This window comes from Dermacentor andersoni, chromosome 8 (genome assembly GCF_023375885.2).
Source record: "Dermacentor andersoni chromosome 8, qqDerAnde1_hic_scaffold, whole genome shotgun sequence".
Lineage (NCBI taxonomy): Eukaryota > Metazoa > Arthropoda > Arachnida > Ixodida > Ixodidae > Dermacentor > Dermacentor andersoni.
The window spans coordinates 74,795,165-74,939,343 of NC_092821.1; the positions used below are offsets into that span (position 1 = coordinate 74,795,165).

General features: G+C 45.7%; 1 protein-coding gene, 3 long non-coding RNA genes and 1 other non-coding gene across 5 annotated transcripts; 3 read left to right on the top strand and 2 right to left on the bottom strand.

Annotated features, from left to right (window-relative positions):
• The first annotated feature begins 238 nt into the window (after positions 1-238).
• On the top strand, positions 239-30,368 carry LOC126538840 (pseudouridine-5'-phosphatase-like). Its single transcript, XM_050185562.2, has 4 exons — positions 239-466; positions 8,970-9,188; positions 17,272-17,504; positions 28,135-30,368. The coding sequence occupies exons 1-4, from the start codon at positions 394-396 to the stop codon at positions 28,318-28,320; spliced, it is 711 nt and encodes a 236-aa protein (XP_050041519.1). The 5' UTR covers positions 239-393; the 3' UTR covers positions 28,321-30,368.
• An 8,409-nt stretch (positions 30,369-38,777) lies between these two features.
• On the top strand, positions 38,778-42,575 carry LOC129386787 (uncharacterized). The gene is made up of 2 exons (XR_008614082.1): positions 38,778-40,380; positions 40,466-42,575. It is a non-coding gene; the product is annotated as an uncharacterized lncRNA (long non-coding RNA).
• Positions 42,576-50,341: 7,766 nt separating this feature from the next.
• On the bottom strand, positions 50,342-52,484 carry LOC126538842 (uncharacterized). The gene is made up of 2 exons (XR_007601173.3): positions 52,397-52,484; positions 50,342-50,659 (listed from the first exon to the last, which is right to left on the bottom strand). It is a non-coding gene; the product is annotated as an uncharacterized lncRNA (long non-coding RNA).
• Positions 52,485-53,735: 1,251 nt separating this feature from the next.
• LOC126538841 (uncharacterized) lies at positions 53,736-56,199 on the top strand. The gene is made up of 2 exons (XR_007601172.3): positions 53,736-53,820; positions 55,883-56,199. It is a non-coding gene; the product is annotated as an uncharacterized lncRNA (long non-coding RNA).
• Positions 56,200-79,942: 23,743 nt separating this feature from the next.
• On the bottom strand, positions 79,943-80,015 carry TRNAT-CGU (transfer RNA threonine (anticodon CGU)). Its single transcript has one exon. It is a non-coding gene; the product is annotated as a tRNA-Thr (tRNA).
• Between the last annotated feature and the right edge of the window lie 64,164 nt (positions 80,016-144,179).

Consider the following 144,179-nt stretch of genomic DNA (forward strand, 5'->3'; position numbering starts at 1 on the left):
GTCTGTAGTTCAGTAGGTCGTGCACTCAACCTAGTCTACACTCTACCCTATATATAAACTGTGTAAATTATGCAATTCTCCGATGACGTCGTAAAAACACGCATATAACGTTTTTAAGAAGCTTTAGTAGCATTAAAAGCTGTGCTGTAAAATAACCGCAGTGAGAAAACTAATTCGAGATGCCCGCGGCTAGTTTCTTCCGAGACCACTTCAAGTCACAGCGAAACGTAGACAAAGCCGAATGCCGGCGTTTTGAGTTTGATATCCGGTGAAAAAAGTCCTTTGGCGAGCATATGCGACCTCGCGCCTTTCGCCTTGGTATTCAGTAGTGTCGAATTGACTTGACCAAACATTTCTATTACATTCTTAAGTAGTCAGAAAAATACTGAAGATATGGCCACTGATTCAAAGGCTGCTTTCAAGCCGGTTACACATGTGCTTTTTGACATGGATGGTCTGCTACTGGGTAAGCTTTCGCGACATATATTGCTTGCTTCGTAGCAAAACATATCAAAAGTTATAAGGGGAGTCCAGCTGTTATTAGGCTAGCAGTACCATAACAGGAACGGCTGCGCCGAAATGCACCAGGTGTGAAGCCTTTACTCGTGTGAATTGTGCGACCAGTTGAGTCGCAATCGTATTCGATTTTATCACAGCGAAAAGGTTGCGCAGATTTCCGCAGTATGAATTTCGCTACGTGGCGTTGGATGACAGGAAAGAAGTGACGTAAGCTCTAAATAGCGATAAAATGCGGCAATCTCCGATAAAATATGCAGTACAGCAAATGGGCGCACAGCCGCTGTATCATTGTAGCAGTTGAGTTTTCGACTATCTATTTTTGGGGAATCCTCACAGACAGTTGCAAGTGCTGTTACTGTAACGCCGTCGCTCTCTGGTGCAACAGATACCATGGTAAAAGAGTAACGGTAAATCCTTAGCTGCAAATGACGTGGTCGAATTCTTAACGTTTTTACTCACAGTTAACACGGTGCTATGTGTGTTCGTACACGCTCTCTGTAGCGGATGGGACAATGACAGCTGAGAAAGCCGCTCAAGGAAAACAACAGAGAACATAACAGGTTTAATGGAACCAAATGGTATGATGATTAGGAGAGCCGTACACCATTCTCTTCTAACTCACCACACATTCCCACCCGCGACGCAAATGCCAAGATGGCTCACAGTATGGCTCGTTGCAGTACTCCCCTGCGTGCCCTATCACATTGTCCAGGTTGAGTGTCATGTACTACTTGTGGTGTTGCACATTCTGCTTCGTCTGTATGATGGCGGGAAATTGGAGCTGCCCACCGCCAGCCTGACGAAGCCAGTGCTGTTCAATTCTTGCCCGTCTCCTGCAGGGTTCGTGGTTTGCGGCCATTGAGTCGAATGCCTCGCGCTTAAGTTTCCGGTCGTATCACGCTCAACCACACACCAGCATCCACGAAGACAAAATTTTCTAACGTCTAGTTTCCTTCAATGAAGGTCCTAGAACGTACCTCATCTATGCCTAGGATGTGCGCTTGACGACATAGATGAAGACTTCGTTCTGCAACAGTGCTTCGAGCATCTTGGCAGATTCCTTGCAAGTCTTGCTCAGTGGCGGTGAAGCATCGCTTCGCTGTGTACGCTAGAACAGAACTGTGAGCCCAGTCAAATAATGAACAAGCTTTGTGTCACTATGCTGTCCGATACAGAGGTGCATTTGTGTTTTGTTGTGTTATTCTCATATATCCTCACCTGTTTTCATACGGTCACCTCTTGATTTCATCCTGTAATCCAGAAAGCAGTGCTTTTGAGGGGATAATTGTGATGCATTCTTCTTTAGTTCCCATTGTCGGTCTCATTATTTACAGAGAGGAATTTCAGGGTGTCTACCGACCGGGAAAACCGGGAATTCTCAGGGATTTTGAGTAGTCTGGAAAAAGTCAGGGAAAACTCAGGGAATTTGGGCCTCTATCAGGGAAAACTAGCGGCAATTTTATTGAAACGGTCGAAAGTCGCGGTAATGCTGGCTCGAGCAACAGACAGGAATCGTAATGAATCGTCTTTGACGCGCTGTCGTCGGCTGGAGGAGTTGCCAGTGTGCAGTCAACGACCGACTTTCCGGATTCCCGATCATTTGGACGGCTTCGCGGCACCACCACGTGCCCCAGAGTCAATATATCAGAACGTCTGAAATTTCGGACGCAAGAACTCTTCGCTGTCCGATTTTCAGGACGTTTTGCCGTGACCACAGGTTCGAAACGGCAATAATCAAAGGCACCACCGCTGCCGTTTTGATTACTTCGCCACCTCGAACCGGCACTCTCGCACGCAGATCCGCTGGCAGCCGTTGCCACCACTGCGGCAACGCTAGGCCTAGCTGCTTCGACGTTCGCTATGAAGCTTCTTGCCGTTGGGTGCCGAGTTTTTTATTGAAAGAATTAGCTGCTGTCAGCAATGGCACGGACTCCGCATCTGTGGTCCTCGCGATTGGCTTAGGAACTTAGAAAACACGGTGCGTTGCATAATGCCGGTTTCCCAAAGTCAGTTTCGCCTCTGTACAGAAATGTTACATGGTGAAGCATACGCAAAAGATTGCAGTGAAGCATAACAAGCGTGGGAAGGGGCTATTGCCACGGAACACAGTATGCATTCCTTAATTATACACACGTGCACCCGGTATTTTCTGTCACAGTACGAGCGCCGATATACCTAATATGTGTACCGACAGGCCTTCAGAGCGTTTTCGAACGTGCCTGTCGCGGTTTGAGCCCCTAAGGGCAGTAAATGGCACGCATTTTTTTCCAACTGGCAGATTTTTCGAACGTTTTCCCGACCCCTGGGGAGTTCTAAAAATCGGTCGTGGACTGTGCAACTGACCAAGATGCTTCAAATGGTCCTTGGGGCGAACGAGTGGCAGGAGGAGGACAAGAATAGAAATTATGTACGCATTGAGGAATAAACGGGAAATGCCACCGTTTTGAAGAAGATTGAGCTCAAAAAACAAAATTTTGGCTGATGCCGAGGTGCAGGTGTCCCTCATCCAAACCAAAATAAACTCTTTAAAGCAGGGAAACACAACACTCAGGCGTCGTGCGCGGGCTGAGAGTATGTCAGGACAGTTGAGGTTGACTTACGAGCGGTTGAGAGAGAATCTCAATTGTGACAGAGTTTGGGCCTCATACCACTGAGCTTGGTATCAGTTGATAGAAATAGCTCATATTCGAATATATTTGCTTCTATGTGCATCTCCTTTTTATTCGTATTTGTGAATGTCCGACATCATTTGCAATTTTTTTCGAAGACACTTTATTTGCTGTGCATTTTACTAACCCCTGCCTTCTATTCTCATTTTGAATAACATAAACACTACTCCTTAGTATTCAAATCGAATTAAGTTGCTTTTTTATTTTTTTCATGTGCTTACTAGAGAATGACAGCATCAGGCGATATGGTTTCAGCCCGTCTTGATATAAAACATAGTTCTGCATCACTCAGGGAAATGTGCAAAGGCACTCAGGGAAAACCTGGAAAACTCAGGGAATTTGGAAATAGTCAACTTGGTAGACACCCTGGGAATACTTTATTTTTACATTGAGTGTTTTCAGTTCAGACCATGCTGACATGAGTCTTTTGGCAGCAGATGTCTTCGTGTGGTTCCACTTCATGCATCTGACACATTTCACCGACTGAGTTGAATTGTCTTGAAGCACTAGAAAACGTTTGTGTATCAGGGAGCGGGCAATGTGAATCTTGCTGGTTGTGCCTGTTGCTGCTCGCACATTTGCTGCCTCGCTTCTAGGACCTCTGTTCCGTGTCGTTAGCAACACAAAATAATTGTGCTATTAGTTGTATTCGCATTTGTGCACCACTTCTTTTGCATACTCCTGCAACACTGCAGCAGGAAACGTTGCGCAGCTCGCTGGAATTCATGTGCAAGACAGCCTCCCCCAGCCTATGGCTGAGTGCCCTGCAAACGACACTTGTGCCACGGTGCAGTTAATTTGGGCAACCTATCAAGCTTTCCCTTACAAGACTCGTGACCAGAAAAGAAGTTTTAAGGGACTCTGATGGTACTGAGTGCATTATTGCCGCAAGGGCCACAGTAGCTCCGCTGCCTCCATAGGGATACAAGTGGCTTTGAGGCATATGAACTCGTGTGTCCTGATCTGGCTCCCCAGTGGTTGCTCCATGTCAGGTGCCGATTTCTTCAAGGGTGCCGTGTCCTTCGTCATCAGCTGTCTGGGAATGGCAAGTAAAACCCAGGTATCGTGGCACCACATGTAGCGGGTGGAGTCACGGTTTCTGAGAAAGACGGTCAAATAAGACCATGGAGGCCAACACAGGTTTACTCGAACCAAATAGTCCAATGATACGCAGTGCGACGCCACTGTTTTCTTCTAGTTCGCAACATGCTCTTCAGGGCATTAAGATTTAAAACATGCTGTTTGGTGGTGTACTCCTATTATGTAGAATGTATGCTTGTTAGCTGCTTAAGCTTGGTTGGCTTATTGATTGGGTGGAAAAGGCACAACAGGTGTGCGCCTTTTCACAGGTTACATTTAGGCATGAGAACTTATGTTTGTTTGTTTTTTTACTGTTACAAGTATGTGCCTTGAGCCAAGTAACTAGCAGGCTGATGTGCACACTAGGCCTGTGTGGATTATGGCAGCACACGAAGAGCTCAGAATTATCGCATAATGGAATGAAGCAGTGTTTCCATCAATTCCGATGTTGAGGCAGCATAGATGGGTGTTAAAGGGCCACTAAAAGGGAACACTGAATCAGTTTAGGTTGGCAAAGCACTCTTTAAGAACTAGTTTTGTTGGTTTCACAGTAACAGGTCAATTATTGGAAGAGAAAATGGCAGTCAGTTTGATTTGTGAATTTCACCCCGAAGCCCCCCCATTTGTGACTGTGACGTCGGGAATGACAAGGTATTTTTTTCGAATTTCAGCCATTGTGGTGCAGAAAAACTTCTTGAAATGTCCGAAGTTCAGTCCTTGGATCTTTTAGGATATGATGTCCATTTTTACCGATAATAGTCTAACTGGGCCCAAGAAGACAGTGTAAAAAAATCCATGGCATCACGGCAAGCTGGTGCAGGAACTTCATGTCAGCGTTGCCACCCATTCTTTGTTCTTGGTGACTTTTCTGGCTTACCAAGCATCTTGTGAAGGTAGCAATTGGCTGTTTTGGCATTAAGAGGAAGCTTTATCTTGGAGGCCCCTATCTAAATACATGGGGAAAGAGAAATAATCTTTCTCCGCAACCATTGCAGCAAATTTGGTTAGGTTTGTTGCATTAAAAAAAATTTTAATGATGGTTGGTTGTGAATTTCTGGTTTAGGCCATCAATCTTTAATTAACAATTGTTGAATATCTCAAATTTTCAGGAAGCAAAACTGTCAAGTTCACAACTCTCACTTGGCAAGGACCAACAACATCACAATTCAGTCACTTGTATCTAATAGTGCACCTGAAGTGGGTAAAATTAATTTATTATACATGGCTCTCAAATAAACTACTAATATGTGAGTAGAACTTACGCAATATCCTTGTAAACAATGTAACAAATTCACATAAGATGTAAATTGATCTGTTAAATCTGTGTTCTTTGGATAACAGATACGGTTTAGAGAACCGTGACATCTGTTCTTGGTGCAGAGAAGTGGACTTGTGAACTTCGTCCTTCTATTTTTTCTAACCTACCAATTCTTGAGCATTTCTTTTAAGAAATCCAGGCCTTAAGTGGAAATTCCGATTTCAACAGCCTCTAGAATTTAACTTTCTGCACCAAATTTCATTAAGATCAGCCCAGTGGTTATCTCAGAAAAGTATTTCTGCATTTTACATGTACTTGAATAGGCTACATTGGAGTTTGGCCCGAGCTAACACTTCCTCTTAAAGGGCCCCTCACCACACTCCATAGCAAACTTTGATTATACGCTGGAAGTTGTTAGATGTCCTCTAGGGAGCGTTCTGCCAGAAAAATTTTTCAAATTGGCTCATTAATAGCCTAAATAGAAATATTTCAGTGTCGCGAGCCCACGATTTCAGGAGGCAAGCTTCCCCACAAACATAAGCGCTCTCTCCACTTGCCCTGTCTAGCCTCCGCAAGCGAAATTCCTTCCCTGTGTTCTCCCATACCAGACCTCGAGGATCGCATGACACATGCGTCACAGGCCCCGCCTTCATTTTTTTTTTTCTCCTCATTTTCTTACGGCACGGTGCACTTGCACTGACGGTGTCTCATGTGAGCTGCTGCTATTGTCTCATTTCGCGCAGCACACAATTTTGCACACTTTGCTTGAGTACACCTGACTAGCGGTATAAGTCTGTGCTACACGAATACTGAGGCAGACACAAGCGGATCACAAGGCATGATCCCGCACTGGAACACTACAGAAAATGGCATAGTTTCAGTGTCTGTGCGCACCGCTGCACGACATGGAAACAAGCAGACAAAACAAAAGTACATCTCTCTTTCTGCAGTGCGAAGTAAAACAAGAACATGCAGACATTCGGTTTGTGTGTTTTATTATTTCTCTAAACTTTAATTAGTCTATTCTAGCAACATATTACACAGATAACAGATGTTTGCTTGAATAATTCTCGAAGTCACGTGTCACCAGAAGCGACATCACAGCACAAACACATATATGTAAGTGCACTAGCATGTGTACGTCATCCTCCGGCTTTGAGTCTGGCGGCCACGAGGAGAAGGGAAAATGGCGTCTGGTTTGAAATTTCAGATCTTTCTGCGGCGCATAGTGATGTAATACTTCGCAGACACGATCGTTATCGCGCACTGTATGCTCTGTGCTTTTCAGCTCAAAAGGGCCAGACCTGGTGAGGGGCCCTTTAAGGTTGGGTAATTTACTAAGATGGTTCAAATAAATTTTTCTCTTTAGTGTCCCTTGTGGTACACCGGGTGTATGTTGCGAGGTATATTGGCAACCGTAATGCACTCTCTGAGTTGGAGAGAGGCAAGAATCAAAGCAGTCAAGAAGGCAGATGAGAAAGATGCCGCAACGAGATACGTCGACTCCGCTCAATGCCCAAGCAAGACAGCGCACAAGGTGAGTGTTACAGACAGAACGAGAGAAGAGCTTAGCACAAGATCATTCATACTGAGCAGCACCAACTTGGCAGAAGAGGCAGCAATTGCGCTCGCCACAACGACCTGTCACAGACAAGTTACAATCATTACTGGCTCTCAAGCAGCATGCCGAAATTCTTAGAAAGGCCGCTTCTCCACAGTGGCACTCAATATACTACTCAAGACACACAATCCACCAGAGATTCATATTGTGTAGACGCCTGGATACAATTTCCTTGTGGGGAACATAGCGGCTGATGCTGCAGCCAGAGGTTATACCAGTAGGGCGTCCACGAGAGGCGATGCTGCTCCGACGCCCATCCCGAGCCGATACAGAGGCATTCTAAAGCATTACAGATTGGTCAGAAGGAAATACCCACCACCTCATCCCGCCCTTTATAGGGAGGGAGCTGTGCAGCTACGAAGACTCCAAACAAATTCCTTCCCACATGCCACTTTATTGCACAAGATACATCCCACACTATACGAATACAACTGTCAGTTCTTCAGAATACCAAATACGCTCTATCATAAGGTTTGGGAACGCAACAGTGTCATGGAGCTGCCAGCAAGTAGAGTGCCATCTGAAGAGCAATGGGAGAACCTGCTGACCAGCACTGACTGAAAAGGACCAGCAATGACTGGTCGACTGTGCAAGACGGACAGCCGTGGGCCATGGCATCCCGAGCTAAGGAAGCCACCCACCTCAGGGCGACATACACAAGATTGCCGCTCTCTCTTTAATAAAGTTTATTTTGTCGTCATCATCGTTAGTGTCCTCATAAGGTTGTTACCGTCAGTAGGCCGACCTAGCCCAACAATGAGTTCCCAGCTACAGTTACACTCCAACGCCAACTTTTGGGTTTAATTGGTAGATCAACTTATGGCTGCGTGTTGCTGCATAAGAGAACAGAGCAGACCACACTACGAAAGCCTGCATGAACCATTCCAGCAGCCCCCTGGTCCACCTTACTCCAGACCTTCAAGAATGACAACGGTATGGCTATCTAGTCAAAAACTCTGCACCACTCGCACACACACAGCTAGCTAAGAGACACTAACGTAAGGGAAGAAGTGAACATAAAGAGCACTGGACATACAACAAACTTTACTCTCAAGGGCTCGCTGCAGGAAAAATAAACAGCACATGCGTAACGCCATTTGTTGCAAAAGAGATCAGTAACGACAGGTTGTTATAGCAAATGACCGTTAAGGGTTGCTAAAGCAAAAGATTATTCGAGCTGCCTTTGCAGATTGTACTTCTGCAGTACTAAAAATGTCACTTGATCCGTGAGAAAAGGCTTAAGGCATAGAAGGTGTGAAAACGAAAAATGTGTGGTGATGCCACCTTGAAGTTCCCACAAGCTCACTGTGACGTCATGGACTTTGGCGGGGCCTGCTAGGGCCTAGTTAAATATTTATTGGCAAAGATCAACTGTGCTTTGTTCCAAGAGAAAAAAAAACGAAACTCGACAAGTTTGAAGATTGTTTACTGAGCCGCAAGGGCCCATGTATACAGAAAATTCCCTTGGAATGTGTTTTGCAGCACTGACGGGCCAGTGCTGGGATTTCAGTTGCAAATTCAAAAGATGGGACTTTGACCTTAATTCTCTCATATAATAGTGGACGTATTACAGTGAAGTTAATGAAAACAGTGTTGTACACGTACTTCATCAATATAAAGTGATTTAGTACTTCTCTTTAGCCTCCGTTATAGCTCACTTGGACATATGTACAGCCTGCCTGGCTGTTCAGGGTTTCCTGCCGTGGCCACGATGTCCTAAAGACCCGTGCTTTTGTATTTCCCCCTTGTATGCTTAGCCGTGTTTGCATAGGCTAAAATTTCTTATTAGTATTCTTACAGTTGGATTAATTTCCTTTTTCAGACACCGAGTCATTGTACACAGAGGCCACGCAACGGGTGACGCAGCGCTACGGCAAGGACTACACTTGGGAAATCAAGGCGGCCGTCATGGGCACCGCCGGGTCTGAGTCGACGCGCATCATCATCGACAGGCTGCAGCTGCCGCTCACCGTGGAACAGCTCGAGGCTGAGCTGCACCAGATGCACACTGAGCTCTTCCCCACGGCACAGCTCATGCCTGGTGAGGGGAGGCAGTCAATCAATCAATTAGTTGGTATTCATTCCACTACATGTTATACATAGATGAAAAGGGGGAAAGGTGAGACAATGGGTAGCGCCGTGGTCACTCAGGTGGCTATAGCGTTATGCTGCTAAGCTCAAGGTAGTGGGTTCGATCCTGGCTGCGGCGACAGCATTTTGATGAGGGCAAAATGCATGAACGCTGGTGTGCTTAGATCTGGGTGCACGTTTCCAGACACGAGGCGGTAAAAGTTAATTCGGAGTCCCCCACTGAGGCGTGCCTCATAATCGCATCGTGGTTTAGACACATAAAAAACCCAGACTTTAACTAAATAAGTTCATATTCATCCACTACTTATGGACAAGGGAAACGGTGCAATGTGTTTGACCAAGTACTGACATGATACTTTTGACTCTTCACTTCTTTTTATGTGTGAACCCTTTTTGACGAATGTTGCCTACAGGCAATGTACCTAGTTGTCTTTTTTTTCTTGCTGAGTTTCGGTATTGAGTACAAAATTTCTGCCGAAATGTCCTTGGCCAACACAGAATGACAGCCAGCAAGTATCATTTGTTGGCTTAGAGCAGGAACATGAGATGAGAAAGAAGTTTGGCACGCAACTCGCTCTCTTTTGAAAGCATGGTCACAGGAGACAGACCAGTACAACATCTCCGGCTGCAGTGGTGTCACACATGTGATGTGATGAGTTATCTAATCTCACCAGAAACACACATTCTTACATCACAAGGTGTACGGAACAGTGGAAGGTGGTCACTCCACGTGCCAATTACTCTACACAAAAGATATCATACACACTACCAACACTTTTAAATTTGTTTCTGAAATCAGGTCTTGATATTTATATAACTGGTGTATGAGCTTTACGTGAACATTTTGTCACTCAATCTTTCTTAAATAATTGAAGAGCGTTTTTCAAGTAATTTGTGTTTTTGCATTTATTTTTTGTGCATATTTCACATGTAGTCAATTGCTATGTATATATATATGTCTCCTGTTCAATCGCTGTTTGCCTTGTAAAGGAGGCTGCGGGCTCTAGTCAAGTCGCTTGACTCTAAAGCGACTTTTACCCGCAGTCTCCTCCATCACTGATGGAAATAAAGAAGTTATTATTATGTAAAGCCAATTAAATGTGCACCTATGGTTTACACATGACGAGAGCTGCCTGTACAAATTCCTAACGAAGCCATAGGTGGCTTGAGGTGAAGCCTACATTTCTTTCTTTCGGCCTGGTGTTTCCCCCCTATTGCTGCAACGATTTCTGAAAAGTATTTCTTCTTTTTCGTGATTGCTTATGCTCGATTTGTTTTTCACATTTCAACAGACCATATACATTTTTGGGGGGAGGAGTATTTATATCTGCCATCATTAAAGGGTTAAATGAAGGTCCTGAGCCTCTACAGCATATAGAAATATACTGGCAAGCATCAGAAAGCCAAAAATAATTTACTACAACACCTCTTCTATGTGTCACTTCAGAGTTTGTATCCAAGGAGGTGTCGTACTGTGTCGTGACGTCATGACTCGGAAGGTAATCGCTTAAGTGTAGGACATTGCAACATCTTGACACTTGCTCTGGCTTGCTCGGTTGTCTGCTATGCTCCTACGTCTGGCATAAAAACCAGTAGCAGCATAGGAGGCGACTGAGTGAGCTGGAGCAAATAACAAAGTGCCACAATACCTTAAAAATCTATGCAGGCACCTCGTTCTCACTCTATCTTGTCATGCCCATGGGATATTTTACTAATCATGTTCACAGGTTGTCAGCTACGCTGATGAGGTAGAACACTGAAACTTTGACATTGTGCGGGCAATTGAAGTCGATCCATTTTGTATATTTCAGGCAATTTTTTTTCTTTCGTTTCTATAATGTCAGCATAACATTGTAACGATTCCCTGTACATTTCAGCAATGTTTGTATTCCTCAAATTATGCTACATGTTGCACTTCGACATGTGTTTGCAGAATTGTATCTTTGGAAAGCACGTTTCTCTAGCTTTCTTTTGATAGATAGCATGTTACTATAACCTTAAAAAAAATGACAATTTTTTCCTTGGTAGGGCAAGAGCTTACCGCTTATCTCTGATTGATATGTCTACCAGATATGGTGTAAGTTGTGTTACAATCTATGATAGGAAAGTTGGCCAGATACGTACAGCCATAAATGCCTCTGCATTGGCTCTTTACCATGGGTATTGAATGGGCACACTTGCCAATTTTTCCTAATTTTTCGTACACTTTACAAATTTGGGCTTGTGTTACAAGTAATAAACTGTTGCCATTAAGGTTTACAAAAAATTAATTCTGCTCGTGAAAATGTTAGCTCGTCACTCCATTGTACATCAAAGAGAGGAAGAGAAAAAAAAGTACACTTGCTTTGGACAAATTTATTCAGGCAAGTTCCTGAAACAGGCGGAATTAGCAACAGCAAAATCGCTGAGAAGGTCGCTGTGGTCTAAAGACAGTGTGCAGCTTGTCAGTATTTGTTCTGCCAGGTTTGTTGCTGCCTGTACGCTGTGAATAAATGCCAATTCATGTTAATGAAGTAGGTATGTATCCCTGAAAAGGCATATGTTCAGGGCAAGCTTTAAAAAAAATTCATACTCTTTCCCCTACTCTTCATTTCCTTGTTTTCGTTACCACAGAATTTTATACATTTTCAAGTTCACAAGTTGGCTGCTATGAACATGGGTCATGGGCGACTCACAAGCGCTGCACTCAATTTCAAGGCTCCCGGCACGCTTACTGACTTGTTACACCATGTAGAACATAGTCTGAGTAGTAAATTTTCATTTTCTAAATAGCATGTAACATTTTACATTTGGCAAGCAATTATTATTGAGCACATTGAGACGCGCACATTGTAATTGTGAAGATGGCAGGCTTTCAGTCGCTGTGCCCTCGCATGAGCAACATCAGTCTCACGATTCTGTTCCACCCACACATGATTGGATGCTACAAGCAGCGAGCCTGAAGGTGACAGCAGATCATGAGATTTTAATTCGGGCAGTGGAACCCCACAACACCAACCTTGACTGTCATCAGCTGTTTAGCAGTAAGCTTAATTTTCTACCTACGAATGGCTAATTTCTTGTGCTACTGGAGATGTCATAGAGATTTTGGTGATAATGTATCCCTTATTTCCTACAGCTTATATCCAGCTTATATCCCTACACCCTATGGTGGAGGTTCGCTGCCCCCAGCCCAGCAGCAAAGTGTGTTGTTGTGCCCGATATTTGCAGAACCTATGGGAAAGAGTTTCCACAAGGCACAAGACATCTTTTGTAGCGCACGTCACTTGTGCTTCGACCATTGTAAAGGAGCACAGACAGACAGACAGACACAGAACACCTGGACACCACAAGCACTCTGTGTCTGTTTTTCCACGCTAGTCGGTATAGGTTCAGTGTAAACACTGAACCTATACCGACTAGCCCAGCTCTCTACTCTCATGTCTAGAGACCGGAACTTTAGGCAAAATAGTTTTTTTTTTTTTCTTGCGCCTTTATCGGGCCTATTCAACATATGAGCGCAAATTATGGGTCTAGAAACATTTTTGTGCAACTTTCATTGTGCCTATGAGTGCCTATTTGAGGTTGTTGCCTATGTTGGATTTTCAAAGCCTAAAAATAGCATTTCTTGTTTTGTCCTAGCCTTATTTTGTTTATAATGTTATCATACGCTGGGGAACTTGGTTGAAGGCAGCCAATTTTTACCAAAAACAATTTGCAGGTGCAAGGGCTGTTGTCAGTAGAATAGCTGTTTGAAGGGCTCAAGTTGAGCTACACAATGAGACATTTGAAGTTGACCTAGTGTACTTTGCGCCTACTTCACATTTTTCTATGGGATTCAACACTGGCCCGGAATGTCGGGATAATTTTGAACGTTCAGGAAAGTTTCGCCACCATCTCCAATGGACCTCTCGCTAATAGAGCTTGAAACCTTATTGCGTCTCTGACAAGAAATTGGACTTTTTCAGTATTGAAAGAACCGTCGCAAGTCCCAGTCGGCGAACATTCTGCAATTCAACAGAGCAGTGGGTCATGGAACATTCTGAAGTACAAATATGTGCCGCTAACTTTGGTGGATGTTGAGTGTTTCTTTTTTTTTTTTTTCATACAACCTATAGTGCTCAGTGATAAAAGCCGCAACATGAAACCTGAAAGTCTTCAGATGGTGCTTGTTTGTCACTGCTTTCACTCATTTTCTTGTAGTGTCTAGTCACACTGAATTTCAGATAAATCTTGTAACCTTTACAAGATTTTCCATTTTATCAAAAAAATAAAATGAATTTCACAATGCAAGTTTGGTGGGCCATGTTCCTTAGAAAATCAAATCAAACTTATTATACACCACAGGAATGTCAAGGAGCACAGACAAATAGCCTATGCAAAGGCTTGACTTCAGGTCTATGCCCCCTACCGATACTTGGGCTTTACAAACAGTTATGCAGTTATGCAAATGCACAAATTTGCATAATAATTTATATACAACAGCTGCGATACCATTTACACAACGTATATAAAAACAAGCAGCATTTGTTTGTTGTAGAACCACACTCTGCACAAAAAAAACAATTACATTACAAAATGGGATAAATGCTCACAGTCATGTTTTTTTTTTTTCTAAATATTGCGTACAGTGTTAAAGGGACACTAAAGGCAAGTATTAAGTCAAGCTAAAGAGAGAGATTAGTGCTTGAGACTCTCTAAGGCGTCAGTATTATTGCGAATAGAGCCTTAATAAATGAGAAATTGAAGTAAATGCAGGACACAATTAGAGATTCCCCCGAAACATTCAAGCACTTGCCCAATGACAATAGCACTCCTCAGTTAATTACTGTCACTAGTACTCAACCACTCATTGCAAAAAAACATACTTTGTACGATAAGACGAAATAAAATGCTATTTGTCCAATTCTATTTCATCTTTAGAAAAAGGAACTCATTGAAATTGCTCGTGACAATGACGTGGGCGATTGAAAGGTTTCGTTTTTGCTCAACTCTGCGCCGCCCACGCTTTCGCGCTTCAGTAGTTTCGTTATCGCATAGTGCTGCGCTGGTTTTGCTGGCTCGCGAAACTCCCGTGAAATGCAAGTAGCAGAGAATTCAACTTCCACTGATGTCGCAGGATGCTCAAACGGTCTGCGCCACTTGACTTAAAAGTAGCTGCAGTGGCAATCCACCGCTCTGTTAGTTCTGTCTTCGCTCGGTACCACCGTCTGTCGGACGCCGTTTTACTCACCGATGGCAGCAAAGGGTGGTGATGGCGTATGCAACGTCACCACTCCCCTGGCTGGATTGCAGGATACTTGAATTTTGGAAAAGGTATTCGGACCCTTCAGATAGAATTTACTCGTAAACTAAGTCTTTTATTGGCACGAAACAGGCATTGTGAGATTTCTGGAATGGTATTTAAACAGTCCACGTCGACTTAGTATTTGTCTTTAGTGTCCCTTTAAAGAAAAGAGGTAAATTGACAGTATTTGTCAACCATAGTTAGTACGGGGTTTTGATGTGAACCATTGGCTGCCAGTGCAAGTGTTGTGTTAATGGTACGTGTTTGTGTCTCAAATTTGCTCACATTGTAATCAGTTTCCTTCTTTGATCCCATTTGTATTTTCTTACTAGCATGTTACTATAGCTCTTCAATTGGAATTATGCCAAGGATTAGAAAAGCCTGGAAAATAAGCACTCTTCTGAATTACGTCTACTGTATTTACATGATTACATCGCGCCCCTCGATTCTAACGCACAGTTATATTGCTGCCAAGATATTTTTAACAAGAATTGCCTTGGTGCCGATTGTACCACACACATCAAGTAACAAAACCTGAGTTGATGCGTACGATGTTGAAACAACTTTGTGGAACATACAAAGGTACACAAACGCGCACACAGCTGAATCTTGACCACTAGTCACTGTCGGAGTCCAACAACAACTCCTTTTCGCTGTCCCCTTGACCACAGAAAGTCATCTTCAGCTCCATCTAATCCATTATAAATGACACACATACAGCAAACTGGAAAGTGGCGATCGCAAACCAAAGTGGCAGTCTGACTAGCTACCTTGCATTGAGCTTCCTTTTTTAGTAAGAACTGGTTTCGTTTTTGATTTTGAGTAGAATTATGATTGTAATGCGCATGCAAATCTGAATGTGCCTTTTATTCAAAAAAAGTTTGCGTTAGAATCATGCAGATATAGTAGTTACCTCGTGTTTATGAAAGTGGTAGCGCCCCAAACTAAGGAGCAGTAATTAATAACCGAGTAATACATAGCATTATATGAAATACTTTTGATGCATTGAGGAAGGATGTATAAGAAGCTTGATAATGTACCTGGTACTTTTGACACCGTGTCCGCGACCATTTGTACACAGTTATTCCTGGATAAATGTTCTTCAAAAGAACATGCCTAGACTTTTTACGATTGGACCAACTTTTACAGCAAAGGAGTCTGTTTTTAGTGCCATATTTGTATCAGATGTTAGCTTATTATGTAGTCTAGAAAAGGACGGCTTTGGTTTTCTGAAAGTTTATAAGTAATTAATTAGATTAGGACCGATTTCGTAGTAGCTTTAGAACATTCATAGCATTTTCTTTAGTTAGATGATGTTCGGTGCACTAAAAAAATAAACTAGTGCCGTCAGCATAAATTATAAAAGTTAAAGAGTAATAAATAAGGACAATGTCAATAATGTATGGAAGAAACAGCAGTGGTTCTAAATTATTCCTCGGGGCAGCGATGCATTTCAGGTCAGATAAATTGCCAAAATACCAGGTTCATTACCACTTATTGATAGTGAGAGATGATATGACCTAATTACTGAGAGAGAAATGCCACAGAATTCGTAAAAATCAAGTTTAAAAAATGATTTTCCTTGGTTTATGTGGTCAAATGACTTAGAAAAATCTATGAAAATTCCGAATGTGAGTTCTTTGCATTCAGTGGAATTAAGTGCTAGTTCTCTATTATAATTTCAATAAATCAGTCATAATTTATTCTCAAATGCACAGCAAAAGTTCCTATAAATTGAGCCTATGCATGCCCAAAATACAGTACCTGGCACCTATACATGCCTGAAATGACAGTTTTAGTGGCTGAACTTCCGGGCTATACTAATTGTCACTTGTGATCTAGAACACTGAACATTCGTGGGCTCTAGGCAGTTGAAGTGGCCTGCAGGCAGTTAAAGTGGAAGCATTTTGCATACCTGTATATTTCAGAAATTTTTTTTTAAACATAATTAACATTTTCTGTACTTTTCAATAGACTTTGCTTTTCATAAATTATATAACATATATCATGTCCTAACATGTGTTTTTAGAATGTATATATTTGGAAAGTACATATTTTAGCTGTCTATCGATAGATAGCCTGCTATTTAACACAGGTTACAGTAACAGCTTCAATAAAAAAATCATTTATAGAAGGGCCATTTGTTCTCACGGTAAGGAAAAGAGTTAAGGCTGTCTACATTAGTTCAGTGGACTGCACAGGTGATTTTCTCCCCTCACCTTAAAGCCATAGGGTTCCTTGCATGCATGTGAACGATCTCATGCGAATTATCCTAATGTGAAGGATTGTGCCTACAACTCCTTGCATTTGCTCTGCAACTCCCTGCATTTGCTCAAACCTCTTTCGGCCTCTTCTTCAATTGGGGGAGGGAAGCTGTAGTTGTACTGATCACCGCCAAGTATTAGGTGATGTAAAAGAAAGAGATGTGCAACTAAACAGCACCTTGCACACACTAGTCCCATAAATATTAGCCCATCTCTGTCTAACTTCCTGGACTACACTAAGGTCTCTGTAAACATTGCCAAAGTTTTCTTTTCACGATTTTTTTTCTTTCACATTGTGGTTTAGGTGTGACATCAGGTCGCAGCATTTTTTTCTGCTGTACCATATTAAGTAAGAGGCAATGTTAGGGTTTTGGCATGTTTTTCTATTCTAGGCTAGGTTTAAGCCACTAAGTATATTCCTGCCAATAGAACTTGGAGTGAAGAGTGATCACTGAGAGCGGGAGTCAGTCATTACAGCTGCACTTGGCGCACTGCAATTACAGGGGCCGAGCGGCTCGTGAATCACCTCCACCAGTGTGGGGTGCCCATTGCCGTGGCGACCAGCTCCAAACGGGACTCGTTTGTGCTCAAGACCAGCTGCCATGGAGAGCTGTTTGCCAAGTTCCACCACATAGTGTGTGGCGGGGATGATGCAGAAGTGCCAAGGGGCAAGCCACACCCAGACATCTTTCTCGTGGCCGCTGGAAAATTTGAGAATGCACCTCCACCTGAAAAGGTACGTTGCTGAAGCATGGAGAGGTAGACTTGCTAGTTTCTTTTCTTGTTTCTGGTAGCTTTTTGGTAGGGTTCGAGGAGGAGTAGGTTGCATGTGTGATTGAGTGACTGACCGATCAGCATCCTGACTGACTTCTCACAACTTCCTGAAGTCCTAGTTCTGCCACGGTGTGAAGTCTACCAAGTCTTCGCAAACGCTTCACTATATCCAGTGCAATTCCTCTGCTGTACTCAACCATTTTCATAGGATTCACTACATTCAGAAAATCTATACTCCTGTGCTCTAGAGCCATCATGTCCATTCTGTGTTCCTATATGCTGTGCCCGCTCTACCATCTCCGGTTTCTGATGGCTCGGTAAAGCCGCGTTGTTGGACGTTATTACAGTGGTACCCAGGTTGTATGACTTTCTTAGGACCGCGCGACGTCATATAATCCAACCAACAAAAATTGTCTATAATAGATGGTTTTGAACAACAAAATTGCGAGAAGCTTCAATTTAAGCTTTAGGCTAATTGTAGCAGGACTCTGGAACCAAAACCGCCAAAAAAGTAAATGCAAAAGGAATATGGCAGTGCAGGTGCCGATCACGCTTAATCGAAGGAATTAGCATACCGTGTACCGCGATCCGCACCCATCAGCATGCATATGTTGTTTGCTCACCTAAACGCTTTTAAAACGTTGGTCAGTTTCCTACAGACTTTCTTTGAGCCACTCAGCCAGAGCCGCCTCTTGAGCACAGTGACGTCCTTAAGGAGGTCATCTGCGGCGTTGCCTACACAGACGAACCTCCAAATGTTGTCAATGCTACATAGCACATCTGCGAATGTAGGCAAGACATGGCAGCAACTGTGGCGTCGTCCTCATCCAACATGGCAGGCAGCAGCACCAGCATTAGGCAATGTTTCCTCACATGTCCGGACGACCTGCATGAAGCCGGAAACCCAATAAAGAAATGTGTGAGAACTCTTGTGTGCTCACAGGTAGACAGAAACCTCCGAACTGCGTGCATAAACACACGTGTACAATACAATCTACATGCCTTCCGGTGGCACCTTTGCACGTTCTCTCACGCTTTCCATTCATGTTGGGGTGGTCTTCTCGGGTGATCACTTTCGGAGGTGGGTTTGCTTCCGTCAGATTTGGCACTGAACGCATCGGCCGACGGCGCTGTACACGGCGCAGTTTAGGAAACATACGCATAAGTGGGAGATGGTTGTCACGGTAAGAACAATGTACAGTCAAACGCCTATACAGAAAAATTACCTGTCTAATGAAGGATTTGTTACGTCCCTGCCAAATTTCCATATTTCATACGTATTGTGAACACCTGTAGAATGAATTTGCCTGTACAACACAGAAATCCCCGGTCGCTGGTTTGTTGGTTTACAACACATGGCACGGCGCAGTGCCGCTACTGTGCTCCACAGATGTCGCAAAGGTGAGCTCTATGCTAGTGCCAATGGCAGCACTAGCAATGCACGTGGGTGTGCCAATGTCTGAAGTACAGTCCTGCTGCACAACTCCAGGAATTACTCAACTCGTAGGCTGCTTGTTGTAGCGTATCACTGGGTGTGATGGCTGATGAATACGTCACACTCGATGACAACGTGATGATGTAGTCGTATCTGATGACTGGACGTCTTCAAAGCCAGCTATGACGAAAACAACACGAGTGTCAATGAATGCAATAGTGATGAAGATTCTGTAAACAAGCCAGTGATTTCGACGGCATGGGAAGTGACAGCGGCATTCGACCATCTGCAACTTTACCTTGTGTAGCTCCTACATTTTGCCATGGAGCATGAACCTAAGTGCAATAAGATTGCCTGCAATCGCACATTTTGTCGGACAAAGTTTGCACAATATAATTACTGCCTTATTTTGCCGAGTCACTCTTTAATTCATGTGAAATAAGTTTCCTTTTGTTGAACGTGCTTAGCCTTCTCTAGTGTGAGTGGTACGGTGCGTGAAGTGACCTGTATAACAAAGAATTTTGGAGGTCCTGAGCACTTGTACAGACGTTTGACTGTAGCTAGTTCTATGCTCGGTTAATCCTATGTAAAACAATGTGGTTGTGTGCTACAGTGCTGCTTCTCACACTTCATGCTCTATGTCTATCATTCAACTACTTCAGCTTGACTACGTCACAAAGAGACATGATGATAGAAAATAGTGTAGTTTCAGACACTGTGCCAACAGGATATGCTCAAATTTTATTTGTCAGCTATGAGCCCATACGAAAAGTGGTTAAGTTTAAAGTTTATAAACAATTCTATCATGCTTGTTTTGTTGCTCATCATAGTTTAAGTACACAGATACTTTGACACTGCTAGAATTTCTTGGCACAAGTAGTCATATCACAGTGTAGAGGCAGTTCGCTGCTAAGACAAAGACTATTGTGAATGCATTATGATTGAGGGCGTAATTCGGCAACGTGTGAGCAGAGCAAGAATGCTAGAGAAACACACAAAAACAAGCCCGATGCTGGCAGTTTCATAAGTCACATTTCTTGAAAAATCAGTTTTAGGCACGCAGTATAAATCTGCCTTGTCTCTCGTTGCACACAACTATTTCTAAAGAAGCACTCAGTCATGAGCACCACTCATGTATCAGCTTTAACGATTCACAAATGTGTCAACACAAGGTGTGCACTCTAAAACAAACACATACACACGAAATGAACAACTAGGGCATCTTGTCAGGCTGTTCCAATGCTGGAAAAATAAGCCAATTGTGTCACACATGTATTTGTTTTGTTGCATCGTTTTTCAGCATTTTATGCTTGGAGGCAGAAATTGAAGTGTGCTCTTTGCGTTAATTTTAGGTACTCACTTAAGCAAGCTGCAGCTTGAAATATGAACGACTGCACAGTGCAGCTAGGCACGAGCCATATTCATATGTGTTTTAACTACATCTTCTATTTCCTAGCCTTTATTGCACGGCAGTGGTGATTCTGCCATGTTAAGCTTAATAGTGGCAGACACTATGAAGGTGAAATGATTGGTCAGGAGCAGCAGAAGTAGGAATTCTCAAACATATAAATGGTTAAGGACTTCACTACACTATATGAAAAAATACCAGCACATCCCATGAACGCAATCTGGCTCATCCTGCTATTTAAACAGTGTATGTTTATTAACATACTTCTGCATGCAGCTCACCACATTTACAGTCTGTGCTTATTGTGACACAAATATCCTGTTGCACAGATGCAAAAGCTAATTCGGCCGCAGCCGTCTAAAAGTGGCCTTTTTTGTTAACATCTACATCCTAAGTGCAGTTATTAATAAAGCAAAAAAAAACATTTGAGCTTGCTTTTAAGTAATCTCACAAAGCACAGCTTAGTGTTCAAAGGACTCGCACTTTCCTTTGCTGCCCTGATATTTAGCAGTGTTTGGATGTAGTTAGCCACTTGCCTTTATTCTCTAGGTGATCTCCAGATGACGTCACCGTTCCGTTAAACAATGCAGGGATTAAGGCATGAACAATTTTTTCCCTCGGAACTTGCAAGATGCCTCTCACAGTATGCAGACATGACTTTAGACAACTGATGTCTGTGGGTAGTCACCAATATCACCCTGTGAGATGCTTTAAAATCTGTCCATCGGCACAACTTGGCAGACGTGAGGTTCAGGTTTTGAACTCACAGGGACCTGAAAATTTCTTCTAATTAAGAAAAGTTTAAATTAGAAGGAGGACTTGTTCTTGAAGTACTCGTGTACCATAGCATGATGCACGAACGATGCCAGTCGTGAAATATCCCGGCACGCATGCACACAGCTAGCGAGGACCACAAAACTGCCCACACCAGCCAACGCTTGCTTCCCGATAGCGGCAGAAAATGAAACTTCAGGGAGAGGGCTAAGCTGATGCCAGGCCAGCACGAAGGCACGTGCATGCAGAGACCATCGAAGGTGAGAGAGTTATGAGGGGTTGAGAGGCAAAGCGAAGGGAGTGCATTTGTGAGGAGGGGCGGGAGGGAAGCGGATTTGCTTTCCCGCCATTTTGATGGATGGCGCTAATTCCTTCTGCCACCTAAGACTGCCACGGCAGAGTTGCCTCCGCTGGGCTGGGCCTTCGTCGCTGCTTCCCTCTGCGTGCTCGCAAGCTTTTTTCGTCTGCTGACAGATCAGCACTGCGTTTATGTTCTTCGTCTTGCATTCTTATCACATCATGTCTTATGAAGATGACGAAGTCATTGCCACTGATCATAATCCGTTTGGTGTTCTCCCTGATGTTGTGGTGTCACCGCATGCAAGAGATAAGGAGAATGAGTTACTGGGTGTCAGCTTCGCGTCCTTTTATTCAGGGTCCATCTTGTACAGAATCGGATGTGGCGCACTGTCTCCAACAACCTTTCCATGGGGTTGTCTTGGTTTAGACTCATCATTGTAAAAACAAAGTAACAGTTTGGCTCGAAAGGCAAAGCATCAATTTCGATAGCAAATTTATGGACAGCTATATGAAGCCGTATAAACTTGTAAACATAGGCATACTAAGTTAACAAGCATGGTGCCATGCACACGCAAGCAAACATGAACATATCTCACTCGATGACCACGGAAACTTGCTGTCAAAAGGCTGGCGTGAGGAAACGCGGCAGCAGCAGCGAGTGAAGTGACATTGGTGCTGTGTATCACATCAACGAAAAGTGAGCACCGAGAACACATAGCACACACAAAGCTACGAGCCGCCAACAAAGATTGCTCTCAAGATACGACAATGCACAGCTGTCACATGTGCAGTTGCTGCCAAATTAAACACACACACACACACACACACACACACACACACACACACACACACACACACACACACACACACACACACACACACACACACACACACACACACACACACCCCCGCCATGGTGTCTCACAACTTTGGGTGTCTCACACACGATGGAAGATAACATGCTTCCTCCCCGCTCAATCTCTTTTGCATGGGTGAGATTGAGCCGCGATCGTCGACTCCCCTAGGGTGCGTAAAGGGGAGCGTAGGGCACATGGCGATGGTGTTATCGCCTTCAGACTTCATACGGAACCTCACACGTGACGTTGCGGGGTCTCTCCTTAGCATTTCCTGTATGGTAGGGTCAGAGCAATGCTGGTCGGGGACACGGCCACGTGATTTGGCATGCTGCTGAGAGCATTGTTGGAGCGCATTACATTCGAATGAATCGTCACAAATGCCTGCGCGTTCAAATTACTGGGCATTTCCGCCCATGGGAATAGTACACATAACTTTGACGGGAGCACATTGTCAGTTTGAATAAACTGGAAGTGCGAATTAAATAGATTCTACTTTAATAGACATCGAGCAGTTTCACTGTGCTTGCAAAGTGTGCATTTGAGACCAGTCATCCTGTTTTTGTGTGAAGTTCTGTAAAGATAGAAATAATGAAGCCATAAGATATGTAGAAGCATGACGTACAAAGCCAAAATTTTGTCAGAATTAATGTTATAAATAAATAAAGTGGAGTTTAATACACATATGCAGAAACATACCTAGCAAGGAACGTGATACTCGAGGTAGCTTCCCTGAAAAGTCATGTCATGCAGCAGGTGCGTTGCCCCTTGCATTGAGATGCACAAGCAGGGAGTGTGGATCACGGACATTGACACTATAAGAATAGCCTTGATTACAGTGCCAGTTTCCTTGTTACACTAAATCACAAATGCATTCATTATAAGTATGTAACCTAAACTTACGCCCTATAGGAAAAAGCTCCTTTACGATTCCTCTCAAGTGCACCTAATACAAATTTGGCAGTCCATGTGTATTGTACACTGATGCATGTGTATGAACATGCATGCATGACATTAGATGTGTACACACGCTTTTTAACGTATGCCTTGGTTTGTGCGGTGTTTTTGACAGTGCCTTAACAGACAGTAACTTTCGAGGATACACGTTTATGGAACCAACAACCCGATCTCAAGCAAAACCATATCGCTGTAGGAAGTGCAGATTTTAGCAATGGCCGACAGAGTTTGACACATTCAAAACTTGCTGATTGTAATGCGTCATTTTCCGTGTTGCACACAAAGAAAGTCAACGATAACAAGCACAAGCTGTGCGTTTTTACTCATCGGCGCGTACATCTAGGCTGCAAACGTAGTGCTGTGCCAGCAGCAGATTTCGAAGGGGGCTTCGTTCCCCTGAAGCAAGGTGACTGCACTCTGCCAAAGCCTTTGAACTAGTCAAAATGTACAGATTAAAACCTGTCCCTCAGTGGCAGCAGCCATCGAAAGCGCAATGTCTAAACTGGCCAAGATATTGCCAGTGAAACAAAACTAGTGCAAGCTTGCGTAAAACTGCGCAAAAAAAACGTAACCCATTTTGTCGTTTTACCTCCATATAATTTGAATTGGCATACCAAACCACGACATCATGTAACAGATCAATGTCAATAAACTGCTGATGACGAAGAGTCAGCTGAAGCAGGAGCCATTGATAAAAGCGATGTGCCGCAGTATCTAAAAAAGACAAGACTATAAAGAGCAGCTTGTTTAATTTATGCGTGATACAATGTTAAGGAGCAGTCTTCATTGACTTCAACAAAATTTTGTTTTGCACGAACGTATGCGCCCCGGGCGTGGCATGCAACAGCGCGAATGGCAGCCGCATGGTTGATATAATGTTTAGGTCAGTAGATGCACTTTATGTGCTTCATGCTGGAAGGCACTGCGGTTTATTTTTCTGCCCTCTGTGGTGATCATTGGAATGTTAGGTTGTGCAGGGCCTGAAAAGCGTGGAAACCAGTCAAAGCTTTCTGCATGCAAAGGGGCGCTCTACCCTTCCTGTCTGAAGGAGCGGCACCGCAAGGCAGCTTGCCAAAGGCTGGGGGTGCCTCTCACGCATCCATTGTTGGTTTTACAGCTTCGCATAGGTACAGTGAAACCTCGTTAAACCGTAGTTGGCTGGAGCTCGGAAAAAGTACATACTAAACGGTAGTACTGTTTTACCGAAATAGCATGAGATCGACCACTTACCTATCAGAAACGGAACTCAGAGAGAGTGCGATGAAAGGGGAAAAAAACATGCAGCATTTATTCACTTCGCGCAACAAAAGTGTTATTTTCGTTTGATGCCATGGCGGCCTAGCAGCGACGACAGCGGCCTTAAACTTACTGAAGCTGTGAGGCAGCTTTTCAGCCAGCCCCCCCTCTTTTCGGCAAACACTCGCATGGCAGATTCCTCATTGGCGTTACGTATTCTCCATGCATGTGCACGGTAGCGCTGCAGAAGTCACAGGGCGCCTTTTTCATTGCAGGGTGCTGTTCTCGTCGTGACGATTGCATTCATGAGGCTGACGTAACGCGCAGCTTCTGCCACTGTCAGGCCTGAATCGCCTGTGCTGTAGCTTTCCGTGTTGTCCTCATCACTCTTGCTAGCCAGCACTTCGGCAACAACAGAGGCAACGATGGTGAAAAGTCGAACCGCATAGCCGACATCTGTTCGCGGTCGCAGCAGCGCTGCCGAGCAACTTCGCACTCCAAATGCCACACACCATCGTCAACAGCAGATCCCTGTTGCGTGCCAGCGCCGACTTCTTCGTGTCACGTTCGATAGCACAAACAATGTCTAATTTTTCTTCTATGCTGAGCATCCAGTGTTCTTTTCATCCAAGCTTAGCCATGATGCGAGTCCTCGCTTACACAACGCCACAACGCTCTCTGGCACGCTGCCGAAATGATGTTGATGTAGATGTTGCTTCATGCACAAACGCACAGGGTGCTTAGAGGCCGTTGTTCCGATCTCTGAGGCTTGTTGTTCTGCCAGGCCGCCCGATGAAGGCAACGCACCGCCGTTTTTGTGCGACAAAAAGTGGAAACACTACGTGTTAACCGATACGTACGCAATAAGCTGGTACGGTTTATACGGATACAAAACACATTATGTTCAATGGCCGCTGAGTCGGGATTTGACTTTACTACTTTTAAAACGAAACTACTGTTTAAGCGGGTACGGTTTAACGAGTATTTATTGTACTCGTAGGAGACAAGACATGCGTAATCCTGCATCTCTAAAGGTTGTTCTTAATGCATTGTCTCTATGGGGAGTTCGCGGGGACTGCACTAATCTATCGTAAAAACCGGGATGTCGCGAAATCACAGATCACATAACGAGAGTTCCACTGTGGTGGTATGTTATTGCCTATGCCTGCATCCAGCTGCATGTTCTCGTCGATACTATGGTCATGCAGCTGCTTCGGAGCTTTGACGCAGGCTGCATTGCTGAGGGTTCTTTGACACTTCATACCAGCCATGAAATTGTTGGCCTACATTGGCTTTTGCGGCTACCACACAAGAACCGTTCACAGTGTAAAGGAATCATCCTTATCTAAGCGGGCAAGCTCACTTGACATCTCTCAGGAGGCGCAGTTCATCTCGGAAATTGCCTAAGAGAGAGAATGTAACCCAGAGTTCTGAAGAAGCTATCTGCTAGTCAGCTCTCATTTAGCATTCATATATTTAACAGCAATATATTCGCCGTGAGGGATGCCATAGCGGGGTACTCTGTATTAATTTCTACCATCTAGGGATTTTTAACATGTGCCCAAAGCACGGTATACAAGCGCTATTGCATTCTGTCTTCCATTACATGAGGCTACAGAAGGCTGCGACACTGGGCTAAGTTGGTATTCTCTTGCAATGGGAACAGTGTGAAAAAAATGATTGAGGTAGACACAACATGAGAACTGTGTTGCATGCTCAATTCTCATTTTTATTGTGCTTTTCCCACCACAAGATAAGTTAGGTTGTCATGGCAGGGATTCTGTTTACAGATGTCCTTGTAGACAATTTGGAGAAGTTTCAAAAACTCCCACTTGTCACTTTTGTTCCCCAATAATGTAGCAATGTAACCTCTTGCAATAATATCTTTTGGCATTTTAGGTACTTTAAATAAAAAACCTGTGACATCGTGCTCTGCAGCAGGTCACTGTGGCTGCAGATCCAGTGTCTGAGATAGCATTCACCTTCGCGGGGTGTCTCCTTCAGGAAAATCCTGGGGCTTTCTGAGAATTTGTGACTTCTAGAAAATTCAGGGGGAAAAAAACTAATTTTGCACTGGAGTTGCTTTGAATCGGGGAAATTGGTGCATACGGTGGTTATAGCGAAGCTAGTGGCATGCCAGAAGCAAGTGAGGTTTTCAATAGAATCTGCGCAGTGCACAAATATAGTTGTGCCTTTTGTTGGTTTTATGAGTGTGAGACTGGCCGGGTTGGTTGGAATATCCTGAAATTCACAATTCAGCCGAATGTGATAGTGCATTTCACCTTATACAGTATACAGTTTGCTGGCTGTAGTTATTGAAAGTTATGGGTGGGCATAGTAATTTGGTTAGCTATAAACCACCATTTCTTTTTTTCCTTGCGCCTGAATCTCCGGTGTCGTAGACTGACAGGAAACGTTCATAAAAGCAGCCACGAGGAACGAGGAAAAATCAGAGAATTTGAAAGTGCCAATGTACTAGACACTAAGCTTCGAAGCCCTTAAAAAGTTTGCTCGTTTCGGTTCAACTTATTCATTGCATGTACAGTTAAATCTTGTTATAATGAACTTCAGGGGACCGAGATAAATTGTTCATTATTCTGAAAGATTGTTATGGTAAAAGCCCCAAAATTAACCATTCCACCCATCAGCCTATCAGTTTATAAGGTGTCACCGAATGGGCTATCCATGAAAACATTGCTGTTGGCTCTCAGCACATGCTATTGCTGTTTTCCATAGATTGCCCCGCCACGCACCACCAAAGCATCGTATAATATGAGTGATGCGCGCAATACAGACGCTGACACCGAGAAAACTACCGACAAAAATGTAGCTCCACGTCACCTCCAAAGCACAGTGTTTCTTGCTTTTCGTTTGTTTTTCACATTTTTTGCCATGGACACTACAACTGTCTCACTCAAGGCGGACACCTTAACTATGTCAAAGCACAAGCGCATGCACGCGACACCTTCTGGAAAGCGCACAGTGCGACCGTGTGGCATCCTGGCGAGTACAGAGGTTACATTTCACTGCGGGTGTAGCTAGTACGGCCACAGAAAGAAGTACAAAAGAAAGAGACGTGCGCAGAAAGAAGGGTGAAAGAAGGAAGAGACGTGCCTCCATTGTTAGGGGACACTTTTCTTGGTGGAGCGTGTGCATGGAAAACCTAATGTGTGGTCGTCTCCGCTTGCCCGCATTCTTTCTTTCTCGAGTGCTGTCTCGGGTCTTCAAAACCCATGTGGAACCCACGTGGAACGCATGCGGAGCCCATGCACCGTGACGTCAGCACTCTGTTTTGCTAGCCTACTGTTTCGGCTGCCGTAAAGGATACACCGAAGTCTAAGAATCCCTAGATTTCGGAATATTAGTTCGTAGTGCTAAGGCGTTAACATCACAGGGAAACTGAATAATGATCATTATTCTGAAAAGTTTGTTATTCTGAAGTTCATAGTACTGAAATATTTTTACATTGAAACTATAAGAAGTCAGCAGGGTATTTCTGAAAAGTTCGTTAATGTGTCCGTAGTAACGAGGTTTCACTCTAACACAAGTACAATTAGGTGCGCTGTGCAGCCTGCCTAGCCCTTTTCTTTGCACTTTCATTCCTAGATGCACCCTTTTGCCTTTGCAGGTTCTCGTGTTCGAGGACTCCCCCAATGGTGTGCTGGCAGCCGTGGCTGCTGGAATGCAAGTGGTCATGGTACCAGATCCACGTGTTGATGAGGACTCGCGCAAGAGTGCTACGTTGTGCTTGACCTCACTCGAAAACTTTAAGCCCGAGTTGTTCGGTCTCCCACCGTACAACCACTGTAACTGAGATAGATCATCTTCTAGTCTGTTCGTTGCATTGTTAGTTTTTTTTTTTTCGAGGAAGAGCATTTCACAATGAGAAACAATGATCTGTCTTTTGGGCCGTCTTTAGCTTCTGATATTAACATCAAGGGATATCAAAGTGCGGTGGTGATAGTCATGCTTAGTCTGTGCTGGGAACAGAATGCATTCTGTTGTACTGCTTGTCAGAGGAACGCCGGAGGCCACTGACAGGTTAAGAAAGCCTTGTGTGCATCACAGTAGCAGGGTTTGCTGTTTGCTCAGTTGCATTGTATGGACTATGTGATGAATTTGACGTGTGACTCTTTATTGCTTTAAATGTACGTAGGCAGACGTCAGCACATAGGAAATGGCATTTCCTCTTTTATATCTTATGTGGTCCTTCAAAGCTACAAATGCTGTCGCATTCATCTTTTTGCATCACAATTGCCACTCCTAGAGATCACTAGGACTAAAAGATACATGCCTTTTTTGCTGAGTTTAATGTGAATGAGTCTTTGCGTACCCCCGGCCACTTTCAAGATATTATGATTGTCATTTTGCGACATTTATACACCTTTAGGATCAGCCCAATTTACCCAGTGCATTTGCCTTCGGGATTACGTATTCATGTTTACAGAACCTGCAAATGAGTTCTATCATGCTGAATGATCTGGAGGTTGTCTAGTACCTTTTTCGTAATGTTTACAGATTTTTACTTAGCCTTTGATTTTGTTGATACTGTGTCAGATTTTACAGAAATAAATTCTCTTTGCAAAAAAGTTTTTAAATTGGTTGAACATGGGATGAAACAAGATTTCAAAAAATGCATAAAATAAATTGTAATTCTACTGGTGCCGCTCTCTTACACAGGCGCAAGACACCATATGCAGTCGAACGCTTTTATAATAAAGTGCTTGGTGCCTCTGAAATCATTCATTGTACAGGTGCACCGCACAGCTCCCAACAAAATTGGGACAGGATTCTTTTGTTATTCTAGTCATTTCATTGCAGAGGCATTCGTTGTCGAGGCACTCCACTGTGCATTCGAGTTCAATTAATTCAACACTAATGGTGCGAACGAAATTGGTCGAATTAAATAAAAATTTAGAAAAAAGTCGCAGTTCTGCCCCAAAGGCGAAGCATTGATTCCGATAGCAAATTATTAGACAGCTATATGCAGTAAGGTTAGTAGTCTTATCAGCTGCATAAACTACTGTAAACATTCACTTGCTAACTAAGTTAACAAGCACTGCTGAAGAGCATTTCACAATGAGAAACAATGATTACATCTCCAAGATGGAATCTTGGAGATGGAATCGCACATGCATTCCATCTCCAAGATGGAATGCATGCGGCCGCGCCATGCACAGCCGTGGTACAGCGGTTAGAATTTGGAGGTGTGACGAAGGAGCTGCCGCCTGCGTGCAATCGTGTGATGCGTGCCGTAGCGCTGGCTTTAGCTTTCACGTCAGCTCACTGTAGTGCTCATATACATTTTATGTTAGTGGCGTCTTACTTTTTTGCCCTTTTTTACACTAGCAGGCGAGTTGTCGAGCTATCGTGTGTAAAATAATAAGCCATTTATCATCTAAGCAGTTTTTCTTTGATTCCTAAGCACCGAGTACGGCGTTTGCTCTGCCTGAGCTGTGATGGGCTGACGCTAACCGTGCGGCTACCGCAGCTCATTACGCCACGGTATTAGAAGAAACCTAAGTGATTTTTCAGTGTCTCTATTTTTGATGCGACTAAAATAATAGTTCTTTGCAGTGGTTTATAACTTGTAGCTGCCGACCTAAGCATTATAAGTGATGGTTAAGTGTTACTCATTTACGCTTAAAATAAGTGAAATTCTATGAAAACTAGTTAGAAGTAGATTTATTATTTGAGCATTTATTATAATAAGGGTGTCTCCATGGGCCGTCTGTTGACATAGCTCTACGAGGTTCCTTTCGTGTGGTCCTTCAAAGTTTCAAGGGCTTTTTCTTTTTGCTGGTTGATGTTTGTTCTTTGTTCAATGACATTGTGTAGAAATAAAGCCTTGTCATAATTAAATATGTATTTCATTATGTTGCTTGTGAGCTCTTGCTTGTAGGAGTCGCATCCAATTAGTGCAGTGCTTCTAATGTGATGGACAGCATGTTCCAACTGAACCACATAGTAAAGTATCCTCCAAAGCTTCAACATAACAGAGGAGCTCCCTTGAAGGATATAACAGCCCGCCCCAATCACTGAACAATGTGAAGGATGAAAGTCCTTGTCTGCTTCCTCGGCTGATGTGAGGACAACCTTGAAGCACTGATCTCATTTTGTTTGGACTTTGTGCCTTGCAACATAACCGGATATGTAATAAACTGCATGTAATAACCCTTGCATCACTAATCTGCTCAGGATAGATATGACAGTTGAGCTCTCTGGATGTTTCAAGCTCACTGGAGGCCTCTTCCAGTTTGCCAGCATCTATCAGAATGTCGAAATGACTTGCCACTTTGTTGGCTCCAACCAGTGACACTAGTGTGCCCCCTGAACTATTTCCTGTAATTGGTGCTTTAACTAGGTCAGAAACTGAGGCAGTTCACAGCAGTTCAAGAATTGTGCCGACGTTGGACGATCGTTGCACCCAGAGAACTGCCAAATTATGCCAAACAGTTTCTCAAGCAGGTCTTGACTCGGGCGAGAGGTTAGAAGGTACTTGAAGCCAACCTGCTTTGTGAGGTATGCCAAAAGCTCCAAGGTTGCGTGCAAGCTCGCACGTAGTCCCTGCGATGTGCCAGATGAAAGAAGGCTTTCTTTCAATGACCCACTAGACACTTCCCATCTGTTCACGTATTTCAAGGTGTCCTTTAAGATGTGTTCTTCTTTCGAGTTTGGCTTAAGACCACCTGATGACACTCTTGATGTTATGATGAGGATCAATTGGTGCATTAGGTCAACAAACTTTTCTGTCTGCTCACTGTAAGAACAGGCATCCAATTTGACATTTGTAGAAGAAAAGGCCACGTAGGACTCCTTCACTCAAAAGGTTGAAGGCAAAATTTACCTTCATTTTTTCAAAGTTGTTAGGGTTTACATGTACATTTGTGATTTTGGGCATCACTTTGAGCGTTGTAGTGCACTTGCCCAGAGACAAGTGCTGCGCAGAGTACTGGACCAGAACTCGAAGCTTTAAGTCAGTACTCCCACAGAACATCCGCGCTGAAGGTCTTGCTCGCATTATTAAGGTTCCTGCGGTCTACAAGGCTGCACAATAGACTTTAAGAATGCCGCCACCTTCTACCGCTCTGTAGTGTACGCGGTTTGTTCGTGCTCGTCTCTATTTCTCTCTATCTCCCCCTTCCACTCTCTTTCTCTTTTTATCACCCTTCCCTCCATGCTGGGTAGCCAACCGGAACTGCCTCTGGTTAACCTCCCTGCCTTTCTGTGTATCTTTTTCTCTCTCTCCTGTCTAATCCATAAGCTATTTTAATTGGTTTCACATCCACACGACCGTCTGGCGTCTTATAGCCTGCCTTTATAAAGCCATTTCAAATGCATTTCTTGAGGTGCAGAAAATCGGGAAAAAAAGAAGTGCCTGTCATCTGCAGCTGGGTGTACAGCTGATGGCTTAATGGAAGTTTCAGTTCCCTAAATAGGAAATTGGCACCACATAGCACGATTCCAAGATGCACTGTCAGAAGTCGCATAGTTCACCCGGAGGCCAGCATTCCCCGCAAGCAGAGTGGCTTCAGCAATTATTTTCAAAAGCAACGGTGCTTTGACATTGCCTCTGGAAGCAAATACACCAAGAATCTGGTGCCATCATCCAGAGATTGGTTGAAAGATAACGACCATACCATTATCGCACGCAACTGTTTTTTCAGTGTCAGGAATGAAAGGGCCCAAGTCAACAAATCCATCAATTTTGCCAGAGCCTCTTTCAATGACAAAATTCTCCACCAACTTCATCTCTTATATTATAAGCCCACCGTGATGCTCGAATTGAGTCATCCCTTCTGTTTTTCTTGCAATGGCAGAGAGAATATTACGGTTAAAACCAAATGCGCTCTCATACTGCCTTATGTATTTCCTGAGGCAGGTGGGGCCAGGCAATACTAGGATCTTCTCCCTTTGGATGTGCTCATAGAATCGTGGGTACGGATGTGCTCATAGAGTCGTGAGTACATAGAGGACGGGGCAGATATCTGAAGGCTTACGAAAAGGGTTCAACTTAAATTGAGGACGACGCAACGAGCTATGGAAAGAAGAATGATGGGCGTAACGTAAAGGGATAAGAAAAGAGCAGATTGGGCGAGGGAACAAACGTGAGTTAATGACATCTTAGTTGAAATCAAGAAAAAGAAATGCGCATGGTCAGGACTTGTAATGAGGAGGGAAAATAACCGATGGTTATTAAGGGTTACGTACTGGATTACAAGGGAAGGGAAGCGTAGCAGAGGGCGGCAGAAAGTTAGGTGGGCGGATGAGATTAAGAAGTTTGCAGGGACAACAGGGCCACAATTCGTAGATGACCGGGGTAGTTGGAGAAGTATGGGAGCGGCCTTTGCCTTGCAGTGGACATAACCAGGCTGATGATGATGATGATGATGAAGGTACTTACATGCGACACAGCACTTCTCATTTTCACTTGTTACTCCTTTACTCCTCTTGTGGTACAAGTTGTCATTCCAACATTCCAAGTTTCTGTTCGAACACGAAAGTGAAAATTCCACACTCAGTCCAGCTCCAGGGCAAACACACAGCTTGTCAGTCTCCTGCAAAAGCGATGCTGGATTCCTTGACTTGTCTAGCAAGACCTCAACACCACGTACAAAGACCATGTTTTGTCATGCCGTCGACATCATGAAACACAACCATCTGCGCGTGCTAAAGGCTCATATTTTTCCCAGGTAAATACAAGCTATAAGCCAAATGCAAAGGTTCCTCCTCATTGAAATGATGTCTTGCCCACTGGTTAGGTAGAAGTGGCAGGTTTAACCATTCAGAAATGCACTCGGACCAATCTTCAACGCTCTTCTACTACCACTACTTCAGCATTTTGACAAGGCGATTCGTTCATCCATCTTTTTCTGGATGATGAGGGTTGTGAACCTGACCTTTCCTGCGTCTTTCTTTTCTTCAGAACTGGCTTAGATATGTCAGCACGTTAGGAAAGTTCGTAGTCTTGCAGTACAACAGGCCTACTTAGATCTAAACACACCAGCTCACCTAGTATGACATGCTCGAAGTGCCACGACACAAACTGCTCTTCAAAATGGAGCTCACACACTGCTGCATTTTGGTCCAATATCTTGTCCACTCTTGATGTATTTGACTGCCACTGAATAAGCAGATTCACTTGTTTCGGCATGCCGAAAAGTGACAGTTTTCTTTTGCCGGACTTGTACCCTGTAGAGCACCTAGGAACGTAGCAGAGGCTTTGCCGCCAGCTCATCGTGCAAAACTGGACAGCAAACAGCGGAACGCAGATTTTCATAGAAACTATTTGAAAACACTTCAAAATCCCAGTACGAGCTACTAAGTGCAGTGACAGACAGTTGGACTCGCACAAGACTTTTTGCGAGCTGTTTCAAGTTCATCTGGTAGCTTCCCTGCATGCATATTCGCCTCGACTCTACATGTATTTAACGGCGAGTGACACCTAGCAGATGCATCGCCAAGTAGCACTGGCGCTTCTCGTAGTGGCCGCTTGGCGGTAATCACCGTTCAAAGCTCTAGCCACTGTAGCCGTGGCCAGAGTTGAAGCGAATACGCATGCTCCCCTGCCCCCCTTCCCCATACTAGCGCATGCACATTACACTCCCCCCTTGCACATGCAAAAAGTTGGGGCACACCCTTCCCTTGCAGGCCTTCCTTCCTTGCATGGGCGAAAGACAACACCGCACCAAACTGCCATCCTTCTCGGCTCGACATGCTTTTCCTCACACCTACAGCATACAGCACAAAGCCACGATCTTATCGCACTTGGACTTTATACGGAACCTCACAGCGAGGGCGGAATTTTTCTGGAGGTCCATATAACATATAATTGCTATCGCAATAAAATCTAAACATAGTGCTGATTCACTTGGCAGTATTTGCCCGACTCTAACATGCCCCCTAATCAAGCATTCAACCATGTTTTACGAGTTCAAAGTTGAAACATAATGTAAAAATTACAATGGTGTTCTTAAAGTAAGCATTGAACATGCACTGTCTTTTTAGCAGGAAAAACATAGCATGCCCTCCTATCCTGGCAAAAGAAAATGAAATCATTTCAGTTTTTCAATTTACTTCAGAGCAGAGGGCTAGCAGCCCCTCTTTCTTGGGGGGGGGGGGGGGTACTCACAGAGTTCCACATTGAAAACTTGGCACCGCGGAACTAACAGAACGGGCTCCCTTGCTGCCCTGTGATCGACGTTTATGCTTCAGAGAATGGCACTTTATTTACTTAATGTCCGTTGTCATCACTTTAACAGTGTCTATGAAGAACCGCGACATCTGGTCCCCCGTAATGTCCGTAGCATGTTTGATATTCTGCATTCATCAAGTGACTCTGCAACAATTTCAAACGGGATAGTTGTCCACATCTAGACTTCGCTAATTAGTCCTGTGACACATGCCATTCTCTGGAACACCAAGAGGACAATACACAACTTGTTGCTGCTAGCTTAATATCTAAAATAACTTATAGCTTAAATGTACTTTTGTAATAAAACTAAAAGCAGCGCGTCGTTGTTGCGCTATGCGCGAACTAGCTCTGCCGCCATCTATGGTCGTCATCTTGTGATAGTAATGACTGGCTCTGTCTGTAGGCTGTTCCGAATGCAGTTTTGGTTTTATTTGTCTCTAGTTTTATATTTAATTGCACTACTCAAGCAATTTCCTAATGAATTTCTCTTGGAAAAAAAAGACATGCGTGTTAAAATTAGGTAAATACTGTAATAATTCATTGTGAGCTACCGTTTTCCCTTTAAAATCTTCCCAAGACATGCCAAAAATAGGTGTATTCGATGAGGGACGATGCCTGTTCAGTGCATTCCCTGCACCTTAAGCGCTACCGAGAAGAACGCTACTGCTGTTGGCATCATAACTGTGGTCAGCATTATGGTCGGGTGTGTGTGTGATGACCAGCTAAGTACGAATTATTTTGCAAAGGCGAATTTCAGGATCGAAATAACCAAAGTTTGATCCCCTAGAAATGTATGGGCTCCAGCCAGGACCTTTGGTCGAGATCGAATTGAAGAATCAAAGTAACAGGAGATGAAATAACAAATGTCTGCCGCACTTAGAGGGGCATTTGTTTTAAAGACGTTTATTCAGAAAAGTTCCTCAAGGAGGTGGATCAGCAGTAGCAAAGTCACTGATCTAAAAACAATATTTTGCTTGTCAGTATTTGCTGTGCCATGTTTGTTGCTGCTTGTGTTCTGTTAAAGTGATGCACCATTAATAAAGCACATACCATGTATGTTGCATGGGGTGTGCCCTCAGGGCAGACTTGAAATTCTGGCAGAACCTACCTCGCGATGAATTTCTACATTAATGCGATTAGCATTGAAGCAGTTTAGCAAAACACTATGTTGCCACTGCAGAGATGCATCATGCACGAGGTGTGTATACAGTCAGGCTCCCCTCTCGCACTTTCCTCTGGGTGCATTCAGAGTGATATACTGATATAACTCTGAACTCGGAAACCAGACTCTTGCCGTGCCTTTCAAGTAGAAAATCTCGTTGCCTAACATAAGAATCTGATCTCGCCTGTCGTTTTCGCTGACACACTCATGCATCTGGAGCCAGTCTTCGACGTCAAGGTTGTCGGCACCTGTAAATGTGCCGGGGTCGCGGGGCTAAGCCAAGATGACAGTTGACATAGTGGTTATCGTCATGGTCACTGTTGCTGCAGCCTCTTCGTTAGTTGGCATGGTGGTAGCGGCCAGGCTACCTCTGCTCCAGAGCTACATCTTGCATTAGATGTACCGCTGTGATGCAGGTTTTTTTCCTTTCTTTAATGTTTCAGACAGTTCCCTGAGGTGGAGCCTCCAAGAACCGAATTAAGGACAAAGCTGTTTGTTGCAAAACGTACACAATGCTTTTAATGCAACTTGTGCAAAAAGGAATATATAAAGCAAACACTCAATGAAAATTCACAGCAAGAAACCAATACACTCAAAACTAGAACAGACAAAACTAGAACAGCTAGAACAGACAATATCTATACCACACGAGCTGGGGCAGACCATGAGTGTGATCGCAGGCAACAGTTCAACGTGGAGGGGCGGAGGCGAGGCAACGAAAGAAGCGGTGCTGGTCTCGCCAAAAGGTCGATGTGGTTGACCAACAAATGGGCGACCAGAGAGTAGCAATGCCGGCTTGGAGATGGGACACAGGCGGCCTGTTAGCACATGCAGATGGAGGCAGCGTTCTGGCCAGGCAGTTGGGCGCAAACTCAGGCCCGTAGCCTGACTGCTCGCACTCTGCCTGCAGGCGAAGAAGTTTGCCGGCCTCAGGCGGCACTCTGTAGTCCCGGGCTGTCCACAAATTGTCTCTGGTCTGACTAGCCCTGAAAGAAGAGTGTCTCACAGTCACATGATCCAGCTATCAGGGACTATCTGAGGCGTCGTTCGAAAGCACTGTGACCAGAAATCACTCTCCTGGCTGCCGCCATCTGCTCCTAGCTACTTGTATATAGCCCCTTACTCAGCAAATTCATTAGAGCGTTTTAGAACTGGGCCCCAAGACGAAAGCAGGACACAGCTTAGCATGCGGAGAACGCAAGGCAGCCTTGGGTTGTTGCATTAGGCTCAACCCAAAGACTCTAAACTTGAAAAATAGCGGGGGTTCCCAAGCTGCCTTGGGTGGCTCGCACGGTTGATGAGCAGTCGCTTGAACACAAATTATTATGACGGCACATAATATAATGATTTGTGTTGAATCTGTGAGCCACGAGCTAACAAATTCATCGTCACATTTAACTCTGCACATTCAAAACTAATTAAGAGGGCGATTATAAATCTCTGCCCCAAGAATGCCTTGCAAAAATTATGCACCCACATAATGAATACCAGTTTAAGCCAAAATTGCACTCATCTCTCAGAGGCAGGGTACCTGGAACAGATGTTGATTTTTGTAGCCGAAAAGCTTCTCAAGACCATAAGGGCGTCTAGTAATCTTGTACATCTAGCCCACAAAGAAAAAGGAAAGATTACGGTAATCCCTTATATTCATAGAGTACCGCACCATTTAAAGAAGACAGTCCAACATGTTGACGTAATGGTGTTGGGTCTCTGCCCCCAAAAAACTGCCATACAAGATGACAGACACAAAAAACAGGGAAAAGAAATTGTGCAACAAGCAATATCGCACCGAGTATATAGCGTATAATGAAGGCGTAGTCTACTGCATACCACTGTCATGTAAACGCTTTTACATAAGACAATCAGGTCGTTCCATTAATGACAGGATGCACAAGCATACAAGTAATGTTAAAAATAAGACAGGTGGCTGGTTAGCCATTGACTGCAGAGATTATGGATAGAAACCTAGGCTCGACCAGTGCACGGTAAAAGCAAGAAGCAAAAATGATTGACTCGTTTGATAACAGAAGCACATAATGTGTCTAAATTAGAAGCTGAATGCATCAGTGAGGTGTGAATTGCACTGTCAGCAAAGAGAGAGCTCTTTTTGAGTGGATGTACACTTGTGTAAAGATGTAAAGGACGTGTGCTGTGTTATAGCAAGTGTATAAAAGGGTCATATTCTTTGCAAAATGAAATTTGCAGTTTGCACCTCGTGTGTCCCATCGTTCTTGTGTTGTGTTTGTTGTGCGCAACACTGTACATACTTGTGGCATATCAACAGACCCAAGTAGCTACCTTTGTGGCATATTATTGCAAGTTATGAATTGGACGTGGTGAGTTTGCAAGGCATATTGACTTGTAACAAACTTTATGGATGGTAACGGTTTCAAAATGGTGTGTCATGAAACTTCAGGTGCAAATTTACTGTTATCTTTATTTTTTACCTAAACATTGTGTTATGCACTGAAGCTCGAAATTAAATAAAGCCCCAATTTATTTTGTCATGCACTTTAGGATTATCTTGAAACTGCCATCACCCTCTAAATTATTTCAAGTGGATATGCCTTGTGAACTTGTTTGCTTCAAAATTTTTTCAATCTGTGCTGTAAGTGAATTGGTGACAAACTTCATTCACGTTCGATTCTGTAGCATTCATCCGGCACATGGCTTCAGCTCGCAGCGCGATCATTTCTCAGTGCAAATGAGGTAATATGCTTCTCAGTGTTCAAGAATCTGAGGCATTCAGCAGATCTGCACCCTTTGGACTACCATGCACATGCTTACAAATTAAAAGAGGCACTGAAACATTTTGGAACTTTGTGTAAAAAAGCATTAATTTCCAATCTGTGCCACGAATGCACAAGCCTTATGTTATTCTGCTGCATGCCACAAGGAACCTACACACATGGTCTCTGACACAGCTTTCAAAACCCATGCTCATTTTCTGCCTTAAGCAACGTCAGTGATAATGTTAGATAAAATGTGATAGTCCACAGATGCCATCGGGTACACGTGTCCGGCCCCTTCCAGATTTTCTATAAAATAGTGAAGGGCTCAAGTGGAAGTTGTTGATTTGGACATGCGCTGCCTGTTCTGTCAATTCTTCTTTGTCAGGTGCCAGCCTTGAAGGGTTTTATTGATTGAAGGGAATATGTCCTCTAGGCCTAGTACGAGAAATGGGAGAGGGAAGTAGGTGTGCCAGGAGTGAAAGGAACACTGAGGAACAGGATCTATACAACTGGCGCAATAGCTTGCGGAGTCCTTGGCAAATACCAAGAGAGACTCTAGGTGGGTGCGGCGGCCCTGTAGACCACCAACTAGTCGGATCCGTTCCTTGTAGCTCGGCACCTCTTCCTGGCAGGGGTGCTTTCTCCACGCCATTGTGTGCCAGGTGGGCTTCTTGGCCATGGGTCGTACAGTTTGCTTGCAGTCAGACAGTTGCGGCTTATGGGAATGCCATACGTGCGTAGTTGTCAGCACACATGTCTTGATGACATGCCTCGGCTCGACATCTTCTGTAAGTGTGCCACTTTTCTGGCATGTTGTCTCGTGTGAGGGAAAAGCGCCAGACTGCAGCTAGAAAAGAAACACTTAATTCTACAACACGGGGTGGACCAGGAGGCAGTGCATGGTGATTTGGAGGTCTACAGCATCGCACAGCAGTAAATGCACAGGGTTACCATATAAGCAGACAGCAGAAAGAAGAAAATTGATAGAAAAGTCGCACTTCCGCCCAAAAGATGGCACATCGATTGCAACAGCAATTAGTGGACAGCTATATAAAGTAAGAATAGTAGTTCCATCGGCCATATAGACTTGTAAACATAGGCATACTAACTAAATTAACAAGTAAGGTGCCACTCACGCACAAGCAGACACATCTCACTCGATGACCGCGGGAACTCGGTGTCCGAGCGCTACAGTGAGGAAACGCAGCCGCAGCATTGAGTGAAGTGACCTTCGTGCTGCCGCTCGCATTAACGTGAACTAAGCTGCGAAAATACAGCGCAGCATGAACTCTGTACTTGTCGCAGATGGCTTTCAATTAACTCTTTCCTTACTGCCTCATACAGCATCGATCACTACTGATCGATGGTTTTGAACACGACCTACTGCATAAAAAATACAGTAGGTCATGGTTTTGAATGCCCCGCCAAAAATAAAACTCTGCACTGGATACCTGGCTCCATCTGGCCAGTAATAGGATAACTACTGCGCATTTTATATTATATGTTTTTTGCGTTCACAGGTGCGAGGGCTTCTGCGGAAAAAAAAAAAAAAAAGCAGCGAAGGAGATAGCGCGGAGTTTTCGCAAGATGCCGCCGAAAACGCGTCGCGCGCCACTGAAGAAGTCTTCTCAAAGTGATTCCGCTGCTTCTGATGCCAATATTCTCGATATGAGTAGTAGTAAGGAGTCCATAGGGGACATTGGATCATTTGTATTCGACTTTGACAGTGTATGATTCGTCTACGCAGTCCGAACTTTCAACTAGTGTGGCAAGGTCCATAGCAAGGTAAGCATAGTTGCGGACGTCAATGTTGCTGTTATAGGGTGCGCGTGCTTGTAAGTGACGACACTTGTTTACATTTTTCTTTTAGGGTGTCAACTACATACGGAGGCAATATTTTGCCAAACACATGGTGCCGAGCCAAGTTCTCACCGAAACGTGCACCCGGCGTACACCCGGATGCGACACGCCGGAGTGAGAAGCGGAGGTTAATTTTTAGTGCACTGGACAAGTTCATGTTTTTTACCACTGCCCTGATTGCCACTTTCTGTGCACACACCAACAAGTATGCGTGGATGAAGATTTTTGAGAAGCCCAGCTATGCTCAGCCAGATGGCTCTTGGCTAGAGGTCACGCCCCTAAGAAGTTGCGTTTCATTGCACTGTTGATTTATATGGGCATTGTGCAACTACCTCGGCTCCATTTGTATTGGAACATTGGAATAATCTACGGCAGTCTACTCCCAGAGAAGGTCATGAACAGGAAGCATTTCTTGTCCCTGCTTGCTTTTTTGCATGTCGCGGACCCTGAGGATGATAGTGCTGCTTCAGCTGGCAAACTGAATTCCCACTACTTCGACAGGTCAATGAGGCGTCGACACAACTTTTTCAGCCACGGGAAGCCATTTCAGTCGATGAAAGAATGGTGAAATCTAAAGCACGCTTGGGAATCGGGCAATATATTCGTGACAAGGTGACAAAGTGGGGTTACAAATTGTGGATTTTAGCTGAGTCAGAAAACTGGATACACACTGCAATTCATTTACACGGGCAAGTAGGAAACACTGGGACCGCATAAATTGACTTTTGATGTAGTCGGTAAACTTTGCGACAAATATTTAGGACAGTTATACAAAATTTATGTGAACAATTTTTGTACTTCGAAGCACCTTTTCAAACAACTCCTTCCGTGAAAAACGCTGGCAAGTGGAACAACGGGAAAAGATCGTCGAGGCTTCCCTGGCGATCTGAATGATTCAAAATGGGAAAAGAAAGCTCAACGTTGAGACATTCGTTGGATCAGGGAAGGAAACGTCTTAATTGTTTCTTCAGTGGAAAGACCGTCGGGCTGTAAGTCTTGTGAGCACCATTAATACAGCCACTGAACATGTCCCTGCAAACAGACGTGCAAAAGTGGGCAACAAATAAAGCGAGAGGACCATAAAAAAGCCCTTGTTGGTGCATGAGTACAACGCAGGTATGCTAGTCTTTGACAAATCTGACCAGATCATTGGCACATACAATGTTCTTCATAAATGTGTGCGCTGGTGGAAAACACCGTTTTTCCACTGCATAGATATTGCTTGTGCAAATAGTTTCATTCTATTTCAAGAGCACCCTGATATTCCTGAGCTACGTCTGAGTGCCCGCTTTGACCAGCTTTCTTTCCAAGAGATGCTCATGAGGCAAATTTTGAATCTTGATGATCAATCAGCCAGCATATCTTATCTGCCACCCGACTGGGTTCGCCGCAAGCCTGAGAAGGTTGACAACCGAAGGAACTGCAAGCAGTGCCATGAGAACACCAAGTTGCTGCATGACCATTGAGCTTCAGTCCCCATTTACGGGCTGCTTGAGTATTTTTCGCTAGGCTTTTGTATTTGCGAACTAGCACTACCCGAGTATGGCGACCTTCGAGTACACACTGACAGGCTTCGATAACTTTCTCGAACGGTGGTGCTTCGCTTTCGTCGAGCCGATGCCTGCACACTCGGGTGTGCTGCCTCTGTGGTCTGGTGCCGTCCTGCATACTGGTGTTGCCTTGCGGTCACGTGTTCTGCAAGCTCTGCAAAGGTGAGATCGGAAATGAAGCAATGTGCCCACAGTGCCCTTTCGACAGCTCGACGTTCTCCAACGCCAACATTGTGACGCTAAACTTCTCGCAGTGCGACTTGGAACAGCGTCACGTTTTGCAGCACCTGTGAAGTGCACCTTTGTTTTACCACTACGCGTAACTGTTTCACCGATTGGGACATGCATCATGGGTGCTGAGGTCAAAGGTCGCCTGAAAATGTACTTTTTTTACCTAGAGTGCTCAAATTTTCAGGAAGTGTACCTGAGGACACGGACAATCATTTGTATATTCCAGTGTTTTTTTTTTTTATTCTGTGTAATCAAGTACAGTGGCAATTTTGTACCTTCGCCTGTATGTTTTCCTTCCTTTTCTTCAACTTTCAGAAATAAATATTGAAAAATGTGGAAGTGATTTCTTTGTACTTTATTACATTGGAAAGGCAAAACAACCAGCTACATTTTCATGTATAACAATCTGTTGTACAACAATATGTCCCCAAGAAAAAGAAACATTAGCTAGACACATAGCAAAAACGGCCGTTTTCCACGGTAAGGAAAGAGTTAATACGCAGTGGCCGCCACCCGGAGTAGAACGCCTCTCCCCCTCTCTACACTCCCACCCCGAAGCCATGCGCGCGACAGAAGGCGGCGCACTTCCTCCCCGCTTTCCTCCATTGCATTGAGCCGCGATCACGGGTTCACCCTTGCGCACTTTCACTTGCACATGCAGCATACGGCGCGCAGCGACGATTTTGTTGCCCATGGACTTTATGCAGAACCTCACGGCGACGGCGACGGCAGAAATGCGCCTGGAGTATCCATATTGTCAATAAAAAAGTTAAAACCTGGAACACCATTTTGAGAACTGCGATGATTTCCAAGTGGGGAATAAGTGTTGAACAAATAATCTTTTTTTTTTTACAATCTTCTGCCACTACCAATACTCTTCATCAGCGTCTCCTAGACGGCTCTGATGACATTCTGCTGCTGAGCACAATTAAAGTCGCGGGCCCGACTCGGTTGCATTCCGATTGGGGCGCAATGCGTAAACACTCGTGTATCTATTTTGAAGTGCATATGTTAAAGAGCCCTAGTTTGTCAAAATTGTCCCTTACTAGGTTGTCGTATATCTTGCAGCCCGTGTTTTGCTCTGGGGTGTAAACACTATAACTTGATTTTTCTTTTAGTGCTTTCTCTCTAATGTGCGTAAACATAATACAATTCCTGTATTAGCCCAGCCCAGGGCAGTATGACACCTTTCATATCTGCAGAATCAATCACTCTGGAAACTGTTAAATCAAAAAGTTCCTGTGCGCTAGCGTCAAGGCTGCATGCACGTGCAATCAACTCCGTGTGTACAGAGAGAGAGAAAGAAATAATTGAGCGTTTGCCCATAAAGCACCGCTAATCATTTGTGATTTTTTTAGCCGGCATCGCGCGCAATAGAGCTAGCGGTGGACAAAGGATCATGTTTTCTTAAAAAGGAGGGTAATTTGTAATCACTTGTAGCTTACTTAATATTAGTCGCTTCACTTAAATTGTGGCACAAATGTTTTACTTTAACTGCACTTACGTGCCTACAAAATTGGTCCAAACCACTTCAGGGACCCTTTAAAGGCATGTTGACATGATTGTTTATTTCTTTTCTTTCTTTAAGATTAAATGAAAGTCAGGGAACTGCAAACCTTAGAAAAAATTATGGCAGAACTCGCAGTTTCCTAAATATTTCATTATAATAGCTTTTCCACAGCTAGTTATGGTTTCGTTTCTAATGTTACTGTGTTGTGATGTCATCTTGCAGTATGTGGTCACATGGGATCAGGACATTGCTGTTTTGACACTCGCTGTGGCCTACTGCAATGCTGCTACAAAATCGGCCCTTACAATGAGAAGCTGCATAGCAGATGACCAAGCAAGTGTCAAAGCTTAGCTTCCTGCTGTAGAAGTGAAATAGACCGACGAGGACCTTGCTACTGATGTTGCAGTCACAAGCTATTGAACGTATTTTCACACCCACTGCAAACACAAATTATTACACCACTCTCCACTAAATTTAGTTTTATCATATCGAATATCTTAAACATCACTTTGCGAGGCATTAACTGTAATGGACAAGAGCATGTATTTTTCCAAATACTATCAGTTTATTGTTCAGAGAAGAATGAGCCATGAAATGCAGTTAACGCTACTGCAAAATGGAATCCAATTCGCATCCAACAGACCCTAATGTTGTCCATGGCCCGTTGGTGAAGCATGCTAGAAAATTGAGGTGAGTTGATGTGTGCTATGGTACGCTTTTCCCGAAGTGCCACCCTTTGTGGCTGCCCATTTAGCCTACGAGGCAAAGCAGCCCTGGTCGCAGTACAAATTCCTTTACTTAGTGCATTACTGCTGGAAAAGGGGTGCACAATTCCATTTAAATTTGCACTCTTTTCACTGTGAAGAAAGTACATGTTGAAACGGTGCTGGTCATGTCAATGAGCATAGCTATGGAACAGGAGAGACTGTCATTGTATGGCGTTGCTCATAAGGGTGTCTGCACACGTGCATCTCGCTCAGCTAGCTACCATAATTCTGTAAACTCATCGTGCTATGGTCTGTTACCCAAGAGGAACCATGCAGTCATGTGTAAATGTGACAGTTTGTACAATTGAACAGTAAAAGGAACAGACCCGAGCTGCCTTGACAGCTCTACAGGATTACAAGTGGGCGCCTACTATTACTGTACAAATGCAACAGGTCTGTATGTGTACAGGTCACAGGAGAAGCTGCCTTACTACCTAGAACTGAATCTCTGGACCCAGACAGGCCACCAATGGAAACTGACCCTGGCAACCTTGAACACTCGAACTTTGTCGAGCGAGGCTAGCTTAGCAGGAATCTTTGAGGAAGTATCAGGCATTGTTTGGGATATCATTGGCCTTAGTGAGGTTCGAATTGGTGAGGATTATACAGTGCTAATGACTATGTTCTCTGCTATAGAGGTCTCCCAGATAAGAAGCAATACAGAATCAGAACTAGTTTTATTTTCCTCAAGGAAAGGAAAAATGGACCCCAGACAAAAAGCTGCTCATTGAGCAGCTTGACGAGGCCTGAGTACGAGGTAGGATTCTTCATCCATAAGGAAGAACTTTCTACGGCTCGTTTCTAAGGCAACACCGCATTCACTAGAGGCGCTTTTGTGCCACTTTGAAGCATCGAACTCGTGGCTGAGTGGTAGCGCCTCCGTCTGACACTCCGCAGACCCTGGTTCGATTCCCACCCAGCCCATCTTGCAAGTTGTTTTTTATTCATGAAGTGCCTCCCGGGATTTAACGCTCACGGCCAACGCCGACGACACCGGCTTTTCTGCGACACGAGCTCCTTAACGCTGTCGCGTTAATAGTGGGCAACATCAACTAATGCTACACCATTAATGAGAGGGTAGCAGTAGTTGTCGTCAAACTTAATAAGAGATATAGATTAAAGGAAGTACAAGCCTATGCTCCAACATCCAGTCATGATGATGAAGCAGATCAGTTTTATGAAGATGCTGAATTAGTGATGAGAAAAGTGCAAACTCATTATATTGTAGTTATGGGCGACTTCAAAGTGAGCAAAAAGCAGGCTGGTGAACAAGCAGTTGGCAACTATGGCATCGATTCTAGGAACGCTACAGGAAAGATGCTGGTAGAATTTGCAGAAAGGAATAAGCTGCGAATAATGAACGCCTCCAGGAAGTGTAGTACCAGAAAGTGGACCTGGAGAAACCCTTATGGTGAAACAATGAAATAGATTTCATATTTTCTGCCGATCCCAGCATAGCGAAGGATGTTGAAGTGTTAGCTAGGTAAAGTGCAGTTGGTGAGGTCTAGCATTCATCTCAATTCGAAGAGAGAAAGAGTAAAATTGGTTGGGAAGAAACGGGCCAACCTAGATGCAGTAAGGGTAAAAGCAGACCAATTCAGTCTGCTACTTGTAAACAAATATGCAGCCTTAGAACAGAGAGATGAAGATGACATTGAAGTAAAAAATGAAACCGTAACTAGGCTGGCTTCAGAGGCAGCAAATGAAGTGGGAGGTAAGGCACCAAGGCAGCCAGTAGGCAAGCTCCCCCAAGTAACAAAGGTGCTAATAAAGAAACGACAAAGAATGAAAGTATGCAATTCAAGAGATAAGCTAGAATTCGTGGAACTTTCAAAACTGATCAACAAGGAGAAAATAAGGGATATTCGAAATTGTAACGTGAGAAAGACGTAATAAATGGACGCAGCATGAAATCAGTTAGGAGACTTGACATAGGAGAAACCAAGATGTACGCACTGAAAGATAAGCAAGCTGATGCCATCAGCAATCTCGAAGGTATAGTAAAAGCAGTGAAAGAATTCTATACTGACCTGTACAGTACCTCCATTCGAAGCAGTAATGAACAGGTTGCAGAGACTCCTTCTATAACTAGCGATGAGGTTAGAAGGGCCTTGCAAGACATGAAAAGGGGAAAAGTGGCAGGAAAAAATGGAATAACAGTCGATTTAATCAAAGATGGAGGAGACATGCTTAAAAACTGGCGGCTCTCTCTACGAAGTGTCTATCAACTTCAATGGTCCCAGAGAACTGGAAGAATGCAAACATTGTACTAATCCACAAAAAAAGGAGATGTTATTAAATAATTGAAAAATTATAGGCCCATTGGCTTACTCCCAGTATCATATAAAATGTTCACCAAGATAATTTCCAACAGAATAAGGGCAACAATGGACTTTTGTCAACCAAAGGAACAGGCTGGCTTCAGGAAGGGATACTCTACAATGGATCACATTAATGTGATTAATCAGGTAATTGAGAAATCTGCAGAGTACAGACAGCCTCTCTATATGGCTTTCATAGATTACGAAAAGGCATTTGATTCAGTAGAGATACCAGCAGTCATAGAGGCATTACGTAATCAACGAGTACAGGCCACTTACGTAAATATCTTAGAATATATCTACAGAGATTCCAAAGCTACCTTAATCCTCCACAAGAGCAGTAGGAAGATACCTATAAAGAAAGGGGGCAGACAAGGAGACAATTTCTCCAATGCTATTCACTGCGTGCTTGGAAGGCTTAAGAGTAAGGCTCGATAGCGAATATCCCAGCAACCTTCGGTTTGCCAATGGCATTGTTCTGTTCAGCAATACTGCAGACGAGTTACAACAAATGATTGAGGACCTTAACAGAGAGAGTGTAAGAGTGGAGTTGAAGATTAATATGCACAGAAAACAAAGATAATGATGAATAGCCAGGCAAGGGACAAGAGTTCAGGATCGCCAGTCAGCCTCTAGTTTGTGAAGGAGTACGTTTACCTAGGTCAATTACTCACAGGGAACTCTGATCACGAGAAGGAAACTTACAGAAGAATAAAAATGGGTTGGGGCGCATACGGCAGACATTGTCAGCTTCTAACTGGAAGCTTGCCATTATCATTGAAAAGGAAGGTGTACAATCAGTGCATTTTACCGGCGCTGACATATGGGACGAATAACTTGGAGACTGACAGAGCTTGTGAACAAGTACCACGCAAAGAGCGATGGAACAAAGAATACTAGGCATTCACGGGCACTAGTTTGAATCGGTTGGTGCAAGACAGGGGTACTTGGTGATCGCAGGGCGAGACCTTCGTCCTGCAGTGGACGTAAAATAGGCTGATGATGACCTGAGAACACACACTTTTAGCTGCTCTTGCACTGGCATGCAAATGCCACGACACTCACTCTTGCTGTCGGCTTCAAGAAGTCCAGACACAACATTCTGGTCTAGCTTTTTTTGCACTTGATTAGTTGCCAACACCACACAGCAAACCATCACAAAATGCGCATCAAGTGGAATGCAGCTACATCGTGAGGAGCACTTTAGTAAGAGAGTTCTGGCAGGCAGATGATCATTAGTAGAACTTGAGGCCAAACTTTGGCCAGCCGACAGTTCTCTCGGAATGCAACGCACTCCCTTCTTTGGCAGCGGAAGATTAGAACCAAGTAAATGTAAAAAATCCATGGTGCCATAGAAAGTTACCGTGCAAACTTTAGGGTGTCATCACCACCAGTCTTTACATCTTTGTGTCATTTTTAGATTACCAAGTCTCTTCTCGCATTGAAAGTGCCTGTGGCGACCACCTTACACTGCTTAACCTCGTCTTTCCTCTCCTTTTGTCTCTCTCTTGCCATTGCACAAGTGTAATTCACTAATACTGTTTAACTCATCAGATCTTGAATATCGGAGGTGGCGGTTACACCTTACTGCAAGCCACTGATGCACGGGTCATCAAGCCACGCAAAAACTGTCTGGTCAAAAACCGACTTGTTTGAAGTGGAAAAAGAAGTGTATGTGTGTGAAGTTGGTCACGTGGCAGAGGTAGAGAGGGAATGGGCGAACTTACAAGAACTTGCGCAGTCTATAGTAGGATGCAACTTAAAGAAACAGCACTTCGCAACCAAGGCACATGGACCGCGCAGGGTTGTGTTACTCCGCTAGCCAATCACAGAAGCAAACGAAGTCATCGTCATGCAACGTTTTCAAAACGACGTCGTCTGCTGTTCTGGAGTCTTCATTCGCGGAAGCAATGAGGTGTGCAACAGACGTAGACAAAGTGTATGGAGTCTGAGCATTTCCCTGCCGAGTCCATTTTACTTATGAAACTTCAGTGCCAACAGAAGTGAAACGCTATAGTAAATAGTTGCAGTGAAGCAAGCACTTTCAGTTCAATAAAAAATTAGGCTTTTACCATTCCACTATAATAAACAAGTGAAAACGTATACAATTACGTGCTTATATCATTTTTGTGATTACCGCTTTATTTAGGTAGCAGGGAAAGTTTGAAGTACATACTTGCAGCCTCGCCAAGGAACAGTGGCTGGCAGTTATGAGAGCATGGGCGGGGCTTCACTGCAGACTTATGTTGCATCCGACTGTAGAAGCCAGTCGGAGATGGGAAGGAAGGAGTGAGCAGCACAATTGCTAAAAGGTGCTCCAGGGAGGAAAAGGGCGGCAGCACTGAAATGCTATCGCCAGTCTTCTGCGAGCTACCATCTGTTGTACGTCGATCCTCGAAGAGGGAGGATGCATGTTGAGCAAGCTAAAATGATCCACAAAGCTTAAGAGGTGCAATGTGATGCTAATGCATTTACCCCTACCTCACCACTGCTGTTTAGGCACCCTTTGGGATAAGTAAGCGAAAGAGGGCTACTTCAAATTTCAAGTAGTGGCTGATAAGACAGTGAAGAGAAACATGTTGACTTCTTTTGAATCTCAACTTTAACTTCCAGTAACCGTTACTAGAAAACAGTCAAATTTTCGTTTTTTTTTACACCAGTATGTCAATGTTATGCAACTTTTGAAGTATTTCGCAATTGGCTTGCAGCTGAGTAAGACTCCTTTACAACACGATGTAGTCCATCTTTACTAATATGGCAACAAAATCTGACATCACAGTCAGCGGGCACAAGAAATTCCAAGGGATCATCACAGCCAGCCTCATTTATAGAACCATCTCGCATCCCAAAAGTGGTTTTTCCCATTATTGTAGAGGGCAATTGGCTAATTGAGCCTATTTTTATCTTCAGTGTCCCTTTAAGCCCTTTACTGTCGGCACGCATAAATACCTGAAAATTTTTTATCGAAATGTGCTGAACATATCAAAGAAAATCAACAAAAAAAATGACTTTTTGGGGGATACAGGGGAAACATCCGGCTCAAAGTAGGCTCCACCCCAAGCTACTGATAACTTTTGAAGTTTGCAGACAGCCATCATTGTAAGTGAACCATAGGTGCACATTTCATTTGCTTTAAGTCACGTGACACCACTGCAGCCACCATCTTGCATCGATCGGTCTGTCTCCAGTGCTTTCAAAAGCAGGCAAGTTCCGCGCCAAACTTATTCCTCGTCCCGTGTTTCTGCTCTAAACAAGTAACACTTGCTGCCTGTGTAGTGTTGGCCGAAGACACTTCACCAGAAACTTCAAACTCAATACCAAAACTCTGCAAGAAAAAAGTTTTTCTGGTACATTGTTTTTCGGCAACACTTGTCAAAGGGTTACCATGTCTAATGTGACGAATCACAGGGTGAAGGAGAAATCAAGGCTTGTTGCAGCAACATGCACTTCGCTTTTGGCAACCCCTTTATGGTGAAGCACATTGAAACCTAAAGGAGATGCACCAGATCATTGTGGGATGAGTGTTTAATGGAGGCGAAAGTGATGATCCAATGTCCAGAGGCGTGCCTTGCGCACTTCGAGAGCTTGGGTCCGTCATGTAAGAGCAAGGGCACCATCCGATGCAGGAGCCAGGCGATAGTGGTGCAGCCAAGCCAGGAAGGTGAAGGCGGCGTCTTGGGACACACTCCCTCTGCCAACAGCTGGGCTTGTCATTCGCCACCCGTGGGTCCGGCCTACTTGGACCTCTCACGCATCTTCCTGCGCTTGCGCTTCAACCTTCGCATCCGCTTCTTACGCCACTTGGCCCTCATTGCTGGCACGTACCTGTTAGAAACAAAACACGGGTTGGACTCTGCGCAAAGCACAGCCTTGTAGCCCAGAACATGCAAAAGTTGACTCATGTCGGCCAATGAGACTGTTTTGCATTTCAAAAAGTGGGGAGTGTTCTGTTCACTCATTGTGTGTTAGTAAAATACTTCTGTCATGCTTACGTTTAGTCTGTATTGCACCGAGGGCAATCAGATGAATAATAGAGGAGCTGTTCCGATTTTTTTTCTAGTTTAGGCTGGCTGATGCACCAACACCAGTGCCGCTTTAGAAAAGAACTAGAACAGCTGCATTATCCACAGCTGATGGCCCTAGGCAATAATATTGACTAAAGCCTCACAGAAGTATTAGTAGCGCACAATGGATGAGCCACTTAGAATGTGCAACACGCTCTTTGTCACAGATTAGCTGACATGGAATGTAGTACTCATTCACAACACTTTCAGCAAACACGCTATCACATGCTATCAAGAGACTGGAAATCACAGCAGAAGTTTTTGCTGCATAACATCCACGATTGTTTGGCACTGGGCCTCCTGACAGCCAAACAGGTCAGGTTCATTTGCTTCGTAACTTTCACACCTTGCATATTTCGCAATGACACATACTGTTCAGACTTCTAATTCTGTTAACAATGCGGAGTTATGCAACACCTCTGGCCAGCAGCTATGCCTTGGTTTTTGCAGCCTGGCCCTTTCTCACACAAGAACCCCCACCAAGAGCACACCTAGTGCGACATACGGAACGCCCACGATAGTTGTCCTGTGATGTGCAGCGCCTTCACTTTCACTAACTCTGTCATTTCAAAATCTATGTGCACATCACGTACCAGTACGATATACAATGACGGGCTGAAAGATTTTGCCACTGGTTGTTAGCGTCACTCGTGTATTAAACGGTTGTCCATCAGAACAATAACAGCTGCTATGCGAGATATGTCGCTAGACAAAAGTTGTATTAACCGAGTTCGCAAAGGTAAATTTTTGAACGAAGTTTGACCTCTGCTGCCGAATAACACAGGAAAAATGTTGCAAAACATAATCCCAACCCAAATGCCAATCCTTTAGAATTCGTATTCCCTTAGTCTTGGCTTAATTCTTCCCGACCTGGATAGATAGAATACCAATCTGAACAGTCATTGTTTTGAAACAATAACACGTACTGTCGCGAAACACTATTCTGTTTTGTTTTTAATCACGTCCGGTCTGAATGATTAGCCAATGTCGCACATCCTTTACAGCACAAGCGTGACGCCGACGCCTAGGAATTATTACACGTGCCACAAGCCGAGTATTTTATTTGATACAGCGGTATTCGGTTATTCACTATTCTGCACGTAACGGATCAATAAAAACATCAAACGTACGCATAATCGAATGAAGCGTGCTCAGTCGTGCTCACGGCATGGTATAGAGCGTCCCGCATACGCGTGACGGCATTTGTAATCGCACAGTCGAATTGTGTTTAGACACATTATGGTCCTGGCCAAAACAAAATAAATAATAATTAACGAGCGCTATTCCTAGGCATGACATGAGGCAATTAGTAGAAAAAACAGCGCGACACTGCATCACTGTTCGCAAAGATACCGAACTCGCGCTAAAACATATATTGCAGTGCATATTTCGCATAAGTAAGTATATTAATGCCATAAGATTGTTACTTATGTTTGTATTAAGTACTTCGTAGCTATGAGTATCAATAAAACGAGCAGATTATTAACGATTTACTTACCGCACGAAACGATGCGACCACGCTCGGCAAAGAGAGTTGACAAGTAGGGATTGGTCACGTGAACAGCCCGGAGCCGGAGCCTCGTAGCTCGGCTTGTACCGGCTACTTCTGGCTGTACATTCTGAATGCTTGCTTTTTAGTGGTTTCTATTTCGGAAAGCCCGTTGCTTGCTGTGGGTAGGGTCGCTCTATCAAGAGAGCCGTGAATGAGATGTTGAGCGAATTATTTGGGAAATCTCTAAACCTCTACATGCCAGACTTGCACACTCGGCCATGAAGGACGTCATGGTGGCACGCTTTAACTAGATAGCATCACCTGGAGGAATCTGGGCAGGTCCTGCATATTCACAAGATATCCACCGATAGGATTCCCACTGCCAAAACATGGATATTCTAGGGATATGTCGAATATTTTCTGCGGACGTCGCTGACATGACTGTTTGGCCACATTTTCCGTGTCCTGTGGACATTCCTTCATGCCCAAGTCCGCGAGGGACATTATGGGGGCATGCTGTGAAAGTTTTACGTACGCATATGCCAGGGCCTTTTCGCAATGTGTTCGTCATAATGCCTTTTATTTATGGTCGCAGAACGCTAGCACGCATCAAGAACACGTACACTTCGTGCACACGCTACGCGCGCGTGCACGTGTGCGGAAGTGCAACATATTCCTCATCCTCTATAGCCCTATAGCTTCCACCAAGCACAAGATGCTTATTGAACTAACTGAAGTTTTTAAAGTAAATTACGTTAGAAAAATCGTAAAGTACGACGTACACACGAGCTGCAGACAATTCAGGTGTAATTTGAACATGTAAGAAAACATAATTCTGTTACGAGGAAATTCAGAAAAAGCCTCAACTGGAGCACAAATATTCATGTGTATGCCGAAAAAGGTAAGTACACATGGGATAACATTAAGGCATCCATGGTAAGATATCCGTAGCAGGCCCATCATGTTGGCTCACGTTTACAGGTACACATTTCAGAATATAGCGATAGTGCACACACCTCCTAGGTTAGAAGTTTATGATGCGGATTCGCACTCTTCAAACTGCAACTTTCATTTCGGCACTTATGCAAATATATAATTATTTGCTATGTTAATTATTTTTGATTGCGCCAGGTCAGAGCTCGAAACCTCCTTTGAAGGCACACAAGTGCTTGACCGTTCGGGATTCTGAGCCAGCGAACTTTTTAGAAATGACTCTCCGTGCCGGCTCAATCAACAGAAGTGGTTATGAACTCAATGAACAAAAACGCTGTTCATCGCAATTTGGCTGTTCCGAAACCGAAACCAATTTTCAGCTGAGACAAGTCGGGGCGATTAGGTCACATGACATTTTTGAGGGACGTCACGTTTCGTATTTTACCCAGCCTCTTTTTGTGCCCTCTTCGCCGTGCGTGCTAGCATCGTTCCGTGCGGTAAGTAAATCCGGATTAATCAGCCTGTTTTCTTGGTGTTCATAGTCAGTATCTAGTTCATAAAGTATGTGTAGATATCGTAGCACACAACCGAGCTACATTTATGCCATAAAAGCAGAATTAAATTGTGTTGCCGGCTTCGATGTCTTGGCGCAAGCGATGCAGGACGCGTCGCCGAGTTTATTTCTTCCCGTAGTCTGTTGCATCACCGCGCTAGTTTTTTTGCTAACAATCTATGCATGCGGTTACACACCTAATTTTGTTCCTGGACTGTATAGTTTTTCTCATGTTCCTATGCCGTGTAGAAAGCGACTCGGTGCCGAGATAACTGGGCGAGCATTGTTTACAATTCTGCTTAATCACGAATCCACGTATTTGATTGGCTGCGCCTCCCTAGTTTTTCGTGTTCTCGAGAAGACGAGTGCTAAGATTCGAAAAAAAAAAGCTGACACGTGCTGTTAAGGCCGTCAGGCATTGCGAGTAGGTAGCCTTCCAATGAATAAAAACACCTACTCGCGAGAATGTTTCGCACAGCACATGTATCGATATGTAGTAACTTTGGTCCACAATGTTGAGGTAGTTGTGATCCGTCTCAACTTTCGGGAAGTGCATTTTGTTAGACATGTCACTGAAATTTCGTTCCTTCCACACGGTGTAGCTTGGTTAATGCCATCAGAAGGCTGTCCATAAGATCAGTCATCCACTCTTGCCAACCTGTTCAACCTATTACAATTTATCCGCTGACCTAGTGCTCCCAGAGTAGGAAAATTGGGCTGTGTCCTGCACTAGCTGAACCTGCTTTACGCGTGAAAGTCCCCTCATTTTATTAATCCGTCTTCGTCGCCCTCACTTTTTTCGAATCAATCCATATATTTTTTGCCTATATTTCGCCTATAACTCCCTGTCACTACTTGGTGTGTCACTTAGCTTTCAATTTTCTTTGTTAGCCTCCCACTTTCGGCACTGTAAGTTGCTTTGCACATTATTAAATTTTGTTTTTCTTATAGGTTTATGGGCCGTTCATTGCCTTGTAGTGTGCGAAGTGTTGGTTTCTGGGGTAACTGTGCATACTATTTCATCTTTAATATCACTGACAAATCTATTCCTTCACCGGGTACAAGTTATACAAGTTAGGTCCTGCGACATCCCCATTGCCCTTAGCAGTGTTGCATTCTTAGTGGCCTTTTTTTTTTTAATGCATGTACGTACTTGCTTCAGGGTAAACTAGTAAACTCGTGCCATGTGAAAGTGGGAGTATGAAACAGTGGAGCCTTGTGTTTACTGTGGCAGCACTGTATGGTTGCACGAGAGGGCAAGTATTGTGCGTGTTGCACATACAACACCCTGCCTGCCTCTCGATAATCAGTGGTGCTTATGATGCGCACATGAGAGGCTGCAACAGAATGGCTAGTTTGTCCGCAGGATTTTTTGTGAATGCTTTCAATGAATTGGGCCATGAAGTTCAAGCGGTACAACTGCACTTGAAGGAAAATGAACGTTTTTGTCAGCATCTTTTTTAATGAATTGAATGACCAACATAATCTACTAATGCTTTATATTGTTATGCGAACGAAAGATTAAGACTGGAGGCAGTAAGCAGCTTCTGTAGCCTACTTTGCCTTATTGCTGAATGATGCAAACAAGTTTTGCTTTGTTCAGGGAATCGTTGTTGTGCAGGTGATGCAAAGGTTCGGCAATTTAAAGGTACCTTTATATCAAATTAAAATGTCCAACTTTTTCCAACTATCACCCTTGCAGACTGTGATGGTTCTACGTGTGAGAGGCGTGTGGTGTAGCTCTGCAATTATGAAATATCTTGGCACTCAATTAAAACTTAGTTGTTTCATATCTAAGCAAGCACACCTGCCTTAAGCAGTTGGAAAACCCAATGCTGCACAATCTTCAGTGTTACGTAGTAAGCATGTACGCTGTAACATATTCTCAATAATGTGCACTTTCTCTGAACAAATGCTGAAAGTATTATCGTTTGAAACTTTTAATATATTTTATGGTTATGGGGAGTGCATCATACTGAATCCAAGTCATGTTTTGTTGGAAATAGGTACGTGCCAGCATGAGGGCCAAGTGGCGTAAGAAGCGGATGCGCAGGTTGAAGCGCAAGCGCAGGAAGATGCGTGAGAGGTCCAAGTAGGCCAGACCCACGAGTGGTGGAAGACAAGCCCGGCTGCTGGCAGAGGGAGTGTCCGAAGACGTCGCCTTCAGCCTCCTGCCCGGACTGTGCCACCACGACCGGGCTGCTGCATCGGATGGCGCCTTGCACTTACATGACGGACCCAAGCTCTCGATCTGAGCAAGGCACTCACCCGGACATTGGATCATCAACTGTGCGTCCATTAAAACCTCATCTCGGAAAAAAAAGGCTTGCTTGTTTCTTTTTGGTCGTGAATTCTTCAAGAGTTGATATTTGCTTGCATTTAATATGAAATTCTGTGTTCATAAATCAAGTAAATGGCACAAGTATGGCTATGCACTCTTTTTATTTTTTGACATTAGAAGTGAAAGACATTACAAAGTTCTAACAGCTTAATTCAAATGGATTGGTCTCTAATCAGGTTATGTGGTTTTACCGCTGTATTCAGAAATGTGCCTTAATTTGAAGCCCATGTGTGTCTTTGTCAAGATCTCTACAAGGTGGCTAGAAACCTGGAAAAGTCATTGAATTGTAAAGGAGTTTTTCATTTTAGTAATGCGCAATGACTGATTAAACTGACTAAGTTGTAAATTCATGTAGGCTGCAAGTCTGCTTTCCTTTGCAGTAATTAACAGTGATTGCAATAAACGAATTGTAAATTATGTGTAATACTGGCTTAATGTGAGCGCAGGCTTAGCCCCAGCATGCACTTGCAATTTGGCACAACCTACTGCAGTACAGCTTATATGCAGGGCTTGCCATTCGTTAAGCATCTTGTATGTTGCATCAAAGGACATATAGTCAAAAGGGAGTCGTACAAGGCAAAAGTGAGCCTGGCACCTAAGGTACATGCCAACGATGAACCAAGGGCATTGGTCTGCTGCGGAGATTTTTTCTATGGATAAGTTGATGCCGCATTGTGGCAGCATTGTAGCCTACATAAGCAGTTATTACAGTTTTCGTCGTAGTGTAGTGCGCAGCACTGGGTTGCACTGTTGCATGGGGCAACACTATGCAGAAACTAGATTGGTGAAGGAGCTGGACATTGCATGGAATTTAAGCTCGGTGCTGCTACGACTGCTGTGCTAGTGTATTTCATTACACAGTGCCTGGTTGGGATATATTGGCTATTGGCAGGTGTGTGGCATCAATGAAATCTGCTGTGATGAAGTAAGCTTGTGGCTGTGCTGGTAAAAAAATTCTGTTTGAAGAAATACCTGTATGCAGCAATAATTCCTACAAGCTAGCCGAGCTTTGATAACGTAATAGGACGAACTCTGACTGTGGTGGGAGCAACATGTCCAGCACTCCTGCTGTGCTTTTGTACGAGAAAAAAAAAAAACGTGATTTGTCAGTACATAAATTACTTTCCAGAAAAAGGCATGCATTGCACTGACGATGCACTGCAGATTAACGACTAGTGGGCAAAGCAGTGACTCAACTTTATTGCATAAAAAACGTACTTTCCATTCCTTCAGGTTATTAGGGTCTTACTGTGTGTAATGAACCATCATTGATATTTTTACGTGACCCACAACAATGCCATTTTCTCAATATTCCAGGTCATTTTCCTCTTCGTAGTGCACTTGTTGCATGACCAAGCACTGAGCCTTCCGCACCCTCCTGGACTTTCCAAACCATGGGTACTTCTGCTGTCTTGCTTAATGGCTCACACTTAAAAAAAATGATGTACACCTGCAATGCCAGTATTCAACTTCAATCCCCCAGCTCAGCAGCCTGATGCTTTAACCGCTAGGCTGCAATTGCATGTTTACTTCGTTCATGCTAATCTTGGCGCAGCATAGCCTTAGCTGCTTTTGCGCCATTAAACCCCATTTAACTATCTTTCAGATGACGTCACGTGTGTCACGTTGTGTAGCGTGGCTGCATGAGGGCATTTTTAGTATTAACCGCATGACAAAAGCTCCGCTTCACAGTTTACAAAATCTGCAAGGTGAATCCAGACAGGTGGTCCTGGTCACCATTCCCGATTTTGATGAAATTTATTTTAGACGCAGATTTTGGGCCCAGAACAATGATTCTGGGCTTGATTCTGTGAAAAAACTTTGTTCTCGTGAAAAGAAAATTCACAAATTTCGGCTGTCGAAAACACTTTTCTGCCAGTTCTGCGAATTCTGAACTTTGAGTGCGCATACAGAGACAATGGTACACTTCTCCACAATATTTTTTCACCACAAAGAGCAAGTGGAATGCTTCATCATGAATATTTTATTACATTTGGCTACAAAAGGAATATTGAGAAAAAAAGGTCGCAAGCATGGTAAATGGACCAAAATACCTGTAATTCAGGATTTTATTGCTCTAGACTAATTATAGTGAGGATAACAAAACCCAGTGCACATGAACTTTTAAGTTTTAACATTTTTACGAAATAATTTTCGTTGCGTTGTCAAGCACCGTTATATTAAAAATAGAACTCAAGATAAGTGGTTTGCCAATAACTTCGAAATTTGAAAATAGCTTTCTGAAAACAGTCATTCTTAACTTTTTTAAAGATCAGTCTGGTTGAAGTCAAGGACGACGCCTACCACTGTGCGTAAAAGAACGTTGCATTATTTGAGTACCAAACAAGCTACAATGCGTCACATGTGACCACAATCAGCCTAGTGGCAGCAATGCGGATTTGGTGCGTTCCGGTTTGTTGAGCTACACAAGAATTCATCATCATCATCAGCCTATTCATGTCCACTGCAGGACGGAGGCCTCTCCCTGCGATCTCCAATTACCCCTGTCCTGCGCCAACCGATTCCAAATAGTACCCGCAAATTTCCTAATTTCGTCACTCCATCTAGTCTTCTGACGTCCTCTACTGCGCTTCCCTTCTCTTGGTACCCATTCTGTTCCCCTAATGGTCCGACGGTTATCTAGTCTGCGCATTACATGACCTGCCCAGCATCATTTCTTTCTTTTAATCTCTATTAGAATATCGTCTATGCCCGTTTGCTCTCTGATCCAAATTGCTCTTTTTCTGTCTCTTAAAGTTATGCCTTATGCGCGGTCCTTAACTTGTTCTCAAGCTTCTTTGTCGGCCTCCAAGTCTCTGCGCCATATGTCAGCACCAGTAAAATGCACTGATTGTATACGTTCCTTTTCAATGATAACGGTAAGCTCCCATTCAGGAGCTCACGATGTCCGCCGTATGCGATCCAACCCATTTTTATTCTTCTACGAATTTCCTTATGGTCCGGGTTCCCTGTGATTAGTTGACCAAGGTAAACGTACTCCTTCACAGACTCTAGAGGCTGACTTGTGATCTTGAACTGTTGTTCCCTTGCCATGTTATTTATCATTATCTTTGTCGTCTGCATATTAATCTTCAGTCCTACTCTTACACTCTCCCTGTTAAGGTCCTGAATCATTTGTTGTAACTCGTCTGTATAGTTGCTGAATAGAACAATATCATCGACAAACCGAAGGTTGTTGAGGTATTCGCCGTCAATCTTTACTCCTAAGCCTTCCCTGTTTAATAGTGTGAATACTTCTAAGCACGCAGTGAATAGCATTGGAGAGATTGTGTCTCCTTGTCTGATCCCTTTCTTTATAGGTATCTTTCTACTTGTGTAGAATTAAGGTGGTTGTGGAATCTCTGTAGATATTTTCTACGGTGTTTATGTAAACGGTCTGTACTCCTTGATTACGCAATGCCTCTGTGACTGCTGGTATCTCTACTGAATCAAATGCTTTTTCGTAATCTATGAAAGCCATATAGAGAGGCTTATTGTACTCTACAGATTTCTCGATAACCTGATCAATGACATGGATGTGATCCATTGTAGAGTAACCTTTCCTGAAGCCAGCCTGCTGCCTTGGTTTACTAAGTTCCAGTGTTGTCCTTATTCTATTGGAGATCATTTTGGTAAATATTTTATATAATACTTGGAGTAAACTAATGGGCCTATAATTTTTTAGTTCTTTAATGTCGCCCTTTTTGTGGATTAGTATAAGGTTTCCATTCTCCCAGTTTTCTGGGACCCTTGCAGTCTATAGACACTTTGTATATAGAGCCGCCAGTTTTCCTAGCATTATGTCTCCTCTATCTTTGATTAAATTAACTGTTACTCCATCCTCTCCTGTTGCTTTTCCCCGTTTCATGCCTTGCAAGGCCTTTCTGGCCTCATCTCAAGTTATAGGAGGAGTTTCTGTATACTGTTCATTATTGTTTTGAATAGAGCACACCCGAGTCATCTGGGTACTGTAAAGGTCAGTATAGAATTCTTCTGCTGCATTTACTATATCTTGGAGATTGATGATGATATTACCCTGCTTATCTTTTAGTGCATACATCTGAGTTTGTCCTATGCCAAGTTTCCTTCTCACTGATTTCAGGCTGCGTCCATTTTTTACGGCTTCTTCAGTCTGTCTCACATTGTAGTTTCGAATGTCACTTATTTTCACCTTGATCAGTTTCGACAGTTCCGCGAATTCTATCTTATCTCTTAAGTTGGACACTTTCATTCTTTGTCGTTTCTTTATTAGGTCCTTTGTTACTGGGGGGAGCTTGCCTACTGGTTGCCTTGGTGCGTTGCCTCCCACTTCAATCGCTGCCTCTGAAGCCAGCCTCGTTACGGTTTCATTCATTACCTCTATGTCATCATCATCATCTCTGTTGTAAGGCTGCATATTTGTTTGCAAGTACCAGTCTAAATGTGTCTGTTTTTACCCTTACTGCCTCTAACTTGACCTGTTCTCTCTTGACCAATTTTACTCTTTCTCAGTTTAAATTCAGGTGGATCCTGGCCCTCACTAACCTATGATCACTACATTTTACTCTACCTATTACTTGAACATCCTGAACTATGCTGGGGTCGGCAGAAAGTATGAAATCAATTTCATTTCTTGTTTCACCATTAGGGCTTTTCAGGGTCCATTTTCTGTTGCTACGTTTCCTGAAAGAAGTGTTCATTATTCTCAGCTTATTCCTTTCTGCGAATTCTACCAGCATCTCGCCTCTAGAGTTTCTAGAATTGACACCGTAGTTGCCAATTGCCTGTTCACCCGCCTGCATTTTCCCCACTTTTGCATTGAAGTCCCCCATTACTACTGTATACCGCGTTTGCACTTTTCTCATTGCTAATTCAACATCTTCTGAAACTGATCTACTTCCTCATCGTCGTGACTAGACATTGGAGCGTAGGTTTGTACTATCTTTAATCTATGCCTTTTATTGAGTTTGATTACGACTACTGCTACCCTCTCGTTGATGCTGTAGAATTCGTCAGTGTTGCTCGCTATGTCTTTATGGATTAGGAATCCTACCCCGTATTGCTTCTTATCCAGGAGACCTCTATAGCAGAGGACATGGCCGTTATTCAGCAATGTGTAGGCCTCACCAGTTCTGATCTTGCTAAGGCCGATAATATCCCAAACAATGTCTGATAGTTCTTCGAAGAGTCCTGCTAAGCTAGCCTCATGCTAGAGGGTTCGGGTGATAAACGTTGCAAGGGTCAGTTTCCAAACAAGTTACAATGCGTCAAATGTGACCACAATCAGCCTAGTGGCAGCAACGCGGATTTGGTGCGTTCCGATTTGTTGAGCTATGCAAGAATTCATTAATTGTAATATTCGTTGTCTATATATAACGCTGCCAACATGCGATGCTGTCCTATGTGGGTTAGAACCTTTTTTAACTGCACCATTGCGCATGTTGTATGCCAGTGTGGCCAAGGAAGAAGGCTGACAGTACTGTTGCCATGGTGTCACACTTTATTATTCTGGTCTTGTACCTTTTTAAGAACATGCGACATTCAATTTCACTTACGAAGAAGTTGCTTATCCAAAGCAACTGTTCTTACCACGAACAACTGCAGTGCGGAGTTATGCGCCCGCTTGCACTCTAGCGTATGCCGCAACTGAATACCAGGCCTTGTAGGAACCGCAACCCATTCTCTTGCCTTCAGTCACCTTAAAGATTCAACGTCAGCTTTTGGAGCGTAAATTAATGTAACCTTTGGTAGCTTAGGAGTCGGAACTTGCACGATATCGGAATCAGAGTTGATGGCCGATGAGGCGGGATTTCGAAGGTTGTGCTTGGTATGTACCGAAATTGGCATTGTGTGACAAGAGTGTATGACAAACACAAATTATCAGTCATGCCATGAATATCATGACATGTCATGTAGGTCATATGAGACAGCTGCCTATACCAGTGGCGTAGCCAGAAATTTCGTTTGGGGGGGAGGGGGGACTCGCTTTGCAGCTCGACCTCCTCCTTATAGAATATGTCGAGCGATCAAATACATCAAACATTAATAATAAAAGCATTGCTATTGCCAGAGAGGTTGCAGACGAATTGTTGAATTATATGCGCTGTCAAGACAAATATGTATTTTTTCTTAAAAGAATATACTCGTATGTCTCAAAAATTGTGCCCGAAAGAACTGATAGCAATGCTTCCATGTTTTCTGTACATTTAATAAGTAAAGCAGATATTACATGAACTTTAGAATTATAACCGTTTGAAACTAGCAAAGGAATACACACCGCTGATATGAAAAATGTAAAGACCATGAAATGAACAAGTTGAGGACAACTATTCTAATAAAACTTTGTTAGCTTCCCTGCCTTTCAATTGCATCTCTCTCTTTTTCTCCGTCATTCAAGAACTTTGTTTACATTTTTGTACATATGCAACGGCCAGGAAAAAATCTCAATGAAGCTGTCCTTTGTTAGAATGTATTGTGCAGGAGCAGCTATCACCGGTCGTGGTGTACTGTGAGTAACTGCTCCGAAATTAAAGTCGCAACAGAGAGCACATATAAAAAGCAGTTCTGCAGAATATACGAGGGCGAGTCAAATGAAAGTGAGCCAATGCGAATATATGGCAAACGGGGTACTTTATTTAAAAGTAGTTGCCATGAGCATCTAGACATTTGTCCCGCTGACTAACAAGTCGCGTGATTCCCGTCTCATAAAAGTCCTTGGGTTGCTGATTCAAAAAGTCTGACTCGTTCACGTCATCGTCCGACACAAATCCAGTCCCTTGAGCTGTTTTTCAAGTGCTCCAAAATGTGGAAGTCGCAAGGCAACAGGTCTAACCTGTATGGTGGATGTTGCAGCGTTTCCCACTTGAACTTTTCCAGTTTTTTATTAACCACATCAGCAACGTGAGGATGGGCATTGTGTTGGAGCAAGACAACCCCATTCCTCAATTTTCCACATTGTTTCTTCTTGATTGCGACACACAGCTGATCCGACGTTTCACAATATCGGAAACGATTGATATTTTCTCTAGGTTTAGCAAATTCGATCAATGATGGCCCCTGACGATCGAAAAAAGAAGTCAACAACACCTTTCCGGCAGAAATGATGGCCTTTGCTTTCCTTGGAGGTGGTGAATTCAAATGTTGCCACTGTAAGCTTTGCCGTCGTGTTTCAGGCTGGTAGCAGTGGCACCATGATCTGTGCCCGGTCACAATTGCAGACAAAAAGTCATCACCCACATCGTGATACCGGATTAGATTAGTCAAGGCAGCACTGAACCTCTCCGTCATCTGGCGGTGGTTCAACATCTTCGGCATCCATTGTGCACACAAGAGCCGATAACCGAGATGCTCATGAATGATGGTGTGACGTGAACCGTGACTGATGCTCACACACCTTGCCAATTCATCGATGCTTGTCCTCCATTCTTGTCTAATCAACCTTTGCAGTTGTGTTGGGGGTGATTGCACGGTGGCTTTGGCTGGTTCTTGGATCTTCTTTGCAACTTTCACGTCCTTCTTTGAACCTTTTGCTCCAACGCTTCACAGTGGTCAATGAAATGCAATGTTCAATGTACATGGCAGCCAAACGGCGGCTAATTTCTTTTTGGGAAACAACTTCATCTGACAAAAACCTCACGTCACCACGCTGTTCAACTTTTGGAGTGTCCATTATGTCACGCAACCATGTTCAATCCGTTGTATGATAGCATTAAAGAACCTTGATCCTCACACCTGTGTGTCACTTTTGTAAATGAGAGATGCTTCTGTGCCACGTGCATGCCTCGCAGATAATCAACCGAACCATTATTGCGTAGGGTGGGTTGGCTCAATTTCATTCGACTCGCCTTCGTACATTAGAAATGTGAAGATGCAGCTCGATAAAGGGCAAAAAAGTGTCACTGGAAACAAAGTTTACTGCACATGTACACAAAACTTCGCAACAAGATATTTAAATTACGTATAGTCTCCAATAAATCTATGTATCTAGGAAAAAGTCACTATATATTGACACGTGTACCTGTTTATCGAATGACCACGTTCCTCGTCAAACAAATGTTATCGCGCCTCGCGGACCGCGCCTGCGTGTATCGGAAGCTTCTGGGATGTTATCGATGGTTCTGTCTGCTGCCTGTGTTGTCGCCGAACTTTGTATAATTTGATTGCATGCACGTGCGACGCGAATTGGGCAGAACTTTCTGTAAGACACGCGGGCACCAGCGATAATTCTGGAACTTTCGATGGCTTATGTATAAAATCCGACGCGCTGGACTGGCAGATCAGATTTTCGATGATCGCCGACTGTGTTCGCCATTATCGTTATGCTTTAAGTGCAGCCTGTTTTTGTGGGCACAGGTTCGCCCAATAAAAGTTAGTTTCGTCTTTCACAGTATTGCTACTGTGTTCTTTACCGGCACTACCACGTTACAATATGAAGCGTCAAACAAGGCAAATAAACATGTTGTGCAACCACAGATTCAAAGCCCCCCCCCCCCCCCCCCCCCTCCCTCCACACCCCTGATGTATCGCTTCCTACCCACTGTTCTCTCTTGCGCACCGAAAAAATGTCGAGCGGTTGAAGGCACCCGGCAGGAAGCGTCGATGGTGTTTTTCAGCGCTGGCATTTCTCACACGCCGCAATGTATTTCCGGCCGGAGCGGGCAAGGCCTGGCCAAAAGAAGCATCGGTGAAACCGGTCGTAGGTGCGGGAGACGCCACAAGGTGACCTGCCGTTGGTAAATCGTGAAGTTCTTGGAGAACAGCTGACCGGAAGTGCTTAGGAATGACGAGGAGTAGGGCAGGACCGTTGGGGCGTACATTGTCGCGGTATAATACACCATCCCGGAGAACAAACAGGTGAAAGGACGAATCAGAAGGTGAAAATTCTAAACCATCAATGATGGCGCGCAAGGTGGCATTACAGCGTTGCTCGTCGGCAACGTGTAGCAGCTGAGAAACGGAGAAAACGCAAGCGTCGGCATCGGAGTCGGATCGGCGGGTGGTCCGTCCACTGCATAACGTGGTAAACAGTCTGCGTCTTGATGTAATCGGCCCGACTTGTACACTACTGCATAAGAATATTCTTGCAGTCGCGGAGCCCAGCGACCAAGCCGGTCGGTAGGATCCTTGAGGAGTGAGGAAAGCCAGCAGAGCGCGTGGTGGTCCGTGATTACAGAGAAGTGCGTGCCATACAAATACGGGCGGAATATGGAAACCGCCCAGACGTGAGCCAGTCATTCACGATCTGTAATCGAATAGTTGCGCTCCGCTGCTGTTAGGAGGCGGCTAGCGTAGGCGATAACACGATCTTGACCCTGTTGGCGCTGGGCTAAGACGGCTCTGATGCCGTGACCACTGACATCGGTACGGACCTCTGTAGGAGAGGATGGGTCAAAGTAGGCCAGTATAAGTGGCATGGTGAGAATGTTAGTGAGGTGGGCAAACGCGGCATATTGAGCGAGGCCCCACGTAAACGGCACGTCCTTTTTCAGATGATCAGTAAGCGGTCGGGCAATCGCTGCGAAGTCTTTAACGAAGCGTCGGAAGTAGGAGCTGAATCCTACAAAAGTTCGGAAGTCTTTGACAGACTGAGGCATAGGAAAAGACATAACAGCAGGAATTTTCTCCGAGTCTGGTTGAATACCGGAAGCGTCGACGAGGTGGCCCAACATTATAATCTGCCGACGACCGAAGTGACACTTCGATGTATTTAGTTGGAGCCCAGCCTCGCGAAAGACTTGAAGAATAGCTGATAAGCGCTCAATGTGTGTCTCAAATGTAGGTGAAAATACGAGAACGTCGTCTAGGGAACAGAGGCATGTTGACCATTTGAACCCTTGAAGCGAAGAGTCCATGATACGTTTGAACGCTGCTTGGGCGTTGCATAGACCGAATGACATAACTTTGAATTGATATAGACCATCAGGGGTGACGAACGCAGTCTTCTCTAGGTCTTTTTCATCCACAGAATTTTGCCTATAACCAGACCGAAGGTCTATTGATGAAAAATATTTGGCACCGTGGAGACAATCGAGGGCGTCGTTAATGCGAGGCAAGGGGTAGACGTCTCTCTTGGTAATGCGGTTTAGATTACGATAATCTACGCAGAAACGCCTTGTGCCATCCCTTTTTTAACAAGTACCATGGGCGACGCCCAAGGGCTCCACAAAGGTTCAACAATACATTTGGCAATCATCGTGTTCACTTCATCTTGAATGACCTTACGCTCGGAAGCAGAAATTCGATATGGCCGGCGATGAACAGGACTGGCATCACCAGTATTTATGTGATGTTTAACAATTGAAGTCTCGCCCAATTGGCGATTGTTGAGGTCGAAGACGTCGTGGTAGGAAACCAAAAGGCGACACAGAGCTGCTGCTTGTTCAGGGAATAGGTCCGCAGCAATCATGGGATGAAATGTTGCGTCAGGGCAAATAGCATCTTGTGGACATAGTGAAGAATCGGAGGCGACGTCTACCGAAAACGTCATCACGTGGCCATCTCATATAGCACGCAGCGCTGCAACCGATATGCCTTGGGGTAGAAGTTCCTTTGTCAGGCCAATATTGACGACGGGAAGGCATGTCCGGTTATCGGCGACGGTGACGACGGAGTGGGGCACAGTGGTATTGCGCATCAAAAGGGCAACAGGAACAAGTGTGGCGACGTAATCACCATCGAGCACAGGAAAAGATGATAGCAACTCGACGAAAGTCAAGGCTTTAGGCGGCAGGCGGACCAAGGCGGTGGTACTAAAGTTATTCGGCAGTTCGGCACGAATATGCGCAAGTAGTGGAAGTTCGAGGCAAAGGGTACCGGCAGGACAGTCGATCGAAGCTGAATGCGCCATAAGAGAGTCGAGTGCGAGGATAAGGTCATGGAGACAATTGGTCAGCACTGTAAAAAGAACAGGAACGTGGCTGTCGGCGATACTGATACGGGAAGTACACATTCCAGTGACGTCAACAGTGCTGCCATCGGCCACGCGTACGGCTCGTGTTGTATAGCAGGCGTGAGAACCTTTCTCAGTCGACGACGGAGGTTACAATTCATTATGGACACCTGGGGATGTATTCTCTAGGAGTCCACCTAGTGGACTGTCCATTTCCGCCGCTTCTGATTGACTGGGTCTGCTCGGCTCCTCCTCCTCGTTCGTACAGCTACGTCCAATCAGCAGCGGTCGAAATGGACAGCCCACTAGGTGGACTCTTACAGAATACCCCCCTGGCAGGGGCGTAGCCAGGGGGGGGGGGGGGGCTCATGGGGCTTCAGCCCCCCCCGAAATTTTTTCTTGCTGTCCATGCATCGCCGACAAAAGCAACCCCCGGCGCCGGAAATCATTCTGGATTTTGTCTAGAGCGTCTTTTTCACGCTCGAAAAGCCATTTCACCGCGAAAATTGCGAACTCGGGCTGAATTTCGTGGCAACACCCATGCACCGGGAGTCACATAACGCAAGCAGCCCCATCCGAGCACAAAGTTTCAAGGATGTTTTCATGGCGAACGGGCTCGCCGCGGCATCTCGCGGAGGCCGCGGAATCTACACTCTATCATGGAATTTACGGAGCGCGTGGATATCAATTCCGAAACTTTATGTGTATAAAGTTCTCATAAACTATTGATGTGAAAGGTGCATTGACATTTCCAAACGTGTGCTTTAGATTTTCAATTGCGGTACTTCGTAAGTTTAATGCTCCCATAAATATTTGACGCCAAAGGTGCATTGACTTTTCCAAAGTCGCACATCGGGCCATACAACGAGACAAGCCAAATCAACACGCTATCAGACAAGTTGACAGAGCCCGCAGCGAGGCCCGATGAGACGAAGCGTTGTGGTGGTTCATTCGTGCCGTCATGTCACATAAAAAAAATATAAACATTTTTTTTTTCACCTGCGCCAAAGCATCCAGTGATGACACTAAAGCCAGCCAAGGCAACCACGTTCTTATTTATTTTTTCTACTTTGACTTTTAATCGCGAGGACACGTTCAGCCTCTTGAATTTTTTTTGTTCTCGCTCCCCTACCCGCGCGCTGCCAGAGCCAGCCAGAGCGCATGCGTTTTTCTCGCGTTGCCCCGACCACCGCGCGGCGCACTTCGGTGCGCGTTCGGTTTTCTCTGGCCGAGTGCATTTTCGCCTGGCCGAGCTTTGGACGCTATCTAGCTAGCCGACGAGAAAAAGAAACAATTGCCATTAGCCGCCATCACTGTGGGGACTCGACGGATTGCAGCGCGTTCGCTTGAGCGCAACCTCTCCAGAAAGTCTTGTCTCGCCGGTGTAGGACACCGAGCAGTATGCGCATGGTTCTTGGTGGACCAAGCGTCTCGTGTTTTCTTCGATATTCCTTTAATATCCATATTAGTTGCCCAATGTAGGCATTCGATTGTGACCAACATACCTTGCGTTTTTTTTTTGTTCATTACGGTGCCCCCGCTCCACAAAAGGAAAAAAGAAGCGTTGTGGTAGTGCAGCGAATTGTCGCATGGTGAAAGTGGTATTTTGTTACTTCTTTTGTGAAAAGTAATGGGCCATGGGACGCTTCAGCTGCCGGATACTCTTATTATATTATTGCGACCGCAATTATATGGACACTCTATGCGCATTCCTGCCGTCGCCCTCATATTCCGCATAAAGTCCTAGTGCGATAACATCGTGACCCCGCGCCGCATGCTGTATGTGCGAGTGAAAGCGTGTGGGGGGTGGGGGGGGCCGACGATAGTGGCTCAATCTTGTGTGCGCAAGGGAGAAAAGTGAGGAGCAAGCGCATCGCCTTCCGTCGCGCGCGATACATCGGGGGGAGTGGATGGAATGGGGGCAGGATCTAGGATTCTGTGAATCTGTGATTGCGCAACATGTTTATTTGCCTTGTTTGACGCATTATATACCATGACTTTTTCTTAGATACCTAGATTTATTGTAGACTTACTTATCGGTATGTTTAAATGTCTTGTTGCGAGATTTTGTGTATACGTGCAGTGAACTTCGTTTCCAGTGGCACTTTTTTGCCCTTTATCAAGCTGCATCTTCGCATTTGTATATTCCATTGTATATTCGCAATTCTAATGTACGAAGGCGAGTCAAATTAAAGTGAGCCTACCCACCCCGCGCAATTATGGTTCTGTTCATTATCTGCAAGGCCTGCGCGTAGCACACGGGCATCTCTCATTTACAACAGTGACACGCAGGTGTGAGAATAAATGTTCTTTAATGCTCTCATACACTAGGTTGAACATGGTTGCGTGCCGTAATGGACTCTCCAAAGGTTAAGCAGCGTGGTGCCGTCAGGTTTTTGACAGCTGAAGGTGTTTCCCAAAAAGAAATTAGTCGCCGTATGGCTGCCGTGTACATGGAACATTGCATTTCATTGGCCACTGTGCAGCGTTGGAACAAACGGTTCAAAGAAGGACGTGAAAGTTGCAAAAGCGATCCCAGACCGGACCAAAGCCATCGTGCACCCCTAACAAAATTGCAAAGGTTGATGAGCTGATGAGACAAGAACGGAGGATAAGCATCGATGAACTGGCAGAGTGTGTGAACATCAGTCACGGTTTGGTTCACGCCATAATCGTTTGCGCGACGACTTCTTTCAGTCACCCCCTGTCATTTTTCCTCGCCGTGATCACCCCTGCAAAGTCAAACGCCCAGCTTGCCACTCGGCCCATTACGCACAATCATTCATCCCCAAAACCATAGCTGACTGGAATAACCTACCATCTGATATTGCCACTGAAGTTAACACCGATCAATTTCATCAAATGCTGTGGAATCATATCAGAACTTGACGTCTCTATGCGTCTTTGGTGTTAGCTATTTTTTTTCAGGGCTAATTTAATACCTTTGTATCGTATAGTATACCTTTGTACAGTAAAGTATAGTATTTTTTGTATAGTATAGTATAGTATCTTGTTTGACATCGTATTGCAGTTTTTTCTCTTTTTGTGTTATCCTTGAACCCCCGGTGTTTCGATTTTCACACTTCATTCTTATCTTTATTCGAACTTTAATCCACTTCCAATATTGGTGTATGCGTATTTTGTGGTGTTCTTACTATGTTTGCTGAATTGTTTATTTTTACTCTTTTTTTTTTCGCATATTCTTATTAGTGTGTTTCGTGTGCCCCCCCTATGTAATACCCTCTCCAAGAGGGCCTTTAGGGTATTTGAATAAATAATTCATGAACATCTCGGTTATCGGCTCTTGTGTGCGCAATGGATGCGCAAGATTTTGAACCACCGCCAGAATAAGGAGAAGATCGGCGCTGCCTTTACTCATCTGATCCGGTATCACAATAAAGGTGACGATTTCTTGTCTGCAATTGTGATCGGAGACGAACCATCATGTCACTACTACGAGCCTGAAACACGACGGCAAAGCTTACAATGGAAACATTCCAATTTACCTCCCCCAAAGAAAGCAAAGGCAGTCATTTCCGCCAGAAAGGTGCTGTTGACTTTTATTTTTCGATCGTCAGGGGCCATTACTGATAGAATTTGCTAAATCTTGAGAGGCTATCAATTGATTCCGATGTTGTGAAACGCCGGATCGGCTGCGTGTCGCAATCAAGAACAAACTACGTGGAAAATTGACGAATGGGGTCATCCTGTTCCACGACAATGCCTGTTCCCACGTCGCTGATGTGGTTAATACAAAACTGGTAAAGTTCAAGCGGGAAACGCTGCAGCATCCGCCACACAGCTCAGACCTGTCGCCTTTACATTTTTCACATCAGCGGCATGCACTGCTTTGCTGGCTTCGAACTGATGTAGTTCTAAAGTTCGTGTTATATATTCTGTACTTATTAAATAGACAAAATACATGGAAGCATTGACATCAGTTATGTTGGGCACAACGTTTGGCACATACGAGCTTATTCTTTTATGAAAAAATACATAGTTTACTTGTACTGGCAGTGCTTAGCGTTCAACAATTCGTTTGCAGCATCTTTGGCAATGGCAATGCAGTTATTATTCGTGTATTTGATCCCTAGGCTAATTGTTTAAGAGGAAGCTTTAGGTCGGGCCCAACTCCGACGCGGCCTATACAGATACATGTAAAACGCAGAAACGATTTTCTGAGATAACTCCTGAATCACTTTTAATGAAATTTGTTGCATTTGGGAGAGTAAGTTAAATTCTAGTGTCTGTTGGAAGCGGAATTTCGATTTAGGGCCTGAACTCTGTTTAAAATATTTTTAAAAATTCCAAAGTTCGGAAAAAAATACGAGCACGAAGTTTACAAATTAATAGCTCTGCATCAAGAACAGATATCGCGGTTCTGTAAACGGCATCCATTACACCATTCAAAGCGGACAAATTTTATATGTCAAATTTGTATCTTACGTGAATTGGTTATGTTATGTACAAGGATTCTGCAAAAGCCGTATTTCCATAACACTTAATTTTTTGAGTCTCGTGTGTAACATATCAATTTTGCCCGCTGTAGATGTACTATTATGTGCAATTCACAGCATTGTGATATCAATTTTCATTGCTGATTTGCAGAGTTGTAAACTTAATTGTTTCGTTTTCTGAAAATTTTCGATTTTTGCCGCTTTTCAATAGAATATTGACGACCAAAATAGAAAATTCGCAACAAACATCACTAGAATTTAGGTTTTTCTTCTAAATGCAACAAACCTCGTCAAATTTGGTGCAGTGGTTGCCGAGAAAAACGAATTCTCCTTCTACATGTATTTGGATAGGAGCATCCGACAATGTTTCCTCTTAAGGAGGAGGCCCACCTGCAACGTGAGCCCCCCCCCGAATGAAATTTCTGGCTACGCCACTGCCCCCTGGGCTACAGTATCTATTAACGCCGTCAAAGGGACACCGTCGACGTGAACATCAAGTAGGTACTGGTTGGTTGGGAGGATCAACGGAGGATTTGGACATGACGAAGATAATGCAGCACTACCCCCAGGAGCTGCATGATCTAGTTTTCCGTCCGGGAGGGTCCATAATTGGCGACGAATTTCGGCGTGGCTGGGGCGACGGGGACCGACGGTGCAGAGGTTACGGTGAGCGAGCAGGACGACTGTCATCGACAGATACGCCTGAGGTAGGAGGCATACGGCGAGGCGAGTAACGGCGCGGGTCGGCATATGGGCGAGGAGGCGGGGAAAAGGAGCTCGAATACGGCGACGTCCAGGAAGTGCGGCAGTGGCGAGCGAGGTGGCCAATGCGGAGGCAACGGAAGCAAATGGGCTTGTCGTCCGGAGTTCTCCACTCGGTAGGGTTGCCATATCTGGGAGGGGAATACCGATCGCTGTGAGGCGTAGGTGTCGGCACCGGTCGGGCGTCAGGTCGGGAGGCGGAGCAGGCAGCAGGAAAACTGAGGTTTGCAAATTCTTGCCGCACAACTGCCTGAATGAGAGATCGCTGGGACTGGTTGGTCAATGGTGGGGTCAGGTGGGCGTGGATGGAACGGTGCAGGACTTGTAGGCTCGAGCTCGCGGCGAACAATTTGTGTGACGTGCTCATTTTAAGGGTGGTGAAGCTGTAAGGTCGACGAGAGACGACGTCGCAGTCGTGTTAGGGAGCCGGGAGAACTGTGGAATCACGCGGCGGCTTTTGGCGAGCTCAAAGCGGCGGCATTCCTTGACAATGACGTCGATGGTGGACTTATTGTTGAAGACCAACATGTTGAACCCGTCGTCCGCGATCCCTTTGAGTACGTGGCCGACTTTGTCAACCTCGGCCATTTTCTCGTCGACTTTCCGGCAAAGAACGAGCACATCTTGCATGTACGAGACATACAATTCAGTAGAATATTGAACTGGGGTAGCAAGCTCTTTTCTAGCAGCCAGCTGCCGACCGGTGGGATTTCCAAAGAGTTCGCTGAGTTTCTCCTTGAAAGCATCCCAGCTAGAGATCTCGTCCTCATGTGTTCGGAACCAGACACGAGGAGTTCCGCCCAAGTAGAATAGGGCATTCGCTAACATAATGGTAGGGTCGTCCCAGCGGTTGTTTCGGCTAACACGCTCATACAGGCTGAGCCAGACCTCAACGTCGATATTATCTTGGCCAGAGAATATGCCAGGATCGCGGGGATTGATAACCGTAACGTACGTGGTTGTCGAGGTCGTAGGAGTACAAGCAGACGAGGTGTCGTCACCGGAAGCCATGGCGGAAAGCAGGACGGTGCGGCCGCTGCGGAGCTCCGTGGCGAGGACGGGGAACGGCACCCTCCACCAAAATGTTACGCGAACAAAGGATTAAGAACTGGAGACGATTTACAAAGTATATTTACAAAGGATAACTGCGGCGCTGGCCAGTTCAGCCGACAGCTGATGATGATGATGATGAAGAAGCCTCAGTTAATGGCACAAACCCACTATGGGGGATAGGCCTAGAATTGGGTGGTAATATTATTGAAAAATGAAATAAATTACTTAATAAATAACACAAAACAAGGAAAATAAATGTATAACTCAAGATGAAAAATATACTGTGACTACATGAGATGAAGTAGTGATCAATACTATAGTCAGCCTTGCGTTGATAGGAATACTAAGTTAAATTTTGAATAATAATACTAATAAGGTTGAAACTGTGAATTTGTGCTTTTACTTTTTGAATTTTCAAAACTGAAGTAGAAGTCAATCAATTGTTGAAACTACGAAATAATAACAAGGCATTCTTTTTGTGCCACATAGAAAATTATAAATGGCTTGGGAAACGTTCCTGTGGCTGTATCCCAATGCTATTGCTCCAAGGGAGAGTATAACTTGAAGTATAACTTGAAGTATAATCTTGAAGCGTTATTTGTAGGCATCGTTTTCGATTAGTAAAAAACCACCGACACGATAACAAAAAAATTATCTATGGATTCCGGCTCATTGCAGAGGTAGCATAGAAGTAATACCCCCAGACCACACCTGTGCAAGTAAAAAGGGTTGAAATACAGCAATGGAGCAGCCTAGTAAATGAAACTTCGAATTTCCGGTTAGGACATTATTGCCGGTTTCAAGAATCATTTAGGTGCAAAAAAATCTGTTGATTCCTTAATTGCAGGGCTTTCTTGTCTTTGCTCAGGAAATTGCCTATGTCTGGCTGCAGTGATGTGCGCATTTGAAGGCAGCACAGATATCACAGGACCTGTTGAAGAAGCTCGTGCTAAGGAATCTGCTATTTCATTAATATGAATGTCTCGGTAGTCTGGGACTCATACCATATGAACTAAACTTCAGTGAGGCGGAGCTATATATAATGTATAAAACGTGTTCAATGCTGCAGCCGACAGCCAGAGAGCGTTCGTCGTCTTCGTCGGGGCGCCCGGGTGCATCGTCCACAAGAAACACGCAATATGAATGTATCAATATAATAAGAGTGTCTGGCTACTGAAGCGTCCTGTGGCTCATTACTTTCCGCAAAAGAAGCAACAAAATCGAACTTTCACCATGCGACAATTCGCTGCGCCGCAACAATGTTTTCTTTTTCTTTTGTGGGGCGGGAGGCACCGAAATGAAATAACGCAAAGGAAAGCACGTTGGCTACAATCGAATGCCTACTTTGCGCATTTAGTGTGGCTACCGAAGGAATATCGAAGGAACCGTGAGACGCGTGCTCCACAGAGAACCATACGCATACTGCTCTGTATGCTACACCGGCGAGACAAGTTTCTGGAGAGGTTGAGCTGAAGCGAACAGGTTGCGTGTCCCCACAGTGATGGCGGCGGGCGACCATTGTTTCTTTTTCTCATCTGTTAGCCAGGAGGCGTCCAAAACTCTACCAGGGGAAAATCCACTCCGCCAGAGAAAAACGAACGCGCACCGAAGTGCGTCGCGCGGTGGTCGGTGCAACACGAGGAAAACGCATGCGCTTGTTCTGGCAGCCCGCGGGTAGCTATAGAACAAGAAAATTGAAGAGGCTCAAAGTGTCCTCGCGAATAAAAGTCAAAGTAGAAAAACAGGGTGTCTACCAACCGGGAAAACCGGGAATTCTCAGGGATTTTGAGTAGTCTGGAAAAAGTCAGGGAAAACTCAGGGAATTTGGGCCTCTATCAGGGAAAATTAGCGGCAATTTTATTGAAAGCTTCGAAAGTCGCGGTAATGCTGGCTCGAGTAACAGACAGGACTCGTAATGAATCGTCTTTGACGCCCTTTCGTCGGCGGGAGGAGTGGCCAGGGTACAGTCAACGACCGACTATCCGGATTCCCGATAACTTGGACGGCATCGCGGCACCGCCATGTACCCCATAGAGTCAACGTGTCAGAATGTATGAAATTTCCGACGCAAGAACTCTTCGCCGTCCGATTTTCCGGACGTTTTGCCGTGACCGCAGGTCCGAAACGGCAATAATCAAAGGCACCACCGCTGCCGTTTTGATTACTTCGCCACCTCGAACCGGCACTCTCGCACGCAGATCCGCTGGCAGGTGTTGCCACCACTGCGGCAACGCTAGGCCTAGCTGCTTCGACGTTCGCTATGGAGCCTCTTGCCGTTGGGTGCCGAGTTTTTTATTGAAAGAATTAGCTGCTGTCAGCAATGGCAGGGACTCCGCCTTTGTGGTCCTCGCGATTGGCTTATAAACTTGGAAAACACGGTGCGTTGCATAATGCCGGTTCCTGAAAGTTAGCTTCGCCTCTGTACATAAATGTTACTTGGTGAAGCATACGCAAAAGTATTGCAGTGAAGCATACCAAGCGTGGGAAGGGGCTATTGCCACGGAACACAGTATGTATACCTTTATTATACACGCGTGCACCCGGTATTTCCTGTCACAGTACGAGCACTGATATGCCTAATATGTGTACCGACAGGCCTTCAGAGCGCTTTCGAACGTGCCTGTGGCGGTTTGAGCCTCTAAGGGCAGTAAATGACACGCATTTATTTTTTTCCAGCTGGCCGATTTTTGGGAAGTTTTCGCGTCCCCTAGGGAGTTCGAAAAATCGGTCGTGGACTGTGCAACTGACCAAGATGCTTCAAATGGTCCTTGGCGCGAACGAGTGGCGGAAGGAGGACAAGAACAGATATGACCTACTCATTGAGGAATAAACGGGAAAGGAAGCTTGCTGCCGTCGTTTTGAAGGAGCTTGAGCTAAAAAAAAAAAATTGGAGGACGCTTGAGCTTCGCCTTCAAGAGTGGAACGCGACAGCGTTCCCGTCGACCCGCCAAGGGGTGCAAGACAATGGGCTACGGCGCAGCGATCACTTACGAGGCGCCCCGAATCGGACGCGGTGAGCGTCGAGCAACGCAGCGTTCGGCGCGGCACCGAAACGTGCGCCTGAGCAAGTGGAACGAACCAAAGAATTCGGTGTCTCGGAGGGGGAAACGATGCACGCCAGCCAAACGTCGTCGGCACGGGCAGAGAGATAGACAGACAGCGATCTAAAGAAAGGAGGACGCTTGATTCTGCAGCCCGTGAGGGAGCAAGGCGAAGCGTAAGTCAGGGGAGAGGGAGTCCGGGCCACGACGCGCCTCGCACCGGTCCCCGCACAGCCCCAATGCGCGCGTGGCGCGCCACCTGTCGGGGCAGCGCCGTACTTTGAGAGGAGGGGGTCTTCTGTGTTTGCCGCAAGATGGCTCTGCGTGTGCGGAAACGCACTTCGCTACTCGTGCAACTGCGACTTCTGTAAGTTACATGTTCATAATTACCGATATTCACCACAGTATAACTTTCTACAGCTCGTTTCTAAGGCAACACCGCATTCTCTAGAGGCTCTTCTGTACCGCTTTGCATCATCGAACTCGTGGCTGAGTGGTAGCGTCTCCGTCTCACACTCCGGAGACCCTGGTTCGATTCCCATCCAGCATCTTGCAAGTTGTTTTTTATTCATGAAGTGCCTGCCGGGATTTATCGCTCACGGCCAACGCCGCGGACGTCGACGACACCGGCTTTTCTGCGACACGAGCTCCTTAACGCTGTCGCGTTAAGAAAGTTTTGGCTGATGCCGAGATGCAGCTGTCCCTCATCCAAACCAAAATACTCTTTGAAGCAGTGAAACACAACACTCAGGCGTCGTGTGCGGGCTGAGAGTGTGTCAGGACAGTTGAGGTTGACTTACGAGCTGTTGAGAGAGAATCTTAATTCTGACAGAGTTCGGGCCTCATATCACTGAGCTTGCTATAAGTTGATAGAAATAGCTCATATTCGAAAATATTTGCTGCTGTATGCATCTCCTTTTCGTTCGTATTTGAGAATGTCCGACTCCATTTGCAATTTTTTTCGAAGACACTTTATTTGCTGTGCATTTTACTAACCCCCTGCCTTCTATTCTCTTTTTGAATAACATAAACACTACTCCTTAGTATTCCAATTGGATTAAGTCGCTTTTTATTTTTTCATGTGCTTACTAGAGAGTGACAGCATCAGGCGTTATGGTTTCAGCCCGTCTTGACATAAAACATAGTCTGTATCACTCAGGGAAATTTGCAATGGCACTCAGGGAAAATCTGGAAAACTCAGGAAATTTGAAAATAAATGTCATCTTGGTAGACACCCGGAAAAATAAGTAAGAACGTAGTTACCTTTGCTGGCTTTAGTGTCAAGACATGGATGCTTTGGCGCAGGTGAAAAAAATGTAGATATTTTTTTTATGAGACATGACGGTACAAATGAACCCCCAAAACGCTTCGTCTCATTGGATCTCGCTGCGTCTTTCTTTCTTTCTTCTTCTTTCTTTTCGCTGTTGTTTAGGCTGAAGCATAATATCCTAGGCACCATATAGTTGAAGGCGTACGTCCGTATGAAGGGGCGGCTCCTTCGGATATTTTCCGGACAGGCAACAGCGTGATTCTACTGCTTGCTCATGCACACGTTCCCTTTGTCTTGACGACCTTCGATTTCTTTTTCGGTGGGAGCAAAAGCAGACTGTAACGTCTTGAAATAAGCAAGGATCTGCGCACTTTATGCATTCCCATGCACCGCCCTCACTTTCGACGACCTAGCCGTTTATGGCATGCGATGTGTAGCACGTGACTTGATTATGTCGCCATCCCGAAACTGTGCATCAGATATGTTGCGTGATTTTCCCCAAACATTTCCCCGCACAGGAAATGGCTCTTTGACAATTGTAAAGTAACAACGCGGATCTGACGGCGGGGGGAATTATATGTTGTTTGTAGGAGCTTTCCTGCACCTGCTGCTGGAAACAGACATGAAGCACGTCGGCATGTTGTCGTGAAGTTGCATAATATGACGTGAAATATGGCACCAGGATAAGGTTTATCCCAGGAGACGAAAAAAGAAAGTGGGCCTACAAACCAAAGTGCGCGCGCAATATCGACACTCGGTGACCCGCACGTCGCAGGTACTCGCTTCTCCGTGAGCGATGAACTCGGGCCGGACACACAAGGCCTCGACCGCCGGCCGCGTGCGCGCGGACAGTGTCGAGGCACACACGATGAGAAAATAAAATCGGCTACTAGCACAAGAAGCAGCTCAAACACCCGCAACCAGCGTGCACATGTCAGCAGAGCAGCGCCTCTCACTCGACACAAAGCTCGACCGCAGCGCCCTCACAGTCCCTAGGAACAAGTCGCGCCCGGCTCGAGAGGAGGAGTTGCGAAATTGAAGAAAAGTACGTTATCTATAAACGTTGTGCGCGTTGAATGCGCGCACGCTTCACGATTTTGACTTCTTCCAGTCCCATCTGGCCACAACAGCCGGGAGAGCACAGTCTAGATAACACAGCGGAACAAAACACGGAGACTAGCGCAATCCTGCGCACGCAATGTCTTTGCCACGGTATGAGACCCACGGGGCGGCACACTCGTGATCACACCATTATGCCCAGACAACATGGCCGCTACAGCGAAAAATGCCACGTGACTTCCTCCACACTTTTCTCCTAACGCACGGAGTGGGTAGGTCTACTCCTTAGTTTTTCCTTCTTCCATGGTTATTAGAAAAGCGCGAAAGAGGAGTCCCGCTACAGTACACGCCTGATACATAACTCGTCTCGACGGTGGCAATACGTTGTGGCGTCATACTGAGTCAATGCTAAACAACGCGTTACCGTCGACAGTGATCGTGAGGTGGGTCTTGCCGCAGTTCTTTCTCCTCTCTGATAGCGGTACGTCATTCACGCAGGACTCCTTGAAAGGCTGCGTAGATTTGCAGAAGACACAGCTTTCAGAGGCTCTTGGAGAGTGACTGTGAAGCACCGATGATGTTAATGTTACGTTGCGAAAGCGACCATTTTCGTTGTCTCTAGGGTGAGCCGCATAGTCATGTCCATTGTATTCCGCACAGTCACTCTTTTCGAGGCTCTTGAGCTCAATGGAGAAAAATGTTAAGCAGGCGCTCTAGTTCTGCGCTGTGCCGAATGTTGACTTCGATGGAACTTACAGCATGTGTAGCGTAAGGTCTGTGATACAGCGCGACGATGTCGTGCGGCAGTGCCCTGAGCAGCAAGTCGGAGAACATTGGAGAGAACGACGGCTGGCTAGCGCCAAGTGCCTCGATTCCTCGTGTGGTAATGAGCACTCAGTCATAGAACTTCCGAAGCTTAGGTCGCTTAGTTTGAAGAACGCACTGGAATAAGCCTTCGAAGCCTTGAGAAGTGCTCCTGTCGCAAGCGCTTCTTGTCGCCGAAACGTCCCTTCAACATGTCCAGTGCGCCCAAGTGACAGGGTTCGGTGGTAACGAGAAGAAGGGCGTTAACCGAGGGGCCCGATCTTTATTAATCATATCATGAGAAGCCAACAAACAAAGACACCAAGGAAAACATAGGGGAAATTATTTGTACTTAGTAACTGAATTAAAGAAATGACAAATTAATGGCAATGAAAGTGGACGAAAAAATAACTGCCGCAGGTGGGGAACGATCCCACGTCTTCGCATTACGCGTGCGATGCTCTAACCAATTGAGATACCGCGGCGCGGTTTCGCCATCCACTTTCTTGGGTATTTATGTGTTACGACTACAAGTAACCTTGGGAGTGTGAGCCAGCGCCACCACTCGCAAACCTTGGCGGCTGATGTTCACATCTACCGTTCCACCTGCGCCGTTATAACACACATTCCATCTGCGCCGTTATAAGATCGCACCCCTTCGTCATAAGTGGAGTTACTATACAAAGCCAAGCAGATTTCGCCACCGCAGTTGTGACAAACCACTTGTGACGAAGAGGCGCGATTTGATTTATCTTATCTGAAGCTGCGGTGTAGAATTACTATTACTTCAGTAGCTATGCCGCGGCTGCATTTGAAATAAAATGTTACAGAGCTCTTACAAGCAATTTTGATGCGTTAATGGCTCTCAGAACGTTGATTTGATAACGGAAATTATGTCCGTTTCTTATTCTCCGAGGAAGAGTAAGAAGTGTTCCCGTTATACGGCCATCACAAGGCAAGGATGCACCGCAACGCAGCGATCGACTACAAAAAGACACTGATGTCAGATTGAACGCGTGCAGGTGCTTGGTGATTGATATATTGCAGTGCAGTAATTAATTTATGGCTGCTGTCACACACTGACTGTATTTCCCGCGCTTGTTGCAAGCCATTAACGACGTATGAGATATCTACCTTTCGCAGAGTTACGTGCTCCGAGTGTTGCACGAAACAACGCTTATTTCTGTGTTTCGTATACTCAATGGATTGTGAATAAATGTATAAATACACTCATATCAAATGACAGCACAACCGCACATTCTTGTAATTACACAAATCATGTAAATAAATGTTTAAAAACACAACTTGTGCTACACTTCTGGCATTTGCCCCGATGAGACTGCCTAATAAATTTCTATACAGCACATATAGCTTTTGAAAGATGTGAAAATGAAGCATTTAGAGTACTTCTTACACCATTTAAGCTTTCTAAGCGTATTGAACATAGTTACGATAATAAAAATTGAAGTTAAAAATGATTGCTTGTCGAGGAAATATTTAGCCTACCGAAAGGTGGCATTACGGTAAACAGCACGGCCTAAATAAAGATTAAATTGTATTATGCATGTGGGCACTTCGCTACACAGCACGAGTAAGTGCGTCTGGAAACCGCAACAGGTAGTGAAATCTAGATCTGGCTCCAATTGAATATATCTGGGATATTGAAGGGACTCGATTCTTCGAGTGCATTTTGTGTAATCACAAGTTTTTTTATTGCAGGAAGCGCTATACAGGTGGCAGTGCGACCGTGCAATGACACTCTTTCCACAGCCAACAGCAACCGAGCTTTTAAATGTGGCGCAGGACAGCGTTATGCAAGTTAGACTTGTTGGCCAAAAATTGATGGACATCTCATAGCTACATTTATCTTCACTGCAGCGTACACCTCGTTCTTGAAAGTGCACATCATGTTACAGCAGCCACTCCATAAAACACTGTCCTCACGTATTATAGCCTAGACTTGCCCGCAATACGACCCTATAGATGCAAAAGTAGATCATAGGTTATAACTATGATTAGTGATTCCCCGGCGATGCGTTTATAAGCAAATACACTTTCCAACCATGTGGCGGGAACTATGCTGTCTTCATTACGGGTCAATGTGGAGGTCAAGCCAGCAGATTGGACACAAGTCAGCTCGCGTATCGTTATCGTTAGGAGGCTGCGCATGCCTGTCGACGCATGTGCCTCAACACACCATACATTGAGACAAGTGCAATGCAAACTGTAGGTTGCTTGCGGGCAGAAAGCTCGCTGTGCGTGTGCTCGGCAAGAGCGGGCACTGTTCACGAAGGACACTGCCAACTCAAGCGGCTCCCGTCTTTGGTTCTTCCGCTCATTTGTTTTTGCAGCTGCCGCGGTAATATTGGAAACAACCGCTTAGGAACGTTCTCCGCGGTACCAATAATTTCAAGACTTCAGAGAGCATGAATGCATTAAACGTTTGGAATTACAAGTATGATCAAATGACATTTGTTAACGTCGAGCGATCGTATTCAGCTTAGAAGCTTCGGCTTTTTCTGAGCAAGAAGAGACGCAATCTTGAACACGAGGACGTCAAGCTGATTCTGTGTGTCAGCGTTATTTTACAACTTTTGGACAGATTCGCATGTGGAAACCATTCAGTATTTTCATACTTACCTCCTTCAGCTTTGTTTCCTTCAGATAGGTTAGGCATGAACTTGAATTTTCTTCACTGAGCATTTAGCTGTTTTAGAAGCGCGTTGTTTCTGTGCATGTTTCCTCCACTTGATACACTATTGTAGCAGCAAAAGTGCGTGTTCATTGCCTGATTATTGCATCATGACATTCGTATACGCAACAGCAGGCTCACTGCAACATGCAGGTAGACCGCAGTGCAGCCTGTTAGCTGCCGAGTGTACGTAGCGACACCTTACAATGTGATTCTACTTTGTGAGTAGCTTATAATTGATATTTTGGCACCTGTCATGCCTCAGTTGCACCTTTAGTGCGTTTTTTTCTAAATGCCTAAAAATGAAGATTGTAGTTCTGGTATCAATTTCGTTAAATTGTGTAGTTTTGCTAAATGATTTGTCGGCCACGTAATGCCCGAGAAGTAGGGTAATCCAGCTCAAAATTTGAAGTAGCGGCATTTGCAGTAGGGGATATTAAAAGTAAATATTGCTTGGATTTTGAAACAGCTTGTGTGTGCTAATTTGGTTCAACTTCTCCATGTGGCCACCTCCTGTATTTCCTATTTCTGTAGCGTCTCAGTGACGGTTTGTCCGGCTCTGCAACACACATGAAATGCTGCGATTCTCCCCTACACCTACAAAGCATACGTGTTAATTTGGTGTAAACTATACCCGTTTTAGTATATTTCCATTTCAAGCTCAATTGAAGCTCCTCTCATTTGTCTTACGACAAAAGTAGCAGTTACTCACATGGGCACTGATGCTTGATGTAGGGGCTGCATTCGCTTCACTTACTTGCCGTACGTGGTATAGGTACTTAACATCTTTGCATTGTGGATATAGTCAAATGAACTCCTAGAAAGTCGGAGAAACAACTGTTAGTTCGTTGGAGCGTGTTTGAGTATAATATAATAATCTAATCATGCCTCGTGACACCTTACTGGATAACTGTTGTTCTTCATTTGTAAAGTTACTGAAGGGTCTTCGGGTAAGGGCACCTTAACAAAAAATCAATTTTCAGTGAAATTGGCTTTACACCAAGTGTCGTACAGATGAAACTGCTTGACTCACAGCAAGGTGCTTTTGTCGGCTGCGCTAAATACTTCACAAGTTGAAGATGAAATGCTACTGCAAGTCTTCCGAATTTTGGGAACACAATGTGAGCTCTTGGAAATATCCAAAAGGCTTATTTGGAATTATTGGTTTTATGCGTGTAATGCATCATACTGCTCTCGCGCAAATGTAAAAAAAAAAAGCGAGCTGACATTTTCCTTTCCTAATAATGCACCGCTTCAGTAGTTGATTCTGGATACAACACAGGTTACAACAAAGTAATGATATTTCATCTACTACTGCTTATGGGAAGCAGGAAGGAAGAAATTCACGTGTGTCGTCATGTCACATACGGTAAGGGCTTTTCCAGTTTTGCTTTATTACGCAGTGCAGCGATATTTTCCCTCTGAGTGAAAAACTTCGTACAATTCACTACACTCCCACAAAATTTTACTGTTAGAATCTCGAGAAAAAAGGCGCATACTACAATGATTTTCTTTCAAGTGTGGCTGTGATACGTTTAAGTAAAAAAATTGGGACATTGATTCATCAGTAATGTTTACCTGAAAGACTTGGATGTTGAGACCTTTGGCAGATAACCAGGTATGAGCCTCATTATATTTAGGACAGTTTTCTTAAGAACATTAACTTGATACAGCTCACTAGATCAGAATATCTGGCTAACTTTTGTGTCGTCATCGTATGTTATATAAGTACACGCCTTCACACACATTTTTTCCTGGAAGTTACTTTAGGTTGTTATTGCCTAAAATATGTGAGATTTGCAGATCAGAGCTTTTTCGCTTGCACTGTTCACACGATAGAACAGAACACAGCACAGCTCTGAATCTGTTATTTATCTCTATGTATATAAAACCATGACTGACAGAGAGTTTTTAAAGAAAAAAAAACGCGTGTGAAGGCATTCGATTGCTTACCATAGAGTGCTTACTTGCAATGCCAACGTTTATCCAGTTTTAAATGAACCGCACTTTATTTTCAAGCTTATACTGTCCTTTTTATGTAGCTTTCACTCTGAACTTCTTTGTAGCAATTTCGTACTCAATAAAGTAACATTATCAACACATTCCTGGACACTGGTCGGAGTGAGATCTAATGTTGCCGTCTAGATGAATGAATGTTGCGTCTGGCCGGCGTATCTAGAAATGCTCAGTTTGTGTGAAAGTAATAATCTGAAAAGTTTTTCGGATCGCGCGAATGTGAATCACCTGCGAGCGCACTTTATACACAAAGGCCATGTCCAAGAAACAATCCATAATATTCGCGCCATATCTAACGCCGCGCGCTGAGAAACAATAACAAAAGAGCGTTTTTCATTTTTATTCTTGACTATGCTATTTAGTCAGCTGTTTTGATGCGCTCTGTTTAATCAGGAAAAGCGGTTCACAAGGTTCACGGATCAGGAAAAGCGGAAAAGCGGTTCACAAGCGTTGCAAATGCGCTCGAAAAGCGCCAACGGTCGATCGGTGATATGCTAGGGATGCCGCCTGCAAGAACGGAGTGCGGCTTCGCCGCACAAATATCGGATCTACGTGCCACTCTGCTGTCTTTGCTCATCGTCCTGCTATCTTTGGTAGCATATGCAGTCAATCTAAGCAGGATATTCTAGACGCGACTCCAGTATAAGAAGAGGTCCCGCGACGCCTTCACCGTCCAGCTCTATGGTCTGGGTCCGCTTGCGCTGCTGAAGCAGTGTGGTGTCGCCTCAACATGGCAAGGGCCACCGTACGCACTGTGCCAGATGCTGCTACTCCTCTGAGTGCGCTAATCACGCTGAAGGGGGATGCTTTCTTGCAGCGCTTGCCAACTCGCTTTGTATCGGTTAGAGGCGTTGAGAAGACTGTTCATATAGTGTCTAATGCTTGTCTTATTTAGTGAGCTTTGCGAGTTTGCCTCGCTGCGTTCCTCTGAGCACATTTTTGTAGCATCCTAAACGTTCTTGTAATATTTGTACGTGGACTGTTCAATGAACTCATTACGTATGGCTGGCATCTCACTATGGCTGACCCCCTGGAAACGTTGTTTCCGTATTCCCTTTAAAGAAGCTGCAGTTTATCACTACGGCATGCGCTCCAATACGTGATGTAGCCTGCTTGCAAAAAAAAAAAAAAAAATCAAAGAAGAAAGAAGACAAAAAAAATTGCACCATTGGCCGTGCCCTTGCGTTGAAACACCCGTTGAAACTACGCTATGTTGTACTGCTTTCGCATCCTCTCTCTTTATTATTATTATTATTATTATTATTATTATTATTATTATTATTATTATTATTATTATTATTGCTTGACATCAAGCTGTCATGCGCGACCATCGTGTTCGGGCGCGTTCGCACCGTCGAGGCCGTCGTGTCCTCTTGTATGGCGCATGCGCAGCCATCGCGTGGAGAACTAGGAGGAATCCAGAAACGCACACTGTGGTGGCTTCCGTTGGCTGCCGTTGACTTCCGCTGCTGGCATGAACGTCATGCGCACGCACATTGTTCCTGCTGACGTGCTGTATGCATATCACACTGCGGACACACTCGTCTGAGCGCATCGGATGGCAGACGTCAAGCTAATTCTAAACTATTCCTTTCATTGGGCGCTGAGAAAGGCTGCAGGTTTCCCGCAGTGTTGCCATTATAGCGACTTTATCGCTAGCTTTGGCGACCTTCTTGTCTACTTAGCGACGCATTTTTCTATTCAGCGACCGGTTACCTTTTTTAGCGACGTGACAGAACGATTGGCGACACTTTAGCTACTTGCAAGTTGAGAAAGTTAATTCAAAAGTGGCCTTCCGATCGCATTTTATTATACAGATGCTACGTGTACGGCCGAAATTGGCTTTTCGACACGTGGGCTTTATGACCATGATGAAGCAACAATTGCCTTCACATCAGTGACCTTCGCATTGTACTTCACAGCGGAATGGCTTTCACAACATTCACATTGTGCTCGCGAAATGCATCTTTTTTATTTTGTTTTTCTTGCAAAACTGATTTCAACTCGTCTTAACACCGCGGGTTCGGCGCTTTCGCTAAGTACGTTCGTTTGGCGAACATTTTCAAGCAGCAGCAAATAAGTTTAGCAAAACCTGTTGCAATAGATTTAACAGTGAAATTTAGAATACAGCGAAGGGCGTAATAAGACAGATCAACTGTAGGAAGCCATAGGTATTGGTACGGCTGGGGTCGTTCACAGGAGTCTGAATACACTGCTTCCGTTTTTCATGGCTATTGGAGAAACCAATACCGCACGGAGATTTCAAGCAGATCAAGGGGTAGAAGCGTAGTATTCGATCTGTTCATATGTCAGGTAACTGCATATCATATTTACCGCAAGTAATGACGGGGACAGCGGAAGAGAACACATACACGACACTGTCGTTTTTGTGTTCTCTTCCGCTGTCCCCGTCTTTATTTGCGGTCAATATGATATGCAGTAAACACCAACTAGGCCAAACTGAAGTTCTTTTGAATCACGTAACTGGTCATGGCTGTTTCAGGAACATGAAACCAAGTGTGTGTCGCATAATTTAGTTCTAACTTACAACCGTCGAGAACTAGAAAATTTGGAGGGATGAGGAGGGGGGGGGGGTAATAACCAAGTTGTTTTACATGTGACAAAAATATGAGTGTCGCGTCCTTTTGGATCCGGCTGCAGTTGTAACCTCGCAATCTGAAGGTTAACTCAGAATTTCAGCTGTCATCATGTGTTGTTTGGGTAAGTATATTGGTACAATAAAAGCCCCCATGCGCATGTTCTGGTAAATTCACTGTTTATTCCTCACCCGCACTGACCCTAGAAAAACATGAAACGCTGCAGTAGATGATCTACGCCACGTTAGCTAGAGTGTTCCAAAGCGCCTATGTTATTTTAGGTTTACTCAAAAGTTCTGGCGACAATTTTAGCGGCTTCGCAGCAAGATTTAGAGGAAATTAATCGCCTGTTCTGTCTCACTATAGGATGCGGTTGCTGCTTTTAGTACGGCTGCTGCTTTTAGCTTTCAGAAGACTGGGTTACGAGGCACCATAGACACTGAGATCAGGAGCTCGGTGGCATCATGGTACCGACAACCCGTGGTACCGAGTGGTGCACCAGTCGCAACGACTGCTGCCTATCTGCCGGCACCTTATTAGGCCTCTTGGAAGATGTTCTGAAAGGGTTCAAATAAGAGGTTTTATTTAAGTCTGCCTTTACTGTAGTGACAGAATGTTCAGAACTTATGCTAAATATGTATCTTCTGCAAGCGAACGGCGTCATCATTAACTTACGCAGGTCCAGTGTATCGTTCTCAACGAAACAGGCTGCAACTGTTGAGAAATCGGAAGAGCGACGTCTTACTGCATTGCGCATCGTCGGCGATAACGTAAGTGTTCCGCCACACTGCAGGTTAATTGCTCTTCTGAAGAATGCGACATTGTACGAACGCGAAAGGCAGCGGATGGCATAACAGGGTTTTTCTTGAACAAAAGCATTTGCGCGGCACAGGCTCTTGTTCACCTTCGCCATTGGCGCGCAGCAGCTGCCCAACTTATAAATTTCAGAAATTAATTCCAACGCATCCCACAATGAACAGCCTATTGTCTATTCTTTTACAAGTCCTGTGCACCGGCCGAGTTATGCAGCCTAACGACAGCGCCAGCTGCTGTGCCAGAGACCCACGACGTCCACGCAGCGATTACAGTCGAATCTAGAGTTCCGGTCATTCAAAACCAACGGGTATACGACTTCATAAGCGATTTTTCTGACTGCTCTCCGATTGCTCAAAGCTGCGGTGCACGTCTATTGCAAAGGATAGAATTATAACCGATGACGCCACGACACCGTTAGGCCAGCATACGTATGGAGTGCCACCAAAAGAAAGAAAGAGACATAGGAAATACTTGCAGATGATGTGATTTAAACTTTTAACATGCATGGATGTCTCGCGTAGTGCTCGTTCAAAAGAAACACAACATACTTCGGTTCTTTGTGGACTATGGGAAATTGAACAGGGTTACTAAACGGGGTGTATACCCCCTTCCGAGCATAAAGACACTTTTGATCGGCTACGATGTGCAAAGGCTTTCTCGTCCCTGGTTTTCAAAAGTGGATATTAGTGAATTGAAGTGGATGAGCGAGACCGTGTGAAGACAGCGTTCATAACTACGGTTGGCCTCAATGAACTGAGGGCATTTCTATTCGGCCTCCGTTCCGCGCCAATCACATTCGAGCCCTCACTGTACCCTCGAGATTAAAATGACAGTCGTACTTAATATATTTAGATGATGTGGTCGTATTCTCCGCGACATTTGACCAATACCTAAAGCTACTGCGATTAGCTTTAGAGGCTGTCTGACCAGCTGACCTGACAGCTAATCCGGAAAAGTCTCTGTACAGCTTCGAAGAACTTCACTTCCTCGGCTATGTCGTCATCAGCGATGAAGGTATTCGTCCAGATCCTGAAAGGACAGCAGGTGTGGCGGTGTTCTCGACACCAACGGACATAAAGTCAGTGCGACGTGTTTTGGGCTTATGTAACGTGCTATCGATGGTTCGTTTAAAACTTTTTGAAGATAGCCGAACCTCTGACAAAACTCAGAAGGTGTGCCGTTCATGTGGACAAGCGAACAACCGAACGCATTTGATGACTTAAAGGAACGCCTGCAAGTTTCCTCACTTATTGCCCATTTTGATAAGGCAGCCGAAATGCAAGTGTACACCGATGCCACTACACTAGTATCGGCCTCGGTGCCATTCTAGTCCAGCGGCAAGACGGGAAAAAGAAATGAACAGCTTACGCCAACAGTGTGCTCTAAAAGACAGAACCAAGCTACTCAGCAACAGAAAAAAAGTATCTGGCAATGATGTGGGCAATAAGTAAATTTCGATCCCACCTCTGCGGCAGACCATTCAAAGCAGTCAGCGACCATGGTTCGCCTTGCTGGCTGGTGAACATCATGGACCCTTCCGCACAAATGGCAAGATGGAGCCTCAGGCTGCAGGAAATATGACATTACAGCTGTATACAGATCAGGGAGAAGGCACAGCGTTGCCGACTGCTTGTGACGTAGGCGCAACTGTGTCAGAAGAATTCCCGTTCCTTGGGCTTGTTGATGCGTCCCAAATAGCGGAACACAAACCAGCCGCCCGTGTATTGCGTACTTTTTACCAGGTGGCTGTAATCGTTCTGTCTTTGAGGAGGTGTCCTCTTCAAGAGAAACTTCTGGCATAACAGGGCACAGTGGTTACTCGTCGTGCCTTCAACTATGCGACAAGAAATTTTGCAGGTATCTTACGATGAGGCAGTATCTGGGCACCTGGGTATGAGCCGTACATTTGTCAGAGTTCGTCCAAAGTATTACCGGCCTAAGTTAGTAGCTTCAGTGCAGCGCCATATGAACACTTGTGGTGAATACACAAGAGGCGGAAAAGTCCATTCGTACAACCGGCAGGCTTTCTCCAGTGAGTAGGTCAGCCCATTTCAACAAGTTATATAATTCCAATGAGATAATATAAATGCAGTATTATCTATGTGTGTCCTCTAGTTAAATTCTGCGTCACGATATGTCGCTACTAGCATGGTGCTATCGTACACCTCTCCGGTAACCCGGTATTCCTCGAACATGAACTTTGAGGGCAAGCTAAATCTACTGTAATTAGCAGCTATGGAAAGAGGTACGCTGAGTGGCCCTGGACGGACGGACTCTGTGCTCAGCAGACCATCCGCAGTACGAGCTGAATAAAGCTTGGCTCCCTCTTTCTCTCTGGCTGGCGCTGACGTTCCGACAAGGGGACATGGCTTCGTCAAATCCATTTGATAATCCCCTTATCCAAACATCGGCTACAGCCTCAGGCATCGGTTGTTCGACCACTGTTTGAACACTTAATATCTCCATCTTCCTGTGAACCTCGGTCTAGTCTGCTTCCTTGTTCTACATTATATTCACGGTTCACGCTTTGTGCATTCAATAACAAGGGATAAATCTGTGACACAATGAATGCTAAAAATGTGCAACGCATAACGAAACACGCACCAAGAACGTTTGGAGACATTTTTTATTGTTCACACCAACTCTGTCATATGCGGCACTTCGCTGTCAAAACCTTGCAAAACTTGGGTCTCCTTATCCAGAATTTCGTCCGCGGCTTGAGCCTGTGTTAGAATATAAAAAAGGTGTCAGCGTATCTTTCGATATTCTGCAGCGATAAAAATAATAAATGATTATAACAGGAGGCAATGAAAAATGTTATTGCTCGTCTGTTAAATTCTGATCATCTTGTACCGCAGCATATGACTTTTGACGAACGAGTTGTCAAAACATAATTACGAATAAGTATTTCTTTTTTTGCTTAGAAATCACATTCATTATTTCAGAAAAACTAAATGTAACAATACGGCTGGGCTTCGTTCAAGCCATCTACTCCAGCAAAGTAAAAAAAAAAAAGAGACAGAAAAGAAGAGGACAGAATTAAACGTATATTTGTGATCCTTAAGTTAATCATTAAGCGCGGAAATTAGCTCTTTCGTACATAGCCTATTGACACTCGTACCTGTTTGTCTTTCTCCGATGAGCGTTTTCACCGGCTAGAAAATGTTAAACCTTATCGCTCGGCGCAGGACGCGCCTGCATGTATCGGAATCTTTTCGCATGTTATCGATGGTTCTATGCGTTGTCTGTTGACACCGAACCTTGTGTAATCTGACTGTATGCGCGACGCGAATTGCGTAGTACTTCCCGGATGACACGCGGGCATCGTCTATTATACTGGTACATTCAACTAGTTATGTACAAAAGCCAACGCGCTTGAGCCGCTGATCAGATTTCGACGATTGCCGACTGTGTTTGCTGCTATCGTCGTGCTTTGAGCATCACTTGTTCCTGTCTGCACGGGTTCGCCCGTTAAAGTGTTAGTTTTGTGATTCACAGCTTTTGCTACTGTGTTCCTCGTCACTACAACGTGACACTATATGCAGTGTGATCACAATTAGGTTTTACAGTTTTCTTAAAATTAGGCGCTGTGAGGTACGTGAAGTTCGCAGATGCAAATAAGTTATGTGGCCAGGGGAACGCAAAGCGAGAAGATAGTTATCGTTGTCTGCCGGTCAATTAACTAAAATTCAATAATTAACCCTTTAGCGACTGCAGTTAGCGGGCATGTTTGTATTGAGCAGTTAGAGGAAGTCGTGATTCTACACGGTTCCACGTGGCAGAATTCTTCTAGCACGCCCGTGCTTCAAGACATCCGGCCGCAAATTTTAATTTCCGTTCTCATGATTAGGCACGCAGGACAGTGAGTATCGGCGCAACGCTCCTCCCTGATGTGATGCGGCTGTTGCGTGCAGCGTTCAATCTGAAAACGGGGTGGAGGCATAGGCGAACCTGACGTGTTCCCCTTTCACTCTGGGCTGGCAAAACAGAAAATCGGAGATCCCGGAACCGCTGTTGAAACACGCAACCATGCATCCTGTAATGGTGGCGGCAGCGGAGAAGCCGGAGGGCAAAGCGCATGTGCAGCAGCGACTTGACGAACCGGTATTGTCCTTGTCGGGGTGATGCAAATAAAGTGAGCGCCTATTTTTAAGTATTGTAATATTTATTGAAATCGTCAACAACAAAAACAGATTTAGCCGTGTTAACAAATATGTTGTTCTGCTATCTTAAAGTCGGCGTCTTCATGCACAAATATCACTTTTTATGGAAACACGACAACCCATCAAGATATCAGCGCTTTAAAAATGTTCTACATGCTTTCCTTCCGTAGCAACGGAAAACATAAACCGCTATCGCGTTGGCTCGATAACTCTGCGTGTTACTTCTGGGCCGATGCTCGCCGAGGTAGCGATTATCCTGTTCATGGAATTAACGTCAGTGGACTCTGTTGCATAAACTCGATCTTTAAAGGTCGATCTTTAAAGGTCGAGCGGACAAAGCTCAGAGGATCTCTGGGGCCAAAAACAACATTGCTCCGACGCACTCAAATGTGGTGGATAAATGTGGTAGTGCTCCGTCATCCTTGGAACCAGGAGCGTAGCCAGGGCCTCAAATCCTCCCCCCCCCCCCCTAGCTACGCTGTCAAAACCTTGCAAAAGTTGCGTCTATCTCCTCCCCTCTACTCCCCCAAAATTTTTTCATGCCATGCACCGCCGAGCAAAACAACCCCGGCGCCGGAAATCATTCTGGATTTTGTCTAGAATGTCCTTTTCACGCTCGAAAAGACATCTCAGCGCTTACATTCCGAACTCGGGCTGCATTTCGTGGCAACGCCCATGCACCTGCAGTCACATAACGCAAGAAGCCCCATCCGAGCACAATGTTTGAAGGGCGTTTTGATGACGAGCGGGCTCGTCGCGGCATCTCGCCGAAGCCGCGGAATCTACGGAGGGCATGGATTTCAATTGCGAAATGTTATGGGTATAAAGCTCTCATAAATTTTTGATGCTAAAGGTGCATTGACATTTCCGGAGTCGTGTTTAAGACCTTCGATTCCGGAACTTCTTGGGTTTAATGTTGCTGTAAACATTTGACACCAAAGGTGCATTAACTTTTCTAAACTCGTACATCGGACCATACAACGAGACAAGCCAAATCGACACACTATCAGACAAGTTTACAAAGTACGCAGTGAGGTCCGATGAGACGAAGCGTTGTGGTGGTTCATTTGTGCCGTCACGTCACAGAAAAAGAATATCAACATTTTTTTTTTCACCTGCGCCAAAGCACCTATGTCAAGACACTAAAGCCAGAAAAGGTAATTATGTTCTTATTTATTTTTCTACTTTGACTTTTATTCCCGAGGACACATTGAGCCTCTTCAATTTCCTTGTTCTCGCTACCCGCGGGCTGCCAGGGCCAGCTTGCGTTTTTCTTGTGTGGCCCAAACCACCACGCGACGCACTTCGGTGCGCGTTCGTTTTTGTCTGGCCGAGTGGATTTTCGCCTGGCGGAGTTTTGGACGCCTTCTGGCTAGCGGACGAGAAAAAGCAACAATGGTCGCTCGCCGCCATCACTGTGGATACTCGATGGATTGCAACCCGTTCGCTTCAGCGCAACCTCTCGGGAAAGTCTTGTCTCGCCGGTGTAGGTTACCGAACAGTATGCGTATGTTCTCTGTGGACCAAGCGTCTCACGTTTTCTTCGATATTCCTTCGGTAGGTGCCCAAAGTATACATTAGATTGTGGCCAACATGCTTTCCTTTGCGTTTCTTTCCTTTGCGCCTCACAAAAGAAAAAAAATAAAGACATTGTTGCGCCACAGCGAATAGTCGCATGGTGAAAGTTCGATTTTGTTACTTATTTTGCGGAAAGTAATGGGCCACGGGACGCTTCAGTTGCCGGGTACTCTTATTATATTATGGCGATAGCAATTATATGGACACTCCAGGCGCATTCCTGCCATCGCCGTCGCCCTTATGTTCCGTATAAAGTCCAAGGGCGCTGTTAGGAATGGCCGTAGGGGGTGGCAACGTGCCAGCTATTTCAGCCCGCTGCACGTGTTTCAATCCAACCAGACGGGGCGCACTTTAGAGAACTGCGGCTGACCGGCAGCCACGTGGCGCGGGGTCAGCTCAGGAATGTGGTACACGGCCGCGCCACCCGGGACGGAGCAGAGTTCTACGAAGCCCCTCTGACGTCGGCTCCGGACCTTTACACCTGTGTGTGTGTGTGCGGCACTGAAACCTGTGCGGCACTGAAAACTGTGCAACACGTGTATGTGAGCCCGCCTCCTCTGAAAGGGCGGGTCATCTTCAATGACGTCGAACTGTGACGTCGAGCGGAGAGGATATAAGCAGCGATTGCCGGCTGCTAGTGCGTGCTCGTCGTAGGGAGCTGAGTGCTCGTTGTCATGCTAGAAATGTACTCGTGAGCTGTGTACTCGTAAGCTGTTTGCTGTATGTTAGTCTTGCGGGCTCCATATGGGAGTCACGCTAGACTGTCGATGTATCTTGTTTCAAATGTAAATCCTGCAAATAAACCTTGCTCGCCTAAGTTCCGACGAAGAATCAAGTTCATCCCTACTACTACGGCTGCAAACCCTAATAGCGCTAACATCGGGACCGCGCGTCGCATGATGTATGTGCCAGTGAAAGCGTAGGGGAGGGGCGGCATGGGTGAGCCGACGATGGTGGCTCAGTCTTGTGTGCGCAAGGGAGAAAAGCGAGGACAAAGCGCGCCGCCTTGTGTCGCGCGCGATACATCAGGACAGAGGGGGGATGTGATCTGTGAATCTGTGGTTGCGCAACATGTTTATTTGCCTTTGACGCATTATATACATTGAGTTTTTCTTAGATACGTATATTTGTTGGAGACTTATACGTATAATTAAATATCTTATTGCGACGTTTTGTGTACACGTGCACTGAACTTTGTTTGCAGTGACACTCTTTTGCCCTTTATCAAGCTGTATCAAGCTGTATATTCCATTGTATCTTCGCATTTCTAATGTACGAGGGCGAGTGAAATGAAAGTGAGCCAACCGACCCCGCGCGATAATGGTTCGGTTCATTATCTGCGAGGCATGCGCGTGGCACAGAGGCGTCTCTCATTTACAAAACTGGCACGCAGGTGTGGGGATAAATGTTCTTTTTATTGCTCTCATACACTGTGTTGAACATGGTTGCGGGACATAATGGACGCTCCAAAAGTTGAACAGCGTGGTGTGGTGAGGTTTTTGACCGCTGAAGTTGTTTCCATAAAAGTAATTAGTCGCCGTATGGATGTAGTGTACGTTGAACATTGTATTTCATTGGCCACGGTGAAGTGTTGGAGCAAACTGTTCAAAGAAGGAGGTGAAAGTTGCAAAGGCAATCCAAGACCGGGCCAAAGCCACCGTGCAATCACCCCCAACACTACTGTAAAGTTGATGAGCTGATTAGACACGAACGGAGGATAAGCATCGATGAACTGGCAGAGTGTTTGAACATCAGTCACGGTTCGGTTCACACCATGATTCATTAACATCACGGTTATCGGCTCCTGTGTGTCCAATGGATGCCCAATATTTTGAACCACCGCCAGAAGACGGAAAAGTTCGGCGCCGCCTTGACTCATCTAATCCGGTGACGACTTCTTGTCTGCAATTGTGATCGGTGACGAACCATGGTGCCACTACTACGAGTCTGACAAACGACGGCAAAGCTTACAGCGGAAACATTCGAATTCACCGCGCCCAAAGAAAGCAAAGGCCGTAATTTCCACCGGAAAGGTGTTGCTGACTTTTTTTTCGATCGTCAGGGGCCATTACTGATAGAATTTGCTAAATCTTGAGAGGCTATCAATCGTTTCCGGTATTGTGAAACGCCGGAACGGCTGCGTTGCGCAATCAAGAACAAACGACGTGGAAAATTGAGTAATGGAGTCATCTTGCTCCACGACAATGCCCGTCCCTACGTCGCTGATGTGGTTAACACAAAACTGGCAAACTTCAAGTGGGAAACGCTGAAACATCCGCCATGCAGTTCAGACCTGTCGCCTTGCGACTTCCACATTTTGGGGCAACCGAAAAAACACCTCAAAGGAACCAGATTTGTGTGGGACGATGACGTGAAAGAGTCAGTTGCAAATTTTTTGAAGCAGAAGCCCAAGAAGTTTTATCAGACGGGAATCACGTGGCTCGTTAGTCAATGGGACAAACGCCTAAATGATCATGGAGACTACTTTAAAAAAAATACTCCGTTTGTCATATATTCGCATTGGCTCGCTTTCATTTGACTCGCCCTCGTACATTTTGCAGAACTCCTGCTTTTTATACGTGGTCTCTGTTGCGACTATAATTTCGGTGCAATTAGTCACAATACATACGACCCGTGACAGCTGCTCCTGCGTAATACATTGGAAGAAATGACAGCGTCATTGAGATTTTTCACTGGCCGTTGCATATGTACAAGAATGTAAACACGGTTCTCCTTGGGCTGCTGCTTCAAAAAGTTTCATTAAAACACTTGTCCTCAACTTGTTCATTTCTTTACATTTTTCATATCAGCCGCATGCACTGCTTTTCTGGTTGCGAACTGACATAGTTCCAAAGTTCGTGTGATAGTTTCTTTACTTTTTAAATAGACAAAAGGCATGGAAGCATTGACATTAGTTATTTCGGGCACAATTTTTGGGACATATGAGTACAATCTTTTATGAAAAAATACATATCTTTACTTGTCTTGACAGTGCCTAGCATTAAAAAATTCCTTTGCAGCATTTCTGGCAATTTGAATGCAGTTATTATTCATGTATTTGATCCCTCGACCAATATTATAAGGACGAGGCCAAGCTGCAACGTGACTCCCCCCCCCCTCCCTCCGCCTTCCCTAACGAAATATCTGGCTACGCCACTGCTTGATGTCACTACCATGCTAGCTTGGGCTTTATACGGAACATCAGGGCGACGGTGACGGCAGGAATGCGCCTAGAGTGTCCATACAATTGCTATCGCAATAATATAATAAGACTATCCGTCAACTGAAACGTCCCGTGGCGCTTTACTTTCCGCAAAAGAAGTAACGAAATCTAACTTTCACCATGCAGCAATTCGCTGCGCCGCAACAATGTCTTTTTTTTTTTCTTGTGTGGAGCCGGAGCACCAAAATGAAAAAAAAAAAAACGCAAAAGGAAAGCATGTTGTCCACAATCGAATGCCTACTTCGGGCACCTAATTTGGCTACCGAAGGAATGTCAAAGAAAACATGAGACGCTTGGCCCACAGAAAACCAACCATACGCATACTGCTAGGTATCCTACACCGGCGAGACGAGACTTTCCGGAGGAGTTGCGCTCAAGCGAACGCGTTGCAATCCAACATGAGAAAAACGCATGCGCTCTGGCTAGCTCTGGCACCCAGTCGGTAGCGAGAAGAAAATTGGAGAGGCTGAATGTGGTCCTCGCAAATAAAAGCCAAAGTAGAAAAATAAATAACAACGTAGTTACCTTTGCTGGCTTCTGTGTCTTGACATGGATGGTTTGGCGCAGGTGAAAAAAAAAATGTTGATATTCTTTTGTGTTGTATGATGGCACAAATTAACCACCACAACGCTTCGTCTCATCGGACCTCGCGGCGTGCTTTGTCAATTTGGCTGATAGTGTGTTGATTTGGCTTGCCTCGTTGTATGGCCCGATGTACGACTGTATAAAATTAATGCACATTTGGTGTCAAATGTTTATGACAACATTAAATCCTCAAAGTTCCGAAATTGCAAACTTAAAGCACGACTTTGGAAATGTCAATGCACCTTTGGCATCAAAAGTTTATGAGAGCTTTATACCCATAAAGTTTCGGAATTGAAATCCATGCGTTGCGCGGCCTCTGCGAGATGCCGCGACGAGCCCGCTCGCCATCAAAACGTCCTTGAAACCTTGCGTTCCTTGAGTTACGTGACTCCCGGTGCATGGGCGTTGCTGCGAAATCCAGCCTGAGTTTGCAATGTTCGCGCTGAAATGTCTTTCCGAGCGTGAAAAAGACATTCAGACAAAGTCCAGACTGATTTCAGGCGCCGAGGGTTGTTTTGGGAGGCGGTGCATGGACAGCGCGAAAAAATTTCTAGGGGAGGGGAGGGACTGAAGACTATAGTTTGTTCGCACGTGGTCGTATTGTTTAGTATTAGTAATGGGGAAGGTTTGTCGATCTTTGTTGACTGCTAATATTGTGTCACGTGCCCGCCCTCACTGATGCTATAACCGTGTCGCTTGAGTTTCGTCTGTCGTTTGAGTATTCTTTCCGTAGCCGCGATTGCGAAAGCGATCGTAAAATGGCGTACAGCTGAAATAACTAAAAATTTGTGGGCATTTGTATCGCGAACGTGATGGTTGATGATGGCGGAACGCGATGGTTGGCCGGCGGCGCTGCTAAATTTTTCCACGCGTCAAACAATTACGCACACGTTCCTTTCTGGGAATAACGAAACTATTGGCAGACTTGTGAACTGCTGCTTATTTACACGTTGTCGTATGCATGCTAGTGTGATTGTGAGGTCAAGCTTTTATGTCTCAGCTGTCTGTCACGATCGAAACGTTTACGCCACTTATTAGACTGTTGCTCGTTTGCACGCTGTCATACATTTAATCATGGCGAACGTTTGGCCCTGATGACTGTCAATTAAATTTCTGTCACGCAACTTCGCTAGTTAGGCGTATCGCTAAAGCTTCGTTTGCTGTTTGAGTTTCATTTGCATGTCCGCGCGATTGCGAGAGCAATCGTAAAACAACGTAAGGTTGGTATAACTAAACTTCTGTATTTGTATCATGATCCGTGCGCTTTCTGCGCGCGATGGTGGGGCGGCCAAGCTGCTGAATTCTCACGCGACTTCTAGGCCGTATGTTGCTTGTGCAAAAGAATGCTGTATACACTTGCGTTTTTGCAGATAGCGAAACTTTTGGGCGATTGTGAAAATGCTGCTTATTTACAAGTTCTCGGGTGCATGCTAGTATGATGGTGAGGTCAAGCTTGCGTCCCAGCTCTCTGTAACGATAGAAACGTTTACGCTTATTAGGCTGTTGCTCCTTCGCAGTTGTATATTTAGTAATGGAGTCCCGGCCACAGCGCCGGCATTTCGATGGGGGCGAAATGCGAAAACGCCGGTGTACTTAGGTTTAGGTGCACGTTAAGAGCCCTAGGTGGTCGAAATTATTCCAGAGTCCCCCACTATGGTGAGTCTCATAATCAGACCGTGTTTTTGGCACGTAAAACTCAATAATTTAATTCTTTAGTAATGAAGAACTTTTATCTCTGTTGACTGTTAATTAAATTTCTGTCAGGTGATTTACTGTGTCGCCTAAGCTTCGTCTACTGTTTGGGTTTTCTTTGCGTAACCGTGATTGCAAGAGCAAGCGCAAACCCGCGAAATTAAGGGCCGAATAACCGAACCATTGTAGGCATTTGTATTTCATTTCCAGCACCTCTCGCACAGGGCGGCTGACCAACCGTCCTGCTTCAGTTTTCTTTCCTCTCGCATTTTCTATCATTTGGGTCAGCGTATGTGCTGACGTGTGTGCACAACGCGCTGGACCAGATTACGCAACTGTTGCATCCCCATATTGTCATTGTATTCTTAGTGAAGCTGTACGTCGACATTCGCCTGTATTTTTTTAATATTGCGATAGGAATTGTAGGGACACTGACGAAATTCCGCTCATGCAAACGTGCGCCGTGGTGGATTGTGGCTTCGTGAGCGCTGTTCGCGAGCAGTTGTTTCGAAGGTAGCGTAAACTTGGCTCTGGAAACGCATTGTGGCTGGAAGCAGCAAGAAGCGATCGCTTGTCGCTGCTGTTTCGCTTCACGCCAGCGTTCCTACAGCGTGTTCACCGCCAGCGAGATGTGTTCATGTTTGGCTTGGCGCATGACACCAAGTTTGTTAATTTAACAAGGAAGCAGAGGTTTACTATAATGTACATTGGCGGTGACACCTACAGCTGCTTAATCGTAGCTGTCTGGTAATTTGCTGTCGTAATCACTGCTTCGCTTTTTGGGCGATATTACAACCTATTTTGCTGTGATCAGCTCGTCCTTTTATTCCTTTTATCTTTGCACAGAGTCGAAATTATTACAGCTGCTTTTCTGATGGCTGTAGCTCAGCAAGTTTGCATAAAACCACAAGGAAGCAAAGTGGCTGTCAGAACCAGCAGATTCCTGTTAAAAGTGAAGGTTGTTAACATGCACATGGTGGATAGTAATTTTCGTACATATTGCTAACACGTTTTTCTTGCATACTTCACAGCCATGCTATTTTCCTGCCATCAGCCTCATGTCACTGTGGGTCGACATCATTCTTTGTTGATGATCAGCACAAAAACAAGCCCACAGAAACCTGCTAACTTTCTTAGTACCTCTGACCTTAATAGTGCATTTTAGTGTTTGCGACCATTGGAACTGATCCTAAAGGATGACCAGTAAATTGTGTATCGTACCCGTCATGTCCTCTGCTCTTAATGTGCAATCATGGATGAAAGGCTGCACCCAGCGAGTGGTAACTTCCTTATAGACCGTACCTGTAAACTCTGGGTTAAGTTTTGTCTCTGTGACTGTCGAAGTAAGTCCACAGAAATGCTCTACTAAATTTCTTAGTACATGTGAACTGCAATGTAATTGTCTGCGACCGCTGAGCCAGCCTGCAGCGAGCCTTAGTAAAATACTTAGTCGCCAAGATACCTGTGATCTTTTTAGAAGTATTTGTATCTGCTGCCATGGGAGAACAGCCACGCTCTGCATCTGGTAATTTCCATCGAAGCTGTCTGATACCCGTGAACCTTTAGGATGAACTTGTGTTTGTGTGTGACTGCTGAAGCAAGCCCACACAAATGCACTGTTAACTTTTGGTACGGGTGAACTCGTACAATGCATTTTTGTGTCTATGACTACGGAAGAGAGCATGCTGCGAGCCTTTAGTTAATTGCGTAGCCGTCGAGGTACCTGTGTTGGCTTCAGTAATATTTGGCTGCTGCCACGGAAAGGTCGCATTCAGCTTCTGTTTACTCGCTTAGAGGTCTTCGAGCCTGCGAACACTTAAGGTGAATTTGTATCTGTGTCCGCTGAAGTAGAGCAAGTATCTTGTAACTTCTAGTACCTGTGAAATCAGTTTGATTTTGTGCTGAAGCAAGTGTCTTGTAACTGCTCTTGTACCTATGAATTCTCCAGTAATATTCGTGTCTGCAACTGCTTAAGTGATCCTTTAGTAATTTTACAATTGCCCGGTGTATCTATCAAATCTTTAGTAATTTTAATGTGCCACCGCTGGAGCAGACCTGCAGGACGTCTGGAGTAGGTTTCCTTCATGGCCAAGACACCTGTGAACTTCCCAGTATAGATTGCGTCTTTGTGCCTGCGACCGCTGCAGTGAGCCAGCCAGCAGTAGGCTTCCTACTAACTTCATTTGTACCACCAATCTTTGCAGAGGGCTTTTAAAATTCTTTTACTGGCTGAGGTGCATCTGTAAAATATTAGCTCAACTAAGTGTTCTCGTCACTACACGAAACTGCCAGTGTTTGCTGTGGTGACCTTTCCTAGAATTTATTATGGATACAGGGTGCATTTGCTCTATAAATGGATGATCATACAGCAGCTGTTTGTGTCTATATATGACTGCTAAGTGTTATAAGTGTTATAATAACTCGTGTTATGTGTGTAACTACAAAATATGTCCTAGAGAAAGGCTCTGGTAACTTGAAGTGGCTAACATATCTGAACTGTTCAACAAATTTTGCATTTATGTGCCTGCGACCACGACAGAGAGCCCACAGCAAGTCTCATGGTAACTTCCGTAGTGGCCCCACCGCTAATTCCTAAATTTTCTTGCTGACCAAAGTGCATTTGTAAACAGTTTAATTTATTCACACTTTTACTAACCATGTTGCATCATAAATAACTGCTAATGGCTGAGCTTGTATGATGAAATTATTGAATTTTATTTGTTTGCATTGATGCGCCTTACTGAAACTTGTTGAATGCATTTGAGACTTGAACTTGGGATTTTCCTGCAACTGTTTTATGAAATAAATGCTGCATTTTTAATGAGATTCTCAAATGGTTCAGCATCCTACAGATCTTAGTTCTGTAGCCTCGTTCATGTTAGTCCAAAAAAGTAGAGCTTGCATGTCTGTATGTTTCGATTTGGCATGGCATGGCAAGAACTTTATTTTAGTCCAGAGAAACTAGGGTCCGAGGGAACAAGCCCCCAGGCTAAGTCGGTGGCTCCGCCCACGTAGGCACCGGTAGGCCAAAGGCTTTCCCGATGTCGTGAGCTCTCCGGACGGCCAGGAGTTGATCTTGGAGGACTTCGCTGGATATGCGCCGACTCCAGTCCTCCTCACTGTTGAGATCCGAAGCCCTTTGGTTGGGGCACAGCCAGAACATATGATCAAATAGACACGGAGTGTGTCCACAAATTTTACATTCCGCGGGAAAGCCCCGGTCAATTTTGTTAAGCACGAAAGGTGTGGGATAAAATTTAGTTTGAATCATTCTTAATGTGACTGCCTGAGCTCGGTTGAGCTTCTGATGGGGGGGAGGAAAAAACCTCCTGCCTTCCCTATAGTGTGAGGTGATCTCGTGAAAAGTAGTAAGTGGGTCTTTGTAGGAGCCGCAGTCATCCTGGAGCAGTTCCTGATCTGATGCGCGGCATGTGAGATCTCGCACAGCAGAGTGAGCTTGCTCGTTAGGATTGCAGCCACTGGGGCTGACCGAGTGGCCCTGATGAGCCGGAAACCAGACTAGGTGTGAGCTATCTAGTTGGTCGTAATTATGAGTATTAATACTGTGTATAAGTAACTTGTGTGCTTCCACTGAGATGAAGCCGGCTGAGTAATTCCTAATGGCTGTACGGGAATCAGAGAAAATCGTGGAGCCTCTCCTCATTGTAATTGCAAGTGCTATGCTTGCTTCTTCGGCGGCATGAATGGAGGTCGTTCTTAGTGACGCCGCGTTTATTAATTTACCGCTCTCGTCGACCACGGCAATAGCGTAGCGGTTGCCCGATCTATAACTAGTTGCATCGACAAAAAGAGCTGAGCTGTGTTGTTGGTGCAGTTTACCCAGAATGCATTTGGCCCTGGCGTCCCTTCTGCCCTTGTTGTACACAGGATGAATATTTCTAGGTATGGGGTCTACAACTAATTGTGTCTCCACCTCCTTGGGTATCTTGAACTTAGAGACGTCTCCTCCTCGAGGCAGTATTCCGACTTCATCTAGAATTTTACACCCTGGCTTAGTGTTGGAGAGTCTTGCAATTTGTGACATCGAATGTGCCTCAATGAGCTCATCTATAGTGTTATGAAGTCCTAACTTGTTGAGGAGTTCGGTACTCGTTCCGTGCGGGAGTCCCAGAGCCCTTTTGAGTCCGGAGCGTATAAGTGCGTTTAGCTTAGCCTTCTCTCCCTTCCCCCAGTTCAGGTATGATGCAATGTACGTCACATGACTGATGAAAAATGCATGATATGCTCTGATGAGATTGTCCTCCTTGAGGCCTGCATTTCGGTTTGAGACCCTGCCCAGGAGCTTTAAAGTACTGTTGGCCTGACCTGTGAGACGGTTTAGGGCCGTAGCGTTACAGCTCCTTGCGTCAATGAGAAGACCCAGAATTTTTATTTGCTCTACTCTGGGTATGACCCGTCCTGTGTTGTCCGTGATTTTTATTGGCAGAGTTTCTAAAGGCACAAGGTTTCTAACACCTTGTCTCCCCTGTCTGAAGAGCAGCAGCTCAGATTTACTAGGTGATAGCCTGAGTCCGGTGCCCTTAAGGAAGGATTCTGTGGTGTCTACCGCTCCCTGTAGTGTCTGCTCTAGTGCTGCGAGTGACCCCCTTGGGACCCACACTGTGATATCGTCAGCGTATATGACGTGCCCCAAGCTCGGGATTTTGGACAATTCCTCCGAGAGCCTGTGCATGGCAATGTTAAAGAGGAGTGGGGACAATACTGAACCTTGTGGTGTGCCGTTGTTGCCTAAATTGTATGGACCGCCTGTGACTATCCCGAGTTTGACCCGAGCTGTCCGATTAGCTAGAAAGGACCTCACATAATTGTAAAAATTGCTTCCCAGGTTCAAGGTTGAGATTTCATGTAGGATATGTTTTATGTGCAACCGTATCAAATGCTTTGTTAAGATCCAGACCCAGGAGGCCCTTTACGTCCCTGCTAGGGTCGTCAATAATAGCCCGTTTGATCATTAGCATGGCGTCCTGTGTGGATAATGCCTTCCGAAAGCCTATGAGATTGTGTCTGAAAAGCTCCTGGTTTTCTATGTGTTCTATTATCCTATTATGAATAGCATGTTCAGCTACTTTGCCAATACAGGATGTAAGTGATATGGGCCTGAGGTTCTCCATTGTTAGTGGTTTGCCGGGTTTCGGTATAAACGTCACCTTGGCCTCCCTCCATTCCGGTGGGACAGTGCCGGATCTCCAGTGACTATTAATTTTGACCGTGATTATGTCTATGGCATCATCGTCCAGGTTTCGCAAAAGTTTATTTGTGATGCCATCCGGACCCGGGGCAGATCTCCCATTTAAATTAAAAAGTACATGCCTTATCTCAGCTGCAGTGAAGTCACTGTCCAAGTCCGGTTGCGATATTCCGGAGTAAGGTTCGCTTATTTCTTCTTCGTTTTCATATTCATTTTTAAGTGGCAGGTACATTTGTGCGAGGTCGTTTGCGACCTCTGTTGCTGGCCGCCCTATAGTTATCTGTTTATTGACGAGCCTGTTTATGGCGAGGTTTGTAGTACCTCTGGAGAGTTTGTCATTAAGTAGGCTCTTCAATAGGTTCCATTTGCCTCCTCTGCGCAATCTGCCGTCTGTTTCTAAGCAAGTTTCGTCCCATTTAATGTAGTTTTATCAAGTTGTATGCAATGTGTTAACTTACCATAACAGGGAATTATGCGCACATTGCTTAGCTGCACTGTAGCCTTCTTTAGGATGCTTTGAGATGCAGTGGGCTGTATTCCTGGCCTGCCTCCTGGTACTTAACCCCTTACATGACAAAGATGTTTGGTCGCCTTATTGGACCGCTGGGATGGATCTTCAAGAGCCATGCACTTCCTTTTCATCATTGCCCCATAGCCCACCACAAAACTAGGCGAAGCTTTATTAATGATATGTAAAATGTAGCAAGCCTGCTGCACGGCTAGGGCACATGAGGAACACACCTATTATGTTAATTTATAATCAATATGTACGTCTTGTGCATGTCCTAAATCCACCACCATATGTCGCACAAACGTCCTTCGGACGATAGGTAAGGCAAAATGTCCCAGAAGCGTCCTATATCCTTGCAAAAATGCCCTTAGGATGTTTTAGGATGCAATAAGAATAATGCAAATGTACACATCTCTTGGACGTCCGAGTATACCATTATGACGTTCGTGGGACGTTTCTATGAACGCCAGTTCGTGTGCATGGGACGATCCAATGGACATTCAAGAATTATCCACAGGCTCCATATATATGTCCTAGGGGCGTACGAATGTCGCGCTTCGGATCTCTGCTGGACATCTGTAGGACGTTGGAGATCCAATGGGATGACCGACACCCAAAGCGCCACAATGACCGGCCGCCCACCTCCGGGGCCGCAGACTGACCTCTGTCATGTCCCAGCCACGAGACCCAGGGACCTTCAATGGCATCGATGGTACGGACGTTGAAGACTGGATTTCCTGGTATGGGCGTGTAAGCGAAAATAATCGGTGGGACCCAACGCTAATGCTAGTGAATGTGATATTCTACCTCCGAGCCACAGCGCTAGCATGATACTGACACGTGTAGTTGTTTGTCTTTATCGGGCTACAAGTTTCACCGCCTAACAAGCGTTATCGCACAGCGCGGGACGCGCCTGCATGTATCGGAAGTTTCTGGAATGTTATCGATGCTTCTATCCGCTCTCTGTTGTCGCCAAACCTTGTGTTATCTGATTTCATCGCGTGACGCGAATGGTCTGGAACATTCGACGACTGCTGTATAAAAGCCGACGCGCTTGACCCGCTGATCAAATTTTCGACGGTCGCCGACTGTGTTCGCCGCTATCGTTGTGCTTTAAGTGTAGCCTGTCTTTGTGGGCACACGTTCGCCCAATAAAAGCTAGTTTTGTCTTTCACAGTATTGCTACGACCCACGAACACGACATAACGAGTTGGGACGTCTGCAAGCAGAACCTTCTAGACCTCTTTGGAAAGCCCTGGGGCCGTCAGCTGACAGCGAAGGAGCTATCGACCCGTGCTTAAACGACAACAGAATCTTACGTAGCATATATTCAAGATGACCTCGCGCACTGTGGTAAAGTTGACAAAGACATGAACGAGACCGACAAGATTGGCCACATCCTGAAGGGCATAGCAGATGACGCTTTTAACGTGCTTATATGCAAAAACTATTACTCGGTGGACGCGATCATCAAAGAATGTAGCAATTTTAAACTGATAAAGAGTCGCCGCATTACGCAGCAGTTGAACAGGCTACCAAATACCGCTTCGACGTTTTCGTGTGAGGAACAGTGGCGTAGATCTCCTCTGCCTGGACACGAAAATTTGACCCCGGTAATTCGTCGCGAGCTCGAAGACATGTCTCCCGCCGTTCCTCGTCAGCATTGCCAAGACAATGCATTATCTGTCTCGCTTATACAGGCCGTTGTCATACAAGAGATAGCAAATTTAGGCATCCCATCTATCTGCCCCGTTCGTGATGCTGCTGTCAGCCAGGACCGGTCTCGCCCAAACACTGCTTCCCTATTTTCAGCGGTTCCAACTCGCCGTCCTAACCCGGCCGACTGGAGAACACCGTACGATAGGCCGATTAGTTTCAATTACGCGCCTGTTGGACATATCGTTCGTCATTGCCGCCGTCGTTGGTTATCGCCCTCTAGTTGGAGCTTCCCGTCCGACCATCCAGATCAAGGGGCTCCGCGTCAGCTGCTCACGGATCGCGGACGTTGCTTCTTGTCAAAGGTCATTGGTGACATCCTCTGCCTATGCTCTACTGAACATCAAATAGCCACTGCTTACCATCCACAGACTAACGGTCTCACAGAGCGACTGAACAGAACGCTTACCGACATGCTAGCTATGTACGTTTCTCCAGACCACCAGGACTGGGAGGTCGCTCTGTCATATGTAACCTTAGCGTACAATTCGTCCCGCTGTGACACTGCAGGTTACTCACCGTTTTATCTACTGTTTGGCCGTGATCAATTTTCGCCCCTGGACACTGTACCTCCACAAGTCACACAGTTGCACACCGCTTATGCCCGCGATGCCATTTCTATGGCAGTACAGGCCTGTCAGATTGCCTGCGCTCGCCTCACTGATACCCAGGCTGTCCAGAAGTCCCGTTACGGTACGCACCGTAGGGACGTGCAGTATTTGCCTGGTCCCCTCGTGCTCCTGTGGTCACCATCTCGTCGTGTGGGCCTATCGGGAAAACTTCTATCGCGATATTCAGGTCCCTACCGAATCCTTCGCTTTCGGATGTGACGTACGAGGTTGCTCCCGAAGAGCCAGGGGCGTCGTCCGTACAGCCAAGAACCGAGGTTGTTCATGGCTCCCGTTTAAAGCCCTACTTGCGTGCCTTTGCCGGGTCATAATCGCTTGCGCCGGGTCGGCGCTCCAACTGCGGTGGCGTAATGTCGCGATGCAGAACAGTACGTGCAGACAACAGACGATGACGAAGAAGTGTTGTTGCTGGGGCGCTGCGGCCGCCATGTTCTAGTGTCAGCAGGTGCATTCAGCATTCGCCTTGCATAAACAACATTCGTGCTTGTCTCCGCCTCGCAACGCTATTGTGCAACACTCCCAATTATGGTACAGTACTGTACAGGAACTGAACAAGGCATGTGGATGCTGCAGCGCCGGTTGAACGCCCATAATTGCTTGCATATAAATGCTGATCGAACGCAATAATCAAGTATGGAGAGGTTTTTGTATGCCTCCTGACCTCACAACCATTGCCTCGCCAGTCTCGAAAATGTAGTAAAAGACGAACCATTTGCCCACTGCAATGACTAAAAAACAAACGCTTCCTCTACATAAGGAACTTACCCTTTTCTACATATGGACAGCTACTGCTTTCTCACTAGCATGGCCATCACTATGGCTAGTATTGACGCCAACAAATCCTCATAGTTTTTTTTGCTTGATATGGATTACAATAGTTCGGAACTATGAGCCAGGAGCATACTTTGTATATTTTGCTTTTTTTGTACTCTCGGTACTAATAATATAAAAAGCAAATTATTACTCTGATCGGTGTGGCTTGAGGTGCTTCGAATTTTCACATAAGAATTCTGAAAAACTGTCACAGCAATTATTACTGCTTTAAATCCATCAAAACGCCAGTGATCAGGCTATAATTTTATGCATGACGGTATACGTTGTGACTACTACGTCTTAAAATAAAACGTTAAAACGTAAAGGCGCCGAAAATGAGCGCAATTGCAGAGGTAACAAACGAGGTAACGGCACGCCATCGATACCGGCGCGACGCCAACGACGTTTACTTTATGACGACGTATGATGACAAGAAGACAGTGATGAAGAAAACGGCGAGGACGTGTCGGAACGACGTTGGCAATGACCACTTCGGGGCCATGTCGGCGGCGATGACAGAACGCAGGCAACAACGACACTTCGTTGAGTGACTTTTAAGCCAGTGAATAGGCTATTTCTTTAGGAGGAACGCTGGCATGAATGCTTCACTGAGGACCACGCTGCAAACAACAATGACGACTCAGTGACGACATTTCGTTGACTAAGAGACAGAAGAAATTGACTGACATCTCAAGGCCTTTTTGAGAGAGCGACGCTGAGAATGGCTTGAGCGCTAAAAGTCGCGCTCCACTTGACTAAAAAAATGTCAACTCCGCTTCTTTCATCATGCGCATCGCTGTGGATGCTAGCGAGACTTTTTTTGCAGAGGCTGTGTTTGCAACAAGAAACAGGTCAGTGTTCTTGTGCGAATGGTTCTTTTTTATTTAGGCTCAGTAGTAAACGAAACAAGCTTTTATCTTGAGAAATGAAGAAACTCTGCTATACGGCTCTTAATACGTTCTTTCAGTTCATTTTGATCTTAATTTTTTTCTTTCCGCGCTCACTTCTTTTTTTCATTTCCAGCCCGTCGCGGCAGCCTCACGAACGGCAACAGCATACGCTGTTGGCGATACATGGACTGGTCAGTCGCTACACCTGCTTTGGAACGTCGCGCGTAATCTCACAAATCTGGTGTGACGCTCAAAAGACGACGCCGCTGAAAGGTTCAGTGAAGCGAATTTTAAACTGCTCGTAAAAAAACACGATGAACAATCTCCAGGCGAAGTGTCGAACCCACGTGCCTTTGGCTCGAAGTTCAATGTCAGCGCCAACTGACTACGAAACGCCCGAAGTGACACGTATATATGGCTGAAATTTTTGCATAGATAAATGTGCGTTGCATTCTAAGCTTGAAACGGAGTATAAGTCGCTGTGTTTTAGCAACTGAGTTTGATTAGGCCGTTCTCCCAAGGATCTTGAAATTTCGAAGACATCATGTCGAGTTCATCGCACATTTTCGTATAAGATCATCTCTCTATACCTGCTTTAGCTTCCCGATGAGTTTAGGGTGTGTGTGTATTGAACTGCGCAGCGTTAAGGACACCAGTTTTCCAGCAAATAATTTCAGCAAGGTTTGGGCACGGGCTAGTTGGTATTCCGTGGTATCAATCGTCACTTACAGCGTGTACATAGACGAGGGACCAAAAAAGGACGACGAAGACAAGCGCTGACTTCCAACTGATATTTATTATGAAAAAAACATATATGTATATATATTGTAAAGGGGGTTTATTCGGCTCGTAGAGCAGCAGCGACAAACTCAGCACCAGCAGGTAGGGCGCAGCCAGCGAACGAACTGGGTACGTGCCACGCGATGGCAACGGGGATTTTCAGCCTGCCCTCGGATATATATATTGTGAGACGCGGTTTAGGCAGCCAGTCTCTTCTTTATTCTCTCGAGTGAGAGCCCCACCACCAGGCCCCAAAACGGTGATGATGAGTATGTACAAGTGAGAATATGAAGCGTATGAATAATGGTCACACTAATTTCCCGGCACGCGCAAGCGGCCAGCCAGGCCGCGACTTAGCCAGGAGGGGAACGCGGAACGAAGCGTTTTAGGCGCGAAACGTGAACGATCTCCGAACCACGACAACGATGGTCGGAAGAAACGTCTACGGGAGTAACGCGATAGTTCACGGGGGATGTTTGTTCATTAATAATATAGGGTCCAAGAAAGCGGGATTCAAACTTCTCGCACAAACCGGGTGTACGAATGGGCGTCCAAAGGAGCACTTCCTCTCCAGGACGAAAGGAGACGTCGCGACGAGAGATGTCGTAACGTTGCTTGCGATCTAGCTGACTGACTTCTGTGTTGAAGCGAGCACGTTGACGGCATTCCTCAAGTCTCGAGACGAACTGTTCGGGTATACTGGCCGAGGTGTTAGTTGGGGCATTGAAGAAAGCGACGTCGATGGTGAATGTCGGTGAACGGCCGTAAACTAGGTAGAAAGGTGAGTATCCCGTCGTTCGTTGGATAGCGGTTTTGTGAGCAAAAGTCACGAAAGGTAAAAGTTGGTCCCAATTGTCGTGGTTTGGCCCGATATACATTGATATCATATCTATTAGTGTGCGATGAAATCGCTCGGTTAAGCCATTTGTTTGTGGGTGATATGCGGATGTTGTCTTATGAACTGTGCCACAAGCTCCGAGTACTTCTGCGAGCATTGTTGCCATGAAAGTCTTGCCGCGGTCGCTTAACAGTACACGAGGTGCACCATGGCGCAGCACAATGGCATCTAGAAAGAAGGTGGCAACGTCGGAGGCCGAACTAGAGCGTAGAGGAGCGGTCTCTGCGTAACGTGTGAGCTGGTCAACAGCTGTCACGACCCATCGATGACCCGCTGGCGTTATGGGCAGAGGGCCGACTAGGTCTATCCCAACGATGGCAAACGGTGTCTCGGGACATGGGATGGGCTGTAAAAGCCCAGCAGGAGGCGAAGTCGGTCGTTTCCGCCGTTGACACGGAACGCAAGAAGCGACGTACTTGGCCACAAAGGTAGACATGCCTGGCCAAAAGAAACGGCTCCTAACGCGGTGGTATGTTTTGTGGAATCCCAAATGGCCAGCAGATGGGTCGTCGTGCAAGGCTTCAAGGACTTGTGTGCGCATCGAACGTGGAAGAATAGGTACCCAGCGGTGTCCGTCGGAGTTGTATATGTAGCGGTACAGCACATCGTTGTCAAGCTTAAATAGTCGCAGTTGTCGACGTAATCGGGCATTTGGTGCAGATGTAGTTCCGCACAGGCGTTGGATGATGCTGTTGCAGTAGGGGTCAGAACGTTGACACGAGGCGAGGTGAGTGACGCGATTGGAAGATAACGTGTCAGTAACCGATAGAGGTAATAACGGTAATAACGGGAGTGACGACTTAGTCTCATCATCAAGTGGCGAGCAATGGGGAGGTGTACTCGAAGCTAATAGTGGCAGCGGGCAGCGAGAGAGAGCGTCGGCATCTTGATGCTTTTTCCCAGACTTGTAGACAACGTCAAAGTCGTACTCTTGTAAGCGTACGACCCAGCGACCAAGTCGTCCGGACAAATTTTTGATTGACGACAACCAGCATAAGGCGTGGTGGTCGGTTATGACCGTGAAATGGCGTCCGTAAAGATATGGTCGAAATTTTTGAATCGCCCAAACTACTGCGAGACATTCCTGTTCTGTGATCGAGTAATTCTTTTCGGCAGGTGTTAGTGCGCGACTGGCATAGGCAACAACTCTCTCCCGTGAGGTGGTATCACGCTGTAAAAGTACAGCACCGATCCCATGGCCACTAGCGTCGGTGTGCAAGCAAGTTGGTGCGTTCTCATCGAAGTGACAGAGGACAGGGTCGGTGGTTAAGGCCTGCTTGAGGGCTTGAAAAGAAAGTTCGCATTCATCTGTCCAAGGGAAAGCAGTGCCCGACGTGAGCAACTTGTGGAGCGGCGACGCCACGGCCGCAAAATGACTGATGAAGCGGCGGAAGTAGGATGCCAGGCCCAAGAAACTTCGTAATTGCTTTTGATTTTCAGGGCGAGGGAAGCGAAGCACGGCAGCAACCTTTTCGGGATCTGGTCGAACGCCATCTTTGCTGATAAGATGGCCCAACACTTTGATGTTCTTTCTGGCAAAATGGCATTTCTTTGTGTTGAGTTGGAGTCCAGCGTTGGAAATGCATGTGAAAACTTCGTCCAAGCGCTGAAGGTGCTGACGAAAAGTTGTAGAAAAAATAACGATGTCATCTAAATAGCACAGACAGGTCTTCCACTTAAGGCCACGTAAAACTGTGTCGATCATGCGTTCAAATGTTGCAGGGGCATTACATAAACCAAATGGCATGACGTTGAACTCATAAAGTCCGTCTGGTGTGGCAAAGGCTGTCTTGTCCTTGTCCGCTTCGTGCATGGGGATTTGCCAGTATCCGGATCGGAGGTCTAGACTAGAGAAATATTCTGCACCCTGGAGGGAGTCAATGGCATCGTCAATTCTTGGCATCGGATATACGTCTTTGCGCGTGATCTTATTAAGGGCTCGATAATCGACGCAGAATCGTACAGAGCCGTCTTTCTTGCGAACCAGCACCACAGGAGACGACCAAGAACTGGAGGATGGCCGAATGATGTCTCTTTTTAGCATGTCATCAACGTTATCCGCAATGATTTTCCGTTCTGCGGAAGACACGCGATACGGGCGGCGGCGTACAACCAAACTGCCTTCAGTTTCGATGCGGTGTACTGCGACGGAAGTGCGCCCCAGAAGCTTGGAGTGGACGTCAAATAAGGCTCTGTGTTTGTGCAGGAGTGCCAGAAGGTCTTCTTTCTGCGCAGCGGTCAAATCGGGATTTATCGCGGCCGTTAAAGCAGCGGCAGCAGTGTGATAATCAGTTGTGGTAGACAAAGGTGGTGATTCGGTGTGAAGCGGTACCAGCGAAAGAGGTTCGGTGTCAGTAAAGCATGTCACAGTAGAGCCCTGGGAGAGCACAACTGGCGAAGAAGTAGGGTTGTGAACAGCGACTAACGCTCTACCGTCCTGAAACCGTACTAGGCTAGGAGTAATGCTAAGCCCACCAGAAATGCAGTAACCGCTCGGTGCAAGGAACACATCACCATTAATAATAGTGTCGGAAGTCAGCGTCAGAATATGCTCATTGCCCGCGGGAATGAAACAGTCGGTAGACGTGACAAAACGCAGGCTACGATCATTGACAGCGGATGAAGATTCAGTGTCTGTCATCTGAATAGTTCGCTGACGGCAAGAGATGAAAGCTGAGGCGGAGGACAGGAAGTCCCATCCCAAAATCATCGCGTAAGTGCACGAAGATAGCACGACGAACTGAATGTGGTGGAGGATGCCATCAATAAAAACGCGCGCAGTGCAAACACTGGAGGGCTGAACAAGAACGGCATTAGCACAACGAAGGGGAGGGCCATTATACGGTGTCTTCACTTTTCGCAATCGAGAACACAAGTCAGCACTAATAACGGAAAGCGATGCACCTGTGTCAACCAAGGCTTCGATTCGGACACCTTCAACACACACCAGAAGTACATTTGACGGGCGCTCCGGGGGAGTTTCACGTTGTCCAAAAGATGCAGCTTTCCCTCCTGAAGCTGCACCATTTAGTTTTCCGGGCGGGGATCGGGGGACGAAGTAGCCGGTCGTAGAGGGGAAGAAGAGCGCCGCATCGGTGATGGAGAGCGACGACGCGGGAAACGCAATGAACCGGCAGTGTTGAAGTCCTGTGGAGATGGGGAACGTCGCGGATAATAATCGTAGTCAGAACGCCGACGTCGTGGTACAGGGCCAGAAAACTGATCCCTTTCAAAGCCGTCATAGCCACGTCTTTCATCTTGCTGACGGCGTCGGCAAAACCTGGAAATGCGGCCACGGATGCCGCAGTAGTAACAAACCGGTCGAGGTGGGCTCCATGCGTTATAAGACGAAACAGGCGATGGTCTTGCAGTGATAGGATTCAGGGACATGTGCGGTGCAGGTGCCTGTTGTGGTGGCTGCTGGGAGGGTGGCGCTATGGAGGCAACCTGGGCGTACGTTGGCGTATGGATAGGGTGCGGCCTCGTGATTTGCGGGCAGGTCACGGCAGCTATCTCTTCCCGCACGATATGGCGTAGGCCGCCACCAGGGGGCGTCAGATGGACCTCAGGACGGTTTGACGAACCTTGGGCGTGCAGTTCCTCACGGATGATGGAGCGAATCAAAGCACGTAGCTCGCTGTCGTTGGACGCCTGGAAATCAGATGTGTCAGGGCGTAAGCGGAGCATATAAAGGTCATCGAGACGCTGACACGTAGTGATGATGTCGGCGACGGTAGTGGGATTCAGCACTACAAGAGCATTGAATGCCGCAGTCCCAATACCCTTGAGCAGGTGGCGTACACGGTCACTCTCTGCCATCGAGGTGTTCACGCGGCGGCAGAGGGCGAGGACGTCCTCTATGTACGAAGTGTAGGACTCGCCTGAGTGCTGTACACGCTCAGCAAGCTTCTTCTTAGCGATATCGGAGCGGACAGACGAGTTCGCGAAAATCTGGCATAGATGGTGTTTAAAGATGCTCCAGTTGACCAAATCGAGCTCATGATTGGAAAACCAAGTTTTCGCAACTCCGGTTAGGTAGAAGGCGACGTGAGCAAGTTTTGCTGATTCGTTCCAGTGGTTAAAGTCACTCACGCGCTCGTATAGCTCCAACCAGTCTTCAACGTCGTCGCCTGGAAGCCCAGCAAATACCGGTGGATCCTTCTGAGAGGTGGTGACTGTCCAAGAAGGAGTTCCCGCAGGGGTAGGCAAGGGGGATGTCGTGGTACTGGTCTGCTGGTCTTGCGACATGGTTGAGTGCAGTTGGTAGAGGCGGCGACCCGAGCGGAGCTCCAGGGATGTAGCGTAGGTGAGGCTGGAGAGAGACCTGGAGCGAGAGGGCGAAGGAACCGGACAGCACACTCCACCACTTGTGAGACGCGGTTTAGGCAGCCAGTCTCTTCTTTATTCTCTCGAGTGAGAGCCCCACCACCAGGCCCCAAAACGGTGATGATGAGTATGTACAGGTGAGAATATGAAGCGTATGAATAATGCTCACACTAAATATACCGGGACACCAAGACAAAAGCGCCCCCTACAAAGCAAAAAGCAACTACACGACATGAGTATGCATTCAAAATTCGTGACCTAAGATGAACGAGCGCGCATGTGCGACATCAGAAAAACCACTTCTTTGTCTGTTAATGCAATTGATGGCTTGCTAGCTAGTTTTTTTGGAGCAGAGAATACAGCGTCGATGCCTGCTCTTTGTCCTATTTTTTTAAGTTTGTGCGATATTCCATGAACGTACGGGATAGCAGCTGTTTTGTTTCTTTGATCATGTACCTGAGGCTCAAAGCTGTGAGGATCGGTGCTAAACTTACTGCGCAAGTTCTCCGAGACGGAGACAAGAAGGTTGCTCGGGTACCCTGCCGCCCTCAATCGAGTTATCTGCGAAGTGAAACTAGGTTCGGTCAAATGATAACAGGATTTGGTTAGTGCATTATGCAAACAGGCCTGAACGATACCTCTCTTAACGAGTTTTGAATGGGCAGATGCATAGGATAACAGAGGCTTGTTGCTCGTGGCTCGTACATCCAGCATACATGTTGCCGGGTAAAAGATAACTTCAAATCTAAAAACCTGAGTGACCCATTCTCCTGAAGCTCATGTGTAAGTGTGAGCGGAGAGAAGCATTCTTCAAACAGATCTAACGTTTGACGAACAGAGGTCGCCACACAGCTGTCCTCACAATTGAACAGAACCAAAAAATCATCGACATAACCAAATGCTTTTTTCGATTTTTGTGTTGCCCATTCGTGACATGGCGTTCCTGTCTAGGTACGCCAAAAATAAATCGCTCAACGAGGGAGCGATACATGACCCTATACATATCCCGCTTTCTTGAAGGAAAACATTTCCATTCCATTCGGCGAAAAGAGAGAAAAGGTACGGTTGAAGCAATTTTATAAAGTCCGAAACAGACACACCACATTCATTCTGGAAGGCAACGTCACCAAAACTACTAATGGCTTCTTCGACCACAACCAGGAACACTTGATGCGAAATAGAATAAAACAAGTCTTTTATATCTAAGGACATAGCCTTAAATGGGACGTCAGAATGTTGAGAAAGGTAGCGTGCAACCTCGGAGGATCCTTTAACCAGAAACGGATCATTAACCTCTAGCTTCTTAAGGTGACACTGAAGGCAACAGGAAAGAGAATAGTGCCACGTGCCTTTTTCCGAAATAATGACACGGAAGGGCGTTTCTGGCTTGTGGGTTTTCGCCGAGAAAAACATCCGAAGGGCCAACCCTTCCTTGCTGTCTACAGATTGTGCAAGAGTGCCTAGATTAAATTCCAATAATATGCGTTTTGCCTGCGATTTTACCCTTTTCGGATCAACTGGTGTTGATCTGAGGAGGGTAAAGAAGAAGGTGACCATTGTGTGTATGAGATTGTGGACGTGCTCCGGTCGTACTCTCCTCGCAAAAGCGCTATTCTTGTTGAAAGGGTGCTTTCCTACCTCACCGACAATGGCCTTTGTCTTGCAGCAGCTGGCAAAGAGGGTGGGTTTTTCGTCACAGCTAGAAACAATTTCTTGGAAAAAGCGAGAGCTTCCATTGATTCTGTCTTTATCAAGCGAACTCGTGACCGTTGTGTGTCTGAGGGTGGGGACGTGCTCCGGTCGTACTCTCCTCGTAAAAGCGCTATTCCTGTTGAAAGGGTGCTTTCCTACCTCATCGACAATGACCTTTGTCTGGCAGCAGCTGACAAAGAAGGTGGATTTTTTGTCACAACTAGAAACAATTTCTTGGAAAAAGCGAGAGCTTCCATTGATTCTGTCTTTATCAAGCGAACTGGTGTCGATCCGAGGAGGGTAAAATCGCAGGCAAAACGCATATTATTGGAAGTTAATCTAGGCACTCTTGCACAATCTGTAGACAGCAAGGAAGGGTTGGCCCTTCGGATGTTTTTCTCGGCGAAAACCCACAACCCAGAAACGCCCTTCCGTGTCATTATTTCGGAAAAAGGCACGTGGCACTATTCCCTTTCCTGTTGGCTTCAGTATCACCTTAAGAAGCTAGATGTTAATGATCCGTTTCTGGTTAAAGGATCCTCCGAGGTTATACGCTACCTTTCTCAACATTCTGACGTCCCATTTGGGGCGATGTCCATAGATATAAAAGGCTTGTTTTATTCTATTCCGCATCAGGTGCTCCTGGTTGTTGTCGAAGCCATTAGTAGTTTTGGTGACATTGCCTTCCAGAATGAATGTGGTGTGTCTGTTTCAGACTTTTATTAAATTGCTTCAACTGTACCTTTCCTCTACTTTCGCCGAATGGAATGGAAATGTTTTTCTTCAAAAAGCGGGATATGTATAGGGTCATGTATCGCTCCCTTGTTGAGAGAGAGAGAGAGAGAGAGAGAGAGAGAAATAACTTATATTTATATAGCCGGCAGATTGGTGGGGGGGCCAACCCCGCCTAGATGGCGGCCAGAAGCCCTTGAACTCTAGCGGCATCCTCGGCCTGCTGGACAGCCAAAAGTTGGTCTTCGGGGGCCGAGCTGAGCAACACGGTCTCCCACTGCTTCCGATCCTGAATTTTTTGGCCCTGTCGGGGCGCCCGAGGGCAGGCCCAGATAATTTGATCCAGGTCCGCCCTTTCTTGACAAAATTTACAATTGGCCGAATATTGGTCTGGGTAATAATGATTATAAGTCACCGGATTCGGATATGTGTTTGTTTGAAGGAGGCCCCATGCCACCGCCTGCTGCTTATTAAGTGATGGGTGTGCGGGCGGAAAACGCACCCTCCCCAATCTGTAATGATTAGTTATCTCCCTGTAGCCAACCATCCGGTCCCGTGTCAGTCCCAGCCGCGGCACCCCGGTGGCTCGGCTTGTGAGTCCTCGAGCCACGGTGTCGGCCGCCTCATTGCCGGGGAGGGAGCAGTGCGCAGGCGCCCAGATGATATGGACAACCCGCTCACCGCGGAAGTTTGCCAGGATACGTTGTGATTCCGGCGAAATGCGCCCCTTTGCGTAATTTAATATGGTGGTTTTAGAATCACTGACTATTATCGTGGCCAGTGAGGAAGCCATTGCGAGAGCAATGGCCGATTCCTCAGCCACCTCGGCTCTGTTGGTTTTAATAGATCCGCTGATCTTACGCTCACCTTCCGAGTTCACTGCAACGATACACATGTTCTGATTAGTCGTGTACTCTGCCGCGTCGACGTACACCACGTCCTGAGAGCTTTGGAATCTCCTCTGTATAGCCCTTGCCCTTTCCTCCCGCCTTTCCCTGTGGTGTTCGGGATGCATGTGTTTGGGTAGCGGTGGGATAATAAGCTGCTTCCTTATGTCGTGGGGAATGTCTACTTTAGTGCCATACTGTGATGCGTATGTTACTCTAAGCTTGTTAAGTATGTGTCTGCCAGTAGGTGTTTGTGAGAGTCTTTCATATTGCGCTATCGTATGGACTTCTATGAGTCCTTCGAGCGTGTTGTGGACACCTAAGGCTAGGACCCTGTCATTCGATGTGTTTATCGGTAAACCTATGGCTTGTTTGAATGATCGTCTAATGATGCCTTCGATTTTTGTCTTTTCTGCTACTTGGAGATTTAGGTAAGGGGTTACAATACTATGCGGCTGATGACAAAAGCCTGGACTAGTCGTACCAGATTGTTCTCTTTCATCCCATAATGGCGTTTAGCTATTCTCTTAATTAGTCTCATTGTTTGTTGTGCGCTGTTTTCTAGTATTCTGATTGTTTCCCCGTTGTGAGCGTTCGCTGATACGTGAAGTCCGAGGACTCTAATGCTGTCGACAATAGGTATTTGGTTGCCATTTACAAAAAGCGTGATGTTTGGTTTATCCGTAGAACTCTTACGGCCCCTGCGTGTCGGTCGGTATAGAAGTAATTCTGATTTTTGCGGCGAGCATCTCAATCCTTTATCCATGACATATTTCTCAACCGTATGTATGGCTGTTTGGAGGATTTCCTCAATCTGCCTATCACTTCCACCTGTAACCCAAAGGGTGATATCATCGGCGTACAGGCTATGCTGTAATCCTTCTATATTTTCTAATTCTGCTGGCAGGCCAATCATAGCTACATTGAAAAGAAAGGGAGATAAGACTGATCCTTGTGGTGTGCCCCGGCTTCCGAGTTTTATCTCTTTGGATTTCACTTCACCGATCGTGATTTGCGCAGTACGGTCAGAGAGAAAGTCTTTCACATGCGCATGGATTCGTTGCCCCACTCCTAGGCCTTGTGAGTTTTCTAAAATAGCCCTGTGGGTGATATTATCAAAGGCCTTCGTAAGATCAAGACCAAGGATAGCTTTTGTTTCTAGTGTTTGAGGTCCCGCGTCTATTATTTGGTGTTTGATTTGCAACATAATGCCTTGTGTAGACAGTTTTGGTCTAAACCCAATCATGGTGTGCGGGAAAAGGCCATTATCTTCCATGTAATTAGTTAGACGTGTGAGGATGACGTGCTCCATGAGCTTGCCAGCACACGACGTTAACGATGTAGGCCTGAGATTCTCAAGTTGAAGTTTCTTTCCCGGCTTTGGAATCATTATAACTTGGGCGGTTTTCCATTGACGTGGAATATTACCCTGTTCCCAGCAGTTGTTAATATACTTGGTGAGGGCCGAGATAGATTCATCATCGAGATTTCTCAGGATCTTGTTGGTGATTCCATCCGGGCCTGGCGTGGACTTCGTGTTGAGCCTGATGAGTTCCGCTCGAACTTCAGCCTCGGTTATGGAGCTGTCAAGATACGGGTTTTCCTTACCAGTATATGGATGTCGTTGTTCTTTGGTTGTATTTCCTACGTATAGCCTTTGTAGTTCCTGTAAAAGTTCTTCTTCCGTGCCTTTGTATCTGTGAATTATTTTGTGCAGGCAGTGTCGTTGTGTGGACTTGCTGTTTTCCGGGTCTAAAAGATGGCGCAGAAGATTCCAGGTTTTAGGTAGCCCTATCTGTCTCTCCATGGCGTTGCACGTGGCCTCCCAATTTTGACGGCTTAATCTATTCGCATAGTCCTCTATTTCCTTATTGAGCATGGCGATTTTCCTTCTCAGGTTTCTATTAAATTTTTGCTGTTTCCAGCGTTTCTGCATGCTGCTTTTTGCCTCCCACATATGTAGGAGTTTGCTGTCCGCCTCCTCTATCCCCGCTTTTTCCGGAATAGTCTTAGTGGCTCGTATCACACTTTGACGAAGTTTTTTAGTCCAAATCTCGATGTCATGTATGACTTCATCAGCTTCCTCCTCCCGGATTTTGCGGAAGGAGTCCCGTTCCACAATCGTTATTTTCCTGCCTTTCTTTCTTGATGGGCCTGCGTGTACAGTTGTTGCTACAATGAAGTGATCACTACCCAGATTTTCTTGTGTGTTTATCCATTTTGCATCAGGTGTGTTCTTTGTAAAAGTTAGGTCTGGTGTGGTGTCATTGCTCACACTGTTACCCATTCTAGTGGGCGCCTGTGGATCCGTTACGAGAGTGAGACCCTCCTGCTGAGCGTCTAACCATAGACTACGACCCTTGACGTTCTCCAAACGGTATCCCCAAGCCGCGTGGGGTGCATTAAAGTCCCCTACAATTACCATTGCATGTCTTTCTGCTAAATTTAAGGATTTACGAAAGAGCGGGCCGAATCTCATCTTGTGTCGAGGGCTACTGTATACATTTAAGATGAAAAGGCTTCCTTCTCCCTTGCGCGTGGGAATGATTTCAATCAGGACGTGGTCTACACCGGTCACGCCAGTGTTGTGTTCTATGACCGTAAGGTTTCTATGTACGAGAGTTGTAACGGACGCTTTCTCGTCGGAAGCACCGTATGCTTTGTAACCGGATAATTTAGCCAGTCCCCCTGTTTCTTGTAGGGCGATGACATCTGGGGCCTCCTTGCTACTTATGAACTGCTGCAGGTGTCCCCGTCTCCGGCGATACCCGCGACAGTTCCATTGCCATAGTATGTATTTATTACGCGGAGCCATGTTTAACTGTTTGATTGTCCCCGGTGACTTTACTGGTTTCTGTCACTACGGGTAGATGATATGGTTTGCTGGTCGCTTTTACCGGTCCCACTCCCGCAGGCCTCAAGTCTTCTTGCGCGTTTTCAACAACTGTTAATCGGGTTTCAATGCCTTCTATTTTTTGTATAATTTCCACGAACTGTACCTGTAATCCGGCGAATTGTTGTCGTAGCGTCTTAGTTAACTCCACAAACATTCCCTCTACTTGCTTTTCTAACTGCGTTGAGACGCACTTTGCGCGTCTGGCGCGTCTTCAGCTTTTCTTTTGTGGGGCGGCGTCCCTGTCATTTGCGCGAGAGCGGGCGTTGACTCGCGGCTAGGCGTCTGTGCCGTACTGGAGGTAGGCGTGTGACTTGGCTCGTGTGTCCTATTCTGCTGGAGCCTAGCGTTTTCTTGCTTTAATTGATGAATTTCCTCCCTCTGCTTAGCATTTTCACGAGTAATTTGCGCTAGTAATTTTCTAATTTGGATCAATTCCTGCTCCAGGGCGGACCCTTCTTTTTTAGGTGTTATATTAGACGGAGAAGCAGCGCCGGAGACCGTGTCTGCCCAGCTCACCTGCGTTTTGTTGCCGTCGTCTCCGCCAGAGCCCTCCGGGGTTCCGTGTAGTGGGGATCCTCTCGATCTCGATTCAGACCTGGGCCGGGACCTGGACCGGGACCGCCCGCCACCGCCTCCGCCGGGGAGTCTTGGGAAGGAGCTAGAGCGGCTCCTGTCGCGGCGTCTGCAGCCGTGGCTGTTGGTCCATGTCGATACCTTGTGCGATTCGGCGCTGCCCGACCTCTCCCTGGACCGACCTGGGTGATTGTCCGCCATAGCTTTCTGCGGTTGATGTTCATTCCGTTGTTTTTGTTGTTGTTGTTGTTGTTTCCACTGCCTCTTTCTGAGAAGATATGGGGTCTTGAATCGCTCACGGCACTTTTTGTCTCCTGTGAAGTGTCCCTTCCCACACATGAAGCATCTTGGCTCGCACTGATGATCTTCGGGTGGATTGAGAGTTCCGCACCCGCGACATTTCTTTCTGTTCGGTGTCGGGCAGACATCCGCTCGGTGGCCGAGGCGGCCACAGGTGGTACATGTTTCGTACTGCTTACGATATAGTAGGCATCGGTATTCAGCTCCGCGGTAGTACACATAGTGCGGTACGTATGTACCTTCAAACACTATCACCACCGAATCGGTGCGGCCCATGCGTCTTGCGTGTAGTATAGTCGGGTTTCTGCAGTTCACCAGGCTTTTCTCAACATCTTCAGCCGTGTCGTATTCTGGTATACCGTGTATGACTCCCTTGGAGGTGTTCTCCGGCGCAGTAATGTAAGCGGCCGTACTGTAGGTGTTCGATCCAAGTTGGATTTCTCGTATCTGGCCGTAGCGTTTCGCATTCTCCACTTTCGGCGTGCTCATGATCATGGTGTTTTGTCTTGGATTGATTCGTAGCGTGTCTTCTCCGGCATTTTCTGGTGTCAATGCGGCTGCCAGCAGAACGCCATCCATTATGTACGCAATGCGTTGTTGCGCCATGTCGAGCCCACCTCTCGGGCGGATCACGACCTTGTAGTCATCCTCCGGTAGCTGCGGTTGCCTCGGGGCCATTGGTCGTTGTAGAATTCGTGCGTTCGTGGTTTTCCACGCCGTTGAAACCGGCTAGTCTCCGATGTTCTTGGATCGTTCACCGAGGTCTGGGCGTCTCTTGGCGTTACTACGGCGTTCGTGAGCCGCAATCCAGCCCTGGTCGTCATATTCGTCCGGGGAAATTGTCTCCCCTTCCACCTCTACGACGTCCATCCTCGCGTCTCGTGGCGAAGCGGGGGCCCGACCGCACCCGAGTCAGGCGTCGTTCCCGCCGAAGTGGTGGGAACAGTGGCGTCGTAGACCCAGCTAGTTAGGGTTAGCCAGGCCGCCGGCGTGGCAATGTATTCAAACTGCCTTTGTGGCTCAAAAAATCGCCCACTTGGTATAATGCCGATGTCTTCGTAGTCCGTCGACCTTCCGGTGTTAGGTGTGGTAGTTCTAGACTCGAGAACTGCCTTTTTCCGCCACAATTATGGAAAGTTTTCGGAGCCCATGCGTATCCCGTCTTGTCGGCTCGGCCCCCTAGCGGCCTCTCCCCTTGTTGAGCGATTTATTTTTCGCGTACCTAGACAGGAACGTCATGTCACGAATGGGCAACACAAAAATCTAAAAATCATTTCGTTATGTCGATGATTCTTCAATTCTGTTTAATTGGGAGCACAGCTGTGTGGCGACCTCTGTTCGTCAAACGTTAGATCTGTTTGAAGAATGATTATCGCCGCTCACGCTCACCACACATGATCTTCAGGTGAATGGGTCACTCAGGTTTTTAGATTTGAAGTTATCTTTTACCCATCAACATGTATGCTGGATGTACGAGCCGTAAGGCAACAAGCCTCTGTTATCCTATGCATCTGCCCATTCAAAACTCGTTAAGAGAGGCATCTTTCCGGCCTATTTGCATAATGCACTAACCAAATCCTGTTATCATTTGACAGAACCTAGTTTCAGTTCGCAGATAGCTCGGTTGAGGGCGGTAGGGTACCCAAGCAACCTTCTTGTCTCAGTCTCGGAGAACTTGCACAGTAAGTTTAGCACCGATCCTCACAGCTTTGAGCTTCAGGTACATGATCAAAGAAACAAAACAGCTGTTATCCCGTACGTTCATGGAATATCCCACAAACTTAAAAAAATAGGACAAAGAGCAGGCATCGACGTTGTATTCTCTGTTCCAAAAAAACTTGCCCAGCTTTGTGTCAGAACCAATCCCGTCGCTAAGGAACGTAGGATTTGCAATATTAATCGCAGAAAAAAGCATACAGTTTGTTCTAAAGATGTTACGTATAAGATACCTCTGAAATGCGGTCGGTCTTATGTAGGGCAGACAGGTAGATGTATTAACGTCAGGTTACAAGAACACAGCAATAAAGTGCGCAAAGGGTGCGAAGGGTTTCTAGGTGTTCATTGCGCACAATGCGGCTGTATCCCGCTTTTTGAAGAAACCACTATCTTAGCTAGGCATTCTAATTAATGCACCAGACTTATCATCAAAGCAGCAGCGATTGCGGATGGTGACTCAGCAAGTCATCAATTGCATTAACAGACAAAGAACTGGTTTCTGAGTTCGCCCATGCGCTCTCCTTCATCTTAGGTCATGAATTTTGAATGCATACTCATGTCGTGTTGGTGCATTGTAGGGGGCGCTTGTGTCATTGTGTGCCAGTATATATATATATATATATATATATATATATATATATATATATATATATATATATATATATATATATATATATATATATATATATATATATATATATATATATGTTTCTCATAATAAAAATCAGTTGTAAACCAGCGCTTGTCTTCGTCGTCCTTTTTTTGTCGCTCGTCTATGTACGCGCTGCAAGTGACAAATAATTTCAGACATGCTATTGGCCCGGCGCAACATGGAAATTATGTTACATTTCAGTTCTGTTATTTGCTCTGTGCTAAATCTATCTCCGCGTCTCTCAGCCAGCTCATTACGCCTATTAGTAGTGTTGAAGAAATCATTATTCCCTGGTGGAGATCACAAATCAAGTGAATTCGTGTGAAGCTTGTGGTGTCTTCGTTATGAGGCGAGTACGCGAGGTTTTCTTTTACGTTCTGACGAAGCGGATAGTTCTCAGTTTGTATAATTAAACAACGCCGCGGATCGAGACGTGGTGATGCAGGAGGTGTTTGAATTTTCATTATCAAGGAAGACGGCATGAAGACGGCAGCGGGAACCGGAAGCGCGGTTCGAACGCGTTTTTGTCTCGTCTCGACGCTGTGTGCCGTCGTTGTCGAGACTCGTATTAAGCGAGTTCGTGTAAGCGCGGTCGCGTCGGGCTCTGTCAGCCCGATCTTGGACTCCACCCGCTCGAGCCGGGTTCGTGTAAACGTATATCGTTTGTCGTGCTCCTCGTGCACTGGTCGGCATGGTCACTCATGACTGACACCGGTGCAGTACACAGAATAAAAGAAGAGCTCACGAGGTCACAGTGCACGAAATGTTGCGTTTTGAGAATAGTTTACAGCGGGTCGCGTCACAGAACGCAGAGCCTGCTCGCCAGGCCGCAGAGAGACGCGCAGATAAGTAAGTAGAGGTTGGCTAGCGTCGCTGTCAGCACTGCTATGTTTAGCAAGCGCACTTTATTTTTAGCGAGTTGCATGTTATTCGCGTCAAATAAATTGAGTAACATATGTTTTATGGATGGAGCGCTGTTTATAGGTACGAGCGTATTTAGAAGTTACATTTTTGTACTTTTACAAAAACCAAACAACGCTGAATGCGCCTCTGGTGGCTTCCTTTAAAAACTCGTTATGGGCCCTGTGACACAACCACAATTTCCTCGAGGTTGGGCTCCCTTAGGAAGTCTTGCGCTCCCTTGCCATAAGGTAGTTCGTGCGTGACTGTGTGACACGGGTATTACTCGTAGCCTTTCCAGTTCGAAAGTTGCAAGAGCGACAATGCACAGCAGCTTTCGCCATGTGCCTACATGATTAGGGCGGGCCCGTGTTCACTAACGTAACACTAAATGAATACAACTGATACGCGCGAAACAAAAGAACGCATGTGTCGCAGCAGTCATCACAAGCGCAGCATTGTGAGCAACATAAGACCGTTACACTGCAGGCGGGTAAGGCATACGTATATCCCGCGTACATGCGACGGAAGCAATAAAAATTGGTGGAGTTCCATGAGAATCAGTGAGAGGGACACTTGAAGACGACGCGAACAAGGAATAGTGCAACGAACAAAGCTTTCACCGATTTCCGCATTTCTTCAAAGAAGTAATAAAAGAAAACTGCCAGTCACTTAGGTGTCCTAACGTGATTTGAATGCGAAAGCATTAGGACTTGTCCAAGTTATCACGCCAAATTAAAAAACTTCACCTTAAACCACCTTGATCTAATTTGTACCAACCTTAATCAACCTTAATTCCCCTTAATCCATATTAATCTTCCCTTCAGTCCACCTTAATTCTATTTTGGGAGTAGGCCACACGTGACTGTTCACCGTGGGATTCCCTAGTGCGAGCCGCGCAGCTAGTCCAGCGCCGAGAACGTGACGTCATCACCTGGTGAAGTGGGTTCTCTTGTCATCCGATGTTAAAAGCCGGACGCTTGCCGCATTTTCCGCTTCATGGGGCATATACTTATTTCGCCTTAAAAAAACTTTGAAGTGGTTAAACCGTTTAACCTTTAAATAAAATTTGTCGGCATTCTCGCTTCAGGCCGGGAATTTTCCAAACGCAGCAACCCTCACTTATCGTTTCCGGTGCGCTATTCCTCGCGTCGAACAGTTTTGATAGAAAACAAGAGAAACAAAAAAGGCTGTATCTTGCGCTTTCGTACAGACCCAGGAAAGGTTTTGAGTTCGGCTAGATAGTGCGGGAGATCTTTTCCAGCAACGGGTGCACCTTCTCCTCATGGAGAATCACATGGGCGAAGTTTGCTTCGCAGCTGCATTGCACATTCACATTTATCGCGGCGCCGTGAACGGCTGCCCGTTAACTTGAAAAAAATATACGTACGTGTGGTAGGGCGCCTAGGAGTAGGTGGAGTTCGTGTAACATACTGGCACTTTCTTGGTCCAAGCGGCAAAAAAGCGCATGTTGCGCATGTTGGCCCTCCTAAGCGTAACGTGGACAAGAGACAAAATATGGCAAGAGCTATCAAGATGCGCCCACTGTAGGTCATTTTTTATCGAGTTTAGGTACAGAAGGTTCAGTGTTGCAGCTACGTTTCGCGTCCTTACATATGCTTGTTTCGCGGACAATGCGTAATGTGGAAAAAGAAAATCGTCTGGTGAACTACTGCGTGCCTGCCGACATTTAAGCCAATACCCTTTTTTCATGTTTCCCTCGCTGATATATAAATTTGGTATCAAAGGCAAGCTGGTAGAAGTTATAGAAAAAGTAGCTACAGCAAAGAAAAATACATAAAATACATGTGAGACACGCTATGCCTTAGCGCGAAGCATTGCTACGTAAAGCAAAACGAATTTCGAAAACTGTGCGTTCCGGCCATCATTCCAGATTCGGATTCTAGGCAAGATTTAAGATTAAACGGAACGTGAAATTACGGAATCGCTTCTTATAGTCCAGAAAGGGGAGGGCTGTGTGAACTATGAAGACGGTATGTTTACGGGGCAATGAAACGAAATTTATCTGGGTAAAATTATGCTCTTCATTGCTCCACAAAGTGTAAAAGCGGAATCGAATCTTTTATTAAGTAAAATATACTTGAATGTGAGCCTTTGTTTTTACAAAGTGCTTCTAAACTTGTCACTGGCTTTATCTCACACTAATTATTCTTTTCTATATAGAACCGTAGGGAGCTGTAAGTGCACGTTGGACTCTCTTCGGCACGACAGGAGACTTTTGCAGTGTCCACTAACGATAAAAAGCCAACGAGGATACTCTTCTGGAATCGAAAAAGAGAGGAATATCGAATAAACAGTTTTTAAACGCGTAAGCGTTTCTATGCTTACTCAACGAGGAAAACCGTCCATCCCTCCGTCCCACCTTCCATCTGTCACGTAGGACGATCGCTTTCAGGATAGAGCGCGTAGCAGCGAGCGAATTCGCCTTCGTGCTGCCTCTCGCTTCCACGCGAACTAAGCGGTGAGAACACAGCGCATACGAAGCTACCAGCATTAGTCGGACTCTGTTGCACCATCGTAGATCACTTTCAAGATAGGACGCTTGGGGCAGCGCCAATCGCAGCCGCCGCCAGAGTTGAACGCCCCCTTCCCCCGAAAAGGGCCTTGCACGCGATGGAGGAAGACGGCGCGCTACACCTCCCCGCTTTCCTGTCTTTGGCGAACGCGCCATACGCAGCCGCCGCCAGAGTAAAACGTCCCCTTCCTCCTCCCTCCTCCCGCCCAGAGTCTAGCACGCGATGGAAGAAGACGGCGTGCTACCACCCCGCTGTTCCTGTCTTTGGCGGGCGCGCCATACGCAGCCGCCGCCTGAGTAGAACGCCCCTCCCCTCACCCAGGGTCTTGCACGCGATGGAAGAAGACGGCGCGTTACCTCCCCGCTTTCCTTTCTTTGGCAAACGCGCAGCCGCCGCCAGAGTAAAACTACCCCTTCCTCCCCTCTCCACCCACCCATAGTCTTGCACGCGATGGAAGAAGACGGCGCGCTACCAGGCCCCGCACACTCTCAAGTTCAACAAATGGCCACAGAGGGCGAAAAATCAATCGAGGCGCGTTTCAGCGTTAGCGCGCAAGTGGAGCTACTGCAATTTGGTCGATTACTTTAATTTGTGCTTTCTCTGCTAGGGGCGCTGAACATGCTGAATCTTTAACTTTACACAAACCATTGACATAAACAATCGAGGTGTCTAAGGATGTTTTTTTTTTTACCTCAGGCAAATAGGCAGTTGATTCATTTAAAGTTTGATTGTTGAAGCTGCTTTTTATACATAGCGTCAAGGTTTTTGTACTTGATTAACCACCGACAGCCGACAACCCATTGGTATCGATGTGTTTCCTGGCCGTTGGCGTTCGAATACTACGGCGGTAAAACATTTTCGAAAGCATGCTGGTTTCGTCTGCGAGTCATTACATAGCTTTGCTGTAAAGAGGTCTACTCTTGGTAAAAAATAGTGCCTCATTTTGTTTAGGCGTTGATTATCATAATGAATGCGGCGGAGGTTGATGGAGTACGCTTGAAGGTACGTTTTTATCCCGTTGATCTCCATAACACCGTAAGTACGCAAACCGATGTCACAGAACACCCGATGCATCATTGTGTGTTCTCCGTCATCGCATGTTTGCTGTACGCCTACTAATTCTTCATTTCTTCAAGTGTTGTATCCTCCTTTTGTGCTTGTTCTCTTGTGCTTCACTTACAGTATGTCGTTCCGTCAGCTGTAATGCGCATTTGCAAAACCAATACGTTTGATAAGACGCAGTGGTTATCATAATTTCACTACACATGTATTAAGTTGGCACATATGGTTCAGATACAGATGCCTGTATGCAGACTTGCACGACGTTGATGCGGAGATCAGGATAATTATGACACCCGTAAGGAAGAGGCAGCTGACGGCCGTAAGCTGTTGCGTTCTTTCCGCCAAACTACCCGGCCTGGTAGTGCTGCAAAGAAGCTGTATAAAAGTGACACGCGGTGACCGGGAAATTATTATACTTAGCAGCCGACCGTACGTTTTGTAGCTTAGGTCTTCTTTCTTGTGCGTTTGTGCTACCCTTATTAATGAGCCATTTCTTGACGATGTAACCGCGTTTGTGTGGATGCGTAGACGTGTGCTTTTTGTTGTGCTTGTAAAATGCAAATAAAATATTTTCAGGCTTACTCAATCTTTGGCGTCGTGTGCGTTTATTTCAGTCGAGGCCATCGTGCCACCTGGAAACCGCATTCTGTCAGTAGCCCTACACGAAATGCAACAGCTGGAGCGCGGCGGCACAACTCGGGGTAACGGCGGCGTAATAAACGAAAAACCGCTCGGGATGCCCTTAAAAGTCAGTTCAGAGTGTCCCTTAACTCGATATGACTCAGCGCTACATGTATTCTGCTGCGCCTTGATCGTGCTCCCGCTAGTTTGGTTGCTGTGTGGCAAACGTAGCACCACATATATATGTAGGCACTACGTTTGCCACACAGCAACTAAACTAGCGGGAGCACGTACATCTTTCTTTGCGCAGCGCGACGTAAGTGGCTGGACTTGCGCGTCAAACGATGAAAGGTCGGCAGCAGCGAAATTGACAGGGATACGTGACTGCGACCAAGGCGGTAGCGGCAAATCGTTCGAAACAACACAATAGTTTTTCACTGGTAAGGATGTGTCGGAAAGGGTGGCGAGAAGCGCGCTATTCAACATAATTTCGCCTGTGTCGCAGTTGACGGATGCACCACAATCCTGAAGAAAGTCAATGCCGAGAATCACATCATGAGTGCATCGCGGTAGTACGAGAAATTCTGTTTAAGATTTTCTCCTCCGAATAAAACACTTGCAACACAAATACCAAAGGGAACTAGGCACTCTCCACTGACACCACGAAACGTTACACCATCATTCCACGGGAACATAACTTTCCGACCCAGCCTCTCTTTGAAAGTGACACTCATGACGGAAACGGTAGCACCAGTATCCACTAATGCTCTTGCTGGTATACCATCAATTAGCACACGCACTTTGTTGTTCACCATCATAATAGGCAGAGGAGTATATCGCAGAGACGCAGACTGTCCGGCGACCTTACCTCCATCGGTCGCGCCGGCTAGTTTCCCGACGCCGGTGGAGACGTAGCACGTCGCCGTGGTGACGTTGAACGGCATTGGCGACTGGTTGAGGGCGTCAGGCTGCTGTCTGAAGCTGGCGAGCCACTTCTACTATACTGACGGAAGGTATTCCGAGGTGGCGCGCCTGTGGTGTTTGCAGGGTCTATCGGCCAACGGTCGTCATAACTATCACGTCCAAAATTAGGCCAAGTTGGTGGTGGGCCATATGTTGTTGTCTGTCGGCGCCGGCGACAAAAACGAGCAATGTGTTCTGAGGCGCCACAGCTGTAACATACAGGCGATGCGCGACCGACGTTGTATGCCCCCTGGGACGCTGCGAATAATAAACGCGATCTTCCGAAATCCGATTCGTGGTGGTAGCTTGACGAGTTCGTTGATCGTGCGTCATGGCGTCGGGAAAGGTACGTCGGTGCTGTCGCAGCTGATCGACTCGACCGTCTGCAACGCCTGGCATGGCAGACAATGCTGACACACCAGATGAATGTTCTTGAGGTTGGTTGGAAGCGCAACCGAGCTGTTCGACATCCGCCCCTTTGGTGTGTCGTTCAAGTTCTTCGCGGACAATTTGCCTTATAGTTGCCGCACGGTCAAATTGAAAACTGTAGTTGTCGTTTTCGTCAACGCTTGCCACCGTTGTGACGTTTGCTAGCCTGCCAAACTTTGGCGTGATACGGCGCAGCTTCAAGGCCTCAAATGTGCGGCAATGCTTGATGAGGTCGGCAACCGAGGCGAGGCTCTCCTTTCCGATTAAATAATTGTAAACATCCTCGCCTATACCTTTGAGAAGGTGTCCAACCTTGTCCTCTTCGGACATTCGAGGATTGACAGTCTTGCAAAGCTTCAGGATCGCCTCTATGTACCTAGTACAGGTCTCACCTGGGACTTGAGCGTGATGAAGCAATGTCTGCTCCGCACTCTGTGCGGTGAGTAACGAAGCTGTCCCACGTTGTGAACGTATCTTCATGGTTCTCGAACCACACTAGCGCAGTGTCTGTGAGGAACAGAACCACATTGTCGAGCTGAGTCGTGGAGTTCCAGCCGTTGTACTTGCTCACACGCTTGTAGTGGGTGAGCCATTCCTCCACGTCCTCGCCGAATTTTCCAGAGAAAGAGCGGGGCTCCATCTGATGCATCCAGGCACCGGTTGTTCGCACTGGAGCAGCCAGAGAAGGCTGTTGGTCGCTGCTGTAGGACATCGGGATCTCAAGTGGTGTTGGAGGCAGTCGAGTGAGGCGTCGGCTCCGGCGTGGCACTTGCTGCAGCAGCTCCGTCGTCTTGGTCGAAGTACCCAGCACCTCCACCACAAAACTGTTACAGTTAATGTTAAACCGGCTTTATTCAAGGGACGAGATTGATGGTAAAGTCAAGATGGCGTCCTGAGGCTGCACCAGCTCACGTCTTCTTCCTCTTCTCGCCCGGCTCATGCCGTAGCAATATGATAAGTATGGAAAGAAGGTTACAACGAAGCAATCTAGGAAATAATCTGTTGTAAGGGGAAAGGTTGTTGAGCAACCGGGTTTCATATATGCGGACAATATTGTACTGTTAGCAGATAGCCAGGAAGATTTGCAAACTCTGGTTAATTACTGTGGAGACGAAGGAGACAGATTAGGTTTCAGTTTTAGTGCAGCTAAGTCCGGTGGGATGTTTTTCAACGATACAACTGTTCAGGAGCTTACAATACAAGGCCATGAAATACCCCGAGTGGCCGAATACAAATATCTGGGGGTACGGATAAACAAAGTGCAGATGTACATGGAAAAGCACGAACAGTCTCTCATAGCAAAAGGGCGAAGAGATGACGGGAGAATGAAACATAGGGCATTGTGGGGGTACCACAGGTATGAGGTACTGAGAGGTATTCGGAAGGGAGTAATGGTGCCGGGGCTTACTTTCGGGGATGGGGTCCTGTGTTTAAGGGCAGAGGTTTAGTCGAGACTAGAAGTAAATCAGAGAACTGTGGGAAGATTAGCACTAGGTGCCCACGGGAAAACCACAAACGAAGCAATACAGGGGGATATGGGCTGGGCATCGTTCGAAGCACGGGAAGCTGAGAGTAAAATCGTATAGGAAAAACGCCCGAGGAAATTGGACGATAACAGGTTTGCAGCTAAGGTATTAAATACCTATACAAAAAGAGCGTTCACTCACAATGGCGGAAAAGAACTAAGAAGCTAACCACTAAGTATGCCCGACACGAGGACGGAGAAAGACAGAGCATTAAACGACAGGTTAAAAGCGCGGAAGCTAAAAATTGGATAAATTGAATGGAAAAGAAGCACAGTGTGGAACTATATCTATACTGGAAACAGCAGATTAGCAAGGAAGCGTTTTATGATAACTCAAGAGGCAGTGCCCTAGCTACTCCTTGAAGCTAGGTCAGGGTGTCTCAGAACGCGGAGCTATAACAAAATTTCACGAAGAAGACACATGTACTGTGTGTGGCAAATATGTAGAAACAATGGAACATCTCAAACAAAAATGTGATGGTATCAATCCCGATGTCGATGTGGCCACAGTAACGCTCCCTGAGGGCGTGGGCTCAGAGCGTTCAGATAACAATAGTCATGTAAATAAATATGCGGCGGAAATCAGCAAAAGGCGATTGGAGGATTCGTGGCTCAAAAGCAGAGAGGTGACATAAGGTTAAAAGGGTAGGAAGACGCATTTAAAGAAAATCGCGAATTTTAATGACACACAGCACAGGTACACAAAAATAAAAAGCTCAGCATGGTGGGAACTACCATTCCCCCGCTTCAAAGGGGGCGCTCCTACCTTCCATCCATCCATCCACTTTGTTTCCCGCTGGTGCCTGCACGCCTGCCGGCGCCTGCTCTGTTCTGCTGACACCTTGATCGCTACGAGACAGTCGTATTTGCTTTGTGTGTTAGTAATTTTATCAGCTTTATGCGGCTGTGCGATGGGAAAGTGCTTTGTGCCCTTCTTACTTATTTGCAAACCTGAGAAATAAAGTCTCATCATGATGTTCTGCCCAAAACTGTATATACCTTCTTGATGGCTACATAAAGCAGCTGGTCCATCAATTTCTCTACCTGTGCTACATGGGGTGATTACACTGCTTGAAAACATGCTCGTTAGTAGGTTCCATTTGGTGTACAGAAACGATAAAAGACCGCGGAATCACTCCGTTGAAAGTGGCTCAGCCACGTCGGTAAATCGCCTTCGCCTCATGCCGCAGACGCATTTGACTGTTCTATTGAGACGTACACGAAACATATGAAGACATTTCGGTAATTCATGGAAATAGTATTGCACATACAATGTAAGTGAAATCAAAGCGACCACTGTAACTATGTATTATCACGCTCGAAGTTTTCAGGAACGCGATCGAGTGCTCGGAAAGAATTTATATGCTGCATAGTCGGCAGTCGCCTGGAATGTGTCAAGGTATGAGGAGTTTGGCATGCGCTATCTGCTTGTAGAAATACCACTCAACTAAAGCGGTTTAACTGTAGAGCTACAATAAACATTTTTCTGACAATATGCGTCCCGTAAAATCTTGATCGGGACTTCTACATGCTGCTTTTTAACACAGACTGAAACAGCGACGATACATGGTTATTTCACCTAGCCCGGCGTTCTTTAATGTAGGCATATAAGAGCCGTCAGTGAACACATATTTGATGGACTTTGCGCGGGCGGCTGGAGTTACAGCTTAAGTCGGTACAGGGGCTAGCGCGGCAAATTGCGCGTCCGCCGTCTGCTTTCAGGCGCCTACGGAACACCGAGGGCCTTAGTTCGGAGAGCTACTGGTGGAGCGCTTTGAAAGCAGAGCATTGGCGCGCTGCGGCTCCCGGCGTCGTTCGCTCACCTAAAGTATCCTTCCATCGTGGTGTACTTGTATGGTAAATAAACTCCTATTCTATTCAATTTTCTATATTTTTTTGTGTCAGCGTCCAAAATTCGCACCGATCACTTCGAAAAGTGCGACGTCGCAGGTCCCCTGCGGCTAGTGCGCTTGCGATTTTCGTTGCAGGAGATCGATAGCGCACTTACGGTTTGACGTAAGTCGCACCACAATAACAATAATAAACATGAAATGTTTATTAAATCTGTCTCTGTTATCCGACCGCCGAAAACACTCACGCATTTCTCTTTTTCACAAAATCTGTTATCATAACTTTTAACACACTCTTTTGACCAGGCCTTTCCTTTCTTCTCACCATGATCATAATCAGAAAGTTAGCATATCGCATTTCAATAGTATTATGGGCGCGAAATAATTCTTACCGATGACTGGCAAAGACTGGAACAGCTTATCCCCTTCGTTCACAGGTATAATTAATCCACTTAGGTTTAGAAACACGCTTGAAAACGAACTTTTGTGATATACTTACCACTTGTCTTGCCTATGTGTATGTACCTTTCTCTCTTCCAGCGTTTACGTCAGCATCATGATCAAAAAGTTAACAATGCATTTTGTAAATCTACTGTACATAATATGTTTTTCGAACGTCTTTGCCATCGTGTACATCTCCTTTGTATTTGTATCTTTTGTACCTCTGTTTGTTATCATCGGATGTCAACTCAAAATTTGGAATAATTACTTTTGTTATTTATTGCGTTTCAGTTACTTTTACCGATGTGTACTTTGTATGCCTTTAGCCCCTCCCCTCTATAATGTACAGTGTACCTTGAGGGTAAAATAAATCAAATGAAACGTGAAACAACCTTCATGTAATTAACTTTATGCCATGCATGTCATGAATGCATATTATTTTTGTGATGTTATGCAAGCCAGGCATGTCATGTCATTTATGCAATTCATGCCAAGTGATGACATGCATGTATTGTCAGGCCACGTCATTGATGACATGTGCATATCCTGATTTTTTTTTATTATAAAGGCTTTAGATGTTGTAACCTTTAATTGACGCCAGCCACTCCTTTTCACATCGGGATCTAAAAAATAGAGAATAAGTCATAACAAACATAGTGAAATGATAACAGAAATTCCGGTAACATAAGTACACTTATGTAGCACTATTAACTTAAAGACAAATCTAAAAGTTACATATCCAGTTAAAGAAACGACCACGCGGCGTAAGCGCCTAGACAGACAGACAGACAGACAGACAGACAGACAGACAGACAGACAGACAGACAGACAGACAGACAGACAGACAGACAGACAGACAGACAGACAGACAGACAGACAGACAGACAGACAGACAGACAGACAGACAGACAGACAGACACAGACAGACAGACAGACAGACAGACAGACAGACAGACAGACAGACAGACAGACAGACAGACAGACAGACAGACAGACAGACAGACAGACAGATTGTGTCAAAAGTAGACAAGAAATTATAATCGCATTAAAAATCACGCATAAACTCATCTGCGAAATGTGTAAAGCATGCGTGAGCATTTTGCCACGCGCTCCTTTCCACGGAGCTCGGTGTCATTAACAATGTTACCAAACTTGATCCGACCAGTATAAAGGGCAGCGCTGCGGCGACAAGAACTGCGGCGGACGGCGACGATAGGTTAATTGATCACCGAAGCAAACGACTGTAGGTGGCGGCGCGAGGTGCGCTCGTGACGTTCCAATCATTATTTAGTTATCGCTCTTTAGCGCGTTACCAATCCGCTTCGAAGCATTCTCAACCGTGATCAACCATACTCCTGCGGCGGTTGCGTATGGCGCGTCCGCCCAAGACAGGAATGCGGGGACGTAGCGCGCCGTCTTTCTCCATCGTGTGCAAGACCCTTGGAGAGGGGAAGAAGGGAGGCGCTCTACCACAGAAATGTGAAAAGCGCGGGAAAATGACGCCGCAGTGGATTCTGAATGGAGCCAAACCCCCATCGAAATGCCAGCGGAATCATCTCATTAAACCTATATTGCTTCTAAAGTCATTTGGCAGTGTTTCACTGAGTATCTAACGGTTTATTAAAACTACAGAAAACCACAAACTCCTTCGCGGTGCATCCTTTCTTAAAAAAACGATCCATAAACTAAAATATTGAAAGCACCACATAGAATTTTGCGTTCAGTATCTTCACATGGTGACAGTTGTGGGGGATGCATTGAGATAGATGAATTGAGAATGCGAATTTTCGAGTTAAAGGCATACGTAACCGTCAATGCATTTTCAATGGCGTTGGCATTCGTAAACAGATCGCGGTATGAGGCCGCGCTGGCCCAATAGACCGGGCCGGGCCGAATTAGTTGCCTCCGGCCCGGGCCGGTATCGGGAGCGTTCGCTGATGAGCCTAGGTCGGCGATTAGAGCTCGCGCGGACGCTCCACATAGAGCCAGCGCACTAAAACTCCGTTGCACAGATTGGAAACACTGAATTGTAATTACCATAGCAAACAAAATAAAAAAAAGCTTTCATTCTTTTCCATTTAATACAGTTTCTGTCAAAAGTGTTCCCCTTCATTTTGTTGCTACAAAAGTTCGGTAGAACCCGTCGCACGATGACTGCCGACGTAATTACATTTAGCATTGAATCGAGACAGCGACGCGAAGTATTGCCAGCATTGCAACGAGTTACGTATGAGGTGTGTACTGCGACGGGACTCCTCTTTCGCGCTTCCTTACGAACACTCGCCGCCGTTAGGCACCACCGCCGCGAAGCCTGCACGTGTCCTCTCACATGCACGGTGCGCGGGTGGTTGAGTGAATGCTTAGAAACGTGGTCATGTGGCAAAATGGCTCTCCTCTCGCACTTCGTTGACAATGATAACGGTAATTTATGGCCTTCGCCTTCGAAACGGAGTAGTGAAAAAGAGCCACCTAACCTGCTTGATTTATTCAGGTATGCTGCACGTGTTTCCTTCTAGGACTTCTTTCCAGACAATTGCGCCATCTAGTGGCGGGGCTGGAAAGTCCGCGCGTGGGATAAAAAAAGAATTAGAACTAGAAAAGCCAGTCCCAGGAAAACCTACATGTTTGTTTTGTCTTCGTGGTTTAAGACTAGGCTGTAATCTCTGGCTGAGGGAGAGAGAGATCTGCTAGTTGTTGAAATACCGATATCCAATTTAATGCATTCCCTTGAGTTGCTGTCAGTGAAAGCAAAAAAAAAAAAAAAATTTCTGCAGTGGGACGCAACCCCGCCCGCGCCAGGTCTTTCCTCTCGCAGACACCCAACTTCCGGTCGCTAGGTTTTGGTTGCAAGCATCCGGCACTCCCAATTGGGGGAGACCGGTCTGGCTTGAGACGGCGCACTTAGAGCCCAGCCATAGCCCAGCCATAGTATATAGTGCGCCGTCACCCCACCGGCTGGTGGACTCGAACTCTGGGGAGAACCTAGAGAATGTGCTCAGTACACCTCCTCCAGGTTCCGACAACTCCCGTCAGGGTTCGAGCCCACTGCCTACCAGGATGCGATCGAGCGCCTCGAGTCGCAAGGCCACAGTCCTGGCTATGCATTCACGAGTGAATGTGGTCTATATGTGTGCACTATCTACGTAAATACCTTGGTAGAAACGGTTAGTAAACCACCAGGTGTGCATGCCAGTCTCTCTCATTGATGTGAGCTCCCGTTTTGTGGGTATTTTTCAGTGTGCAGGTAGGAAGAAGAAGAAGTAGGAGAAATGTAGAAATACCTCACATGAGCTCCGGATTTTCCCCTCACAGCGACCGTCAGCCTATAGATTTCCTGGAAGTAGCCATCGCCACTACTGCGGGAAGTCATCAGGACCACGAAGAGATCCACATCTTGGCAAGTGCTTCCATATCTATCCATAAAACGCCACATTTCGTGCCCGGTTCGCTGGGCGCCGCGTTAGCCCTAACGCCGGTTCGGCAGCCCCGCATCTCTACCAACTCATCAGGGAACAATGGAAATAGAAGTGGAGGGGACATAAATCGCCCCGGAAGAACTAAATGAGGCAGGATGGCTCGCCGCCCATAAGAACCTACAGCGAAGCAAACCGAGCCTTAACGAATCCAACGCCATACCGCGTACAAGAACTAATTCGGTAGCGTCAGCAAGTGCCGAAGCCCCCACCGCGGCCTGAAGACGACTTCAAAGTGGCTCTCCGACCGCGTGACGGATTCAATACAGCCAGCTAGAGCTCCGCTCTCATCACCGAAAACATCATGAAAACAGCCGCTCTGGAAGCGGCGACGCAACTAGAAGACACGATCCGAATCAACACGAGCCAAAACATCATTATTGTCAGCACACCAAGAGAAGACAACCCCGTCAAGAACAGCCAAATCAAGGAGCTCAAATCACAAGAGAAGAGATTGAGCATTACTACCTACATTACGGCGCCCGAAAACTCGGCCAAAGCAATCATCCATGGGGTTCCGGACTACGACACACAAGAAGACACCATTAGAAGATGGCGCGTAATACCCCCCGGGTCCTGCATGCCAGGCGCATGGGCAAGTCGTCCTCAGTTATCATCGTTTTTCAAGGTGAAGAAGTACCACGCTACGTAAACTACCGAAATACTACGTACCGATGCCTTCAGTACAAGAAGAAGATCGAAGTGTGCGGAACCTGCCGGAAAGTCGGCCACCGGGACGATGTGTGCAGAACCCCTAACGGAAAGTGTTGTATCCGGTGCGGCAAGCAAACCCCGCCAACGGACCATGACTGTGAACTAGCATGCACTATCTGCAACGGCAACCATCTCTCTGGCTCAAAGCAATGCAAGAAACGTTTCCAAATGCCCTATATAAACCGACAACGACAGTGGCAGAAACTCTCGGTGGAAGAACAGAACGACCCTAATGAGGGCAGGCAAAGTAGATCGCGAGAACGCTGATAGACATAGAACAGCCAAGAAACCAGTGCAAGCTTTTTTCCCGGAGAATCCAGGAGTAGGAGCCGATCTCGATCTTTCCCGAGACTATGCTAAACACCGAGTGCCACCGATTCCGACGGGACGTCGCGGAACCGATCGAGTTCCGGGAGGCGAACGACCCCGACTAACAGCGGTTCACAGGTGAGCTGGGCTAACATGGTCTCTTCTCCCAATGCTCAATATCGCAAGATGCAGGCTCTCGAGGCAGAACTCCAACAAATGAGGCAGTTAATAGAACACAGAACCGAAATCACTAAGAAGCGTGCAGAGATCACCCGACTACGACAAAGACAACAGGAGCGCTGTCAGACGCCACGCCCAACCCCACCATCTATTCCCTCACACAACACCACAGTACCACCACATAAACGTAAGGCAGAAGCTCATACAGACAACTCTTCAGACATATCACCAAGATTTGAGAAACTAGAATCTATGATTACTGAACATGCCAACCAGATGCTTCAGCAATATCAGGAGAATGGTGCCCACTTGCAACAAATAAGCGCACGTCTAGACGCTCTGGAAACCAGAAAAACGAACCTAGAGTCTCGGGTAGCCGCGACCGAAGCCAAAGTACTTCGCTGGGAGTCGAGATTTACATCCACGACCTCCGGCTCCCTTAAGGGCGTGGCATCCAAACCCTATGACCGTCCACCCCTATCCGAAATCTCCAACCCGATCGCTGAACCCCCGTCACCTACAAAATGGCTCACACTCCTTACTACAAGATCTGGCAGTGGAACTGCCATGGGTTTCGCCGCAAACGCGGCAAGCTTCAGCAGTTCTTTGGGGGTAATGCGGCCCCGGATATCATTGCCCTTCAGGAGACAGGAGGCCACGCAAAATTGGCAGGGTACAAATCCTATAATGCTTCTGGGTCGGATTTCACCACCGCTATTCTAGTTCAATGAAATTAACAGTCATTAAACATGACACTGAAGAAGTCGACATAGACCACGTCGTTATTGAACTCATTCCTAAACGTAAGGAGGATGAAAGCATATTCATTCTTAATGTCTATAGTAGCCCAAAGTGCCGACGTCACAAGTTCTGAACTCTATTCAGGAAGGTTCTCAGAATCTCCCAACAAAAGGCCATATTATTATTAGGTGACTTTACCGCTCCACACACTGCATGGGGATACCGCACAGAGGTAGTCAAAGGTCGTAATCTTTGGCTAGAAGCCCAACAACAGGGACTGACTCTAATCACAGACCCACAGACACCCACCCGTATCGAGAATAGTGTCAGTGTTGACACCACTCCCGACCTAACTTTCATGAAAAGCATAGGCAACTATGATTGGACTAATACCGGGGAAAGCCTCGGTAGCGATCATTATATCATAGAAATCCACATTCAGGCGGGTCCACCCCGCAAGAAGGGCAAACAAATTTCGCTCACGGAATGGGACCGCTTCCGCCATATTCGGCAGACAACCGCCACCGAGCATATAAACCATCTCGAGGCCTGGATCGGGGATCTCAGAGATTGCGTGAAACGCTTCACGAGGGAAATCCCTGAAGACGATTGTCTGGTCGAGGTGGATAGCCGCCTCCTACACTTGTGGGAAGCCAAAAATGGCATGCAAACCCGCTGGAAAAAGAATGAACTAAACCGTACACTCCGCTTGCGCATCGCGGAAATCAACATATAAATCGGTGAATACGCTAACCAAATAACCAAAAAGCAATGGGAAAAGGCATGCGACAGCACGCAGGGACAACTCGGTCTAGCCAAAACGTGGAATCTCCTCCGATACCTTATGAACCCGGATAATAGTAAATGCGAGCAGAGGAAATGCCTCCAATAAGATCACTCACCAATACCAGGGCACGAACGACGAGCTTCTAACAGAGCTCAAGACCCGGCACATAGGCACAAATGTATATATATATATATATATATATATATATATATATATATATATATATATATATATATATATATATATATATATATATATATATATATAACTGATGTTATCGTACTTGGTCGGAAGGATTTTATGTTCTTCTTATCACTTTTCCCTTTATAAATCAAATTCATTTTACTCTATCTCCAGCTGTGCGGAATTTGCTTATTTGTTGGGACTGCCTCCAATGCTTTTATCAGCGTTTCCTTGCTTCTTGGGCCAAGCTCATTAACTTGATTGGAATTTTGTCTATCGCACTGCAGGCGTGCGGGCACCAGCGGGAAGCAAAGCGGGCACTAAAATCCCTTGATAATTTGAAAGTAGCGACACCCTTTGAACTCTGCCGCCGCCGCGCGACCTCCTCGCCTCATCCTCGCCCCTTGTGCGTTCCCCCGCGGCAACGAGTTTTGCCCCCGTTTTTCTGCACGACGATTGGTCTCCCTGCCGTGGCCCTTGGAAACGCGCGGATCATGAGTTTTGCTTGTGTTTTTCTTTTTCCTTCGCGCCATTTTCCTCCTGAACACTGCTGGCTCGGCGCTTTAGCTCGGCGTAGCGAACGTTGTACGCTGTGTTTCCTGCTCCATGTACTAGCGCTATGCCGGGTTGTTGCTCATATAACTGCAGCAAGAATCCTCAAGATGTTTATGCTGTTTTTATGATACCACAAGAAAAGCGTGACGGCTTGCGTAAGAAGCAGTGGCTTCATGACATTGGCCGAAAGAACTTTGTTGCAACAAAGAACAGCGTTGTTTGCGAGCTCAGGCGTCTTTTTTTTAGCTCGTAGCAAAGCATCCCGTAATGCTGCTCTTTTTTTAATTTTTGCGGCCTACTCACCAGCGTTTTTGTTGCGGTTCTCCTCGGTATGCTTAATATTCTGGGGTGGCTTTATCACCTCGCACGTCGCTAACTGTTGTTATTCAGTCGGAAGTGCAGCATTATATATTCTGCTTCGCGCCCTGAAAAAAATCTGTGGTAAGTATACCGGTGGTAATGCAGGTGATTAGCGTTAGCTAGTCAACATTGTTCTTTTTTTTAAGTTTTAAGGCGAAAGCCTTTAGATCTCTGTGTTTCAAGGTCGCGTTGTCAACTGGAAGTTTCACGTGACCCAAGGAAGGCCAAAGGTAACCCAAAGCACGTCCACCCCTGTATAAGAGAATGATTACCCACGTTAATGAATCATTAGTGATTGACATAAGGTGGATTATGGAGGATTAAGGTTGATTAGAGTGTATTAAAGAAGATTAAGCTGGATTAGAGTGCATTAAGAAGGATTGAGGTGCATGAATAAAGATTAAGGTGGGTGGAGGAGGATTAAGGCGGATTATGATGGATTAAGGTTAAGGGTTGATGAAAGCGTATAAAGACCGATTAGGGTGCATGAACAAGGATTAGACAGGATTAAGGTGGGCAAAGGAGGATTAAGACCGACTAGGATGGAATAGGGTGGATTAGGGAACATTGAGTTGGATTAGGTTTGACAGAGGTGGACTGGTACTATTAAGCAGGATTAAGTTGGATTAAGGTGCATGAATAAGGATTAAAGTGGATGAAGGAGGATTCAGACGGATTATTATGCATTGGGGTTGATAAACGAGGATTAAGACCGTATAAGGTAGAATAAGGTGCGTTAGGGGCGATGTAGGTTGATTAGGTTGTATTAAGGTGGATTGGGAATATTAAGTTGGATTAGGGTGGACTAAGGTTAAGTAGGGTTCATTGAGTACTAAGACCGATTAGTCTACCATAATCTCCCTAATGCGCATTAATCCACCGAATCCACGTTGATCGACCTTAATCCTCCTTCATTCGTTTCAATCCACCATAATCCACAAAAGCCCTCCTTAATGCACCCTATTCCAAGGTGGATTAGGGTGCATTGGGCAGGACCTTCATCGACCCTAATCTACGCGAACCCTCCTTAACGCACTTTAATCTTCCTTAATCAACCCGAATACTTCCTCATTCACTTTAATCCACCATAATCCACAATAATCGTCATTAATTCACCTTAATTCACACTAATCCACATTAATATACTGTAGTACAGCTTAATCCTCCTTAATCCACCCTAATCCTCTTTCATTCACCCTAGCCCACCGTAATCCTCCTTAATGCACCTTAATCCTCCTTAATCCGCCCTTATCCTTCTTCGTGCACTTTATTCCACTATAATCGCCCTTATTGCACCTAAGACGTACCTTCATCCACCCTAATACACCTTCATCGACCTTAATCCATCCTAGCCCTCCTTTATGCACCTTAATCCACCTTCATTCACCCTAATGCGCCTTCACTGACTTTAATCCACCTTAATACACCAGTATTCATCTTAATACAATCACTATTCAATCATTACTTTGCTAATCATTAATCATTTCTTACACGCAGCTGCACATGCTTTGCTTCGCTTCCCGCCTTCCTTCGGTCTCGTGATACTTTCTGTAGCTCACAACGGGACCTTGAAAAAGAGGTCTAAGGCTTTCGCTTAATAAGCCACACACAAAGGGATGTGTCACAAGCGATACTAGATCAGACGCACGAAGTAAAGCATCTGATCATGTTGCAGAAAAATTGCCTGGAGTATGGAACTCGCCTCAAAGCTCCCTTTACCTCGGTATACCCTGTTCATACGGCTTTAAAAAAAAGCGAACCTCTTCATAAACGTTGCCTCCAGCATTATCGATGCTGTTATTACCATTTCCCAAAATTTTCAACCCCACTGGGGCGCGCAACTGGCCCAAAATAACACGCCTCCATATAATTCTGCGGCCCGTCCGCGGGAGCCCAGGAGGAAAAGCGCGCCGTGCGCAGCCGGCGGGCGAGGAGAATAGAGCAGGAAAGCGCCGTGAGGAGGAGAGATCGCTACTTTCAAATTATCAAGGGGCTTTAGCGATGGATGGGTGGATGGATGTTATGAGCGTCCCCTTTGGAACGGGGCGGTGGCTTGCGCCACCAAGCTCTTGCTACTATGCTGCCTAATATCCTACCTAGGTTAACCAAAGAAAAGAAAAAAAAAAACACTATGAACTACCACGTCCAAATTTTCTGATCCCGTATTGCGAACTGTGCTTTTGTACGTCTCCGTCTTTTGTCGTTTCCCTACTTTTCTTCCACCAATCCTCCAATCGCGTCTTACTAATGTCTATTGCGGACCTGTTTGCTGTACCACTGCTCCCGCTGAACCCAAGGGCTTCAAGGAGGCCAGTGGTGCCTAAATCGACCGCTAAAATCTGCTCCGTCGTTTCCCTAGCTTTACCGCAGCAAGCACATGCTTCTTCTTCCGTCTTATATCTCGCTTTATAGGTGCGTGTTCTAAGGCATCCCGATC

Bases quoted from the DNA above. Each gene is read 5' to 3' on its own strand.
- LOC126538840 (XM_050185562.2), top strand. From the start codon at position 394: ATGGCCACTGATTCAAAGGCTGCTTTCAAGCCGGTTACACATGTGCTT. The intron at 9,189-17,271 runs GTGAGGGGAGGC...CTGCAATTACAG, and splicing joins CACGGCACAGCTCATGCCTG to GGGCCGAGCGGCTCGTGAAT. The intron at 17,505-28,134 runs GTACGTTGCTGA...TTGCCTTTGCAG, and splicing joins ATGCACCTCCACCTGAAAAG to GTTCTCGTGTTCGAGGACTC.